Below are 144,179 nucleotides of genomic sequence, written 5' to 3'. Positions count from 1 at the left end.
ATATCTGACGGCTGCATTTGGGTCAAACAGTGATGGGTAATTCAGGTCATTTCTGACAGCTGATGAAAACAGAAATCATCATGGCGGGCGGTGGGCGTAATTATGTATTTATGAGTGGAAGAGGACCTTGGGGGTAGCAAGCAGAAGAGATGAGCGCAAAGTGCTGCCTTGCTACTGTATGACAGCTCATTTCCCTGTGTGGATGTTTTTTCTCAGCTCGGCGCCAAGCTTTTGTTAGTCCCACCAGCTTACTGTACCTGCCAGCCAAACCTTTTATGGACAATACAGAAGGAGGGTTAAGTGTTGTATTATTGAGGGATGAATCTCTCTGCGGAGTCCACGGCCAAGGAAAAGAAAAGCGTGTAGGTCTTGTTTGTGTTGTGAGGAACTCTACTGGGGGTTTAGGCACATTTAAACATGCATCTGATGTTGAATTACCGTATATGGGGTTCATACATATATCAACCTCCTTTACTGTATGAATCTTTTGTTCTATGCACACTCAGGAAAACGATTCGAAAGCGATTCATATTTAATGATCATTAGTAAATGCATTTTTGTACAATAAATGTATATTTATTTATGTCCTAGTATCTTTGTAGTACATAAATGTATTCTCTGTGGGGTTATGGGCTCTACAAAGAATACATAGAGAACTGAAATAGGAGGGTGGAGGAAGCCAGATGCAAATGACCCCAGAGTTAAATCAAAGCATCTTCAAATCACACCCCCCCAGCAACGCTCTCTGTCAATCCACTGTGACATTTCTGATATAGGCAACACTTTCAATCTATGGCAGCCTACTCCATTGGCCGTGTAAAGTTTAATGACCACCTTTTGTGGAGTGATATGAATAATGTATACATTACAGAGCTTTAAAGCGTCTATGGTGCATCTGTCTCCGGGACGAAGGGAAACCACGCAGAGGACCAGGGAAAATTAAAAAGCCTGAGGGTAAAAGGAGGAACAGAGATAGAAAAAGTTGAAGGCAGTCGCATTAATTTGAATGCGTCAATGTGCCACTTCCAATGCAGAGCAGAAGTCATCAGCACATAGCACACAGCACAGTGCTCGCCACCCCCCACCTCCCTCCCACTTTTTTGCACAATCCATCTCTCGTCTGTTGCTCATCTGTGTCAACCTGCTCTTCACATCAAGAACTGAACATGCGGCGACATGGGAGGGGAGGGAGCGTGTTTTCTTGGAAATTCTGGAGAGCGCAGCAGGTGATGGGAGGAAAACACAAGTCAGTGTAAAGCAGACAATCCCTGTTCATGCGCCCCTGCAGATAGCACTGATCTGATGTAAATAGAGATGGATATGGACTGTACTCTGAATGAAAAGCTCATCACTGTAGGAAAAAAAAAGACTACTACAAACATCAGAGGCACCAGAAAGTGAGCACCTCAAAGTTTACTGTCACTGAGAAAATACATTATTCGCAATGAATTCCTCATTTAAAAAAAAAAATGAATCTAAGGCAAGGATAAAAGGAGGTTAATTGTTACATGCACTTGAAGCAGTTCTTTCTACAGAACACACTCTGAAAACCTTATTGAAAGAGAAGTACCTGAGCCTTTAACCTCTAAGAGCATTACAGCAATAGCTCTTCCTTCCCCACCTTGCTCCATCCTCTGCGCATGCAGACCTCTCCGTCACAGACCCCTCATCCCAGACCTAACGGACAAAATTAGAAATCTCCTCCGTAGCTGGCTGCCGCTTCTCTGAACCTCCTCCCTCCCCCCATCTACCATTCAAAAGATTGGTGGGCCTCTATCTTCTTAGAGATCTGCTCCCTGTTGAATAAGCAATAGAGCGTTCCCACTTCACTTGTCCACGCCAGGCTGGCCTGAGCGACCCTATCCCTCCCTTACCCTTTCTCTCCCTCTTGTCACCCCCCCCCCCTTTCCCTATAACCCCCGTTTCCATCTTCTGCAGATTGCCCCCCTCCCTACCCAGCTCCAGCTCTCAGCCGACATGGACACACAAAAGAAGGCTCCGGCTTAGTGGCCTTGTGATGGATGCATTTTCATAGGCCAATCTCTGTTATCTTGGAGAAACAGGTCTCAGCCTCCATTCTCTCAGGGCTTTACAGTTCTCTCTCTGCCACTCACCCCACCCACCCCTTCTTTCGTATTTTTCACCTCCTCCCTCCATCCCCTCCGTCCTCCTCCACCATTTTCCGAAGGTCACTCATTAATACTCCTGAGCATTGATGCTGACCTTATGACCCTGAGCTTGAAAGCTTGGCTCTCCCATATTGAGCATCCAAACCCTTATCCCATGTATTCTCACTCAGGCCTGGAGTGTGGAGGCCTGGACCCCCCCCCCCCTCAAGGTCAAGGACTGGGTGACATCGGGCCCCAAAACAATAGGAGGCCCTTCCTCTCTCTGCATCCCCGTGCATGCCCCCTGGGTTGTCCCTCTTCAGATTGATTTGCTATGCAGCAACATCTCCAAGTCAATCAATTCCATTCATTTAATGCAGATGCACCAAACTTGAAAATGTATCCATGGATTTCAATCTCTCCTAGAAATAGAAAATCTTTCATATAATGGTTTTGTCGATCGCAATTCAGGTGCAAACAAGGATTGTCTTTTTTGTAGCTCTTATTTAAATGTTGCACTTCATTATCTTTAAATTTACTCTTAAAGAAAATTGGATAGCACTCTGTTTAATGAACTTACCCCATTTCTGTTTCAGTGTTATCTATTTATTTATTCGTAAATGATTGGAAGCAAGGAAGGTGCAAATTAAATGCAAAGCTTGTGACAGACAACCTCACTTTCATTACAGGTTATATCAACAACAATATGTTGTTGTAGTATGTGGCAAAGAAATCAAAAAAACCGAACTTCTTGCCTTCAATCTCACAATATAGCAACCTTGATTCACCCCCAAATAGGAATTGTGGTGTTAAAAAAAAATCCCCCAACAATAAGCTCCTTCATTTTTTTTGCCCACTCTGCAGTTTCCAGGCTCCTCATTTCCCAGCCGTGGAGTTTCACTAGGCCTTGATGTATCATATATCTCTCTGTTTTTCCTGCGTGGCTCTTTTTGGACCTAAGGTCAGAGGGTGAAATAAAGCAGACCCCATTTTGAAGCTGACAGGGTCTCCAAAGCCTGAACCTGAGGGCAGTCCCCCCAGCACCCGGCCTGACAAGAGGCCACGTCCGACAAAGGTGCAGTTTGTTACAAGCTTCTGAGGGGGGGAAAAAAAGAAACACAACAGGGAGGGTTATTTGGTGTTCCTTTGACCCCCTAAGCCCTCTGAGATGAAAAGGCTTTCAATTTTTACCAAGGAAGACCACTTCAGCAGAGGAACACCAGTACAGGCTTCAAAGCTCAGCAGAAATTTTAATCAGAGACAAATTACTGTATATTGTGTGGTGTACAGCGCTCCGCTGCCACAGTTTGGAGGGGCAAAAGGGGCAAGCAATACACAGATAAGAAATGGCAGTGTATCTTTGCAGGCATTGATTGAAGTTTGCATGGCCACTGGAAAACCACAGCAGAGGCTGTTAGTAATGAAAGGAAGCGGAGGAAAAAGCATGATGTATTTGCATGTACCTGCCATCTTAAATCATGCAAGCTGAGGGAAAATATTAATACAACAATGCTGCTTAAAGCAGCATTCTGCCTAATAAAAACATATCTATCCTTTACAACACAAGGGTAAGAGAAAGAGCCTGTGAGTGTATGGTGCCTTATGCCATTTACAAAACATTTTATCAAATTTTACAGAGCCTGCTTAATATTTAAAGCCTCGGTCATGCAGCCTAATGGTCCAGGGCAAGAATAAGCTATTCAGGGGTCAATTGTTTTATTAAGATTAATGAGGGGGAGCAAAAGGGTACGTCATATCTGTACTGCTTTCCCTCTTTCTCTGAGCACCAGTGAGGCATATTAAAAAGAGCGAGTAAGGTTTGCCACTTAGCTTATCTACGTAAGTGGCTTATGGATGGTATTTGTCCAGGACACTCAAGGTACATTTTTTCATCAATTCATTTTTCATCAAGTGATGAACGTACTTCCCCCCACAGAATGCAGCTATTCTTCAGCCGCACTGACGCTCAAGTAGGTTAGACCAGCACAAAGGAAAAAAGGGTTTTCTACAAGCCCTGATAGCATTAAGTACTATAGATTCGTGCATGTGTGCAAAGCTGGAGATTAGCAAGATCTTTAATGGCTGTTTCACTTCTTTTCAGAGTTAAGTGACTGACATCATGAATTTTCCAGAATTTCATTTCATTCATGGCACCACAAACATAGCCAAGACCTGATCTCATCAAATATCATCTACTCATCCCCTGAGTCACATAGACGGTTAACAGAGCTCTGATTAGAGATTGCTGATGTCTAACGGCCATCTTTAATCTACCCAGCAGCCCAAGCTTCTATGACTCTGATGGACTGGCGCATCCTTTGTCAAAGAAATGTCTGTGCTGATGCATCTGAAAGAGGAGCAGATGGAAGCGAAGAGTGGGTGGTGACAACTGAGGCCTGGTAGGCGTTCATCTCCACAGACATTCACACTCCATCAACCATAGCCCCCCCAAACCACACTGATGTCATTGTTGTAATTGCTTTGACACTCGGAAGCTGGCACTAATCCTGTTTGGACAGTGACTTAAACTGTATGGAAACAGGGGACACATTGGTTATGTCCAATAGTACACATCTGTCCCTACTGCCCAGGACAACATCTGTTTGTGCTGCATGTAAATGAAAGGCCAGGGCTTATTCAAAAAAATCATGTTTTAAATGTTAGAAATAGAGATGGTGTAGTGTCTCTTGTTCAATGATCAAACATGTGTGTGTGGCTCTTAAGAATGACATGGCTTGGTGTGCGAATGTGTCTGCCAAAACACAGCAATTACACTTCAGTTGCAGTAAAACGCAGGGTTCACATGGCTGCTAAGGGTGTATTTACACAGTGACCTGTAGTTGTCAAGTATGCACATTGCTGTGAATTTTCCCCAAAGTCAAGGCAAAGGATAAAAAAAATAAATAAATGAAATGAAAGGGACTCTGTTAAAACACATACATGCAGGCTTGGAAAACAAAGATGTCATATGACAGCAAGTCCAGAGGGGTCATTTCATTTCCACTGGACTGCCTCCTTTTCTCTAGGCAGAGAGCATAATGTGAACAATGTTTTAGAGGGCCATCTTCAACCACCATCTTCACAACATGCAAGCCTTTCATGTGTCTGTCTCCTCACCTCAGCCCTTCTATCCTCTCCAGCACGCCTGCATGCACCCTGACACGTTGACAAGCTGGGAGCGAGTCAATGTTGTGGCTGACCCGGGAGGCCGGCCCAGAGAGGTTTGGTTCACAAAGTGAGAGGTAGATAACAAAGAGCAGTGAACTAAAATGCCCCAAGCTAACCTTTAGTCTTGGTCAACATCTGCAAGCTGCTGGAGGCGGGAAGACGAAAAAAAAAATGGTGGAAGTGGACATGTTAGCATGACCCTTGGGTGTTCTAACCATGATGGTGCTTAACGGAGCAGCTCATGACAGACCCGGTTCTCTTGCACAGATAAAAGCTTCTATCACCAAAGGTTTCAACATTACAGTGAACGTCAATTCTCTATGGACCTCATGTTGCACAATCATAATTTCATCTACTGTACAGTAAACACAAATAGATGATAAAACACATTATATAATGCAAAGAAATGATTCAAATGTATTATATTTGGAGGTAATAAAACTTACTATCATATTTTTAGTACAGTGGGAAATAAAACAGCAGAGGCTGAGTATCTAAGGTGATTTTATAATTGATCTACTCCATCCAAACATCCATCCAGTAGGGATGGCACAATATTATCAGCAAAAACATCTGTATCAGGAGATGACCAATAACATGAAGAGCAGAAAAGATTCTTCAAACATCACAAACTGGTAGCATAGCTTTCAACATTGAATATTGAATATTGTTCAATACAGTTGGTTGTTAATGCCTAGTTGTCTACATTAGTCTACATTGCAGGGCATGGACTGGATGACCTGATCTCTTGAAGTCACATAAAGTATCAATTAGCTACTTTATTTAGCTACAGTTTCAATTATGAGCTTTTACAAGATGGTTGCTAACCCTATCAAAATGAAGTATGAAAGTATTTTGTATAATTGATGTTGTGGTGAAAAGATATTGGAATAGACGGTTGAGTTGTTTTTGGTCAGCAGCCGTACAGACAGATTTCACTGGGGGAAAAAAACTTTCAAACATACCACAGCTACAGAGAATAAACAGAGAAACGCTCTCCCCTTTTTCATGTATATTTGTATTCTCAGTCTGCCCTGCCTACAACCAGTCCTAAAATGCTGTTTACTACAGATGTTTGGCTCCAGAAACATAACCGAGTAAAACAATAAACTCTGCTACAATTTGGGATAATATGTAAATGATCAATATTTCTAATTGCAGAGAGGAATGATTGCCATAATTATGTTGACTCTCTAATGAGTCCACCTGTTGGCATCATGCAGAAAACAATTTTCCACTTGAAGAAACATAGCGTATGTAAACTCTGGTGAAATGTAAAACCAATGGAAGGTCTGCTGCGCTCTGGCAGCTGCAGCCTACAATTATGCAGCATCCGGCGATAACTTGAATACCAATCTGACAAAGCAGTGCCTTTCCTCCGAAGACACAGGATGCTGCCTATTTTTTTTTTATTTAAACTGAAAACTAACACAGTGCATCCAGTTCTACTGCAATTAATTTATTAAAATTCATTAGATAAGTTTGGAGGGCTGTGGGAAATACAAAAAGCTGTGAAGTTTGATATTTATAAAGTCTGTGGAGCATCAATTCCAGGAAAACAAAATATACAGTATTACCCATCTACTGTAATCCCACTGCTCACTTCAAAGGCATGTCCTGAAATTCAGGAGGACAGTTATTGATCCAATCCTTCAATGAATCGGGAACTGATAACTGGACACTTCAGAATGCACTTTTATGTCTTCTCACTTTGAAGCTCCCATCTTTCCAGGGGATGTTATTCTCTACGCAAGAGTCTCTTTAATGTCTGAAACCCACACTCCACCTTGGTTTCACCAGCATTTGGAAGCCTTCTCTTCCTTCTCACAGGGCTTACAGGGAATCCTTGCTCCAAATGTAAATGTAAATTAGCGTAGGGCTATGACAAAGGGCCACCTCTCCTTTCATTTCACATGAAGTTGAACAGGTTCCAGGGCAGGATCAGGTCAGGTGTAGTGAAAGAAGAACCCTGGTCTCCTCCCTTTTATTGTCCCTGCCAAACCATCATTCTCAATATCCCAGAGGGGCCTCTCCCTAACCCTCAACATCTGTCCCACTTTACCACTCTGATGGTAGTGAGCCGGCTAGCATGACAGGCTCACTGCAGCGCCAGTTTAGAAACTGCTTCCAGACATCTCTGAGTGCTGTCATCTGTAATTTTCTGCATTTACTTCTTCAATTTATTTGTCTGCAATTTACTTCAACTAATCACAGGTGTGTTTGCACTCTCTCACTGAGAATATTTATACGGACGAAACACATGCGCGCAGCTCGATGCAAGGATGTTTACAAGTGAGATATTTTTAATTACCGAAGCCGTTTTCAATCCGTCTTGTCGCTATGAAGCTGACAATGGACAAACTTTTCACAGCTAGAGGAGGGGGAAAAAAAACTAAAATAGCCGTATTGCTTTGCCCAGTGGAGTCAACCAATGTGCAAGGTAAAGGGAAACACCCACAGAACACATGCAACACTGTGGTGCCATGTAAGAGATCATAAACTCGTGTAAGTGTAAAAACAGGATGCTATATATTTTGTGAAGGATGTTTGGGGCAGCTACAACATTATAATTGCATGCCAGTTTTCCCTTTGGGAAAAAATACCTTTTCCCATATGTGGTAGTGATAAAGTATAGGTTCTCCCTGTCTGGCAAGAAAGGTATATCTGCCCTTTAACTAGACAAGGGGGGAGCAGTATGAGACATAGAGGGAGAAAGTATATAGACAGACAGGATAAGACAATGTGAGAGGATCCAAAAGCACTGCGTGTACAGTTAGTGGGTCTGAAGTGATTGCATGAGGGACAGGAAGGGTGCTCCATTTACATTGTGGCTGCAGAATAAAAAGCAGCTTTGCCTTGTCAGTTTTCTGACTAGCGTCATGAACCGGGAGATGCCCATGGCTGCACGTTCTACCTCAACACGGTTCAATACCTGCTATCTTCACCCAAAGAGAGGAAACCATACACACATACACAGACGGGGGAGTCCCTCTGGTGTGTTTGTGTTTCTGTTTGTGAGCATTTGTTACGAATCAGGCACCTGGCATCTTTTGGGAGAGCAGACTTCACCAATGAGGCCCCCTGGACTGTCATATGTCTTGATGCAGACCAATACCCATCACGCCAAAGTGATCAAAAGCAAAGGAAAGTACGAACCTTGAACTTCACAGTATAATATGCATCCCTGTTGCTTATTATATTCACACACAAAAATCACAGCATGTCACCACATGAATATCCCTCTGCTGATCAAATATTCTAGAAGGCTATTTTTTTCCCTCTCTCTCTCTCATTTTCAGTTAGAATTGACATTCACTGCAGGTTAAATTGGACTCTCTCTTTCTCTCTCTCTCTCCAGACTGCTGTAATACCCCATAGTAGGTATAATAAAAGTAATTACAACAACACACAGGTGTTCCACGCCGCACACCAATGAACATGGCAAACAGCAGTGACAGTGGATGGAGCAAACATCACGGAAAAAAAATTAAATCAAGTGTCATTACTTTATCGTCAGACAGTATAAATGCACAAACAAACAGCATTTTGTTTTTGTCATCTGGTGCTTAACATGGAGTTTTTAAACTCCGTCTGTTCATGTTGCTTTGCTGCCATGTTTCGATTATGATAATCTTCAGTGAATTATGATATGAGGGTTTTTTTTTTTAAGCAGAGTGAGGGCTTTATAAATAGTATTATCGATGCCTTTACAGTTGTAATTTTTCCTGCCCGTCACAATTTCAAAAACACATATTTTGCCTTGTTTATAATTATTTTTATCAGATCAGAGCAGAACACTAAAAGCTCCCCATCTGCATCCTCCAAATCTCATCTGGGGAGAATGAACATGAAAAAAAAGGAAAGGGAGTAGGTAAAAAAAAAAGGGGGAGGAGGGGTCAAAGAAGAGAGAGAGAGAGAGCAAGAAGAGAAGAGAGAAGGTGCAATTACCAAGAGTGTAGTCTGAGGGATGAACTTCACTTCAAAGAGGCCGGGCCCCGCGTCCCATGCTCCACACAGCCCCAAGTACCAGTGTTGTGAGAGTAGGTAAACATGAGCAGATCACAAGACTGTTAATAGCAGCCAGATCTGAAGAGGTCTCCACCTTGTGCCTTCCTGCCTGCCTCTTAGATTCTCAGACGAGCCCTATGCCTGGAAGGAACACACTCACCCTGCGCTCTTAGCTACATAGTGTGTGTGTGTGTGTGCACATGAGCATTATCCCCTAACAGCGTTTTTTTATTATTTTCATATAATTGAACAGCAAAAACTCCATGCTGGAACATTTTTAAACCTCACAGCAGGCTAAACCAACATCTGCCATTCAAAACCCACTGAAATATGAGCATGGTAAGTGTGTGACAGTTTATGAATTATAGAAAAAAAAGTTCTTTTAGCAGTTGTTTCACATGCAGAGTATAGTACATCAGCCTGTGTGTGTGCTCTGCTGCTAAATTAATACACATTGAGACTTATTGCCAAAAAGATATTGTTTCAGTGTGCAGCCGGCAGATTTTCGTTTCACAAAAAAAAAGATACACTTGTGTCTGAAGCCTCCCTCCCTTCCACCAAAACACACTGTACCAATCCAGGCAAAGTGAAGTGCATTTAATGCCCGCTAATCTGTCATCGCTGGATAAATATGATAACGATAGCAGCGATTCCCCTGGAGTTATCACAGGCCTGGCGGCTAAACAGGATTAAACGCTTGGCATTATGCAATGCAAAGAGTGAACAGGAATATTTAAGGATAGGGCAGTGCCTGACCGCCCAGTAAGGAAATGCAAAGTAGCAGCATTCACAGCAATTGGCTGTTATTTTATTAATTTTACATGCTCAGCTGGCGTAATGCTTTGAGAGGTTATTTTTTTAAATCACATGGCCAGGGTTCAACCCCCTCACACACACTTCATGTCAGGACACATTCACCCTGATGAAGTGTCACTGAACAAGACACCCTCATCTCTACCAGCTCTCTCTGGGTGAGATGTGGAGGGGATATATGCTGTATCTGACCCCACACTCTGACCTCCCCAGGGGGGAACACGGACACACACACACAAAAAGAGACTTTCCCTTGGGGGATCGATGAAGAATCACATTAACATACATGATGTATATCAAAGTAAATCTCAGACTAGCATATCCTCTGCATTGCTGATTCTGCCTTAGTGCAGTGTGTGAGCTATTTTTTTCCCCAAACCAATATTTTGGAGGAAATGACACTGGAAAGGCTGCCATCTGTTGGTTATGCTTGGTAACTGCAGCCAAGTGGATGGTGGTGGACCAGCAGGGGAGACAGAAGAGGTGTTTTTTTTTTTGTTTTTTTTTGTACCGAGGTATGAAACAGATCAGAACTGGTGCCCTAGAAGAACAAAGCAAAAAAACACGTAAAGAGACACAAGGGGCAAAAAATCCCAAGTCGTGAACCGAGATGAAAAGATGCCTCCAGGCTAACCTCACAGCTGAAGCGGAATCACCCTGAGTGCTTTTAGTGTGCCTTTCTCCTCAGATGTCATTTGTTAAGAGAGTAAACCCCTTCATGCTTGTGTGAAACTTAATTCCCTAGTCTGTCCTTGAGCACTAAACTCTCACCCTCTCCCGGCAGCTGAGAGTGACCCTTTCGCTAAAAGAAGAGAGAGAGAAAAAAAAAAAAGACAGACCTCCTCTTCGACTCCTACCACGCCAGATGTTACTTTTCGCCTGTGATTTATCACACAGTTTAGATAAGGGTAAACAAATAGTCATCATAGTTATAACTGCAAACACTGCTTTTCCGTCTGGCTTATCGCAGGTCACAGCAAAGTTAGCCGACAGTGTGGAGAGAGGAGGTGGGAGGTGGGGAGCAGAGAAAAAAAAAAGACAAAATTGCAGCTTTTTCTCTGACTCGTCAAATCAGCCTGAGCATAAACATACCAAAAGTCCTTCAACACACACATATAAAACACACACACACACATATAACCCTGAGCCCTGACCTGTAGGAATGTGTGCTCTCTGTGGAGGACGATTAGCTGGCCAGCCTCTTAGCTCCTCCAACACAGAAACCTCATTGTGATAAAGCCTAGTCAATGTTTGCTGACACACGTTATCTCCAGTCCCCTCTCTCTCTCTCTCTCTCTCCCTGGGCCTCCGGTCGGATTGAGCTGCCACAGCTCTTTACAACGATTTAGGGAGCCATTTGTTTTTCAAGGAGCTGTTTACACAATGGCCACCTACCTACACAGGGGACAGAGGGGAACAGCCCAGGAAAGGGGAGTCATTTAAAATATAAATCACACTCATGCCAGCTTTATCTGCAACAGCTCTGCCTTTTTTGTTTTTGACTTCCCCATCTTTTTTTGCATTGCTTATCAGTTAGAGCGATAAGAACAAACAAGATGAGGTTTTGTCAGCAGGCTGCCAATGTTTGTAACTACGAAAAAAAAGAGCGAAAAGAAACACTTATCTTACGCATGTGTGTGCATGTGTGTGAATGCAGAGGAGGGGAGGTGATAAAAGAGAATATTCTTCAAGGAGGATCAATAGTTGTTATTCAGACCTGCATGGGTCCCTCCATAGGAAGCACTGACACTGTCCTAAGAGTCTGCCAGCTGTATTGATTTTAATTTATTTTTAACTTAGTGATGGATATGGGACATGTCATGAGAGAGAGGCATTGGTCAAATAATTACCAACATCTATTCATTAATTGGAAGGCAAAAGAGATAGAACACTCAATATTCATTAAGGCCTGCAAAGACTTTGTAAATGTGCTGTCTGACACAAGGATGTCAGAGAAATATGTCGATCACCTAATCACGCAATGCAAATTTGTCCCTCTGAACCAAAGTCGACACAACATGCTGACAAATCTAACCTGTATGCATTTCTTACTTTGGTTTCCACTAGGAAAAAAATGCAGTGTGAATTTCAAACTGAAATTGCACCAAATAATGGCACTGACAAAACCTAGATTCTTCACGATTTAGCATCAGCTGACAATATACCAACACAAAGCAGCAACATTTAGGCCCTGTTCACACTGCAGAAAGTCAATCCAGCCAGAGTAGGCTTGTATCTGGATAGACTTTAAGCTGGATACGGTCAGAACCTATTTTCAAATCTGGTTATCACACATGCGTGTCCATGCTCTATCCGGCTCTATCCAGCTTGTTTGCGGTCCTCCAAACCGCTAGGTGGCGCCTCGTAATATACAGAGTCCATTCAGGCCACGGTAGGACCTCGTGTGCACATGCATTTTTTTTGTCCCGTGTCGCTCGTCATAGTTCGCCGGTTGTTTACATATGGCTTTTGTACGCCACCTGGACACTGTCCCCGTGAACCGGAAATGTAACGTTGCTAGCCGGATTCGCTAGCTACATTTGCCCTGCGTAGATTGAAGATTGAAATCAAGCTGGATATAGCCAGATTGGCGGTGTTCACACTCAGAAAAAAACAGGATATATCCAGATATGGCCCAAATCCCGCTCTAGCCGGATTGATTTTGTGAATCAATTGTGAACCATCTGGCATTGTTGATTGATTGTGAACGGGGCCTTAAAGTCTATGGTCTACAAACATATGTCTCAGGTCAAATATTGACACAAGTTAGGCTGTTTGGTCAGTGCCTAGCCTAGATGGGACTCCTTAAAACTGCAGCAGAGACAAATGTTTTGTGAAAAAGCTTACAAATTGCATATTTATTTAATTCTTCTACAACCCTGTTTATTAAATCCAATCCCAAATAATGAGGCACAATTAAAGTCGCACACTATGAGAGCAGTAAATCTAATTAACTGAGTGAGCAGAAAAAGTGATCAGATGACAATGTTTTGTATTACAACCTTGGAAGTTTCAGGCCTCCACAGAATATGAATCAGACCATTCAGCAGATGGAAGGTGCGGCTGTTGTTGCTGTAACAGAATCAGCATTCTTGTCATACATAATGCTGCATAAATATATCATCAGAACCCTTGTAACCTGCAATAATTCGCTTGATTGGCTCACTGAGTGCGAGTTCCTTTGGTGTGTGCATCAAGTCAAACTGACCAAAGTGGCCTGTGGGTTCTTGCAGACAGGCCCGTGGTTATTGAGTACAATCACAACACTAATTACCCTGCATGCAAGCTACTGCGGGGCTTTGCCCTTTGAGAGAAGCAATCAAACAGCTGACGAAAGGCTGAATAATCACACAGCACTAAATGTGCTGGGCATAGCGTGTGTGGGTCTGTGTGTGTGTCGGAGCTACTGGATACTGTACAGAACCAACTAAGTAAAGCTAACATTATATTTTGAAGACCTTCTACAGACTGTAGTGGCTGATAACTGTAACAGATGTTTAACTTGTGACATAGTGCCATCCTGTGAACATACTCATCAACTTTTTAGGCAAAAAAAATGGTGGAAAACTACAAACATGACCAAGTAATCTAGCATGAACACTGGTTGCCTAGGCTGACACTGCCATCTGTGCCGTTTGGCGAATTGTCATATTTGCAATCTAATATAACAAAATAGAATTTTTTTTGCAGTATTCACCTTACAAAAATAAAATAATGATCCACTACAGGGTTAATGCCCTAACCCACCCTTCTTTATCAATATACCTGCTATAGTATGCATAATCAGACAACATTGGACCACATATCTATATGATCTGTTCTGGCCATCCAGCACAAATATAATCATGTGGCATCTATTTGTGAGGATGTGTTTGGACTTTTGATCATGCCCACCTAAAAACGTGTATGTTGTGTAAGGTTTTGTTATAAGCTAAATCACAATCTTTCATTAAACCTAACCAACTACTTTAGTGGCCTAACGTTACAGTCATCCAGCCATATGTTATTTTTGGTGTTCATATGTGAAAGTTTAATTTGTCAGATGTAGGGATGACAAGGGGCTTGAACAGTGTAACATCTCCCTTCTGTGGTTAAGATAACTTTGTGATAAGCACTGAGGTAGTTTTTTTTTTCTTCTTTGCAGAGCAAAAACCAAATCAGTAACCTCCATGAGCTCTTATCGCTCCTTGTGTTGTATCACAAGCAATGTTACAGCCGCCGTTTCCCACCCTAAGCTTGGCCAAGGTCACGGTTAAGTTATGATTACAGTATGATGCACTCAGCGAAGAAGAGCAATAAAGAGGTCTCTGCTGAACCATAAAACTGTCAAAATACGTCACAAAGTGCCTGATGCAAAATATATATATATCACAACACTCTTTCTCCCACTCCGCTCTCAGCAATCACTGCAACTTGGCGCAAGCTGAATACTGCATTAAATGAATGTGTTGAAAGAGAGCGAAACTACATTGATTTTAATATCCATTGGTTCTGCTTTAGCTCCATGCACAGATCAATTATTTGGCCTCTGAATAGAAGCCTCCCTTCGCCTAACAGTGATACAATATAAATGCCTATACTCACTATACTAAGCCACCGAAGAGAATCCATTGATTTAATCCATAGTGGTTCAACTGCAGCTCTGCTTTATCTTTGCATTAATGCACCAATCATCTACCAAACTGGGGTTCTTTCTGGAGACTGTGGATAACAACTGATTTTCAGTTGTACCACATATATAGTGCACTCTATATCTACAGGTAGTGCTGTGAAAATAAGCCTTTGGAAAGCGAGGCCTTATATCGAAGTGATTGTGATGGCTGGGATAAAGGGTGAAAATAAGACAGAAAGTGAAAGGAAAATGTAAGAAATTGCGATGTAATGTGATCTTTTTGGGGGTAATAAAGCGTTCCTTGCTGCTATTTATTAAATGTTACCACAAAAGGTCTTTCCCCCCACTTTGAATTCTAACATAACTCATAGCAAATGTGCCATTAGACTCCACTGGCACCTGCCGTGGTCTCATTTCAAGGTGATTAAGATACTTATCAAATTTATTTTGTGGGTGGAAAAACATCAGTGAGAGGAATGTGATTTTTTTTCCCTCCCAGGTCCCTACAGAGACCAAATTTTGACACATTTCCACACTCAGTTTGAAAGTAGCATTTGAAGATGATGGTAAATCACACTCCACCACAGGAGCCATGCAGCAAACTGCACTTTGGTCCAATTTTTAAGCCTGAGTGCCCCACCACCACTACTCCCCTCACCCGACCCCCTCCTCCTTTGCACCTCAATCCACTAGTCCAATGGAGGGAGGCAGCCTAAATGCACCATCAGCATTGGGGTTTGGCTGAGCTGCTACATGGGTATTATGTTCCAAATTCTCTCCAGCTGGAGCACAGGCTCGCCCATCGCCCAAATCACAAAAAAAAAAAATCAACATGGCTTCTTTTTACACCCTGCATCCATCCAATTCTTGCCTTCCCTTTCTCTATCTCTATAAGTCAATGTTTAAACAATCAAGCGCCATACAAGTAGCTTCTGAATTTTAGGGGGGGTATCAGGGAAGGCCATCTTCCTGTGGTTAGGAGGAAGATGGACAGAAAAAACACACACAGTCGGGGGGGGGGGGGGGGGGGGGGGGGGTTTGAGAGGAAGAGAATCGAAGAGAGAGAAAAATAAGGAGAGAGCTGCTGAGGCAGGTGCAAGCCGTCCGCATACAAGGTGGCGATTAGGGGGAAAGTGGCCCTGTGTGAGGCAAGAGGAACATCTGTGCCTATTACTGCAGCACACAAAAGACTGGGGGGGAGTCCACGGTCTCCAACACGAGCAGGGCCTCACCAAACACCACAGGCTGAATTGCATGGCCCAATTTGAGGCTTTCAGCACTGCTTGTCATTAGCATTTGAAAAAGCGAGGCAGGAGCTCACTCACTGAATAACTCGTGGGTTGGAGCAGGAGAGTGACTTAAGAGCTTGGAAGAGGTGGAAGCCCCATTCACCCCACCCTCCTCCCCACCCAGTGCCATGTTACAAGCACAAGAGTTTGGTCAAATTGAGCATGTTGTGGAGTCATCAACGTTGTCACTGCTTAAGATAATTATGCAAGAGTAAAAGGAAAAGGATTGGAAAAAAAAACACGATAAAGAATTTTTTCCACTTTCCACAATTTCCACTTTGTTGGTTTATATAGCTGCAGCTCTCAAGAAATTCCATTCTCTTTTACAGACGTACACAACGATATGACATGCTCCTCCCAGGAGCTGTCAGAACAGCATATTTTCAGCATCTAAGTTGCTCTTCAGAAAGAAGCTTGAATCCTGCATTGCACTGCACCTATACGCATGGCTGCATGCTGTGTCTCCGCATGGCGAATGAGTGTTCAATTTGACTTAACATTTTGAATAACTGGATTTCAAAGTGTGTCAACCTGGTTCAAAAACACAGCTAATGGATGGCAAAAGCATGAAAAATAAAACACTCATTCTGGTGAGCGGTGCATCAAACTTGTATACTGGATTGCACACTTTTTTTTCCAGAATCGAGAACACATGGGAGGCAGATGTATTACTTATTTAAATGCCACAAGGCATATATCTGTTTGCTTAAATATTCCAATTTATTCCAAGACAGTAAGTGCCTTGCTGGAGTGAATTATGGATGATAAATCAAGACGCTGAGATATTAGTTATGACACCATAAGGTTCTGTCTTAGTCAATATGTCTGTTTGAAAGGTTAATATTTACAGTGTTGTATTGTTGAACTGGCAATTCTTAAGAGAGGGGAGCACAACTTTAACACCAAGGCTACAGACAACATGACCTGCAGAGCCACCTTTCTGTCTAATATTTTCTGTCAGACTAAATATAAGGGTTGTATTACAAAATTTCAGACCCCAGATTTTTTGTAGATTTTCAAATTCAGTATTTGTGACAATGAATTAATTTTAAAATAAATCAGTTAAATTAGTTAGTTATTTAATAAGGATGGGAAAAACTGAAAAATCCAGAGCCAAATAAAGTTTTACAGTATAAAATACTTAAACCCACACCGTAGGTTTTCATCTGTCTTCATAAAACCTCCCGCCTCAACTCAGACTGAGTGGCAAAACAACCGCCAACACAGCTGCCTTCAGTAAAGGAAACTTTGAAAACATGAGTAAAACAGACAATTATCTGTTTAAACTGAAGGCAGCTGGACTTGAACACTGACATGGGGCTAGGATTCGGGTTTCCAGACACTTATATGCATTTGATATTAACGCAACAAACTACTAAACTACTACTGGTTATAAATACATGCTTACAAAAAATAAATAGAACGATGTTAAATATTTACTACATGTCAATACAGCACTTAACTAAACATTTAACCAAAGTGGTGTCAGGTATGTCAGACATTTCAGTTACTGGATTCAAGATCAGCAATCCATCTGTAAAACAATTCCTCCAATTATACTGAGTCGTACAGCTCTTTCCCTTTTTAGATCTGTCAATATAGATAAAATAATTTTAATATAATTTTCAGTCAGTTTCATTTCACTATGAAGAATAACAGGATGTCTCTCTACCTATACATCTGTCTGTCTGTCAGTCTCACTTGTTACTAGCCCAGTAGGGTAAACTACTACAAATCATAATCCCCCTTAAACAGCCACATGAGAGACACTAAAGAGAGAGCCCACCGGCAATTACAAGAAAAAGCTAGTCAGCTATCTACAGAAACTGGAGAAGGAACATATAACCAACCACAAGCTCTACTTTAGGCTTTATCCTGGGGAGGTCACTCCACGCCTGTATGGATTCCCTATGAAGCCCCCTCAGACCCCTCATCAGCAGCACAAACCCAGTCAAATACAATGTGGCTAAGCACTTGGCTGACATCTTAGCACCACTCATGGGAAAGACCCTACAACACATGCACAACTCCCAGGACTTTGTAAACAAGGTGAAGAAGATCCAAATGGACCCAAACTAGACAATAGTCTGATTTGATGTCACCTCCTTGTTCACCTGCATCCCCACCTCAGAAGCCACAGAGATGGTAATAAGATGCCTCACACAAGATAACACACTCATGGACAGAACCAACCTCATGCCAGACCACATCTGTGACCTGCTGGACCCCTGCCTGACCACCACGTATTTCCAGTATAATGGCAACTTTTACAGACGGAAGCACAGCTGTGCTACGAGATCACCTGTGTCTCTATAATTGTGGCCAACCTCTACATGGAGGAAAGGGAGTGAAGAGCTTGCTTTCCTGGAACCACCCCCACCCACTGGTTTAGATATGTGGATGACACCTGGCTCAAAATCAAGACCCATGAGAAGAATATTGCCATCCCATTTCAGAGAAACTTTTTCAACAACCATGACAAGACTGAGACAGAAGGTGGTTCACCCAAAGGACAACATGTAATGTAATACAGTGTATGCAGTCCAGTGCAGTGAGGAATGCTCTGGTCTGTACATTGGTGAAACTAAACAACCACTCCACAGAATAATGGCTCAGCACAGGAGAGCCACCTCCACAGAACAAGACTCAGCTGTTCACCTTCACCTCAAAGAGAAAGGACACTCCTTTGAAGACAACAATGTTCACATTTTAGACAGAGAGGAAAGATGGCTTAAAAGAGGAGTCAAGGAAGCCATCTATGTTAAGCTGGAAAAACCTTCCCTTAACAGAGGTGGTGGACTCAGACATCATCTTTCTACCACATACAATGCAGCTTCCATCCATTCCCACTCAAGTGCCCAGGAGGAGCAACGGGCTGTCAATCAGTCCGCCACCTGTAGTCTCCATCATTAGCCAGTCATTAGACACACCTGACACAGTCAGTCAGACTAACACAGGTAACTATGGAGACATTTAGAACTATTAGTTAGAATCTTCATCAACAACTATTAGTTTTGTTTCACCAAGACCCAACCACTGAGGTCCTCCACAACATACACTGGGTACAGAAAGTATTGAATTTTTCACTCTTTGTTATATTGCAGCCATTTGCTACAATCATTTAAGATCATGTTTCCCTCATTAATGTACACACAGCACCCCATATTGACAGAAAAACACAGAACTGTTGACATTTTTGCAGATGTATTACAAAAGAAACAGTGAAATATGACATGGTCCTAAGTATTCAGAGCCTTTGCTATGACACTCATATATTGAACTCAGGTGCGTCCATTTCTTCTGATCATCCTTCAGATGGTTCTACACTTTAAATGAGTCCAGCTGTCTTTGACTGGACTTGAATAGGAAAGCCACACACCTGGCAGCTTCATCAAGAAAACTCTGCAAGTCCAGATGCCTTGCTTCAACCTTTTGAATATGACGACTATTCTTCCAAACTTTACACTTATACCGAATACCATTAATTCGGACCAGGGCAGTGATTTTATTTCCTATAAGGAAATGTGCATTATCTGCAGCAGAGGAGACACCTTTGGGTGAACTTCAGAACACATCTTTTTCTTGAAAAATGACCCTCATTTTTACACTCTATGGCCAAAGCCTGATGACTAGTTTTTGGGCCCCATCTTTAAGACCAAACATTGGGACTCTTTCTGCCCAGAGGAAGTCTCTACTTAAAAAAAGGCAGAGAAAGCTGTTTAATATTTTAAACTTATAAAAATTGTTAAATATATTTGGCCTTGAGCACCTAAATATTGATGTGTGTTCTAGGTCATTATGCACATGCTGTAACTCACTATTTATAACACCACTTAATTTTAAAACATAGAATACTATGATGCTACATTCATCTTTAAACATCACTTGACTGTGAGTGGGAATGCAATGGATTACAGTCGGTAGGAACACAAATGTAATCTAAGATAAATAAGGATATGAATTGACATGACATTACATACAATGAACAGAACATGAGTAATGGTTATGAGCATAGACCCTGATATGAACTTAGTGTAACAGGTACCACATATGGATCTATAAGATGCTACAGTGTGCTAAGTAGTGCAAGTAAGAAAGTAAACAGTGCAAACAGGTCAACAGGTGAATCATGACTGGAGCATGGTACAGCTACTATACTAAAGTGACATTGTAAAGTGACAGTATGATTAACTAGAGTTCAGTAGTCCAACAGCAGAAGGGAAGAAGCTGTTCGTGTGGTGTGAGGTTCTGGTCTGAATGGACCATAACACCTCCTACCTGAAGGGAGTGGCTCAAAGAGTCCATGTCCAGGGTGAGAAGGGTAAGCTGTGATCCGACCTGCATGCCTCAGTGTCCTGGAGATGTACAGGTCTTGAAGAGATGGGAGACTGCAGCCAATCACCTTCTCAGCAGAGCGCACAACACAACACTGCAGTCTGTGCTTGTCCCTAGCTGTGGCCGCAGTGTACCACACTAAATGTGTAAAGACAATAGATTATGCATGTCAGAGAAGTAATTTAGTTTAAATTTAGTTTAAAGACAGCTCTTCATGCAACTGTGACCATGAATGAAAAGATCAACAAGGAGGTTATGAGCTCACCGTTACTTTACTTACTTACTTTGTGCGGCGCTAATCACTGTGTTATAAGAACATGGGCTGACAATGGTGGAAACATTAAAGCAGCTCTAATGCTGTTGAGGAAACTAATCATATGGTTCAAAGAAGCTTCATATATATGACACAGGACATTTTAATGTTTTTGAAATAAAATTTTGGGTCATGGAAAAAAAGCTTGCAGAATCCATGGATGTGTGTATTGTAGATGTGTGTAACACAGGTTCCCATTTGTAGAATAGTTATTTGCATCTTGTAGTAATAAATGGAATCTAGAAAGCCTCTGATCTCTCCATCAGTACAGTGAAGCAGGGACTGCATCAATTCTATGATGTAAATGCTCTGTGTTGCACAGTTAATATGATGTCAGCGCACTATTGACGGATGGACCAGCGGCCGAGGCTGATTTGTTTAATATCTAGTTGAGAGAAATCTATTGACTTTCTTTTTCTGCTGGTCTGCTCACGAAATGAAAACATATCTTCCTACCCAGAAGCTCTGACCTAATATGCCTTTCTAATGTTTTTCAGAAGGACATGCTATATTGTGTGTGGGGGGCATGTGAATGTGAGCATGTCTGTGTATGTGTGTGTGTTTATGTCCATTCAGGACTTATATCGATATAAGCCAGGCTTAATCCTTTCACTCTGATGGCTTCAATGACAGCGGCACACCATCAGATAAGAGGTCATTGAACTGCAGCAACCACCTCTTCATTCAGAATAAATGGGGTGCACCAAGAGTGCACCTTACTATGTGCCACATTGCTCTGGTCATAATGAAAATGTAATGCATTTTGGTTTCCAGCTGCCATCACTACTACACAAGACAGAAGTGATACTGCTGATATTACTCATACAACTTGAACAATTTGTTCCTTGATATGATGCACATACAGAAGAGCAATTTGGCATGTTTGTCCAGGTGTCCATTTTAAAATTCAATTCAAGGTATTTGTGAAGGTGTTTGGCTGCATCATGAGTAAAGATTTCCATTTGTCTGGTTTAAAATTTAAGCCTAAAATCTGAATGTCCATCAACCTTGAGGCCAATATGAGGTAGGCATCCATCAAAGCACATGTCAGACTAATACTCCTTCCTGTATCTTGGCACAGCATGACCATATGGAACAGAATTTGTGATGCTTGGCTAACCAGTCAGGTTGAAAGAAGTGAGTTGTGAATACTTTCTAAAAAGGGAAAAATATCTAATATCCACACGGGTGTTGCTTTTTTGCTCTGTCTGTCTTCAATCCCACTGTGGGGCATGAAAAACAGAAACCACAGAAAACACTGATTGAAGCGCAGCTGAAACATGCTAATGCCCTGATTTTGTTTTCATTGGTAGGGCTCCCTGGCTGCGGCATATCATTTGATTTTTGCATGCATCGAATCGCTCCGTGTGAACTGTCACAACATGTGTTTCTGTCTGCTGACGCCTCAACGAGCACCTCTCTTTGAGCAATCACCTGGGGGATGGCGTTGGATGTTTATTTTGGCAGAAATCCCATCATGAATTCAAGCTCATTTCCTTTGGTCCGAGTGGCGCCCCTGCATGTCATCGTAAACTACCTGAAAATAGAACATGCACATGTAGGCCTTGGAGGCCAAACACAAATTTAAAGATCCTCACATGCTTTTAAAACCTGTGCAATCTGCACCAAACTAATTATATTTCTATCTTTCTATTTGCCATTTTCTCCCTCTCTCTACAGTCCTGATAGTTTAAAACATGGCCCATTAAAACAAGCTTATAATGACAGCATGTTAACGCAGCACAAAAAGAACATCCTCCTTTGCCTTTTCTTCATTTGAATTCAATTATTACCAAGAACAGTTAGACAGCAAGGGAATAATAATAATAATAGTGAGAGCTGCGTGCGAGATGAAGGTGTGCGATGGCCGCACAGTGACATCTTTTGTTCCGTTTTTGGATTGGCAAGATAATGGTGAGGGCTGCCGCGAGGGGGGGGCGGGAAAAGTGGAGCTCACCGTGCAGGTTATCTTTCATGCTGTACAGGATAATCACGGAGTGGTGAAAACCAGCAAGCAGCAGACATATCTTCTTGGAGATCAAGGTCAAAACAACTCTGAGGAAGGTGGAAATTCAGTTTCAAAAACACTCACAGCTGCCTGAAACATATTGATCTAGAGTCTCTTCCCTCTACCTCCAAAGTCATTTCTCTGATAGACTCTGGTAGAAATACATTATTTTCTTGTCATAGGCACCACAATGGATCACTGTTAAGAATATACTGCACTTATACAGAGAGGATAGGGAGGAATTTCTAAAGCCTTGGCATGCTATATTTGAAAAAAAAAAAAACAATTCACCGTTTGACCTCTGCTTTCCATCAGTCCACGCCATACATTCCCATTTCACAAGCTGAAAATTCCATCAATCACAGAGCAAGGCTGCAAAATTAAGAGCATCAGCAACTGGACATCTGAGAACACTAATAATCTAGGTGAGCTCAAAAATAAATAAAAAAATTGACAATTCGTGGAATTGCTATAATCAGGGTTGAGGGATAGATAAATGTTACATGTCCAGTCTGGAATCCAGCTTGCCTTTAAAAATGCATAGCTGCTTTACACACAGAATCACTCTGCAGAAACTTTACACAGACAGATCAATAACAATGCCTAGCACTGAGACCTCTGAGGCATTGCAGTAAGCTCAGCCACTGATGTATCTGAGCCAAGTGGCCTTTGCAACAAAGGAATAGCAACTCCCTCTTATGCCTTTGATTTATGCCCTTGGAAGTTGGTACATATTCCCACCAAAGAGAACGTAACTATTTGACTGAAGTGCTTGATGTTAAGCAAAATTGTTATCCTTAATTCACAAAGAGTTAAAGATCAAAGCATAAGATACAGGCTTAAGTGAATGATTATTCCACATTTTATTTTCATTTCTTCAAACTGGTAAAACTCTTTTTCTAACACTTTGCGGACAGTGACTATGTTTATAAGGCTTTACATGTAAAAACATTTATTGTTCCTCGGTGTGTTTTACACAAGCCGACTGACTGCTGGATGTTGTTCAGGAGCTGTTGCTCCCAAATCCTGCACCTCTCCTCCTTTGTTCTGAGCACAAATCCTTCTTTTATTACCCAGGCAGCAGAGTAAGGTCCTGACCCCACTTCCCTATTGGAGTTTCTTCCATGTTTGATGCCTGGCTCACCCTTCTTGGATTATTGTAATACTCAATGCACTTGCTTTGATGTAATAACTATGTGCAACTTGAAGTCAGTGTGGAATTTGATGGAGCAATGACCTGATAGATGAGAGAGCTTGTGTCAAACATATCCATGTCTTGTCCTACAAGCTTTTATCATGGCAATAGGATGCTTTTTGTCTGCTTTCAGTTCCTTATTGAATTTAAAGGTAGTGTAGGAGATTTCATTCTGATGCACTTTTTGTTAAATTAGTGTAACTTCTCTTTACAATCCGATAGCAACCAATTAGTTCGGCAGTTTCGCTTTAAAACGAAGAATATTAATCATTTGTGGAAGCTATAAAAAGTTAAAAACATCAGCCAATCCTCCGGGTGGACCCTGCGCGGAGTATTGGCTGGTTGTCACTCTCTTCCTGCTCTGCGCGCACCAGAGAGGTACATGCATGACAGCCGAAGTCACAGACTGGTTGGGAGGCGTGGCTTCGGGGTGAGCTCCGAGAGAAAGGGGCGTGTGTTTACTTTCAAAATCTGGCTGACTCTTACCGAGTTTTCAAAATCTCCTACCCTACCTTTAAGGGAGCAATTTATATGAAAAAAATGAAACAAATAAACTGAAATTATTAACAGGATGTGATAAAATTATAGTAGGTCTGTGCATTATGTTGCTGAATTTAGTGTGTTAACCAGCTAGCTGCTGGAACTCTTCAAGTCTGGATATCGAAGAGTTCTGTGTGATATTGCCAAATAGGGCTATGGAGTCGATATATAATCTAGTTTGCCCTCATTTCAACAAGAGGAGATACTTTAATGTGAACATCAGTGCACCCAGTGTTCATTTGTAACATATAAAGTCTCCAACAGCAGGTATGATGGTCTAGTTTTTCTAGACAATTCATCTGCATTAATCACACGATAGTATATGTATATTTTTCTGTGACCGCTAATTTTACCAGCACATGAATCAGATTACTTCTAGATGAATGCAATAATTAACCTTGAATGTATCGAATGAAGACCAACTTAGCAATAAACAATACAAATAAACTTGAATGTAGTCGTCTGCTTACATGTATGAACTTGATCATTCAATCAATGTGTCAAAGTCAAATTGAAGAGAAGGTAGTGGCACTGGTGTATATACAGTACCTCTTATTATCTTCTGCCAGTTTAATTTATCGACTGAGGACTTAATTGATTTACTGACACTACTCTCAAAGTCACCTCATCTGAAATGTACCAGAAGAACAACAACAGCCGCGTCATCACAGATGAGTACCTTATCCAGATAATTAGCTGCTGTTAATCAGATGGAGACAAATCTAATGAGCTATTTATTAAATAATTCTCTGACAAAAGTGTAATGGCTACGATCATGCAAAGCCCAACGAAACACAATGACTCTGTAAACAATCATCTGGTTTCGTGGCACAGCATGAATACAAACCAGCCCAACCAACCAAAGAAAGAGCAAGACAGCAAGTCTTTTTTTTTTTTTTTTTTTTTAAATTTGGGGGCTCGAGTTCAAACAACACAACTGACAACAAAGTCAATAAATGGTCACATCAGGCAATCCCAGAAGCTGACAAGGCCAGGCTATTGCGAGTTCAGAACTACTTACTGAACGCAAGGCATTCTAGCTGACTAGGATCACGTTGATGAAACTCACCTGTGTTGGGATCTGACAGGGCAACTCTACTGAGATTTGGACACATCCATCTTTAATGAGAATAAAGCTTTTTTTGACTACATGGTGCAGAAGATGGTGACACATGCATGCTCTCTTCTGAGTTTTCTCTGTGGCTTCACAAACACACACACACTCACCTACATACACACACACACAGGACACACAGCTTTCTTCAGCAGAATAATTGCATGCCACCCCTGGCTGTCAAGCCATGTCAGTGTCTCGTTAGCGCTTGTATTGGCTCTGTCTGAGCTGGTAGCATCAGGAAAGGTCAGAGTTGCAGTGTCTGCACTGTCACACTGAGCACAGGCTGGACAGACACAGCAGGCAATGCCAAGTCTGTCTGGGTAGCCTGATGCAGGACATTTTTTTTAACACAAACACCTCAGAGAGGAATGTCTTTGTTTGGGTTTCACTTTACTGTAAACATCACCCAGAGTTTTTATTGTGTGGGCTCCAAGAAAAGGTCAGGCCATGATTTTAAGCTCTGCTTTAAAATTTTGTTTAGTAACAAAACAAAAAAAATAAAATCATCACTTGCCAATGTGCAACTCCTTCATCCACCAAAATGTTGTGTCGCATGAATGTAACATGCCTATTTGTGAAGCCCATGAATACACTCTTATGTACTGCAGCATAGGATTGGGCGGTATCCAAATTTTGACACCGTCAAATGGCCTCCACATAATAGAGCTCTCTCTCTCTCTCTCTCTCTCTCTCTCCCCTCCGCGCTGTCACGTCATGTTCATAAACTTTATCAAAGGTCTCCAAAAGTAAAATATAGTACTGAAGTGAAACTGAAGATTCAACCACACAAGGCATCAAATAAAATATGTTTAATATTTGATCCTTATCTTCTATATAAGTACATTGCATTTTTTTATTGACGGTATTAAAAATGATACCGTCGCAACCTGTGTGCCCCGCCGGTATACCTTAATACCTTAATACCGCCCAACCCTACTGCAGCATTAGGTTCTCACACTTTGTAAGAAGACATCATTAAATAAATTAACAGAACATATTCTACTCTTCTATGCAGGGTAGAGTTAAAATCAATAAATGCATTCATAATTCCATCTCCCAGAAAACTGGTCAGTGATTCCTCCACATGGCCAACATTATCATGTGTGCTACTGTCAGGTATTACTCCTTCTCTGTGCATCAACCTGCCCACCATCACAAGGAAAACCCGCAATAATTTTCTTTTTTTCACGCAGCCCTACAAAGCTGACACACTCACGTACACTCTCAATGGCAGAATGCCATTTAACACACAGTGTGCCCTCATGCCTCTATAGGAAAGTCTTTCAAACACACATGCAGAAACACATTCACTTCCCACTTGAAGTTCACTTACTTTTTCTTGAGCTCACTACCTCACTGACCCTGCGTTGAGCAAGCCTGCACAATTGTTGTAGTGCTTGTCAAAACTGGAAATTTAAAATGTGACACACATGTTAATTAAGCCACACTTTGAAAGTGTTGCCATATTGTCAACAGCAACTCAACTTACAGACTGCCGTGCCCCCGCTGTCTTGTTTCTTTCCTTCAAAGATCTGAGTTTGACTCACATAAGCAGCCCTGAATGTGTTTGAGTTTTTTTTTTTAAATCGTATTCAGATTGGGGAGTGGATGAAGGCTGACAGGTGGAGAGACACAAACAGGAAACCTTGCTGATGCCCTGTCTGCCAAACCCCTCTGATATGTGTCCAAACTCTGACGGCACTGAGACAAAAAAGCTAGACCCAATTTATTTCACTCTGTTGCTAGCCTTTCATTTTTGTGACTGGCGCCGGTGTGCTTATCAACTGCAGAACTATTAGCCGTATCAAATCAATGTGTTCATTGCTCTCTCGCCTCCATTGCTTTCTTTTTTTCCCCTCCTCTCCTCCTCCCATCCCTCCCTCTCTCCCCCTCCTCTCACTCACTCCCTTTCTGCCAGACAGGTCAGATATTAGAAACCTGTATTATCAGGTCTTCCCAGGATGCTGGTGGAAAAGTTGATTTGCAACGCCCGATTGAATCTAGTTATCCTTCATCCCTTTCCAACCCCCAGCCAGCTGCCCCAGCAGACAGGAGCCCAATGGCCTATCTACACACAGGTGCCAAGGAATAAAAATATCTATCTACAGAAAGAGGGGGAGGGAGAGAAGTCGTAGAGAGAGGGACAGAGTGTCGGCCCACGTCACAGCTTTGGACAGCTTAGGGAAGGGATGGGGGGGAGGTGGGGCATACTCTTTGCTTTTCCCCATCCCAACTCCAGCCCCATCCCCTTTGTAAACCTTTATCTACTAGCATTATACAGCCATTTATCAGTCAGCAAACAAAACATGTCACACCCGTCATCCTAAATCCCCCCCACACACACACCCACCCACCCACAGGCAGTGCAGAGCAAACCTTTCAGACAAAGTTACATTTGCTGAAAAGAGGCGAGGTCACAGAGGACATTCATTAAACTGCTGTAAGTTGTGCTAATTGAACCCAGAAACTGATAAAGGAAAACGGAGAAAAGAAATATTTATCTGTTGACTGGGTTGCCACGGCTGAGTGGCCGTCAGTAGCACAAAGGGAGCTATTATGGCTTTATCTTCGTAAATAGAGGAGAAAGTGAGTCTTGGCAGCAGACAGAGGGATGGAGGGGTGACGGAAGGGAAGGGGAAGTGGGTGAGGTTGGTGAGTGATGAGAAGAGCGTAGAACTGTGGCTGGTGGAGGAAAAGGGGGAAGAGTGGCAGGAGCTCCAGAAACGCTTCTTTCATCAAGAGGGGAAGGCAGTGTGTGTGTGTGTGTGTGTGTGTGTGTGTGTGTGTGCCCGATTTGTGAATGCAATTACTGTAGACCTCCCAAGTCTGGCTACTGAATTGAATCAACACTGTGGTGGCAACTCGAGTGCCTAATTTCAGTCTGTATGCCCATCATTCAGGAGACAAAACGAGCAATTAGAGTAATGACTACGGCAGGTGTCCTCATATAAAGAGGTGTCACCTAAAAACATCTTTTGTCAGAGAGGTGACTACAACAAGTAAAACACTGAGTTGCAGAGAGCCGACTGCTTCAGAGTTCTACATTCTGCTGCAGAGACACAGCCACAGATCTAAAAGGACAGCTGTCAATGCAGAAGCAGATGTCACCGGGCGATAAATCTGTTGTTTGGACAGGGCTTAGTGAAGTTTCGTCCTTTGACTTTAATCTCAAACACAACGCCCCCCCTTTAACAAATTCCCAAGTCTTTCAGTTATTGGCACGGGTGCACCTGCAATTAAAAAGGCCCCAAAACAAACTTTATTACCAACCAGCACGTCTGTGGGTTTTCAGGCTTTCTGACACCCGAGCCAAATGATGTTTGACTTTTGGGCCTTAGAAACTTTTAATGGAGTTCATTCTGCAATCAACCTGGCCGAGGAGCTGAGTGAACTCTGACTTTGTCGTATTGATCTACCACAATGTGTTTACTGGCTGAGGTCACCAGAATTCCGTCTGCAGCCTGTAAAGAGGTCAATAATGTCAATACAGTAAATTAGGTAATTCTGCTGTAAAACATCCTAGGATGGTCAATTTCCATTTTAGTAAACTTTATATGCGTGACACACAATTACATCCACATGTCAACGTGTCAAGTTGTCACACACTTCCACTGGACAGAGAGATTGAATCTGGACGGGGCAGCAGGCTGTATATCTAAAGGGGCGGATCTATGAGTAAACAAATCACCCTTTTTGTCAAGTCCAATGATAAATCACTCCTCTATAGAAGATGGAGCATTAGTGGCATTTAACCCTTTACTGCCCTGCCTCTAAGTGATAAGGCACAATAGGATGCCATATCTTTTGTGTTTTTTTTTCCATGTACATTTCTGCTTTTGATACAAACACATACATTTTAAATGTCGTAAATAATTTGATCAAATCAATTTTTTTGTATTACAGATATTAAATGTATTCTCCTCACACAACACAAATAATTATCTCACATGTAATTTGTAACTTACAAAATCATTTATTTTTGTCATGCATTATTAGGAGTCACATCACAAAAAGGTTTGACCCTTGTCTTGACTATAAAAGGGGAAAACAATTTCAACAAACAAATTTGTGCTCGACTCCCCACAAATGAAAATACAAAGCACAGCGCAGATTCCTAAAGTAGCAAAGCACATTCTAATGCATTGCCGGGTCCACTAGTCAGCATGTTTTTATTCATCATGTTGCAGATCATTTAGTGTATTTATGTATTTGAGTTTCTTTCTAAAGAAGGCCCTGCAATATGCTATTTAGACAAAAAAAGCATGTCTATCAAAAGGGGTGTGAGTGCCTGCAACTCAGGAATGCACAGTACGAATATACCATCGTCAAATATATCATCGATATCTCTTCAGTTGCACCAAGGCCCTGGCTACATGCATCTTGGGCAAGACATTTCTCATTACTTGGTGGTTTTTAATAATTAATAAGTATTTAATAAATACATTTACTACTTAAGAAGGAGGTCAATTTGAAAACCGAACTCCTTTAAGGTTACTATTCCTATAGAACAGGCCTATGCCTTGTTCTTTTATGAAACAAACTAAATAGCCTTATGTTTTTTATCTTGTTTGCATGCCGGCATGTAATTTCTGTCTACATGGTTGCATGTTTACAATTCACCGCTGCTGTCTATGCACAGCAGGCCGAGCTGTAAACCTAGGGGAAATACTGCTCATCATACTGGTTCTGCAAGTTGGGTATAAGCTCGCTCCCCTCAGGAAAATAGTGTGCAGCAACATTTCAGTACAGCTTCGAATGCATAAAGCTGAAGACTTGCGAACTATGAATGTAAATGGGTTCATACTTTAAAGCATTCCACTTAAACCTAGTACACAACAAGTTGGACAGAGTGGTTCATACAAATCACTAAAGAACTGGATAGATTATTAAGTTCACACCATTCACATATATTCTACCACATGGTACCATGGTTTAGCCTTAAGAGCCCAATTTTTTTTCTAGTTTTAAGGAATCTTTTTGTATCCATACTTCAGCTCCCCTGAGAGCCACAGAGGCAATTATACAACAGTTTTACAGGCTTAGTTATAGCTCTAGTGACAACTAAATTGAACATGTGTAAAATCAGTAGAGTGCCCTTTTAACCAGCGGGCCACCTGATGCCCCGAAACAAACAAATGTAGTTTAAAAGCATCTGTTGGTTCACAGAGCTGACAATAAACTGCAGCACATTCCATATAATACCTCTATAAGAGTGCCTACATCAACACAGCAAGTAACTGCCATCAGGTATTTCTTTTCCAGCACTCCATTTTTACTGTAAGAAAAGGAAAAATGATCGAATCATCCATTCTTTGCTCTGAGGTCATTTTCTAGACATAATTTATGCGTAACAGCAGTTTATAGAGTCAGGAATAAAGAGAAACATTAGTGACAAATGCACACTCCAGAGAACACATAATGTCGACACCAGAGGACTGACAAAGATGTAAGTGCAATAAAAACTGAAACCACATCAAAGAGAAATATTACTTGAAGTGCTACACATGAATTTACATAAAACTTGCAGAATGTAATAATGATTATACAGAAAAGGGACATAACTACAGTTCACTTTTTTTTTAAATGTAAGACTACTTATCAGGAGATAAGACTTTTTGTAGGTGAGTGAATCACAGCACCGTCTCTGTGACAGATGGATCTGTATTACATCTGTGCTGTTTCTCTGCAAGTCAGCTCGACAATTCAGCAATGTGAGAAAAAAGTGCCACAATTTTCTGAAAGCAGTGCCCATTAACCGCTGCTCAGACGGGACACAAAAGGTTGAGCCAGCGGTGAATATTGGAAAAGCTAACAGTAGGTCTTGTATAATCATTGGGAATGGCCAGGAAGGGGTGGGGGTGGACAGGAGCATCAAGCTTCTGTAAAGCACTCCAGACAGACAGACATCACACTAGGCATTCTGAGATGGAAGTCCTGGTAGGGCCTATTGCTTGATACCACAGGGGAAATAAACTGCCTAAAATAGGCACCAGGGCAGGAAATGGATTTTATTGGAGAACTAATCAAGGGGGCCATTTTAGTGGGGCACAATTTAGATTTTGATTGGATTCCTACCGACATCGGGCTTATCAATGCATCTCATACTGGGAGGTGTAATTTGATCTTTGATGTCCACGCGGTGGTCTTGATGTATGTCCTGCTGCATGGGCAATGACTGCTGTGCATGTGTTTGTTACAACTGTTTGTGTGTGTGTGTGGGTGGGTGGATGCTAGCGTAAATGGGCTGTGAGCATGGGTAGATGTCAGGCAGGGAGGTGTAGACTATTGTGCCTAAACTGTCTGCTGTGTTTTCACAGTTAGAAAAGAAAGAGGGTGAGTGTCTTTTGCTGACTAAGGAACTCTGCAATTATTCTATCTTTACTTCCCAGTAACTTTAAAACTAATGGCTATCCAGCTAAATTTAAGCTTATTTCATGAAGTGCTGCTCAAATAAAATATAACTAGAGATGGCTTATTAGCTAGTTTTTATTCACATATGTGTTTGAATGTTAATTAAATACAAATGTAGTGAAAAAATTAGGATCAGCTTCACCTTTTGATCCTTACCATGCAGACTCATGTGGCATTTGTTTTCCAAGATATTCAAGATCAAGACAAGATCTACAGTTTAACTCTTTTAACTAATTTTCCCTTTTTCTTTTAAAGATTACAGTGTTTGTATCAAGCATTCCCCTCTCCATGTGTTACCCAGCATGTGTGAAATAATAATACTTATACAACTTCAGCCACAAAAAAACCCCCCAAAAAACAACATAGTCCTGCGCTGGTATCAGGCAGCTCTAAATTGCATCTGACCAATTGCATCTGACCAAAGCCACCACAGGCTCTTACCAGCCTTTTTCTCCAATATACACTTATCAGGCAACATTATGACCACCTGCCTAACATTGTGTTGGTCCCCCTTTTGCTGCCAAAACAGCCCTGACCAATCGAGGCATGGACTCCACTAGACCCCCTGAAGGTGAGCTGTGGTATCTGGCACCAAGATGTCAGCAGCAAATCCTTTGTGTTGTGATGTGCAGCCTCCATAGATAGGTTTTGTTTGTCCAGGTCATCCCACAGATGCTCGATTGGATTGATATCTAGAGAATTTGGAGGCCATGTCAACACCTCATACTTGTTGTGCTCCTCAAACCATTATTGAACCATTTTCACTTTGTGCCACAGCCATCAGGGAATACCGTGTCCATGAAAAAGTGTACATGGTCTGTAACAATGCTCAAGTAGATTGTATATGTCAAAGTAACATCCACATGGATGACAGGACCCAAGGTTTCCCAGCAGAAAATGAAAAATGAAGCTTTTTTTTTCCTAATTCAAGGTTCATGAGATGACTTCCTTGGTAAAATATTCTCACAAAGTCTCACAAAAAAACTCTATGATCTTTTGTACTTCTTAGAAAGCATGGCTCAGTCAGCTTGAGTAGTTCATGATTTTGCGTATAGTCGTTCCAGCTTCTCACAGATGAACATGGCAGTCAAACATTAGCCCAGCTTGGCAGTTAGAGGCAATAATTAGGAACAGAATAAGCAGGGAATTGGCAGTACGCAAACAATGTAAATGCACATCTGTGAACAGCGTGCACCAAGTTCACTTCTTATTTGAATATTGGCTTCTGCCCGTCACTTGACGGTTCTGCCCATACTATCAGGTGTCCTGAAAGGGGTTTTTAATTGACTTTGACATCTGGTGTGCTGACTAGCAATATCTAAACTCAATTTAGCTTGTAATATTGTTGGCAAGCAAACAGGGTCCAGTTTAAGTCCTGTCCAAAAAGGTGGACTTGACTGGACAGCCGGCGGACTAGCCTGTTAGGAGGGAGCGTGCTCAATCTTGTCCACTGCAAATGTCCATACTAATAGTAACAGATGGACCAGAATGGCCAAAAATAAAGTGATGACAAACTTACAAATCAGAATCCACTGGATATGTTGTCGTTTTTTGTGTTTCTGGAGTTTCCTCTGATATGTGAATGTGTTTCTTATACATTTTGACAGTGAAAAATACTTCTAATATCCCGTTATGCTGAGATGAAGAGCGCAGGCCTCTTTTTTTTATAACATGCAACACTCTAATCCTATTTAAGTTGCAGCCAACACAGACCAGAGCCAAAATATCATCAAAACCAGGCAGCTTTGATGCCAGGGCCAAGACTTTAAAGACAGAGGAATGTGGTAGTGGGGGCTAGTGCCAGGTGTACAATACAGTGTAATTAGGCCTGAATCGAATTATAAAGCAGCGTATAAAATATAATGTAACTCATTAGTAACACATTCTAAATATGTTTCTGTGACTTCGTTTGCAGATCCTCAATAATGATGGAGAAAAACCACACCAGCTGACAATAAAGTACCGAGGGTCAAACAACTCATCTGCACATTAAAGGCACAGCAGCTGAGCAATCCATATGCGCAAGAAACGCATGCTCTGTGGAAGGTGTCAACAAATCGGACCAAAATCAACTGGATAACGACTTGGACATTTTAAAAAGGAGGAGACTGCGGAAGCGGACTTCAAAAAGCTCACACTGACCAGAGCTGCTTTTCATGGCCTGACAGCTCATTCAGCATCCACACATTTCCATGCCACTATTTTCACATGCGAGTGTTTTGCGAGATTAAAAGCACTTCAACGCAACATGCGATGTTTGCATCTGAATGGAAGCCATACAGGCACTGTCACATCACTTATCTTTTGTAGAAAACTGCGGCGTTCCTCTTGTCAGCTGCAAATAATCCCATTGTATCCTGCTGATAAAAGGCAATCAAACAAAGTATATAATTGTGAAGTCAAGCATTAATTGCCTGTATAACTACCGCCTAATGCTGAAATAATTAAGAATGTCTCTTACTGGGGACTGGCAATGCAATTATCACCTTGATGACTGTGCCATACAAAGACGTTCAGAGGAGGGAGACAGAAAACGAGAGAAGCAAATAACTAAAATGATGGGGATAATACAATTAGAACATGGCTGAGAGGGAAAGGAAACAAAAGCTAGACAGCCTCAAGGCTTTTTCCAACAGAGTTGCCATGTCTACACACTTCATTTGCATCCTTGTAATGCCGCACAATTATACTCAATAAGCATCCAAAGCTGTGCAAAAAGCTTGTGCGCCACTAATATAACTGTTTTCATATTTTTTTAATACCACAGTGCATTTAATATCTGCAAAATATCTGCTGCTTGACTTCTTCTTCCTGTCCCCAGCTAGCTCAAAGTTAGATATTCATAGTAGCAGGGGGCAGAAAATGCCTCACATTTACTTCATCATTTGATTCGCAACATTTCAATGACAGCTAATCTGCCTTAAGCTGTGGAGTAATATTCACTGCAGAAGGTGCCACTTTTAACTACATCTTTATTACATATAACACAGCAATAGGTGATATATACAATAGTGGACAAAGTCCTCATCTATAGGAAAAGAGGCGAATGTTCTATTCCTCGTTCTGCATTATTAAAGGTGCAGATCGAATGAAATATTCAACAGATGATATGCTGTTTTAATATTCATAGAAATGAACTTTATATTAGGGAACACATTTTTATGGGAAGTAGACTTGAGGCCACTGATTAAATTTCATTGTTTGATCACTATGCAAGGACATTATGTGGTATTACGAGGGTCGGCCATTGGCCCCCTTTAGCAAACATTTAGGGGTGGCCTCTGAGGCCACGCCACATTAGAAGTTTACGATACTTAGATGTGTTTCAAAGAGGTAAAAGACAGTATGTATGTATGTATATACACACATACATACATACATACATACATACACATACATACTATATATATGTATTTATATATATGTATTTATATATATAGCGCCTGAAACAGTTTTGCATTAATAAAAATGGGAGGTGTGTAGGAAATGCGTAAGTCACAGCATGTCTAAAAACACCCTGATACATATTCATGTATTTACAAGCAAAGATATCACCTAAGGCAATCATGATTCTGTAAATATGAATAAATCAGATAGGTCCCTGTAGTGCAGTTCCTGTACTTTTATATGCTAGAAAGGCTTTAGTGTTGTTTTGTTTTATTTTGTTTTGTTGTGTTTACATAAGAGTATTAAAGAGTTAATTAAGTTTGAACTAAAAAAACAAACACAAGCTCCATTAAACAACTATCAAGAGAGACCCATCAGATGCTGATATATTTTCAAGTTGGATGAGACTCACTGTGATTGGGCCATTAATCTGTGTCTTTCTGAAAGACACACTGGTCAGGCAGATCAAGAGCTGGGGACAGGGGTCCCTGCTGCGACTCTTAACGAGATGGCATTCTCCAGGGTCATGGAGGTTGCCAGAGTTCGTGTCTACTTTTAAGGAACGTGAAACTCTACTCACAGTTTTCTAACAAATATCTAATTGGATTAGGCCTCAAAGAGAGGCCCCTGCTTCATCCCCTGCTTTTGTCAATTCGCCTCTGTGCAGAATGGAGCTTAGCTCGGGCTCTAGACACTAAGAAGGACAGGCAATGGATTAGGTGAGGTATCCTTACCAATTAAGATGAGGCCAGGTGTCGTGCTGATTGCGGGAAAATTGAGACCTCGGCCGACATGTGTCTAATTCCCAACTTGCTGCCCCGCAACCACTCGTTTGCTTTCTGTCACACACTGCACCTACTTTCCCCTCCCTTTTTCGCCTCTTCCTCTCCTCCTTGGCAGAGGTAACCCGAGCTCCCTTCCCTTGACCCTTCTCTTTCCATGGAGAGCTAATCAGACCCACCTGGAGCTCCCCAGGGCTCTGTTAGCTGCTTGCTCAGCTAGCAACAGCTGATCCAAAAAGGGAGTCCCTGGGGCAAACGCTGGGGGCCCGGCATCCAACACACAATAACTGAAAATCAGCCAGGGAGAATTTCCAACTGATGGTTCGTTGAACCCTGAGCAGAATCACCACCTAGCCATAATAAGCAGGGAGTAAAAGACCATATGTGCATATGCACCTGGGAAAAGTGTCTAAGTTTCAGCCACACCATCCAGCTGTATTTTAAGCAGCAAAAAATAGCAATTTTTGGCAAAATACAGAACTTTCTTAATGTCAATCTTGTTCAGAAAATTCTAAATAAATCCAGTTTCAACTACAAAAAATAAAAGAACACTGATACTTCTCCTTATCCTAACCGGCATTAGGCTCCCATCATTCCCACGCATCTGTCTGTAAAACACAAAACAATTTGCTTCTCCGTGAGGAATTAGGTAAATATCATACAAATATCAAGCATTTACAGATTCTGTCTGTTCCCAGAATAACTAAATAAATCAAGCGAGTTATAGCATCACTGTATAAACACATTCAATTTGCACAGTTTTTGTTACTCTGCTGTTTCTGGCCAATGCCCTAACATCACAACTGCCACATGCAAATGACCTCACAGCCCATAATACATGTAACAGTGATTCCCTTTACTATTTATCAAAAAAGCAATACAGCTTTTTTCGTATTATTTGGAGTATTAAATTATTTTAATTTAGCCGAAGGCCAACTGAAATGGAAATGAGAACATGCAGATACAGTCCATTTTGCATTGTTAAACGTTGATCTATGGTTTAATATTTGCTTCCCAACAGCAATGACAATGTGTTATTACCTTGACAGAGGGCCATAATGTGTGCAGACATGCCGGTGATTATTTAAATAAGCCGCCACAATAAATACGGCTACACATGATGTGGAATATGAGGCTCGAGAGAAAATGTGCAGACTAAAAGTTATCAGAGGTTGAGAGTAGAAAACATCAATGAGGTGTACCAGCTTACTGTTACGCCTAAATTAAACCCCAGAACAAAGCTCAAGTATAATGAGACAGGAAATAACTGATCAATGATTTAGGATTTTCACGTGTTGCAGCACGCAAAAAGTTGATTATCTTCGTTGTCAACATGGAAATAACTAGCCCTATATGCCTAAGGCCCAAGGAGTTGGTGCAAGCAGTAAAGCTGCTCGTACACCACTTAATCCCCACAGCTGTGCTGCAGCGCTTCCGTTTTTCCCCTCCATGTGCAGAAGTTTGTTTTAAATAGTTACAGAAAATACTAAATCAACATCAGATTGTTGCTGGAAGTTTCAAAAAGTGGCTGCTTTACAGCAAAGTGCCACGGTGCAGTTGGCATCCACAAGGGACATGCACATTCCGGTTCAGCGAAGGATGCAAACACATTCCTTTGACAAAGACACAATAAGTAGCAAAGCATCAGCTAAAATCAACATAAAAGCCTCTTGCCAAACACCAACTGTTATGAAAGGCGGTGGATAGCGAGCATACTGGCATCCACGGCAATTAGAAGAGAAGGGTTAGCGAGGACTCCGCCTGTCCCAGACTCACACGCCTGCTCCCACACCTGTTTCTGCTCCTGGTCCAAACCAAAGAGAGAAGAGAGAGGCTGGTTACTTTGTCACCGTGCCATCTTAGCCTAGAATTGTCTAATGAGATTAGATGGTCCACTAATGAGCTCTACAGTGAGGAGAGTCAACTGTGAAGTGAAGGTCAGAAATTTCATCACTCAAATGTGCTGTTGGACTTCAGGAGTCATTAACTAATAACAAACAAATCATTTAAAAGGAACCAGCTATGGTATTTTTGTTGGCCCCTTGAGACTTTCTCTCTCTCTCTGTTTTAATGAGCATCTAAAGTATGAAAGTAAAAGGGAAAAAAGCCGCTCTACTATATGAATGGAAATAATTTAGGAAGAAGGTCTCATGTCAAATGCCTTTCTATAGCATAAAATACATGTACTAAACAACCCTATCCTAGCCGACATCTACATTTTTTTTGCAGACGCAGATCACATGTAAACACACTGTTTTCATTACCGCCCTCTGAAATGGTCTGCAATCTGCTTTTTCCAATCACTTTAATGTTTGTGTTCTTTACCAGATGCCCTGATGGTGAGGTAAGCACCAAGGCTGCTTTTTTTTTTGCTGGCACCTTTAATAATGTGCTGACACAAAGTCATACATGTTTAACCAGGTAATAGAAGGCTGTAAAATAATGATCCATATTTGCTTTTAAGACAAAGTATTAATCTCCAGCATCCTTCCCCCCCGCCTGTTCTCCATCTTTTCACATCACAAGGGTTAAGGCAGATTGACCTCCCATCAAATAAAATTAATTGTTTTCGGTATTCATTTTATTTGCAACACAGCAAAGCTGCAATGCTGGTAAAATGTTTACCCATATGTCAGCATTTCCTGTTATTGGCATAGAACTAAATGTTTGCTTTTTTTTTTAAACTCCGGAAGGATTTCTTATTACTTGTAATACCCTGTTAACCAGTGATAAAATTAATTTCATTTTAGCAATATCAGGCAGATATAATCAACATGCAATTTGCTTAAGTGCACAAAACTATCATTTTTGTTAGCGCTGCATATTTGCTGAAGAAATATTGCTTGCCAGAGCGCATTAATGTGAGGAAGACACCTCTTCGAATCAGACCTGAGAGATACTTGTCACCACTATCTCCTGTAATCTGTTTAATACTGTTTATGTCCATCCAATTTGAACATGTGGTATGGAATGACCAATGTCAGTCTCATAATTTAGTCATAACAGTCCGTACCCTATAGGGGCCCTCGATGGATGCCCGGTCCATGAGTACACTGCATGAATAGTGATCCATTCACCCCTCACCTTTAAAAGCCCTGATGGCAACTACCATCGAGATGTAACCTCTCAATCAAACCCAAACCATCCTTCAGAAAAAACAATAAAGATGTGGACAAGCATGTGTGTATGTGTGTGTACATGCAGTGTCAGTTCCGGTGTGAGGATGATCTCACTGACCCACATGCTGAAGGAGAAAAGAAAAAGAGAGAGCTCGAGGTGATGACTTCTCCACTCACTTAGGGAACTTTGACTTATGAGGTGCACTGCATTTAGCCAAGCTAATGCAAGTGAGGGCTGTGCCATTAACCTCGGGAAGTGAGGCAGGCCTCGGCAGTATGATGCATTCAGATTGGCAGAGGACAATATTTCACTATGACAGGCATTACCAATGAATAATTAAGTGTTTAATATAATGATCTTGAGAAAGAGAGAGAGTAAAAAGAAAGACAGAGAGAGAAAGGAGAAAATGGTAATTCCACAATTCATTGCCCTTAAAACCTATCTGGCATTATTACCCAGCAGCATTGCATGGGGGAGAGAGCTTTTGTTGAAACAAATAGGTTTTTGATGGCTCCGCCAGAGTAGTAACGGTTATTAGGTTTGAGAACTCTTTCATGATGGAAGTGGTATCCTGCCGAGCGGAGATCATGAAATTTTAAGTGGGGAATTTACAGCAGAAAGACTGCGGGACAGTGAGGCCGTCTGGGCCATGCCTGAGGACACATGTGTTTTGGTGAAGCATAATGCTGGTCTAATGTCACCGCAAATAAATAGTTAACAAGCTGGAGATAGTTGCGCTTGTAGGAACTGCGGTCTGGCTCACAAACATATCTCCCTTCTTTATTTTTTACTAGAAGAATTTGGGTTTAGACATGAAGTGACAAGGCAGTTGGGAAAAATGAAAAACATCTCCCGTAAGACTGAATCCCACTCCAGAAAATCCCTGTCATGTAGCAAAGCACAAGAGAGAAGTTGTGCTGTCAAATTCCAGTAATAGAACCCCAAAGGGCTACTGAGATTAAGTCAAGTACTTAGGCTCCAGCAAACTGATGTGACAATACAGTGCAGATATTGTACTCCCTATACATAGTCATAGGAAAAAGAAAAAGCTATAAAGGCTAACATCAATTTTCTCACAGTTTATGTGTGTTTTGTTTTTTTCTATCAAAAATTTGAACACTGCTCTTGTCGTCTGTATGAGCCAGGCTGGAGTTTGTAATTGTGATGCTCGTGTTCACATGTGGTTGCAATTTCAAACATCTTCTGAACAAAGATCACTAGCAGAGATCTAGAGATCTAGCACTTAAACTTACACTTGGCTTTGAAATGGCCTTTTACAAAGATTTTTCTTCTAAAACCTCTGAATGTAACGTTTCAAAAACCACAAACACCATTTCTAAAAGGTAGCAAAGCAAGAGAAAAAGTAATCTAACAAAAGAAAAAGAGTGCTTTTTGGTGATGATAATGTACTAAGATTATTGTTATATAATATAGTTTCATCCTTTAAAAAAAAAAAAAAAAGACTTGAACCAACAAACCCATTTACTGAAGTAAAATACAGAATCTTTAGCGAGGCATAGGTAAGGTAACATTTCCAAGAGTATAAATCGAGGCAACTGGACTCAAATATTGTTTTTTGAAGACGTTTCGCCACTCCCCCAAGTGGCTTCTTGTCCAGTTGCCTCGATTTAAACTCTTGGAAATGACATGTTGATGAAGATTCTCAGTCGTCCAGGTCATCATACGTAGAGGAGATTGAAGCAAGGCGTCTGGATTCTAGAAAACTCTACAAGTCCAGACGCCTTGCTTCAATCTCCTCTACGTCTTGGAAATGACTATGACCTGGATGAATGAGAGCATCCACAGATGTATGCTAACATCCATTGACTTAACCATTTACTACTACCATCTAATGAAAATAAGATAATATTAAATCTGCCCAACTTCTCAATCAATGCTGTCCTCCAAAAGTGAGCCAAGGACTCACATATTAGCATCATTCGCAGTCTAGCCACGACTTCCAAACATAGTCTTACATGTCTCCAAATGCCCAGCAGAGAGCTAATTTCACTACTCACACTGGTGACCTTTGGCATCATATATATGTGGTGCTTGTTGCCTGTATGACAGATTCCCATGCATATTCATATCTACATATGGCCTACCAGAATGAAGTCTGTCTTCTTGCTGCAGAATCTGTAGAGCGCATGAGGCAGTTCATTACTGGGTGTTCTCAATTGGGTCCAGTCAAACCCTGAGGATTTGCCTGCATGTGTGTGTCTGTGAGGTCCTGATGCTGGTGAAATAATTTGCTTGTATGTGAGTGTGTGGAAGTAGAACGCATCTGTGTGAATTTTGTTGCGAGTTACAGAGGAGAATAACATATATAATAGCAATGCAAAGAAGGCTGTAAATGTGTGTGTACACATTTGTGGGTCTGTCATGGAAATGACGGCGGCAGTGGGCAGTGTCCGTGTAAACGTTGGGGGTGGTACATGTCTGCATTTGTGCCTGTGCTTGTGTCTTTAAGTGGTGTGTGTGTGTGTGGGAGTGTTTGTGTTTGCTGTGGCACACGCTCACAGGCTTCTCTTGTTTGTGAGGTGAGAAGAGAGAAAAGTGGAGTCCCTCAGCATGCCTCCACCTCCTCTTGCTCCATCTGCCCATTTCGCTCAGTTCTCCATAAATTAAAAACGCTCTACATCTGCTTTGGGGTACATTGTTAGTTGTGTGCATTCGGTGGTTCCTCTGTTTATGAAAAATTAAACACTTTTCTGCATTTGATTATTCCCCCCACTCCCGAAAGCCCCTTTGCGGCAAACATGACAGAGGCCCATGCTTCACCCCAACATGTTGAGAAGACCAGGGCTTCCACCTACAGGATGGAGGAACATATTAAGTAAAAGAAAAAAAAAAAAGAATTAACATCTGTTTATGGTAATAATAAACACGTGTGAAGCCTGGAAATGCCACTCAGCACTGGTATAATGATCTACTTTCACAGCAGCAATCTACCACAGACAACAAATACAAATGTACCACTTATATATATATACCACATATATATATATATATATATATATATAGTATAGTTCTCTAAACTGTGGTTCCACAAGCATGTTTGAAAGAGAGATGGGAAGATAGCCAATATATAAACTCAGCAGAGAATACATGGGGTGGTCTGCAAAACAACAACTACTGTTAAAATCAATGTCCACTTTATTTTCCTCCAAATGATTAAACACTCCCATGTGCTGCAAAAATCCCAAATGTGCACTTGTTTCCTTCCCTAAACTGATCCTACAATGAAGGGACTGACCCGATGAAATATGCTTTTCAGTAAGTCAGAGCATTTGTATGCAAGGAGAGGTGTATGTGCAGATGAACAGACATTTTACAAAGGGACACCGTAGCTAATTGGGACAAAAGGGACTGCAGGATGCCCCCTTAGAGCAGCCAGCCTTGAGTGGAATAATGAGTGTAATCAGAGGTTGTGGTCACAGTGTTGCCCTATACAGAACACCCAGGCCACTGGGGAGGACCTGTGTTTGTCTTTGACATTAACATGCAGGGCTTCAGGGCAGTCATATTTGGCCATGGTTTGGTAACTGTGAGCCTTGTAGCAGAACAGGTGTTGCAGGCCGACGAGGCCATCAATCTCTCGCCGGCCTGTCTCTGTAGGATTCAGGGTTAATTATCATCAAATAAGCCATTAAGGAGAAGGATGGAAGCACAGAGTATGAGGGGATGCTAACCTTGGCAAGAGGGGGGACAGCTGGGTGGCAGAGTTAGGTTAAGTTGGCTTTAGATTGTGTTGCTAAGGTAACCAATTTCTGGAGATACTACTTCTGTAGCATTGCCAAGTTTTAGAGCTAGAGGCCTAGTAACCAGTAAATGAAGTTGCTGTGATTACTAAATACAATATTTGTTGTGGTGTACATAGTGTCCTGAAACATTTTATGTCTAAAGAAACTGCATGTCAGACAGTAAATATTACTTACAGTAAACAGTTGTATCGCTACAACTAATTATGTAGTGCACTTGCTTTTGATCTACTATATGTGCACAGAGACATACTATTTTGATCACTTCAAAATCACAATAATTTGACCACTAGAAACACATTATCAGAAGGGAGCACATGCTTAGGTAAAAAAATAATGACGGGAAGCACCAAAGGTTAGAGTCTATGTTAGAATTATATAGATTCATATCTATATAAAACCCTTTCATAAAGCACAATTTTTACTGCAGTGCACCTTTAGTCTTAAGGGTATCCATCTTAATGTGGATTATTTCATAATGCATAAATGGAAAATGCCATTAAGGTTTCTTTTCATGCTCTTAACATATTAATTGGCATTACAGCGAATGTCAGATCTTACAGTAAATTGTATCCGGTGAAATCAGTGACACCTGACCTATTGAAAATTTTACAGTGTGCTTATACCTTCATTTATCTACTCTATGTGCCCATGAATATTTAAGGCTGACAATTAAACCCCAGCTGACCTGCAGGACAGAGCGAGACCAGTGCTGTCAAAGTGAGGCAGCATAAATGCGCCCACGCAATCACACTCATCGGAAACTCAAAAAGGCAACCTACAATCCCCCTCTTCTTCCCACACACACACAAAATTGCACACAGGCATGCAAGCTCTGTCATAGTGTCATGCGGTCGCAGTGACATGGCCGTGTGTGACAGGCACATCACATATGTGTCATGTTTATGGGGGCATCAACAAAGGGGTTTGCGTTTGGTCTATGTAAATGTTTGGGCAGGGTCAAAGTTAATGCATGTCAGTATATAACTTCACCTTGGTTTTGTGATGCAGAGCAGAATGTGTATAGGAGTACAGGCACCAACACTGAATACTGAACAAAGCATTAAAAAAACACTCTTAAGGCTTAAAGGTATAAGTAAGATTTAGGGCAGTTTTAGATAATGTAACAGAAATATTTTGTTTCTATGTCCATCACTTTTCTTTAGCATGAAATAGGTTCTCATCATTCTCTTGACAAAAGCTTTTTTTGTTTCTTTACACCTGACAGACATGAGGTGAGAATTCACCCTTCGGGCAGCACTACTGCCTATCACAATGAACTACAAGCAGACTGCACGCTATAGTGACTCACCATCACCTCTTAAGGAACAAAGTGGTTTACACAATGCCTATTTCTTCACAATATTTTCAAAGTTTTAGTCAACTGTAACTTCAAATACGCCACTCAAAAAAATAAAGGGAACACTTAAACAATGCAATGTAACTCCAAGTCAATCACACTGAAATCAACCTGTCCAGTTAGGAAGCAACACTGATTGTGGATAAATTTCAGCTGCTGTTGTGCAAACGGAACATTTCTCTGCTCTCATCCTTTCTGCCTGATGTTTTGCTCACTTCTGCATTTTGTCAGTGCTCTCACCCCTAGAGGTAGCATTAGGCGGTGTCTACAACCCACACAAGTTTCTCAGGTAGTGCAGCTCATCCAGGATGGCACATCAATGCGAGCATGGAGGAGATACCAGGAGACAGGCCAGTACACCAGGAGATGTGGAGAGGGCCGTTGGAGGGCAACAACCCAGCAGCAGGACCGCTACCTCCTCCTTTGTGCAAGGAGGAACAGTAGGAGCACTGCAAGAGCCCTGCAACATGACCTCCAGTAGGCCACTAATATGCATGTTTCTGCTCAAACTGTCAGAAACAGACTCCAACAAGCAACTACAAGTAGTGTACACAGTGAAGTATTAGGAAATTGGGACAGTTCCCTCAGTAGCTGGAGGAGCTCATAAACAGATGCCAACATAACTGACCAACAATTCAATGCTGTGTCTGAATACTTCCTGTGTAGACACAGCCGGCGCACCAGAGCTGCTGCTCTGCAAACACTGCAGCCTCAAGGTAGACACAGTGTCAGCCTTGGCTCACCAGGTGGTCAGGTGAGATACACAACTCCCAATGAATGCTAATACTGCTCCACATCTGCTGGATGTGTAAATAGCCAGCTATTAAACATGCCATATTATCTCAAAAGGTGCCAATATGTCACTGTCCTCTCAAGTGGCTAAAAACACTTCATGCAGGATTAATAATTAAATGTATAATTTTTAAAAACTCTGATAAGCTAATCAGCATCAAAGTGAATGAAAAATGTGTTTGCAAAACATCAAATTATTAATCACAAGGGTAAGTGAAACGGACACATTCTAACACTAATAATGTATGGAGTTCAGTTAATGTCTCTCTGATGTCAAACTCTCAGGCAATATTTAATGTGATCGCACTAACAGCGTGACATATTCCCTGAGATATCCATATATACAGAATAATATAATCACATTATGCTCGACTGATCAGGCTGATTTAAGATGTCTCTTTGGAAAGTGCCCACCCTGTCACCTTGTTTTCATCTCCAACCTTACTGCAAGTGTCCCCTGAATATAGGTTATATGGCGAGCCTGGGTTTTAATGATGTAAATAATGCAGTAATTCTGCTGAAATTAAGCCGTCTCATACAGATGCAGGGTTCTTTACTTTCAAAACCAGCATGAGCCACAGTGTCTATAGGTCAGATTACTTTTTCATATGGTATGAAATATGAATGAACTAAAGCTTTTTCTACCCCCCAATCACTTTCTCATATTCTTATCACTGTGGCCGTAAGGGTTGAGGGGGAATGACTTCCAGTCCTAATCATATTGTCATACCCTCAGGTTAGACGTTCCATTTTGCATACCAGAAGAAAATGGCATTGAAAGAGAGCTTTAATATACAGAGTGTTCAACATATGTAAAAAAAAAAGTACTCCCGTTTGTGCAGTGCATTATGTCTAAATGTAAACCCATCCATCAAAGAAATCAAGACAGGCCTGCTGAAAACTTTTCCTTATGTCAATTCCAAACTTTAATGGCTTGACCGATTCTACCAAGAAGTGAACTCGATTACCTTAAGCTTCCATGATGCAGCAATTTACAAGTACAAAAACATGTAAATTGTTTCACACATTGACACAGCCGTGTTTCAGTCCTTTCAGGCTCTCATTCATGTTTCCATTTATGAAAAATGTGTGGTTAGGGATCTATCATTATGGCAATCACTCTCACTGTTGTATCATTTCTCCTCACATTTGAGAACCTGTAGACTGTCCCAGGGCCAGTATTCCCACATACGCCATTATCCTGCACGGTGAATCTCCAAAGGCAATCGGCATCTATGCGCTTGCCATGGGAATAGAAATCGGAGACCCCACCACCCCCTTCTATGACAGCTACCATGCAGCCAGGCATATCAAAGCAGCAGAGTGAAAATGTCTCCTTGTGGAGTAAGAGGAAGTTAGGTTGTAAAATAGGAAATGGATTATGGTTGTCAGACTTTAGGGACTGATATAACAACCCTGCATGTTGCCTTGATCATCACTGACATCTGGGACAGCAATCACACCTTAAGTGGAATCACCACAATGATGACAATTTTGGATGTTTTACTTCTATATTATTACTCATTCAGTTTTCTAGTAAATTGGAATGTGCATCATTCATTGACAAAAAAACCTTATGTTCTTTAAGATAGACACCTGTGCACTAATTGCAACAAACATCTCTGCATTTATCTTCTATTTATTCTTTTCTCTGTGTTAAACAGCAGTATGGCAGTGGGGTTTGAGATACAAGCAGGTTTGATCGGTCCCTTCTCTAAAAATGTCCCCTGAGAACCGTCTTTTAAATGTGTGATTCCAGGTCCTGAGGGAAATACTAGCAGTCATGAAAGCCATATTGGTGACATCCCTTGCCCTGGTGTTTTCACTGTCAGATTGGGATCCACAAGGTTTACATCTGGATCCAATGAAAGGCTAATGTCAGGAAGTTGCAGAATAAAATATCCAACATGAGTCAGGTTGGATACATGCTATACAGTTTTACTGTTAATTATTTACACTGTCTGTATTATATATATAGAACGCAATTCTTGGTGAGTGTCTTATGCAAATCCAGTGCACTCTTATCTTTGCAACTTCATTAATCTGCAGCTGCATCCACTACTTGATCAGGGTGTACATTAGTGCCGTTCATTAACTGAACCTTTTTCTACAGAATATTCAATTGTAACGTGAGTCAGGTCAAGTAGGACCACACAGCCGGGGATTGTGATTCCAGTCATGTAGAGGAGGACAACATACACCCACGTTTAATTGGCTCATATACCCATGTTGAGCAGGTGCTGATAACATCCCACATGCACTGAGTGTGTGGCTCCTCCAACATCAACACAAGTGAAGAGGGCAAGTAAATGGATAGTCTGCTTGAGATATCCTTTGAGTAATTTCTCCCTGTACATTTCAGGCTGTTTAGGGGCCTCATTTAAAGAACACCCCCCCCCCCCCCCCTCCTCTCGACCACTTCACTCATACATACATTACATAAAAAACATTAATATTCACCAGATATTACTAAGGAGAGCAGGAGAGGAGTCTTGCCATATCCAGATGGATGCCCCTTAAATCTGTCTTCAATTAGTCTCAACTAACTTCCATCTTCCAGTTGAATTCTGATTAGCTGATCTGACAATTTACTCAGCCTGGCTGGAGAGCACTTGGTCTCCCTCCTGAGTGCAACCTAGCTGCTTTTGAGTATTGTGAACCTTTGATCAGTGCCCCCTTATTACCTATAAAAGCTAATACCATTAAATTTAGCACTGCCTCATCTCCTTGTCCATAGAGCTTTCCCCTTCTTCTATACTAAAGATCATAGGCTCGTGTAATGACAGAAAAAATATCCAGTGATCTATAAAAGCAAGGCGGATGATAATACCTTTTAGTTAATATATCTCACATCTCCCCAGTGTGTTTATGAACCTGTGGCCTGTCTGCTGTCTGTAACTAGCTGCTTCCCTCTTGTGGCCAACCAGGACACAGAGATGCCCGAAACACTTGCTGGGGTCAGCATGTTTATGTTCCTCCTCCTCGCATTTTAAAATCAAGCAGAAGGAGATCAGAAATGTGTACAACACAAAAACACTCTATAGACATTCATCTTCTTTGCTCCCCTCGTCCATCCCCCACCTCTCCTCCTGTCTGTGTGGAAAGTGGATCACCACAGGAGCTAAACCCTGCCCATTAACATATAGAGTCTTTATTTAAATCCCATTCACTTTTCCATCCATTTAAAAGAGTAATGCCAGCAGGTTATGGCAATGGCATTGCACAAGGCCCTGACTGAGCATCAATTCCATCATTTTATCTGATTGTGAGGTAAACAGTTCTGTGATGGATAAGATCTCATTACACTAGGAATGTGAGAGTTTAATTTCCTGTACATGTTCCATCTTTATTAATGTCACAGGCAGCAGGTCTTCCATTGCAGCACTGGCGACGGTACATCCTGTTTGACACAAACGAGGCCAGTGAGCCATCTATAGGGATTAAATATGGCACCATCAACACCAGCCAATTTTACAAAGTTATTTACAAGTTTAAGCATAAAAAACAATTGTTTTTCCCCAATTATTCTATGTTACTGTCAGTGAGCTTTCTCCTGATGTCCTGAAATGACTGCCAGAGTGGCAGGAGACCAGCTGGCGTAGGAACTTGTATGTATGTCAAGAACGAAGACAGTGACTATCACACCCTGACACGTCCCGTTCAGTGCAAGAAAGAATGGTGGGGAAGGGAAAAAAACAAACTTCAATAATAAACCTGTCAACACTCCAATCTGAATACCCAGGAGTCACAACTGTCTCAACTCTCCTCCCGTGGCAATTGTCATCACGGACAGTCCTGAGAGACAGTATCTCATCTATCAGGCAGTTACAGCTCCTCCTCACATCATCTCTATTTGTCCCATTATATCCTTAACGCAGTCTCAAATACCTCTGCTTCCCCATGAAGGAAATGGCTGTGAGACCTGTTTGTGTGTGTGTGCCATCTGTGGCTTCATTTCTAGCACGGGCTATTGCCTACGCCTGTCGCTAAGACTCTGAGACAGGAAGGTTTGTTTGTTTCCCCCACTGTAATCCTCAGTTGAGGTTTGACGTGCAGTGTGGAGCATGAGCTGAGTTACCCCACAGGCCTCTGGGAGCTGGAACACTGTGGCACGTACTAAGAAAAGAAGAAGAGAGGAAGGAAAGAGAGAGAGGAAGAGAGAGAGACACTGGAGTCCTACAGCCCCTTTGCTACTGATCATTACCATGCTAAATTTATATTGATTGCTGTAGCTTAAGCGCTAAACTGTGAGTTATTCCCCTGACGCAGTCCCCATGTTGGATCCATGGTGGACTGCTGATAATCCTTAGAAACTACAACGTGCACTGTGTTTGGCCACAGGTATGACATATGTTATAAGTGCCAGGAAGCATTTATGTGAACCTGACCAATCAATGCCTCATACCTTTTTTAATAACACCACAGCACAGGGAAGAGATGGCTAGGTGGACAGCAGGAGGGTAGCGGGCACTTGGAACTGCCCTTGCTCTGCAGGATAAATGTGTGTGTTTGTGGTGTCTCTCTTCCTACAGGCACCTTTCATCCACACATATGCATATGTGCTCGCCCTTGACATTATCATCAGCAGATTTGTGCAAGGCGCCCCGAGGTAAGGTTGAAATAGTGCTGAGGCTTCTGAGAGAGTGGCCTGCTTTGGAGAGACTGTCCGTGGGCTAAATACACACCCAGAGACGGAGGCAGAGGAAAGGGAAAAAGCTCAGTAACTGAGCCTAGCAGAGCGCCCCTCAGGGGACAGCAGTAATTAAACAGTGATTAAATTAAGGGGCAATGCGGGCAAAATGCAAGCTGATTGACACTCTGCTGGCTCTCTCTCTCTCCGGATTCAGCACTGTCGTGGAGCATTGCTTTCTATTGACCTCCAATTACTCTCCTACTCTGAATTCTTCAAGGTCCAATTTTCGAAAACTATTTTCTTAACTGTGTTAAGAGCATGGATCACTGCACATTTGTTTCTGAGATGGCTGAGCTGCAGGACTGGAACCCTGACGTTTAGAAAAAAGAAAACATTGAATGCGTAATGTCTCTGTGCTTCCAGTACTATCAATGTTTACTTCAGATAAACTCACAAAGTACAATCGCTCTACCGTTGCACCTAGAGCACTATCAGTCTTTACTACAGATAGACTCACAAAAGTACAATCACAAGACGCTGCCAGTGATTTAGAAACCGCACTCATGCAGAATCCAAAGTGAGTCTCCCCATTCTTGATCTTGTAGTCGGGCAGCTTTAGCAGTGCCTCATCAAATACTCTCCTAGGGGGGGAAATACTATAAATTACCTTTGGTGATTCCTTAGACCCAAAGCAAATAGACAGACAGATAAGCTGAGCAACAGCAATAAAATCAGCTTTAACAAAACAATCAGAAAAAAAAACAAGACACTGAAATTGCCTTCCACCGAATCTAAAATTCTCCGCACGTTCCTGGCTTACCCTGCACGCCACTGTGCCGCAGGTCCTCAGGCCCATGTATAGATTTTTATAAACCAGGTCCTGTGCTTATGAAAATAGTACTGAGGGTCCTTAAACATCTGTTAAGTCTTCTGATGGTGAAGAAGGTCCTCACTCTCTGTAATACAAATTCAAATAGCTGTATGGAGATGGATTACTGGGCAGACAAAGAACAGGGGGCCACTTTAGAGGATGAGTTCAAGATGACAGGTATTGATTAAGTGTTCAATGAGAGCACGCCTATGAAAGGCCAGCCAACACACAGCTCATGAAAGAATCATATAGCTCACACACAAGTTGCTCAGCAAACATACAGGCGTGGAGGCATGAGCCAGTCATATCGCAGGCCCAACAGTTGACATCATGCTCCTGTGGTTACAAGTCATTAAAAAGTAATGTCAAACTTTTTTTATATATATTTTGAATTCTGTTAGCACCTATACATCTGGTTAACTACTGAAAGAAGCAGACAGCATGCAGATAAGAGTACTTTTGAGGATGTGGTTTTGCCCAGAATTATTCTTTGCTCTGAACAGCGTGGTTTGACACCACACATTTCTTTACTCCTGACACTGGCACTGAAGAGAAAGAGAGGAAGGATGTTTTTAAAGATAACATGTGAATTTAATTTCTTGGTGAAACAGCGGAACTGGAAGACTTAGCCTTCCCAAGCATAAATTGTGCAGTGGATGCGTGGTTGTCAGAGTCTGTGATGATGCCGTGCGAAGACAGCTGTAATCGCGGCAGCACTGCCAGCCTGACCCACCTCATCATCCTTGACATTTAGCGCTGCTTCTCTCGCTCCCTCTCTCACTGTGTCTCTCCTCTTTTTCACAGTAAACAAATGTTTTAACCCTGATTTGTATCAGTGTAACCAGATGACACACAGTGACATGTAGTGTGGAAAACTTAGGAGAGTGAAGAAAAAGAGAAGGGGAAAAGGCAAGTAAACAGAAAGCAGTGAAGAAAGGAAAAACAAGAGAGGGAGGAGGCCAACAGGGGGAGCGATCCAGCCAGACTGCCACTACCTAACACAGGGTATCTGAGACTAATCTCTAAGGAAAGCTGTCAGGTCTCTGCAGACAATGTTCTGATGGAAACGAGGCAATAACTGCTTCTTAAAGCCATCATAAATGTGCAGCTTCCTGCCTATGAGTCCCTGCTCAGACCTGGGTGTGACCTCATTACCCTTCGTCTGCACTGGCAGGTTTGCATGCCAAGTTACAGGCAGGATCACTAAAAACCTCTTAACTTAAGCCTCAGTGGGATATGTGGCTTGCTTCTGGGACTTGAAAAACAACATCATCAAATCATTTTTTTTTTTTTTAAATATACAGAGAAAAAAAATCTGTACTTCACATGTGAGGTTTGGTTAAATTTTGAAAGCACTCAAACAAACTGTAATTGTTCATTGAGCAGTAAGACTTTCGGAGTGGAAACCAAAACATTAAGTATGTATGATTTCTATTTTTTTCCATTATGTATGGAGCTATACTGTAAGGTGGATCATATGAATAATCAAAGAGCATCTCCTGTTAAATCAAATATGTCAGAAGGATGCATTTCAGAGACGGATGAGCCAAATATTTCCAATCTGAGATCCATGAATAGCATTGTGACAAAAGACACATTTTACTTGATTACCTCTTGACATTTCCCTCCATGAATGAAGGCAGCAGTAGATAAGGCAATCATGACACTGACATAGTGTAAATATATAAATATGCTCATTTATCCTGGTCTTCAGATAAAGAACATAAGGGCACATAAACGCATGAATGGGCGTCTCTGTGCAGAGACTGTCCCAGCCCGCCTGCTTCTTCGTGCCTGTCTGTCTGGAGAGGCTGACAGTACAGCACCGTGCCCTTCATTATCACTGGGTAATGCTCATCACAACGGCCGTGGCTTTTCTCCATAAAAACCCCAAGTCTCACTCACAATGAGAAATAGGGGAGATAAGGTGCAGGAGACCATTTCTTTTGACATTCACAACGGCAAACTCATCAGTCATGCTGTCAAAGGCACTGGTCCTGGCTAGTTTGGGATTTATGAGAAATAATGATGGGTCGAAAATAGCTGGTAAGGGCTTTGCTTTTTACCTTTGGTTTGGGAGTGTTGTGTATTGAGGCACGCTCTGCATAAAACCCAATTTCTTTTGTCAGTGACCCCTGCGCTGATTTCACATCCAATCTCAGCATGTTCGGGAGGTTTGGCTGGGCCTGTTTGAGCTGGCACTGACATTTCTGCCTCACATGATAAAAGAGAATGGCAGGAATAAGCTTGTTTTTTTTCTTCTTCAAAGAGAGTACATCGCCATGAGCAATAAGAAAGGCTACCACTGCAGCTGAGTTATTCAAGACAAAGTTGGGGGTGTTGGCTCTTTATCACACTATAATGTATCTGTTTAAAGGATTTTGCTTTTCTCCATCTACTTCAAGCTCATACACTGCATATAACTATGAACAAAGTGTGTGTGATGACACCTATAGGTTTCCGAAGAGCTGTTTTAAGTTACCGTAGCTTAGATTAGTGCCATGTTGCAGGGCTAACTTTCTGCACTGGCTGCATCGGTGCGCCTAACTTTTTTCTTGGGTGCACCGGCACAAAAGTTAGGTGCACCGCATCACACATCACACAGCAGTTTTGTTTTTGTTTTTTTTTTGTTTTAAAATCGCTGTCCATATATTTTATGGATCAGGCCTTAACTTGACACCTATGTTAACGCAGATGTTCTTTTCATCTTCTCTCATCATCTGCAGCTACATCTACTGTTTACCTGACGGGCCTCGCAGGGCTGTAGCCAAAGTATAGACAGGCTTAATATTCACATATCATCCTAAAATGACTTTGGACCTTGTTTAATAAACACAGGTAAATAAATAAATAAATAAATGTAAAACTAGCCAACAAGTCTGCCTGTCAGAAATCCATAATGATGATTTAAAGTTCATACAGCATTCTTCAGTTCCCTGTTTGCTTTCTCTCTGTATTTTCTGGCTGTCGCTCCTCACTTATTTATCTGGCAATGTGAATTAAAAATTATTTAAATTATACACACCTTTATTTATTTAGTAGTTGTGATTGAGATATACATTTTGTTTTTCTCAACATGTTTCTAATGCAGCTACAGTATCTCTTCTCTCATCTTCCTCACCTCTCTGCCTCAGTTTCTCCTGTGTCTCCTCTCTTCCTAAAGCTGAGCTCCAGCTGACAGACTCTTCATTCTGTCCGTTACAGTTTTAGCTGTATGCAGATCTCATACTGGGAAACAATGCTCCACTATAGCAGGATAATAACAATACTGTACTATAACTCCTTAAAATGAGCTGACTGCTGTCTGTCAGAGTAACTCAGCCTTTATGGATGGAACCACACAGGTCAGATAACACTGTCCGTCAGACCTGTTGTTCAGTCTGTTATAATGCTACGAGCATGTCACGCCCCCTCCCTGAACATTACCGGCTCGTTATCATCCATCATTCAGGTCAACAGCAAATTAGCAAAACCTGCATAGTAGCAACAAATCCTGCTCCTCCGCTACATGTTCACCTAAACTGCGGATTCTGCTGTTCAGCAGCGAAACGCAGCGTGCGAACACACACCCTAACCCTAAGGCAAACAGGTGAAGTGGAGATGAGGCAGGCAGTCACAGAAGCAGGAAACTAGCCTGTCATTCAGAGTGCTCAAGCCCTCAATTATGTATAATTTTATGTTCATAATTAAAAATGAGTAACACTTCAAAACAACAGTGACAACCCAGCAAAGGCAAGAAACAACACAGGGCCAAATGCTGGTAGTTTCCAATGCAATCGTAGCAGGAAAGGTAGCATTATTATTGTAAACATGTTGCGAGTGGACAAACGTCAAATCACAGAGATATATTTTACACACAACAAGGCAATGTGCCATGTATGAAGCTGTTTGAATAAGCAGCTGGAATCCAGAAACAAAAAGTTCAAAATAGGTAGATTGCAAACAGACACTAAGCTAATCTTACAAAAGCTCCAACAAAGATACAAAGAACACTCACACAGACCGGGCTTTCTGTCTCAGCATCTTTCTCTCCATATGTCCATATCAGAAAATAGGACAAGAACAAAACAGTAATAGCGTGTGTCAAACACTTACATTTCCCCTTCAAACTAGTGACAGGCAGTGACAGATGCTCCCAGTGCAATTGTCTTTGTAAACATTCTGGGACACAATATCATTCATGTAGGAGCCGCTATTGTGCCGCACTTTCTATAAACTTAACATAAATGATTCATTTCAAAGTCATTTGAAAGTGGAGCTGAATATTGTCGCAAGGCCAACATCCTATAGAACAACTGCACAACTATAGATTACAGTTAGTGGGACTTTTAATGGAATCCCAATGAGACCACACTGCAGGGATGTCCTCAAGCACCAAATTATTAGTCAATTTCAGATTATCCAGTTTATTAATTACTATTCTTAATATATCTTATGAAAGTGCCAGGAGATATAACCTAACTACCTACAGGCTGCAAATGAAACGCTCGACATACATTTATATTAAATATATTAATGAAATACTAGATTAGTTGGGTGTGTGGCGAGCCTTTTACTTGACAGTTCAGGGACCTGCTAAAATTGTTCAAAGTGCAACATTGCTTATAACCAAAGTGTTGTGAAATTACCGGACAAGAGAGTTTGGGGCAATTTTGATTCAAGTGTGTGAATGAGACCTCTTAAAGCTCAAGGGTGCTTGGATCTGTGTGGAAATTAAGCCATAAGATTGTAGCTGAGGGGACGGTGGATTGACAACGACATTAGCCCCTCGGCACCTCGGCTGTATCACACTATGGCTCTGTAAAATAGATGGACAGGAATAGCAAATTAAATCTTCTTGATAGTAGCAAGGGATGTACAGCCAGGTTGGTTTGAGCTGTAGGACTGTACAAGTGCAGGACATGAAGGGTGGTGTTTTTAGTGGAATCAAATGAAGTGGCTCTGGAGTGTTTTGGTTAATGGGTCTACTTCAAACATCTTCATAGTGAAGGCACTGTCATATTTATATATTTGAAATGAGCTACTTAACAATGCCCTGTTCTTGAATCAGGGTCAAAGGTCATGTTTCATTCTTTGCTGTTAATTTGAATGCATGTATTGAAGTCTCCACATTGCAAACATGTATGCAGAAAACAATCGTAGCCACAGCTCCGAGAGCTCTCTGAGCAGCTGGCTTCAGCGGCTTTGTTGATGCTTTTCTCATAAGTTGTTTTTCCCCTTCCAGGTTCAGTGACACCACATTGCTTTGCCACAAAGACTAACCTTAATGTAGACAAAGCCAAGTCGGCAAATCCTCACAGAGGCAACATGCATGCACGCACACACTCGGAGCGGCAGGACGTACACAGAGGGAGCAAGGCGTTTTTCAATGCATTTAGATGAGACCTTTAACAAAGGTCCCTAATGCAGATATCAATGAAGCAAGGGACTGGGCTATCGGAGTGAAATTGGCTGACGGAGGGATGTCACCCCTGCGCATGAAAAATGATGGATCCCATTTGTAAACTTCTCTTCCACCCTCCTCCTCCTCCTCTTCTACCCCCCAACACGGACACATGCACACACATCTGTCATCACCCACTCCACCACTGGATATTAAACAAGGAAGCAAACCTACGACTTTGCTGGCAAATAGCAGGCAGTCTGGTAAAATTGGCACTTTACCGGCCGTTTCATCCGACTGTCAGAGGGCCCACAAAGGACCTGTGAGCTTTCAGCGATGACAAGATAGATTAACATCATAGACTTTTGTTTTTCATCTCCCTTTCATTTTCTATACTATTCTCCAAAGAGATCAACAAAATGAAACCAATATCTATGAAGCTTACAAACAAACAAGTAGAGCCATCCAAATATTAGATTTTGTTTGTTGGATTGGACAGTCTATGTTTCTTTCAGCTCACTCTATAGTTGGGCTTCAATAAAGACATAAACACAACACCAAATTCCATATAAGGTCATCACGTTCCCTTTATTTATACCCTGAAACCCAGGTCGAGCACATTGCAACGACTCACAGAGCTTGCAAAAATCATACTTATAAATATATATATAAAGCAGGATAAGCAACATAATATGCATGCTGAGCACATTTGTCAAGAAAACAATGATATATTGCTAATCATCCTAGCATGAACTGCTGCACGTTTAAAAGGCGGTTCCTTGAGTCAAAGGTGTGGAGGTTAATATAGGCAAACAGGCCTCTCTGCTGGAAAATGAAAACTTCCCAGTGGAACGTGATGGCCAGCTAAATGCTGACACTGTGGTTTCGGTGATGGAGTGACTTTGGGAAGGTTTGTGGTCTGCCAGTGTTCAAAGATGTGCCTTGAGGCTAAGAGGGGTAAATTTGCTAAGTTAATCACATAATGAGGCCAATTAAACATCGCAGAGCCTAGGTGAAATGGGAGCTGCCACTGAGCCTCCAGCAAATGAGGCTCTGCGGATTCCCTCTCTGGACAGGGCCTGGACAACCCACTCCCAGCTACAGATTTACAACACGCAGCAGCAACTTAAGCACTTATTTACTGTATGTTGTTAACATACGGATGAACCGAACCTATATTTGTTTACAAATAAAGTGAAATATTTACTTATATTACATATTGCCAACATATATAATCAAAGAGGGGCACGTACTCTACTACTTATCAGCTACTGTCGATGAGTCCACGTCGTCCTCCCTAAATGACGTGATGACGAGATCCAATATGGCGACGCTTCTTTTTATTATTCCCCAAACTCCTTAATTTTCAGAACAGAACTTTGTGCAGACGCCAGACAACGTGTTATCCATGGTCAACACAATGTCATAACGTTTCCATGATCCAGTGGCTTTCCTTAAGTCCTTCAATTGTAGGCTTTCGATTAGTTTCAAGCATCACTAACGATTAGCAGTATGCTAGCGGCGACACACCTGCCCGCTACGCGTTGATTGTCTTCCCGCTTCCCAGTGTCCTTTGCGGCGAAGGTGACGAGGTTCATTTCCATAAAATAAATAAATAAATAATAAAAAACATACATAAATCAACCAAATTAACTAACATCAACATAATAATAGTAATAAAAATAATAGTAATAATAATAATAATAATAATAATAATAATAGTGTATCTATATAAACTATATCAACAACAGTAACTTGATGAATGTGCTATTCATATCACACAGTTGTCAGCCAGTTTATGAACTACAGTCACAAAATGTCTTTATTTGGGGAATTAACATTGCCTAAATTTGAAGGATGTAAGCTTTATTTTACAGTTCAGACTCAATAAGAAATGTAACAAAACAACATTATTTATTGCTTGATTATGTTTTTAAGCGATTAAAATAGAAGGATAACTATTTTCTGATACAAATCATCATATTTTTATTTATTTATATATTAGTATATTCCATGGTAAATTTAAATGGCATCCTCAGGCTTACATGAACATAAAATAATCAACCAAAGGCAAAGGTTTTTGTTATTATGACTCTGATAAGGCCACATTCACACTGCAGTGCGTGTGTGCCCCTTGCAGTCATTTGTGCATCGTTAACAGGAGCATCTGAGTGTTTCTCGAGCTCTTGGAGGGTTTAGAGGAGGATAAATCACTCCAGCAGCACTTAGACTTCACCAAGTGCTTCCTACATACCTGTAACACAGCAGCAGGTTTGGGGTCAAAGATTGTAAGAGGCCATACACTGAACAAGATGAAAACCAGTATATTCATGTTACATCCTCTAACACATAAGAGTGTTAAGAGCTCAATAATCTTGGAGTATCAGCCTCCTCCAAACCATTTCCAGTTCATATACAGTTACAAGGGCCAGAGCATTATGACTCTTTGGGGCATGATACAGAAATAGCTGCTTTACCTGCTGCTGCTGAGGACGTGTGTAAAATATCTAGCTGCAAGAGAATCGCTGTGCCGGACACTGCACACAGCTATAACGAACTGCAGAAAGAGTGCATCATTAAAACATGAATACATGGTGACATATACGGACACTAATGAAAGAATATTTCATCACCATCAAGGGTTTATAAAAAGGCCCACCATGATCCACTAATCTGGATGTAGAGGATTTGAGCCTAAAAAGATGGACAAGGGAAATTAAGGCAGGCACATTTTTACCAGATCATATTGCGATGATTTGTTAATAAAATGCAAAGAGACAGGCTAGATGTGAGGCAGCGACTAAAGCACGGCCACGATTTAGACTTAATCCGTCATTATCCCGTCTTTGAAGTGACCTCGCTGTGCATGTTCCCACTGTGACCCAGAAGCACACTCACAGCTTCTTCATTAGCCAGGATGAAATAGAGCTACAGCACATGCCACTTTGATGTCCTGTCCTGCACTGCTCAAGCAAACACACATACCTATACACACATCGCAGATGTGGCACCGAGGCATGGACAACATTATGCTTTGTAATCAATTATGGCTTTCAACTTTGGGGCAGCACATTTATTACACATGATAGGAGCAGCTAAGGGACAATATTCCGATTGCGTGCTGAGATTGAAATGAAAGAAATTGTATGGTTAGAGGGTAGACAAAGACTCCAATTTTGTACAGCTGAACATCCCTGGCAGGATTTACATAGGTGCCCACAAAAGGCCTATACGCCGTGTGATTTCACTGATATAATTTACGCTTACCACCTTGTGATTTATTGTCCTCAGATCACCGTGTGGAAATCAAGCACAGATATCCTAAAGAGGTCCGTACATGCTGCCAACAAATGATTGCGGTTATAAAAGTTTATCATGGCAATGAAATGGAATGAATCAATCAAAGAGGCTGCAGGTTGCCATCATAGAAAATGGTGCCCAATCATAGGTAGTTATGTGGTAGGAGGTAAAAAAAAAAAAAAAAAAGGAACGAACACAGAGGGTATGTTTGTAGCAACACACTTTTTTGCATAAGGAATACAGTAATTGGATGTGGTCGGTAAGTACAAGAAAAAAGTTACAGACCTGTGCAACAGGTCCTAAATGTATTGATATCAAATGATCTAACTTTATAGACAAAACACATGAAACCATGTCCACATACTAAGTTGATGAATGTGACTAACTGTAGGGAACACTGTCACTGAACAAAGGACATCATCAGAATTTATGTGCTGTCAACAATAAGTGGATGGTGCTCCTTCTTACAACATAGTGGAGAAGTGGGTTGCTGAATTGCAGAGAGAGTCTGGGCAATGACCCCTGTCCTGGAAGGCTGGGTAGAGTCACCACGTAGGACGAGACTCAAGACACGATCCAGGAATAAAAAATGGTTCATCTCCACAGAGCTGGCTTTCTTGCTGGATCATGTCCATGCAGTTATCCACGATTAACTCCAAATGACCAAGGTGTGAGCTCAGTGGGTCCCAACGCTCTCTGTGCCTGATGAGAAGGAGATTCAGAACAACACATTAGGTACAATCTCGGTACTTTTGAGTAAGATTGATAGCTCTTTTGTCTCTGGCCTTAAAGAGACTTGGTAAAAATATGTCAATATAGCTGTAAATGTTCATAAAAAATATATTTCTTACAGTATGAGCCCGAGCTCTCCTCCAACAAAAACTCTGATCCTTGAAGAACATCTGTGTATTTGGCAAACAGTCTGCTCGGGGTCTACCCCCTGACAAAAAAAAAGGTGTGAGCACCCATGCAGTTAGCTGCACAACACACATGTTTTGTGTTTTGTGCGCGGCACAGTAGTAGAGTTCCTTCCCCAGGCAATGGCCCGTCAGGCCAGACAAGAACGCTGGGTGTTAAAGTGTGAGCCGGCTACACAGAGTAACAACACGGCCATCTGCCCTGGGAATGCACACATCCATCTTACTGAGGACAGCCAGTCTGAGAGCAGATAAAGGGGTGAGAGAGGAAGAGAGAGAGGAGGGGTGAGAGAGGACGCAGAGAGTTGAAAGAACAGCAATCTAGACTGGTAGCATGATCTGCATCATTCTGAGGATGTGGACACCATATTAACAGTAAAACAGTAAATGGTGGTTGTACTATGAACCTCATTTTGATTACCAGTTTATTGAAAACAGAATGTATTTCCTTTAATTTATTAAGCATGACATCAGTTGAGAGGACAGCAGTAAGTCTCGGCTCCCACCGTCCTCCCTGCTTCCATAACCATCTGTGTATGACTCAAAACACTGCTGTCAGCAATCAGGGTTCAGTGATATCATCTACCATTTGTTTTTATTTTTAGACCATTTCCTCATCCCTGTATAATCACAATATATGAACCCACTGATACAGCACTCTCTACCCCTCTGTGACTCCATATTACCTTATCACACCGAGAGCTTTTAGCTGTGCTTCCAGCCATTAGCCTCAGACAGTGGGTAGCTACCAGGCTGGAACGGAGAGGGAGGGAAAAGTGGCCTCCTGGTGCCTTTGGATGATGTCACTTGTGAAAAGGTCTTTTTATAACACCACCTGTCCATCTCAGCTGCTTAATACAGGTCTCGAGGCACGTGGAGCCTCTGTATAAAATGACCTTGGACAATTTTCATTTCACATTCGGCCTGTTACTGTAAACAGCAGTCACTATGTCCTTTAGCAAGGCAATAAACATATTTTTGTTATATGAATATCATGGCTAAAAATTAATAATAATAATAATGTTATCATGATATCTACAGATGATAAGACTTTGTCTTTAGTTTTTGCCCACAATACATTAGTGTAAGTGTTTTATCAGCCAGAGCTGTCAATGAACCTATGTCACTCTTTTCAGGGATTTAATCACATTGTAGAAGGGGCAGGAGTTGATCATCACATTCTATGTGACACACCTTAAGACAAAGTACAAGTAAACCAAGAAAAGTATAGAATGGTAACGCAATATAAGTATGAGGTGTTCTGCAACACCCAGCCACACACAGTAATACAGCTATTTTGAGAACAGACAGAAAGGAAAATGTAAGATGCATTTTGTTATTTTAAGACTTTCTCTCAATGTGTGACACTGATTGGTTAAATTGCTCACATTGTGAAACATTATGAAAAGAAAAAAGCGTGGTGATGTTGTGGAGTCAAGTTCACACCTGCTAGCCTCTAGCTGAGCAGGATTAGCATTGGGCACCACTCGTTAGTTCAAACTACTAGCGTGATTTAAGTGTCAACCATTATGCTACCCGTTCTTCTTTGCCACATAAAGTAAGGTATAGCCCCACTTTTCCACAGTCTGTTTGTAGCTCTGCAACAAACAGACTGTGGAAAAGTGGGCCACCAAATGAGAGATGTTACTGATATCAGCTTTAAATATTAAATCTGTCATCAATACTGGGATTGTACCACCCCTATGCTGAATCTTAGAGATAGTAACACCTAGATACAGCTTAAATCTATTATGTACACATATATATATATATATATATATATATATATATATATATATATATATATATATATATATATATACACACACACACACACACAACTGTTACTCTAAGTGCTATGAAATAACGGCACTCCACACTAATCCATCATTTATAATCACTGTAATTATACTGCAGCAAGAGAAACGGATCGGTACAAGCCCATTATTTCCCCACAACTTTGTGGACCCCCTGACTGACCTGGCACTTCAAAGCTGGACTCCATTCAGAGCATAGTGCTCGATTCACAGTAACATCACACAGAGAACAATTGTTCAGCTGCTTACTGAAGCGTTTGAGGCGGTCAGAGTGCCCGCCGTGTACGACGGCTGACATGTTATTGACAGATAGCCTGGGCGCCTGGCCTCCACGGGAGACTTCCAAACAAACAGCTACTGGATACACTGAGGTGATCTTCACATCAATATCAATCAATTATTCACATATTTTTGCCGGGCTTGCGAAAAGCAGCTCGACTGTGTTTCACAAGTGCTAGACCCACATGCATTTTGTAGTAGGTGAATGGAGGGAGCTCAGCTATTACCCCGCATTTGATCCTGCATTTGCGGTGAACTAAGATTCGCACTGTCAAAGCGTGACATAGAACAACAATTAAGTGGGTCAATGATTCTTATTGTGTTGCATTACAGCCATTAGCTTTTATGGAAGAATACATCATGTGCAACAGTTCTATATTTGAAGTAACATGCAGAGACGCCTGTTTTATTCATTTTGAAATTTCTTTCGGCATAAAACCGAGGTCAACTTCTCTGCATACTAAGTGGATCTGAGCTGAATTCATAACGAGGGAGGAACATTATTGTGTGGGTGCCTCGGTTGTAGTACATGCTGGAGAGGAAGATGTAGCAGAAGCACAAGCAGCGGTGCCCAGTGGCTTTGGCAGTACTTGGGGGAGATCTAGTTTATTATTCCTTGTTTAGTCAGTCTCTCTGGACTTTTTCCTTGAAGTGCTTCATATGAAGTAGAAAGTAAAGCACTGCGACACTGTGTTTAGAATGAGGTTTGCTTTACCATCACAGGCCTTCCCTCCCCTCATGTTAGAAGTCAGAAATATTAAAGCTTCGCCTCGAGGTCAACAACAACGGCCCTCATCCCCCCCCCCATCACTGCGCACTTGTGTTCTTCACAGCCACCACTACAAGAGGCGATGGCTCTTTTTTTTTTCAGCTCTACTCCAATATCATTAAGTTGATTCCACTGGATTTAATCAGCATAGTAATTCCTCTCCATGGAAAGATAAGTCTCTCTCAAGAGCAGTTACACCGTCCACTATGCCTGCTGATTAGACACAAGCCCCCCCCACCCCCCACCCCCAAAAAAAATAATTCATCAGAAAACTGCAAAAAATAATTTATCAAAAGTGCTTCTCACAAAACCCGCTCAGGACCTTTGCTTCTTAATAATTAAACTCTGCAATTAGGCATCTTACCACGCGCTCAGTGTGGGGCTCCATGTAATATTCATAACCATACATAATTATGCAATATATTCACTGAAATAAGAGGCCATATATTCACGGTGGGGCTGTCAAGAGGCAAGACATTTTTATTTGGTTTATAACACTGTTTCATCTTATACATGAGCAGCTGGCTTGTGGAGACAGAAGAGAAGGAGGACGTCTGGTCCTTAGCAGTCTGATACTGAGAAGGGAAAAGAGAGGCGCTGAGCAGTGATACTCTCACCATGGGAACCACTAATATCAGAGTATGTGCGTCTGTGGACACAACAAAGACATACCTTAGTGGTATCATACACTGACCACAGAAGATGCAGAAACAGAGAAGATGCATTAAATTAAAATGGGAGTGGAGACAGGGTGCTGTCTCAGGATGCACTGTATAATAAATTATACATAATGCTCATCCCAGCATGGTAAAGAACTATAACAAAAAAAAAAAAGAAGAAGAAGAAAAAGTCGTTCCAAAGCTCTTGATGGTGCCTGAAGCGAATAAGCAACAGCAGCGGTCTACAGTGGACACACTCTGGACAAGGTTGGCTTTCATCATGCGACACAGTTCAAAGCTATGGGCTACGCACACAGAACAAACTGGCAATCAAAGCTAATGTGTAACTGGGCAGTGGTGCACTTCACAGAGCCTGTCGTCTCCAGTGCAGTGGAGATCACACACAGATGTCTCTCTCACATCACAATGGATGATTTTCAACACACAGCCTTTGGAGCTTATTATTTCTCACCATGTAAATGTTAAAAAAAAGAAAAAAAAAAAAGAATAGAAAGACGCATTGCTATTGTGAGCTGCAGCCTTTTGAAGGTCTTTCATGACATGTATATGAATGAAGAAAATAATACATTTTTCCTCCAACTTTACTGTAGTTGACACAGAAACAATTTGCCTTAATACAAACTAATGAAGCGGAGGTAAAACAACCATAGAACACTTGATTATTCTAACCATCCTGAAGCTTTGTGAAGGGATTTCATTTAACACCTGCACCAAGCACTAGCGACGCTCACACATTGCTGTAATGCGGTACAATAACAAGGAACATGCTGTATCCCCATATGATCAATGAACAGCGCTCTACACAGAGCTCTGCTAGACTGCACTGTGTACTTGAGATTACAATGAAATCAATGATGTTACTTGAATACCTTCTGAATCAAAGTACAAAACAATCAGTGTGATTTTTTTTTTTTTGCAAAAAAGAAAGTTGTCCAAGACTTATTATTTTAGGTCACTGTCATTTCAGTTCTGCAAAACAATGACCTTTTTGAATATGACACAGTTTTACTGTCGCTATAATACAGATGTGATTAACATAAATAAGAGTTAAAGTCAAATAGGCGTAAAGGTCGTCACTCAGGACTAGTCTCGGGCCCGGAGAAGTGATTTACAACAACTTAATTTGACTGTGAGGAGTAATTTATCTGTGACAGAGCGAGCCATGCAACTCTCTGCATGTCGTGCACGCATACAGGCAACAATATGCCATGACTGCACACATCTCATATCTACCCAATCAGTCAAGATGCTTTACAACTTCTGTCAGAGGCCCTAACAGTCCTCATAAATTACAAGGCCATTGTACATGGTGCCAATAACTTTTGAAGGAGAATCTCAGCTAAACTGAACCCACTAGTGTCTCTTGCTTTTTTATACACCCGAGTCAAGATACCCCTGGTAAAGTATATGAAAAAAAAAAGCAGGGCAAATACTTTGATGATAGATTTGCTTTGAGAAAAAGGCTTCCTATTTTCAGTCAGCTGCAAAAAAAAAATCCTTTCAAGGATAAAACTGTCCCAGATATTGACATTTTGATGCAGAGCAGGTGGCAGGCAGGGTTTGATTCTGTTAGAGATAACTTGCATTTCCCTTTCACATCCCACTTCCCTCCGCCACGGCTCCGAGTCTACAGTTATGCTTTGCATCTGTGTCATCTGCAGATCCACTGTGACAGCTAGAGAGTATGAGGTATGAATGATGCAGAACCATTCATAAACAGCAACAACAATATAATGTGATAGGGACAGAAAAATGAGTATGTGGGTCTCGAGTTGGCAAGCAATAATGTGTGGTGATTTATTTCCAATGCCACCCGCAGTGCCCATTGATATTCTGCTGGGAAATCATAAGGCAGTAGTGGCTTGTACAGAGCTGTGTCTTGACCCCTAGTACTATGAATATTAGTAATGCATGTATGTGCACAAAAAAAAATCATCAAGAGAGACATTTAAAACAAACCACTGTGTGTTAGATAACTGGGGCACACATGTTTGTGTTTGTGTTCTATGCCCGTGAATGTGGAGGGCGGCCTGCTGTTAGCACAGGATGCAGTGATTTTCCTAGTGTCACTCTGACAGAGGCATACTCAGATTGAAGGGCAGGCAGTGATAACCACCTGCAGTGATTCACATCCTGTTCCATTTAGCCACCTTTGGAATTTTCACAAGGGACAATAGAGGATGCTGAGAAGCCACTGAATGGGCCTCACTACCAAAGCCTATGTTTTGTAGGCAATCAGAATGAAATTGCCTGAGCCAACTGAAAGGCACATTCCCCAACAAAGGGGGATGTCAGGTTTACATCTTTGCTTTGGTTGGGTTTGGAAAACACTATGTTATTATACCCCCCCCTATAAACAAAAGTTTATTTTGTATTTTTTTTTCTAGTGTGTCCTTCTCTAGATCAGTCATATAAAAGCAAGACCATGCAAGTCTACTTAAAAATAAGAAGTCACGGTGGTAGAATGTTTTTTTTTATAATTGCGAAGAATACATCTTTCTTATTCTGTCTGAGTGGCACCAAATTGCCAACAACATGGGAGATATAAAGAGTGGTGAACAATCCCCAGCTCTCAGCGTGGCACGCCTTGATGTGCAGGTGCCTTTAATACTAAAATAAGTCATCTGAGATTGAAGAGGCAAGAAAAAAAAATCCCACTCAACCAGATGGTCTCCATAAAGCGTGGCATAAAGCTCTCCCAGATGTTGAGAGGTGGTTGCAGATCCGGTGACATGCAATGTGAGGGAGGGATTGGTAATGCCGAGTGTATTAGTGGTCTCTTTATGGGTGCATTAGGTGCTGTGGAGGGGAACGCAGGGGCCGCCATGGATGCTGCCGGTGAGCTACTACCCAGGCTTTATGCTTTGATGAACCTACCCTTGAAAAAGCGGGACATCCGTGACCGTACTCTGCTGAGCCTGGAAGACACCTCCCTTTCTTTAGCCTCCTGGAAAACATAAATCAGTTTCTCATATCATCATCTAGTCATATTCAATGCATATGCAGCTCTAATCAGTAAATCTGTCAGCTTCGTCCCCTTTCAGTGATATATCAGATTCGTAATACTCTCCCACATATGCAGTAAATCTCTGACAGAAGCTATGTTTCTTAAAATTCAAAGACAGGGCTGCATGAAGTGGAGAACTTCACTTGAAAACAGACACAGAGCGGAGTTCAGTTCAGTGCGCTCCAAAGTGTCATCTTTCGCTTTTACTGCTAAACAGACAGGAAGCCAGAATACATTTCTCCAGTTCATTGTCCCCGCTGTGGACTAGCAGAACATCTCAGTCTGATTAATGGCTGTACACTGTCTAATGAACAGTAATTGAATGGTATAATGCAGCAGGTCCTTAAAAGCCCAGAGGAACCGCCTTCCTCCGCCGAGCTCTCTGGAAAAGCAAGGCGGTGACATTGTCTAGAGTTGATTATAGTTGACCTTGCATGGGGAGGCTAAGGCCTTTGAAATGGCTAACCTAAGCTTCAGGGAATAAGAGCACGCAAAAACAGATGAAAAACAAATGAAATGGACTGGCATTGGAAAAGAAAAGAAAAAGGATCAATAAGGTGGTCAATAACGATTGGATTTTTATCACAAAATTCTTAAGAAGAGGAAGACAATTGATCAAATATTCCCGCTCGTATTGGCATTTCTAACAATATTAATTAAGAAAAAATGCTTAGCTGACTGGTTGATAAATCAGCCACTATTGTTAAATCAAAACAAATGATAGTTGTAAACACAATACCACACCAGTGAGTACAAATCTAACCTTGTCCACATTTCCTTAAAGTGTATGACATGTACAACACAGACAGAGCGCGCCGTCATGGAATCAATCAGCTCCTTAACAGAGTGCACTCTAAAGGAAAACCCAACCTTCACAGAACCCAACAAAAGTCAGTAGATTGATTATAAGAAAAGCTTTGATAAATGTGCATCAAGCTGTAGCGCGTCATCCTTCGCTCTCTAACACCGAGACAGCCCGCTTTCACTCCGAGCGGACATCTCCACTTGGCAGAGATGCTGAATCTCGTTATTCTTTATTTGGCCTGGACCAAGCAGGTCGATACCGCGCGAACGCCACCGCCTCACCGGTGTACTGTTTGTAAATGTATTCACTATTTAAATTCAATGCAATAAATCACTTAAGGCTTGAGCTGAAAATGTAATCATGTAATTGAATTTGGTCATCAATATCTACTATATACGTGTGCATATACGGGGCATTTCATGAGCATATACGAGCGGCGGAGTGGGAGGAAAATCTGTCTGAACTCAGCTCAAAGTATGAGTCATAGCAGTGCAGTTATACCTCATTATTATTCACAGCCCTCTAAATGATGAGGTTGCTGACAACAAGACAGAGACAGTCTGTTTGGCCTCAAAGGAAAGAGGAGAGCGGGCATGAAAGACGATTAGACTCTAAGTCTGACCTGAAGAACTGTTCTTTCTGTTGTATGCAGTAATCCTTAATATAATGAAATAACATTATAGTGAAACAGAATGAATGAAAAGACACATTTTGGATCATTTGCCTCCAACCTTTCTTATCTCCATTAGCTGACGAATCAAAAACCTGCCTGACAACATGATTATTGCAAAAAGTAGCTGAGTGTGTATGGTGATGATGATGATGATGATTATTATTATTATTCTCCATTATCTAATGGTCATTCTATGCAATCCATAGCCAATCTGAACCAGCAACATGCATGTAGCGATAACTAATGAATTAAGCTATTGATGAGGTCTTTAGGCTGGGTCATAACTGGCCCCTGAAAGTCAATAATTATCCCAATAAGAATATCTTTATTGCAAAAGTGCACACGGCAGCAAAATCATCACCACACCAAAACATCCCCCTGTGGTGTAATTGCCACTGCTTTGAAATTATAGTTTTCATTAAAGCGAAATGTTCAAGGTTATTGATTGCTTAAATAAGACTCAATATCTCCTCATTTCAAAGCCGAATGAAATTGCTCGGAATAGTAATATCACCCAACTATTGTGCGCATTCATCACAGTTACACAGCTTCATTTTGCTGTCCCTCGAGGATTATTAGAGCAAAATAAGTGTATTTAAATGAGTGTAATTTCTAGGAACCACGGACCCATGCAGGATCATCTGTATACACAGCTCAGTTTGACTTCATCACTGTGTGAAGTGCACAATAACCAGAAAAAAAAGACAGACATCAAATACAGCCCTGTGCTATTATTATTATTTCTACGATTTTTTTTTTAAGTTTGGTAGTGTGACATGATATACTGTGCCTACAGCTAAACTCACTGCTACATAAAACTGTACCTGGGGCCCAGATGTCTTTAATCCTGCGTGTGCAGTACCAGCACTGCGTCCTGATTCCTATTGCCCTGCAGAAAGGCTATGCTGGTAAATACACAGTACACAATACACAGAGAGAACCATGGAAACAGGAAAACAGGTTACACATACAACCATTGGGTGAAAGTATACTTGCTGAAAACAGGTCCATCTTATCAGGTCCTCTTATAATTATGGAAATGATGATTACCATAATTGCTGGTTCAACTATTTTTATGTGACCTAATCCAAAAGCAAATGAGAAAATTGGGCATAATAATAAAGTGGAAATGAACTGGATGTGAAATGCATGAAACTTATAATAAGGGTACTTACATCCTTTCTGGAAGCTGCAGACAAAGACCTATGCAGGCATGAACCATCTGAATCATGGAGAGAGGCCTTGCAGGGGTTCGCAGAACAACTCTCATCTTCACACTCCTCTTCAACTATCTTGGCCTCAACCTGCAGGCAGGGGAAAAAAAACAAGATCCCCCCTCGGCTTGAACTGTACTGTACTGTTGTATTGATTTTGCAATATTTATATATTTATGTTGCTTGTTGTACTGAGCATTTGTGAACCTTATCCTGTGCAGAAAATGATATTATACTGTACTAGAAGTATATTTTCCATTCCGTTTGTAGCTGAGCAACACACAGAGAGGTAAAGCTTAATGAGAGTATGGAGTATTCTAAAGCTGCAGATAACTTTTTATCTTTCAGCTCACACCAAAAGTAAACAGCCTGTCGATTTGATTTTGTTCTGACAAGAAGCACGCTGTGATAGTAAACTATGTAACTAATAACACTGGACTTATCATGTGAGTACAAGATCAATGTATGGTACCTGTGTATAGCTCTCCAAATACAGAGTAAAGGATTCTGGGAAATAAACAAACACAGAGGCTGCACAGACGAGCTTCTTGCATGCAGTGCAAAAAGTATATATGCTTTATGATAACTATTGGAGCAAACAGGGAGCCCACAGGCAAGATTCACACACATAACACTGTACTGTCGACTATCACATTTGATATATAAGTTTCTGAGACCTCTCCAAATACTCAATACTTTCCAGAAAAACCTATTGTATACAATGTGATTACTGTCATCTGCCTCCTGAATTTAGCCAGCCCTGAGGAGCCATGTCCAAAATGGCTGCCTATGGCCTGCTATAGGATGTGTTAACTTTATAAAGTTTATATTACATACAAGAATTGCATGAATGTTGTTACGTGTGGTCACACAAAACAGTTGTGGTTGCAGGCCATAAAGGCCCGATGTATCAAATATGATAAAAACTAATCACATGCTTAAGTGATTATTTCATGTCAGGCCTCAACCAAATGCCTTCTTAGATGCTTACTTCAAGAATGCTATCAGCTTCATATTTAAACTTGGTTTAATTCAACTGTGAAGAGGTGTTTTTTCCTAGGCCTTAAAATGGTAGTAAAACCAATAAAAACACATTTTACATATTAACAGGTACACATGCATCTGTAAAGATCCCTGTACCATGAAGCCTGTGTGTTGTTTATCTATGGTAATTATGTGTTTGTTTACTAGAATCAATTCTTACTTCCTGTCTGATAAACAGGCTGAGCTGTTCAAAGACCATATGCTAAAGACCTCATCAGGCTGCAGCACCGTGTGTGATTGTGTTTTTTTTTTTTTTTTACCTGATCAATTGGCAGGTCCACCTTCAACTGGCGATCTTCCTGCACCTCCGCTGCTCCTGCCATCTCTCTTCTTTTGTTTTGTGCATTGAACACGCTGCCCTCTGTGAAAAGTGATTAATCACAATTACCTCATCTGCTGGCAGTCGCCGTCTCATTCTTCTGCACACCCTCTCCCTCTCTCTATGCCCCTCCATCCCTCTCTGCCCTCCCGTCCTCTCCCTTTTCCTCTCCTGTACAACTTCACAAGAGATCAATGTTGCTGTCAAGCCATTTATTTATTTAGAGTGGTCCCACAGACGAAAGGGCCACGGAAAGCCACAGCTGCCGTGCCACAAATGTGGCCGGCCAGCGTGAACTTCCAGTCTGGGGTTAGATCTCGACAGTGACAGGCTGCTCTTGATGCATGTGGGGAAAAGCTCATATGGTAACGTCACACTGTTTTTGTCTTGTAAACAAATTCCTTTTTGTCTGCGGCTGTTAGATCTGATACGGGGAGGAATGTGAATAATGGAACACACTATTGAATCTGCCTCAACTGCATTAAGTAATTCAATTTAAATAATAAATATCCAGGTAATCTGTATAAGACTAAGAGACAATGTATAAAAAAAGACATGTGACCTATAGGTTTGCACATTAAGGGAAGAGAGCCTTTCTTATCGTTACTTTTGGATCTTTCTAAACACAAAAGAATGATGGAAGAGTTGCACAAATCTCTATTTTTTTAGCAGACAAACACTTACTGAAAGTTGCTTGTCTATGCAAAGGCTTTGATGAGGTGATTTAGCAAGAAAAACACATCAAAGTTTACCTCTTTACTCTTTAGATATGTGGGAGGAAACCACATTATAGAACTGATCAGATAATAAACAGCATCATTTTATATGTGATTAAAGGCCTTGTAAAGACCGCCTAACCTTATTTTCTGTCATATCATGATTGAATGCAGATCCATTTTAGAAAGTCTGGAAGAAAAATGTTAGCATCTCAAATCTGACTGGATCTCCACAGATCCTGTACACACCTGGTGCTAACATGTGCCTTTGGTAATCCGACTGGATCAAGTGGACAGATTGCTGTTAATTCACCAGGGGACGTGTTGACATTTAATCGCTCCATTCACATCCTGTGTGCCATTCTTCTTTTCTGTCATATCAAATTATTTTTTAAGTCTCACAGCAGAATATTGACAGTAGTGATATTACTGTGTGAATACATGCTTCCCAGATGTAATGTACGCACTCATTTAAGCAGAAACTGCAGTCGATTCTTGCTGTGACCTGATCACCCAGGACACCTGTTTATACCAGGTGTGAACACAGTCTTAGTCTTGACTTTTGTGCCGCTTGCAACAAATCATTAAAGTTTAGGATCCACGTAACAGGACAACATGGAAAACAACCATCAACAGATGCTGAAATAAACTGCTGACACGTTAGGGGAGGAACTCCTGTAAAGGCAATGCAGCAAGGAACGTGCTGGAACATGACAATTTATCAAGACATCGCTTGTAAAACTGCCAGCATAGCTACTGTATTTTCTTGGGTTAAAAAAAAAACATCACCAGCCCTCAATAGATATTGGGATAGTTTTTAGAGCTGGTGGGTCCTTGACAATGACAGGCGCATTTCTCTGCCCCGTTTGATGGAGCCTTCGGAAGAGGACAGCCTTGTCGTGCTGCTGTTACCCAATCTGTCTTCAAACGCAGCCTTTGAAGGATGCAGCCCCGATGCTAGGACACAGCTGAGGTCTGGACACATTAATCCAATCTGATCGCTTGTAAATAACAGTGTGGAGAGGATGTCCTAAAAAGATCTGATTTGAGTAACAAATCTGTTTTGACTGCAGTTTGAACCAAGTCACAAAGTTGCTACAGTGTTTAGCCTGAGCTAACTGTAAATGAGTATTTGTTAATATATGATCTTGTAGTGGAACGTATAATTAATAACTTATTACCATTTTAGTTCCACCATCAGGAGTAGATGAGAGCATTTTGTTTTCCTCCTACATAGTTAACAAGGCTTTCTGGATACATATTCAACAAAATGGCCTGATTGAATTCATCTATGATTTAAGCCCACTTGACAGTGTTTGAAGTCTTGTTCTGTTTAATATTCACAGAAAAGTGTGGTGTTACTTTCAAAGAGCAGGGAGCCAAGTTCTGGTTTGGACTTTAAAGAATCCAGAGAAAGCACCTTCATCTGCCAAAATGCTGGAGTTCTCTGTATTCTCACAATACACCAGACCCTTACACACACAGAGATGAGGAGTAATGATGCTCACCCTGCACCTGCACACACCCCACATACCCATACTCCTGCATATAGATCTTCAACAGGTTTCTTCACAGAGAAAGAGAGAGAGAGAGAGAGACATTTCTACAGAAGCACTCTGCTTACCCCATGCTGAGAAGAGGACTGGGTTTCTAGACACCTGCCTCTGTTGTTTGCTTGTCTCTGAATTGGCTGTGGGTTTCTTTATGTGGCCCCTGGCTGTGTGCTCAAGGTCCTCTCTGCAGCCTGTGTGAGCAAACTACATGGAGAGACAAAAGAGAGCAGCAAACAGGGCAGATTAAGGCATATTTCCTCTGATTTTCTTCTGTGATTTACCATTGACTTTATGCATGTTTGGTAAAGAGGCAGAAAAAAAACAATGGGGAAACTTGTTTCTCGTTTTCTTTTTTTTTTGTTAAACATTTTCCATTCACCTCAATTTTTCATGAGCTGATATGTTTTGTAGCTCCCCATTGACTCCTACTGTATTGAATTCATCTGGTTCCAATACATCCTGTGCACAACCTATCAATCACCAGGGAGCGTGGCAAACTAATCATTTATTGATGAAATGGGGCAGCCATGAATTTCTAACTGCATTTGTCTTATTTATCAAGCCAGATCAAACAATGAAAATCCAAACAAGCTTAAAGGGAAAGGGAGGGAGTCGCAGAGAATAACTTATTCTTCAGCAGCAGACAGCAGAAGGTTATTGATGGAGAGGGAAGTGAAAAAAAAGAGGTTTGGGACTTAGTTGCATGGTGGGAGAGCAAAGGAGCGAGAGAGGAAGAGGAGAGAAAGAGAGAGGGAGAGCAGTGGGGAGAATTCAGAGTGATGTTCAGACAGCAGGGTACACATCTGAATTAATGCTTCCACAAAAGGCAATTTTCTCCTCACCAGCTCCTCATCCCCTCTGTAGGTAGCAAGGTGAGGTATGTCTCCCTTACAGAGAGTGAGAGACACAGACACAGAGAGGAGAGGGAGCAAGACTTAATGTTTCTTTTCAGCTACAGTGCTCTTTACTGCAGGATCCCTGGGCTGGCTCGGGGGATAGTGTAGTGATCTCAGGCTTCCACCAGAATACACTTTTGGCAGTGGTGTTTGCAAGCTCACTAACATGGAGTCTGGGGAATAGCAGTGTTGTTTCTTCACTTGTTTGCTTTCTTTAATGCACAGGCAAAGTCTTGTTGATATTCTTTTTAATTCCTACAGCCGTTAGTGGGCTGAGGGAGAAAAGGAAGAACAAAAGAGAAGCGAAGTTTGCCTGGTATATTCAGAAGAGTTGAAGCAGAGTTCACGTTCCAGCACTTTACTGTCCGCGGCCACATGAGAGCGACAAATGAGCAGTGCCACTGTTGCATTGGTAAGCTCTTAATTCAGTTTCCTAACCTCAATTCATCTGTGAGTGATGTGAAACGTCTCCACGATCAAGTTCAAAACGCATCTGGACATTTAAAAATTGAAAGGCTTGTTTTCCATGTTGACACCCTGGTGGCGGGATGTAAATAGATAATATTTAAATCAACAACGCTGAATCAAGCGTGTCTCACTCAGGGAGAGTGGTGAGGAGGGCGCAGGGGGAGGAGAAAACATGAGGACGACGGGTGCTGCAGAGCCGGGAGAGTACAGTACAAGTAGCAGTCACAGCGGTGGAAAAGCTGAGGTCATCCTGCCTATCGTTCTGCATTACATATATAACAGTACCGGGTCCTGTGGGAGCAGACAACTGTGTGTATCAGGAGGCCCCAGAGAGATAGACAGAGAGGGAAAGAGAGTGCTACAGCTAGTGTGAAGGGGGCTCGTGGGGGCCGAACAGCAAGTAATCTGTGGCCCTCTCAAGTGGCATGGAACAGGAGTCAACAAGAGGGCACTGTGATATGATAGCCAGGGGAAAACGGGGGTTCCAAACAATTGGACTGACCAGCCTCCAGCTGTACTGGCTCTGGTATCAGTAGGAGCCACTCCCAGGGCCGGGTCCTGGGTGGGTAGACATGCTGGCAGCAGCCAAGGGGTAAAGTTTTCCTCGGGGCATTGCTACTTCCCCTAACCAATGAGATCATGCAGAGAAATGGGGAGCAGCAGCAAATCAGCGCTGATGTCAGGGAGAGCAGCTATTAAAGGTTTACTCAGCCTTTCTGCGCTGCTTTCACAGGACGCTCGCTGTGAAGTGCACGTAAAGCGTATCTCATTATGATTACTATAATATGAAAGTGCGTAGCTTGATGCACACCATTATTCTCTATTCCTCGCTGCATTCCTCTCCCCACTATTAATCTTCAAAACTTTCAACCTCATCATGTCTGTAAACACCTAACTCAGCATATACGTTTGTTTCCAATGGGAACATGGCATGCTGGTGAGTTTCTATATTACACTCTGCAGAGCCGTCAGTTTAGTCAGTGGTTGCAACAGACCAGATGTCCCATTCAGCACTGCAGAAACGCTCCATCGCCGGTGCAGATAGTACAGGACAGGACAGACACTGCTCTCATACGGTGAGGTTGCACTAGCAAGGTTACATTTTACACAGCCTCAGTGGGCATGTTTAAAAGGATCTTTTTACAGGCATTTCAGACCAGACTGCTGTTGTTTTGTGAGGTCAAACTGAAATTAATGATGGACACGACCCTATAAATGTATGTGTGATCACTAAGCTAAACAGCTGACAGATGAAGACAGAGTGGGTAATATTTGTCACATGCATCTTTCCCCTCTGAAAGGTCCTTATTAACTGGTCAGATCATGTTTACAAATTCATGAGGGAGCAGACACAGAGGCAAGGGAAGTAAAATGCAGCAGCATCACGTCTAGTGAATGACTAATACTACAATGAGCTGGCGGAGGCAAAACATAGCCATAGCCCTGTCTCTGTCTCCACCTTATGGTACTGAGTGGAATAACAAGAGGGTTTCTTACCTAATGCTTCTATAGAAAAAAAAGTTGACAACGGTGTTGTTTTATGTCTGGATAAGTGTTAATCTTACAACAAAAAAGCTATTTACTTATTCTAATATATTTCTAATAAATATTCATGTTGCTTTTTCATCCACACATAACACATCCCAAGGTAAGGCAAGGGGCATTTTTCTATATCTAAAAAAATTGGCATCTGCCACAGCATTGTCATCTTTCATGGTTAGAAAAAAATCAGATGTCAGACACATCTCTCACATGGGGCCCCATCTCCACCTCAACCTGCTGAGTAGGCATGTTCTCCTTTACACCATGTGATTTGGTGTTCGTCTCGGGTCCACAGCAGCGAAATCCTCAAATGGATTCAAAGCATTTCACTGTCTACTTAATCACAATACAAATTGTCCCGGTTCTGGTTTGAATAAGAGATTTTTTTTTTTTTCGTCTTCAGTGAGTGAAGTCCCCTCGGTGCATATGATCTGTCTATGAGGCTCACTGCGCTTGATCAAGTGGGCCAGCACGTCTCTGTGGGGATTACCCATCAAAGTGGAAAGCAACGGTAACTCAATGCCTCCTGCAGACAGTGATTGATGATAGTGCTGTTTCATAACGAATTGCGGCCCCACAACAAGTCCCTCACGTGGGAAATGTTAATTGAAATGCTGTGTGTGCAAAGATACACTTTTTGACTGTGATTCTACCGAGGTGTTACGAAGATAGGGAATATATATATGTAACAATTTAGCATGAGAGTAGAAGTGCATCCAGCTCTCCTGCGACAGTACTCACCGCATCTTTTGCATGTCTTTTGTTAATAGCAGGCAGGATGTTCTGCCTGCACAAAAGAGAAGGAAAACTAGTGTTAACAAACAAGGCTCGTGTATTTCATATAAATCATATTTCACCAAACGAAACTGTAACACATCACATACCCTTCAGTCATATTGTCTCTAATGAAATCCCTGTAGGGGACACACTGATCATAAGGGAGGGCTTTAAACTTTTCTGCACCGGCTGCCACATAGTGCTGGTTGTTCTGCAGTTCAGTGGAAGTGCAGACAGGACGCCCATCTAATGTGTAAAGCCTAAGAAAAAAAGACATACCATAACCTTGTGCAGTGTTCAGTTTAAAATGGATATGTTGGAAAAACAGAATATTAGCATTTGAAAAAAAATAATCAAAGCAGTGCACGCCTGACAAGCAGTTCTGGATGAATTCCACTAAACACATCACACCCGACATGGTCCCAATCAGTAATTAATTAGAAACAGCCTTCCCACACAAAATGTGCTGCATTTAAATTGCCTAGGAAGGCTCTTCTAATGATGTTTCTCCATCTGTATAAGAAAAAATTATCTCAACAATGTATTGCTTTATATTAAATTATATTTCTCGGCAAGGCATGGTGGACAAAACTTTTGCCAAAGCAGCCTATAAGACATAAGAATGCATTCTTTTCTCATGACACATGACAACTACCATTACTCTACATAATAAACAGTGATATAAGACATTACCTGAACACAACACCAGTGCGAAGTCGCACTTTCTCTGTCACCATGGCTAAAACATTCTCCCAGCTTCTCAGGGTATACTTTGGGATCCGTACTCTAGCAGGAGGGAGTAACACATCTCCGTTGGTGAAGACACTATGAAGCAACACAGAGATCATAGACACACAAATAAAAATACGTCTTTCATACACAACACACAATCTTTGTATCAAGCTTAAAATCAATACTCACTTTATAGTGCAAGACTCATCAGTAGCTCTTTTCCAGCGAGCAGAAACTACAATTTTGCTGTGAACAACAGGCAGGATCTAAAAGTGTCATTTAAAAAGAAGTGAGGAACAAAGCATTTTTCAGTGTCACTTCAAGTCTAATATTTCAGTTTGTCTCATAATGGCAACTTTATAAGTGGGACATAAAAAGGTTTGCACTTACCTGTTCTTTTTTCTTTTTCTGTGGCCGCTTGGTCGTTATCTCACAATAGCTGCAAAAGCCATGTATGACTCAAAACAGGCTGTACATATACATTTTTTTTTTCAGATCTAACACAACTAATTGCTTGATTTAATAGAAATTGGTTACACTTCTAGGTTAACATGTTTTTTGTGTGACTTAATGCATGTGTTTAAGAAGCCATACAAGAAGGAAGCAGACATATTAAAACTGTCAGAATGTTTGTTTAAATACTAAGTCTCACAATCATCTTTAAACTTCCACCACTGCACATAATTACACACATTCTAAGCACTTTAGAGTACCACAACACCAGCACAATGCGTAAACACTACAGAAAACTCATGTGTGTGCATCAATAGGCCGATGTAAAAGCCTGCTCCCTGCTCCGGGATAGAGATCTCCCCCGACTTAAGTCATCTGACCTGGCTGCATTGTTAGCCAGCACACTCAGACCACACACAACACACAACATGATACTTACTCTAGCCTTTTGAATTGCTCATTTCCGGCTGCAACATACAAACTCCCGTGCTTCAATTCCTCCAAATGCTGCACCCTGTGGCCCCATGTAGGAGTATAGAGCTTCCTCACCGCGCCAAACGGAGCCTCGACCCCTCTGGTCAAAGAAGTCAAAAAATTGTCAAAGGTCAACACCTGCCTTGGATTCACCACTATCTTTCTCCCAGGGAAGAAAGCATCTCCATTCCTGTACACAATTATTGTTTTAGTTGGTGGAACATCAACTCTCCCTGATGTGCCAGGCATGCTGCTACACAAGCTGTTTAAAGAAAAAACAAAAACAAACAGTGGTGGAGTTTGGTGTCAAACGTAAATGTGTCACGGGCTGCAGGTGTTGAGCCTGCGGAGACGTAACTGGAGATAACATCTGATATGGACACCAATTCTTCCACATGAGCAAACCTGCTCTGGAAAATAACTGAGACTGAGCTGAACTGAAAACATACATTAAAACCAAAATAACAGCTACAGACAAATAACTCCAGCTGTAAAGAGACAAATAAGTTTAGCCACCTGTTTGTTTATTTGAACTGATTTCTATTTTCTATCTATAAACCATTACGTAGCCTGCACCACATCGTTCTTTATTGACTCTACTTTTCTCTGCACATTCTTAAAAAGTGCAACATTCCTTGTTAAAATGCTTGCAAATATTTACTTGTGGCTAAATTTACTGCATTCTGCAAGTAAGATGAATAACATCGGACACAGGGTATATCTCACATTTGCAGGTCTTTTTTTGTTTGTTTTTACATCACAGACTGTGCTGTCCAAACTGTTTACCACAAAGGTAACCAGAGATTGTACCAACAATGGTGCCTAATTGGTTTATGGCAGACAACTCCTGGTCAATTACATGCATAATTCATCTCAGCATTAATTATTCATCTCTTAAGGGACTGGTGCTGTGCTTTATTAGGAGAAATGCATCATGCATATTCAAATTCCTCGTCTTAGAGGGACGCAATAGGATATCATCTCAGCTGGGATGCCCATCCTAAAAACAATAGCTGCCAGGAACATCTTCTGTTAATAACTACACCTGAGAGTATCTGAGGATGAAAGTGACAAAATAATCTTAGGTGTGTAAAGTCTTATTTCTGTCATTCATCAAGCACTGTGCTGTCATTTTCATATATTTCATATTTTTAAATAAAGAGTTGTGTCACATGCTAACTTGCTTATCATAGCCTAGCATACTTGCCATGTCATTTCAACCAATGACATCAATGAATCGCCGAGGAGGAAGTACAACGAGCTGCCGTGCGTCTACGAAAGCTAGCAAGCCGCGTTTAGCATAACAGCAAAACGACAGCTATTCTTCTTTGTTAATTAATAATTATAATAATAAACATATTGCAGTCGTTTCTAGCCGTCGTCTCCACAGGCCTCCGTGCACAAAAACTTCCCATAACTGTTCGTACTCCCCCCCCAAAAACACTGGGTTATAACTCCGCAAGCACCGCGTTTAACAGCCGCCTAGCAAGATGGGGAGTTGCTAATCTCATGAAATCTCGCGAGAGTACAACTATCTCGCATCGTGAATCAAAATCTCATTTGAAAACCTCCTAATTAAACTTTCAGCCTGAAAATAAATATACAGGGGTGTTCTATTCTTGGAAGCGGTGTTTCATCAATGGGACTTGATTGCAATGCAAATTATGTTGGTGGTATTATGCAGTATTTAAAGTCACACTGCAAAACAAAGTGAATAGAATCAGAAATACTTTAATAATCCCAGGGGGGAAATTGATTAATATATTGATGTACTGTTCCCTGCAACCAGCTTATGGGCAGAAAATAATGCACACACAATATCTCTCTTTTTTTTAATTATCTGCATATATTTATTGTACAATAAACAACACAAAACTTATTATATGGATATGAATGTACGCCATATTCTGTTACTTTGATTAAAAGCATCCAACCGGAACCAAAATCTGTCTTTTAATTGTACGATTTTCCACACAACCTGCAACCCTCTGCTTATTTGCAATGTTTGTCTATGACATTTTAAACAAATATTGCTCTGTGGATAATTTGCATAGCATAAAAAGTTAATGCAGTGCTTGGCATGCTGTTGGAAACACTAATGAATATCAGAGTATGGGATTAAGGATGCACTTAAACTTGTTTACAAGTTTTAGAAAATAAATAGCTCATAAGCTTGGAATGAAAATAGTAGAAAATAAAACTTGCATGTCATTGTATTTACAGCTCAAACAATACAAATAACTTTTGCTTTTATGATTCTCTTCAATACACAATGAACTCAGACACTGTCCTTGTCAAATTCACAAACAAAATACATGGTGGGATGGCACGCCACATCAGTCCACTCCCCTGAGCCCACCATCTCGACACAGTCCTCGTCATCGTAGGCATTGTTTGGCTCTCCTTTTCTCCATTTGCTGAAAGTTGTCATGGGCGAGTGATCCACATAGGTGAAGACGCCTTCACGGTCGAGGTCATGAATGCCGATATAGACTCTTTGGAGGCCTGCGTCGGTTATGTACCCCGCAATGGCTGAGTTGGCAACCTCATCCTTAGGCATGGTCAGGTGCCCTCCCCTCAGCTGACAGTAGACCTCGGCGTCAGAGTAGCGCTTCTCCTCCTTCACCAACAGATAGACCTTACCGTCTGTCTCTTTAATGCCAGCAACAGCTGCAGGGGAGGGCAGTGCTGAAAAATGAGCACTAGTATTTCTATAAATTTCACATTGACATGCCCACCATTTGCACTTCTATAAGGATAGGAGGTGAAAATAGCATGCAAAACTAATAAAACACACTAATAATAATAATAATAGTAATTTCAAGATCATACCATTTTTAATGAATTTGAGTTCCGAGGATAGCTGAGCCACAAGAATGTCCATTTCTCCAATCATCTTCCTCATTGGTGTGCACTCACATGGAACACCTGATAAGGTAGAAATGTGGGGGATTACCACACTGCTGACCTAATTAATTTACAAATTCCACCGAATGGGTCTGTCTAATCCCGCAGTAATCTCTTTGACAAACTGAATAAGATGGTTAAATATGTCACCTGGCTCTCCGTCAGCACCTCTTGGACCGGGGTCCCCCATGTCTCCTTTGACTCCTGATAATGGAAGTATAATTATTAATCAGCAGTAAAACATATAATGAATGCAATCCCTAAGCAAGTAATGCACGGAGGACGCCTCTGCTAACCTTTCATTCCATTCGGGCCAACTTTTCCATAACGTCCCATAATGCCTTTCTGTCCTTTAATCCCAGGTTGGCCTGAAAAGAGTGCAAAGAATATGCAATCTCTTGTAAAATCAGTGTTATTCTAGTCATAAAAACAAAGACAATCATAACAACAACTCTCATCTCTAAGATAATTTAATTAACATGAAGACAGCGCCTTCAACTCCTCATTATGGTCCCCAGTAAACACTTGTCCACAGCGCTGGATTCCTCATGTCTTGTCTCCTTCAAGTGTAAACACTTGGCCATCTCTGGATGGCCTAGCAGTTTTCTAACAGCACATTATCAGCTCAAGAAATGTGAACTTTACCCCAATTTTTAAGCCAACTGGTAGTGATGAGAAAAAGGGGGATCTGGCTCTATGTCCACCGTATATTCTTCACACACGATCACAAAAGAAAAACATGACACAGTCTGAGTTCTTTGTAGCAAGCGCAGAAACTATACCAATCTCTCCTGGAGGGCCAACTCTTCCAGGCCTCCCAGGTGCTCCCTTCTGTCCTTTATCTCCTGGTTCCCCTTTTACAGAAGAAAGAAAGCAAATCTTAGATTTTAGTTCACTTAGAATTGTATCGGTGTGTATAATATGTGTGTGTAAAACACAAAATCCACAAAAAAAGTGTTGACCTTTGAGTCCAGGGACAAGGATCTGAATAGTGCAAGCCTCTTCTGTTAACTGTTGTCCGTATGATGGCAGTATTGGTGATAAACTGATCATTGCAGACAGTAGGACCATTGGTAGGAGCAGTTTCTCTCCTCTCATTCTTTCACAAGGCTACACTAAAGAAGCAGAACAGAATAGGGAAAAGCTTATAGTTAAGAAGAATCCACAGATTAACAGCTATGTTCACAACTAAATAATGCTGTAATGGTACAAATTTAATGCATAAAATGCATAAAAACATCCAGTTCCAAAGAGCAGTTCCTAAATTTCCCTTTTTTTACATGCAGCTTGATCAGATATGCTTTATTTAATGGATTATATCTCGCATGAAAGCAAATAAAATTACATAAACCAGCCAGCAACCACATGGCGGAAGTTAAAGACACTAGTTTCATTAAAGCAAATCCCCTCAAACTCATCATATCTAGAAATAATATAAAAGCATACAAGAATACAAATTTAAAGCTACAGAAAAATATGTGTTTATATAACATCTCAGAGTTAAAATATCCTACCTGTAGAAGTATTGTTCCTGACAGGAGTGCGGAGTGTTTCCTATACTTGCAAAGATTTGCAGGAGGTTTGAACACTGGTGGTCTTACAGAAGCATTTCATGTACCTCCACAGGCACCACAGTGTGTGTGTGTGTGTGTGTGTGTGATAGGACATTTTATAAACATTGCACAGATAAAGTCCAAAGCAGCCGGGGCCCCACAGATAATTAGCTGGGAAAGTATGTCGAGTGATTGACAGCGTGAGGGATAAATACACTGACTCAGCTTCATAACAGATAATTAGGAGAGGAAATAAATCTATGCTCACATTCTTTTATGACAACCAAATTATATTTGTTAATGACTTTTTGTCTTTTTGCATGTGTTTTCTGTTTAAAGGGCCTGAATTCTCACAATGACATTTGTGCTGTATGTTATTTTGATGCTAAAGTATCAGTTAGTTTGATTCCAATGACAAAAAAAGTCCCTAATTTTCCTACAAGCAACATTTTCTTAATTTTGTACAGCTGCTTTAACCACTCTCGTTTCCCCATAGGTGCCCTTCTTCCTCACGATGATCTCCACTGTATCCCTTGTGTGCTCTTTCTGACTGTGACTGGTAGTAATTGGTTTGGGATTTGGTTTCAGACACACAGACTTGTTTCTCCCCTATAAGGCCACAAGAGGGAGCCATTGACAATTCAATTCAAACTCAAAAGAAAAAAAATGTCTTTGCTATCACCAACCACATTATCAAAGCTGATCAGATTCTTCTTTTGGAGTTTTGTGTTTTTAAACCAGGTCAGTTCTTGACGTGGTCACGTGGGTTCCTATCTTTTGTTGTGAATTATTTAGTACCTCTTGCAATTACTAAGTTGGACTTTTAACTTGTGGACAAAAAAATGTCATGTTAGTGTTTACATGCTGTCATCTCGTGTCAGTAATTAGATCCAATGCAGGAGTATCAGATGTCCTAATTAGATTTACAAACCCAGTGGGAGCCAGTGTTTCAGTCGTGGATTGGGTGTCTCCTTCAAAAATCCCCCCAAAAGTTTTAGATTACCTTCCACTCAAATATTCATGACTCTCAAGGCTACATTCGACGTGGATGGTGAGGTAGCTCTTTGTTTTTCTGTTTGCCCTTTACGTTTATAATGATGAAACGCAAAACAATTAATTTATCATCTAGCCAATTATATTGATAAATGTGACAACAGGATAATTGCATTTAAATGTGTGTGGTTCAAATACTAACGGGTGAATTGAAGCCCATTGTCACTACATGAAGAAAAAACATTGATATAGGTATATAATGAATTGCTATTTTATATTTATGACTAAGAAATGGGGTTATTATAATGTTATAATAATGGGTACATTTTGTAATTATTATGATTAAGTAGTAGATTGAAAACAATTTATAAAAGAAAAAAAACTTCGTGTCATTACTAGTACGAAGTCATAATGATAACCCGGCCCGATTATCGCGATAACACACAGCCTACCTGACTGCGGATCTTACGAGCAACACCTCAACGCAACTTCAATAGTTTACAGTCAGCGTGACGTCACCGCAGCGAGAGCCTAGCCTGTCACCCAGACAGCCTGCTGCTGCTGCTGCCGCTACCTCAGCCTGTCCTGTCCTCTCCTGTCCTCTCCTGTCCTGCTGCGGGAAAAAAAGACCGAGACAACTGGACCAAAGCTACAAAAACACACCCGTATGAGGGACATACAAGCCTGTATTTGACTGTCTGAAGAAGACAAGTGGTAAGTCTGTCAAACTTTTTTACTAAATAATCAGGGAACCACCTGAAAGTACTTTTCATTCTTTGTCGTAGTTCATGAATCAGTTATCATCACTTTTATCTGCTTCTCTTAGCATCCTCTGCTAGATTTTGCCTCAACATATTTTTCATTTTATCTAATGCACTGAGTGTTTACTGTCTCCTCTCTTTATATAATGTTACTTTAGTTTTGTTTAAATAGACATGCTGTGCCTGGTTTTACTTTAGAAAGTGTAGCCTTTGTGCATTTCCAATGCATTTTCCAGCCTGATAGAGAACAGGAAACAAGAGGCAGGAAATAACAGGCGTACCTTCTGTGTGTGTGTACTGTGTCCATTTGTGTGTGTGTGTGGGTCTGTGTGTGTGTGTGTGTGTGTGTGTGTGTATATGTTTCCTCCTCTCGGCTCTATGTGACGTGTTTCTGATTTGCATTGTCTTGTAACTGATGGCTGACTTTTATTTGTCAGGATCGAATCTCTCACTTGAACAACCTCACCTCCCTGTCTGGATTAGGGTCAGATACTAAGAGGATTTAATAAGGCAGGCTGCAGAGTCAAAGTTATGTGTGTGTGTGTGGGGGTGGTGGTGAGGGCGGTTGGTTTCAGTTTTGCTGAGAGCAGTCCTTTGCTTTGTGATGTAGACTTTTAGGTTAGAGGTCAGCTCCTTGAGTGATATACCAGATTGTTTGGATCACAGAGCTCTCTGTACATGTTATGACGACAGATGTAGAACACATAGACTGTGCACAGTATTCCCATTATAAGATCTCTTATTTAAACATTTCCTGTAGTGTTTTTTTCCTGTCTGTAATAAAACTTGGACTGAAGTGGGGAGAGATTTGTGGTTATCACTCATCTAACACACACACACAGTCTTAAGGATCCCCCCCCCACCAGCCTTGATGTCACACTTGTAGGTTGAAGATAACAGACTAGGAAAGTAATCTCATCCTCCTTCCTTCTGCTGCTTTTTTCCTCCTGCTAATGTTTGCAGTTTGTGCACATTCACCAGTAACAACCCTACAGTTTGATAATCAAATGAATTACGCTGCTAAATTTGCATGTGGGAACACAATACTGCAGTCGTATAAGTTACATAAGAGGCCTTTACTCTTTTTGCAGCCACCCTATAGTGGTCAGATTTGTGTGTTGATCTTGAATGACATGTGACTTCCTGTCGGTGTCATGGCTGTGGCCTCACTTGTCCCTTTGATGGTGTGAAATCTTCCCCTTTTCCCTCTGTCAGCCTACTATGGGCAAAGACAGCCTCGCAGGGTAATAGGTAGGCTGCATAACAATAAACTGAGATAACAGCATGCAGTTTATGTTACCCTAGGTGTTATGTGTTATGTTACCTAGGCATTTCAGGGACAATCCCTCCAACCTTCTCCACAATACTGTGGACAAACTGAGAAGCAGCTTCAGCAACAGACTTCTGCTGCCCTGTTGCTCTAAGGAACGGGACGGGAAGTCAACTTATGCTGTATACTGTCACAGTAACTGTCAAAACTGTGATCACAAAGTTGGACTAATGCATCATCTCTGGTGCACTACAAACATTAACTGTGTATTCATGTTCATTTTTCTGCTGCCATGTGTGTATGTGTATGTATATATTATATTTATTGTTCTTTGATTGTGTTTTGATGTATGCTGCTGGTACTACAGCCTAATTTCCCTACGAGGATTAATAAAGTAATTCTTAATCTTAATCTTAATCTTAATCTTATTTAGGGCCATCTGCATTAGATTATGTCTGTTGCAATTTGAATTTGTATTTATTTGGAATCGCTATGTGAGAATGGTGTTAGGAAAAAATCCTTCTTTTGTCAGTGAGTGATGGAAAGTGCAGTTGTGTGAGTCCACTTCCACTTCCATGTACACTAGATGCAATGACCACACCTAGCATATGCCAGATAACGACGCAGTACACGTCCGAGTACTGGACGTTACTGGACTAAACGACTAAATAAAAACAATTCTTACGTCGGATCCAACTTGATGCTGAGTTGCTGATGAACTTTGACTCCCTGTTAAAGGCTGCATCATCACTTCCTATCACCTGCTGTGACATTCAACCTCAATCCCTTCAAGCTTATTGGATCCTCAAGCATAACATCAGCACTTTTGCTGTGAGGAACTCTGAGGTTAATTGAGCTTAACAACACACGTGTTAAAACACAGATCAGTGTTAGTCTTGTGCCTTCATACATCACAGTCGTCTATGTTACTGCAGGACATTTGTAGTTTTTCTGCATCTGGATCCTTGAAGACCACTTAACCAATGGCTGTCATAACAGACAATAAAATGACTGCTTCAGTTTTGTTAGACACTTTAAACACACTTTGGACAGAGCTGTACTCAGGAAAACTCCAGCTGTGCTACACTGGGTAATCCTCCCAAGAATAACAGGGTAAAGGGAAGTGAAACAGACAGCAGTCACCTAATGCAAATGATGGAGGATTGACAATACAGATCACTTTGATCATTTATTCATTGTTATTATTGTTTTCAGTCAGGTCTCACTAATGGTTGCATTCGAAAAGATGATCTTTATGATAAACTGGTGCTGGTTCCTCTGCTACTTTTCATTATTAGCAGAGATGGGGGCAACTTGAAGCCATAGTGTCCATAAAAACAGCAGCAGACTGAGTTTGTTTGCAGTCCTTGAGTAAAAAATGCAAAACAGTATATTGTACTTTGCATGTCCACCTCAATTCACATGTATGCTCTTCTCTGTTTATGTCTTTATAGTTGTGTGGCTGTGCTGACCTGGAGGTAAACGATGGAGGATGGGAAGCCAGTGTGGGCGCCCCACCCCACCGACGGGTTCCAGCTGGGCATGATCGTTGACATAGGAGCCGACGCGCTCACCATAGAACCGCTGAACCAGAGGGGCAAGGTGGGTCATCACGTACACACCCACACATACACACACACACCAGGCCTATAAGCAAAATAGGTACAGCTGGGTAATGGGTGAGGGGCTAGGATAAACAAAAGTTTAGGTTTGTTTTTGCCTTTATTTTAGGAGGGCTGTCCTGTACACATACACTCATGTTTGCATGGAAATAAAAGTTTTTCAGGCGTCAGCATAACAATGTGTAAAATGTGCGAAACATGAGAGGCCGCATGTACGGAGACATGAATAAATAAAGAGTGGCAGCAGGTGTGCTGATAGCGTTGCCTAGAGGGAGAGCGCCTCATTAGGAGGTAAAGGCCACCTGTTACACCTGAGCCATCACGTGTCTCCAGCACACAGGCCTCTGCTGTTTACAGCAGACATGAACTGCAGCGACCGCTCCCGCTTTTCTTTTGTTTGACGTGTCCTCTTAGCACAGCTAGCCAAGCATCATGTCAGGCTTTTTATAGCTGGAGTTTTTGACTGCATTGGAGAGGACGGATCCATTCATGATGGTGTCAGTGTGATCCCTGCATGCACAGATATGCAGAATGTAGCCATTTGAGACAAAAACTTTGATTAATGAGTCACTAAAAGGACTAATAACTGATAATAATAACTAATAATTTTAGTACTATTGGCACTTTTTTATTACAAAGGCATAAACTTACTCCTATTCAGCGAGCCAGTGAAAGAGCCATTGAGTGCTGCTCATTAGTGCTTCGTCTCTGTCCATGACCGCTCTTTTCCCCCATCTGATGTATTGCTTCTCTCACATAGTTGTTATTGTGGATGTCTGATTTGTGCCAAGATCCTGTAGCTGGCACACAAAGCACATTCTGTTTGTGGTAATAAAGCACGCATCATTGCACAAAGTGCATCACATTTACACAGACAGGCAGTGAGAGTGTGTAATGAACGTTAAAGGAGGCAGTCTGTATTGATATTATATTGATGTGAAGTGAAGTGAGTGCGATCCTGCCTCTTTAAATGTTGAGACTTGATTGGTGCCACCGTCATCTCCCTCTCTTGCTAAACACACACCGCTCGCTTGCTCAGTCAGGTGTTCAGATCCTGTTGCTCTCCCACCAAATTATTCATTATCCTGCCATGTCTCTCCTTGTTTTCTCTCACAGCCGACTTGTTCCATTGAGTTTATTTCCATTAACTCAGACTCTTAAACAATAGAGTGAGAATATCAGTAACTAATTCAGCCTGGGAATGTGTCGCACCAAACATCATTACTGCAATCTTGAAACATGATAAACGTGTCATCTCTGCGCACGTTACTTCTTGATGTTTAATACGCGTCTCCGTCTGTCTGAAGACTCGAATAAACATTTGTTTTGTGTCAACAAGACGTAAACAATGAATATTCCTGTGCATAATGGTGGCGGTGCCACTTGTAGCTCATCTGTGTATAATGTAAACGCTACAATGCTGTTCATGTTACAGACCTTTCTTGCTCCGATGAACCAAGTCTACCCAGCAGAGGATGATGTCAACAAACATGTAGATGACAACTGTAAGTTTAACGTCTGCTAATTTATTCTCTGAGAACATGGATTGTAATTGTGTTTTCCTCCTTCCTCCTTCCAGGTTGCCTTATGTACTTGAACGAAGCCACCCTTCTCAACAACGTCAGAGTGCGGTACAACAAAGACTACATCTATGTATGTCTTCCTTTTAATGCTCGCTATCCAGTTTCATCAAAAAGGAGATACAGTAGCAGGTTGGATGTGCAGAAAGAAAGGATCCTTGTTTCCCTAGGGGAAAAAGCACCAGGTGGTAAAGAGGGATGGGAAGCTAGGAAAGGGTCAGGCTGGCAGTTTTGACCTCAGTCGCTCACTTAGGAAATGAGGGGACAGCTGGTAGATGACATGGAAGCAAGGTGTGCCTCACCAGCATCACCTCTGTCATCCTTGTTGGTCAATATGTGCAATATATCATATCATTAACATATGATATGTGTTCCCTAATCATGCTTGTATTTTTTGTCCTCTCACAGACCTATGTGGCTAACATCCTGATTGCTGTTAATCCTTACTACGACATACCAAAACTGTACGGCCCAGAAGCCATAAAGTCATATCAGGGGAAGTCGCTGGGTACTCTGCCACCTCATGTCTACGCTATAGGTGAGCTGTCCAAACACATTACTTTTTAAAACTGTAAGGTTAGCTTCTAATCAATGGATCAATGCATCTTTACTGTGTTACTTATGCTTTTTACTTTTCAATTTTGTAAGCGGACAAAGCCTACAGAGACATGAAGGTTTTGAAGATGAGTCAATCTATCATAGTTTCTGGGGAATCTGGTGCTGGAAAGACAGAAAATACAAAGTTTGTTCTCAGGTATGATTTCTGAATCTTCCCTGGTCCAAAAAGTCTTCACCAGGTTTTAAATCAGCCATTGTAGCAACAATAAAACAACAATTAATGCTGGTAGGAGGAGAAGAAAATCATACAAAGCAAGCAAATGTCTCGAGTTAATGGCTGCCCATATGTCCAAAAGTTAATAATTGAGAACCACTGATATTCATAAAATCTTGAATGAAACAGAATTTATATTAAAGCAAAAATACCAGTTCACACACCTTCTGCCTGCAAATGTGATTTCTGTTGTTTCTCCTTCCATCCTGCAGATATCTGACCACAACATATGGAAGCGGTCAAGATATTGATGAGAGAATTGTAGAAGGTAATACATGAACTAATGAAAACCTATTGGTAATGTATACAATGTTCAGATAGAGGCTGATTAGGAGTCCTGTCCTTTTTCTAATCTGTCAGCAAATCCCCTGCTGGAGGCCTTTGGAAATGCAAAAACAGTACGGAATAACAACAGCAGTCGCTTTGGGAAGTTTGTAGAGATTCACTTTAATGATAAGGTAACGCAATCATTCCTGATGAGTGTGTTGTACATTTGGTGTTGCATGATGAGTAAAATGAATGCGATTTTTTTTGTACTTGTGCCAACAGAATGCAGTTGTGGGTGGATTCGTCTCCCATTACTTGTTAGAGAAGTCGAGGATTTGCATGCAAAGCAACGACGAGAGGAACTACCACATCTTCTACAGGCTGTGTGCAGGCGCATCAGAGGACCTGAAGAAGAAATTACATCTGGACTCTCCAGACAGTTTCAGGGTCAGTGGGATCAGACAGACACCTGACTCTGCAGTGTGTGAATAAAACGAACTGCGAGAGCACAAATTAGCATTTTTTTTAACGTTAATAAATCGTCTGCGATGTATTTTAGATTGAGCATGTTCTCTGGGAGCCATTTTTTTTGCACAATCATCTCCTCCCTAGCTGAAATCAAACCCTCCCCTCAGTGACAAAATCTTTCACAATTGAATTGCGTCTGCTTCGAATCTAATTATCGACCCGGCTGGGGTAAAGTCAGACACTATAAAGGTGTTTACCTCAGCTTTTATTTTCCTCTACCTGCTGAACAACAACATAACAAGCAACTCAAGCTGTTCCTTTACATGTTTGTCATCAAGTCCCTGAGGCGACACCCTCAGCAACAGAGGCAATTACTTCATGCAGTTCAGCAGCAGAGCAATAATAAAAGACAACAGAGAGTAAATCGTCTTGATGATGAAAATCAGTATAAAACATCCCCAGCAGATTTGCCATCAATAGTGAAATAATTCAAACCACTTGATGTTCTCTCTGTTGCAGTACCTGAACCGAGGATGCACCAGATACTTTGCCAGTAAGGACGCAGATAAACAAATCATGCAGAACCGCAAGAGTCCTGAGGTAATGTCCCCACTCTGCTCTGGATTAATTTGTCTAATCTAATGTGAGATTATTACACATTTCAGACTTCAGAATTCTTTCCTCTCATTCTTTCTTGTCAATAAATGTTGCAAAAATAAACAACAACATTATCAATAACAACAATTTTATGCCAAATCGGCTCAGTTCTGTGCATTTATTGAATTATGGATGTGAAAAAAACAAAAAAACGGAGAGGTGTAATTAATATGGTGAAACAATTTCAGGTATAAGCGTGACGTGTTGCTCTCTCAGGGACTAATTATACATGTTCATCTCACTTCTTGTTCTTGCAATTTAATGACTGTAGCACTACAGTTGTAGGTAAATGTGTGTCACTAACATGCCATCTGTCTGTCCCACACGTGTCTGTGTCATAAACAGGACAATAAGGTGACGTTTCTTTTTTTATTCAGGGCTGTGTGCTGCTTGATCTTTAACCTGTATATTTCCTAAACTAAACATTTGACATTCTGCTGTTTATAGTGTAAACAGGAAACAAGGCAGCATGCTTCCTCTCTGTCTGCATGTGCATGTTGGATTTGCTTTGTTCCAGGCGGTGCTTAAATGGCTGCATAATTAACGCTGAATATCGGTATTAAAGAACATTTTATTTTGAAATCACACATTTTTTTCCTCCAAATTCTTCCCATAAGACAATACCTGTAAGTTATTATTACATATAATTGTGCAGCCATTAGTAATAATTGCTGCAAAATAAAGCTCCGATCTTAGGAACGCAAAACTTTTGCTCTGTTCTTTCTATCTTCAGTGTTTCAGTGTAGAAACACAACAGTTGTGAGGACGAAACAGCTGTAGGCTTATAGTTTATAGGATGGTGTGTTTGCAGTGTGTGCCCCTGGCGGACGTTCTTTAACCAGTTATTATTGTATGTCGTTTAAAATGTAAACACTGTCTTTGCAGCATGTAAAGATGGGTGCTCTGAAGGACCCCCTCCTGGATGACCAGGGTGACTTCAACAGGATGTGTGTGGCCATGAAGAAGATTGGTCTGAATGACACTGAGAAGCTGGACCTGTTCAGGGTTGTGGCTGGGGTTCTGCATCTGGGCAACATTGACTTTGAGGAAACAGGGAGCTCTTCAGGTCAGAACCCAAACACAAACTACTGAGAATTCAATTAAATGAATAAGAAGTGAAGCAAGAGAGCACAAGAACAGGAAGTAAACTTAGCAACAGAAGCAGTATTAAGCAACTAAATCCACGGATCATGGCTGTGTCTGAAACCCCCTTAGTACTCAACAGCCCACTACATACTGAGATACACAGGTGCTATGTACTCACAAGGTAGCGAGACTCCTAGCGAGCAGGCAATCAAAGCACATGGACAGGAAGTTAAAGGAACACAGGGAGATTTTAAAAATAAAACTAGAAACAACATGGCAACCAAAAAACTTGATCATGACACTGTGACTGTTTTTTTTCAATAATAATGTAGAGTCTTTTAATCAGACAAATCAAATACAAAACAAATAAAAAGCACATCACTAAGGCAAGAAGACTGTCATGACAAAAAAGACAAATCACAAACAGTTTGCCACGAATGGACCGCTGTCAGCAATAATAGCTGAATATTCATGTTGATATTTGCCTTTTTATTAAGTGTTCGAACACAGGATGATAATTGTGAGCTGTGTCCTTGGCTGTCACACAGTTTTGTCTGAAGCAGTGATAGAAAGGATCCCCCGTTACCCTGGCAACCATTATCCTTTTCATGTGCTTGTCAAGTTTTCTTACTAAATTATTACTTACTACATTAACAAAAAACATTAAACCAGTGTGGTTTGTAAGGCCTGTGTGTGTGTGTGTGTCTTTGTGTGTTTCAGGAGGCTGTGTGCTGAAGAATCAGTCAAACCAGACTCTGGAGTGCTGTGCTGACTTATTGGGCCTGGATCAGGACGACCTGCGCGTCAGCCTCACTACGAGGGTGATGCTCACTACAGCAGGGGGCGCCAAAGGAACAGTTATCAAGTAAAGAGCTTCACATAAACATCTGTGTAACTTCATCTTGTGTGGAGGGGAAACAACCTATCTTCCTCATTTTTTTAACATTGTTACCATCTCAATAATGTCTCAGCCAAACTCACTGATGGTAAAGAGTCCACAATAAATCCAAAAGTAGACAAATATTGGCCTCATCTCCCTAAAAGTGACACACAAGTTAATAATTGTTTAGAAATATTTAAAGTAAATGTTTACAGGGTAAAACGAGCATGTTTAGGATAGAGTACAGCATCGGTACTGTTCCTCTGTACTTTGGTGTTTGAGTGATGGAGCCAGGTTTGGCAGATTAATATTTCAACAGGGCCAGATGCTGGCCTGGCCTGGAAGTGTTTTCTCCACATAAATAATGCATTTTGTATCTGAGGAGGCAGGGGAGCATGGCTGCTGTACAGTAAAGGCCTGGTGTCTGGGGAGCAGGTGGAGTTGAAGGGGGACTGGCTTTGTCATTAAGCCCCAGACAAATCCACCGTAGCCCTGAGGGATGCTGAGGGTAACAGAAGGAGGGGTGGATGCACTGCTATCAGTGTCTTAACTGGCATGCATTATGAAACATTACAACACATAAAAATGCCTGTCTCTATGATGAATAGTTTTTTTAAGCTGTTGATTTCTCTATTTTACCTTCACATATGGAAAATATTACTGTTTGTAATGGATGAGGGACTTTAAAAGGACTGGGTGGCTTGAATATCAAAGGAAATATAGAGGAGGAGGATTCAGAAAAAGAGACCTTTTCATTTTAAATTCTTCTCCCTCCCAGCTGGGGCACCTGAGTTGAACTCTTGGTCAGTGTGGAGCTGCACTTTGTAAAATCGGCCAACCCTGTTTAAATAATTTAACTATAAATGATGTTAAACTGCCATTAGAGAGACTAGTAGGGTTCAAAGTTCACATTTTAGTTTTAATACCTTCATTTGAGACACCTAGCTCGACTGGAGAGATCAAAAAGGAGGGCGGCACAACAAAAAAGTGTCACATCAACACAACTAAACTTTTGCTGCCACATGATAATTGGGTTGATTTTTTTTTTTTAATCCAATAAGAGCAACTAGCATGGCCCAGTTTTGGACTGCCTCTCAGTGCCCCACTTTGTGTGTCCCTGCAGGGTGCCTCTAAAGGTGGAACAAGCAAACAATGCTCGCGACGCTCTGGCCAAGGCAGTGTACAGCCGACTCTTCGATCACGTGGTCAAAAGAGTGAACCAGTGTTTCCCTTTTGAGACCTCCTCCAACTTCATCGGGGTGTTGGACATTGCTGGCTTTGGTAATGAAATGAAGTTGTTGTGTGAGTCGGTGATAAATTTTTAAATGAAATGTCTTCAGTCGTTTTTTTTTTTTTTTTTTTTTTACTGCTGTGTTTGCAGTTTAATCTACTAAAGAGACACTTGTCTGTGCAGCATGTTTCTTAATTTAAGCACCCTGTCGCATAGCCTATACACACTTCATTAAAAGGGCTCTCTCCTCACTGTCATCATTAACAGGATTTGCATTTTTTTTCATTTTGGGGAAATTAATTGTAATGTGTGTGTGCTTTTTTCCATCTAGAGTATTTTGAGCACAACAGCTTTGAGCAGTTCTGTATCAATTACTGCAACGAGAAGCTGCAGCAGTTCTTCAACGAGCGTATTCTCAAGGAGGTGGGTGAGCACACAGAGGTGTGCTTTACTTCTTCTTCTTTTATTTGGAGGGGGAAACCTGCCACTGACAATCCAAACTTACTGACTCTTTCATGAGCTGGGAGGAACGTGGCTGGCATGCTAAGCTCCTCTCTGTTTTCTCACTTACATTTTCCCTCCGTCTCTCCTGTGCACACACTCTCTCTCATTAGAATGCTAATTTCTCAAGGGATGTGATGAGGCTTGTTTCTCTCCTGTGATCTCTTAACGTTATTCTTTTCCAAGGTCTCCAATTAATGCACCACAATTCTGGTTTGAGCTTCTTTCTCATTATCTGAATTGCATGTTTTTTTTTTGTTTGGTTTCGGAGGTGGTTGATGTTCAGAATAAAATCTAAAAAATATTATTTATGATATTTCATTGTTTACTTGCAGGAGCAAGAGCTCTATCAGAGGGAAGGGCTGGGAGTGAATGAGGTGCATTATGTTGACAACCAGGACTGTATAGGTAAGTGGGAGTGACACTTTCTATGTTGACACTTAATTAGTTACCTGAATATGATAAAAATAAAAAATATCTCAGGACCAAAATGACAAAAAAAATCACAGGTGCACTGTGGGTGGATGCTTTTGTGCTGTGTGTATCTGTCTGTACCTATGAACAGGCCTGACATACTGGGATATCATTACCATGTTGCGTTCAAGAGCTTTTGCTGCAAAATGTGAAAAAACCCTGACAGAGACGTGGCTATCTGTAGAACCCACACACCGCAAAATGTACTGAGGTTGCTTTAAGTGTATCATCAGCTCACCCGCATGACATTCATTCGGGCCATTCCTCTGGGCTCTGCGAAAATACACCTGTCAGGGGGGGTGGGACAAAAATACCGACTTCTCATTATCTTGGAAGCTGGCATATCCACGTGTCTGAGGGGAGCATATGTGGGTTTTACCGCCCCTTTTTATGCTTCGAGAAGCTGACGAAATCATCCTCCCCTCCCTTGTTTTTTTTTTTTTTTGTTGTTGTCTCTGTCCTCGAATGCATCCTCGAATTAATGGGACGAAGTAGTCAGTGTATCAAGGTGAAGCAGTTTGATTTGTATTTCAAAGGCTGTGATTATTCAGGTGCGAGGTTAACTGACAGCCGTGAATAACATTTATGACTTGCAAATGACCGTTTGGGTTAGCCATTAATTCACTCATCAATCTTCAGGATTTATGCACAGGTGCTTGTTCATGCAAAATTTTTTTTTTCTAAGGTCCTTGGCTATTAGATTATTTTCCGAACACAGCGTGTCATATGAATAATTCAGATATATGGCTAAATGAGCATCCTGATGAACATGTTTTGTCCTTTGAATATTCACGTCCAGAAACAGTAAACAATGGAAATTTCCTATTTATCTCAGATTCACAAACTGAATGCTTAGTGGTGTGCTAACTGCCCATATCTTAATAAACCATTGGGCATCTCACATCAATGAGTTCACCTGTTTTGGAACAAACATGTAGATAATTGGATAATGCTAGCAGTTATAAAAAAAACAAATTACTTTTATGTTTTTTAGAATCCCATTTATGCTTCACCTGAGTTAAACATGACTTAATAATGATGATGTGGCTGTTTGTTCAGATCTTGTGGAAGCAAAACTAGTGGGGATCCTTGACATCCTGGATGAGGAGAACCGACTTCCTCAGCCCAGCGACCAACACTTGACACTGGCTGTTCACAACAAGCACAAAGACCACTTCAGACTGACGGTCAGGCCTCATCTTTTCTCTCCCTGTTCTTACTTGTGTTAAGTTCTGTTGCAGAGATGCACTTGGTTTCTGTCAGTGGGATCATTTTTTACTGCTTGTGTATGACACACAGTGGCTGTCCCTCCTCTTGTGTCTGTCTTCATTGTTTTTCTCTTACATCAAATCTTTTTAGAAATGTGGCCTTTGACACCAATTCAGGCTTAGAAATGGAAGGTGCCGGCTGCAGCCACACTCTGTAGGGAGAAACTCTATATCACCATATCTTATAGTTCTATTCAGTGAGCAAACTAATGGAAAATAATTGATTTAGTTTATTTAATACGCAGTGTGTCCAGCTGAGACTTTCTCTAAAGTTAGAGGCCTCCTCATTCAGTAATGTTGTGAACAAACAAGATCCTGCTGCTGAAATGGTGATGGATAGGATGAGAGTGAAATCAATACCTTTTTTCTTCTTCCACTTAGGTTCCCAGGAAGTCCAAGTTGGCCATTCACAGGAATCTCCGGGATGACGAGGGCTTTATGATCAGGCACTTTGCCGGAGCAGTCTGCTACGAAACAGTAAATCCTTAACACACGTCTCACTACACTGAAATGTCGGGGGTTGGATGGTGTTCACAAAATCCAGTGCTACTTTCACTGTATATATTACCACTATTTTTTAACAACACTTTTGATTTATTATTGATTTTTAACTGATCTATTTTGTCATAAAACATGAAAAAAGACCTTCACAATGCGTGCTAACTACAACAACAACAATAATAATATTAATTATAGTAAAGTCAAGTTAGCTCAGCTTTACTAATAATAATGTATTGTCGTGTCAAGCAGGGATTGACACATTTTACAGATGTGTACAAACATCTGCCACTAATGTACTTGCATGGGTGTGTGTGTGTCTTCACAGACTCGCTTCGTGGAGAAGAATAATGATGCCCTCCACATGTCCTTGGAGAGCTTAGTGTGTGAATCGAAAGACAAATTTGTTCGAGAGCTGTTCGAGAACTCCAACACCACCAAGGACTCCAAACAGAAGGCGGGCAAGCTCGGCTTCATCAGCGTCGGCAACAAGTTCAAGGTTAGAGTGACAAAAGAAGCCTCCAAACTCAACTAGAACTTACTCAAACTTACTTACGGTGAACGATAAAAAGAAATCTTCAGACCTATTGTGTAACTTTCACCCTCATCAGTCAGGATCCCCCCTCCTTAGATCCCTTCACCTCTTTCCTCTGGGAAATTCTTTCTTGGTGGATAAAGCAGGATAAAGTCAGCTTGAGAGCGAGTCAGGAGAGTAAAAAAAATATCAGAAAGAAACGAGGAGACATTCAGGCTTTCTCACAGGCACTATATCAACAGGGACACAGCAGAAAAAATGCTAAAACCAATAAAACCATCCTGTCATACTGAGCTGTGTTTACATGGATGGGATGCCACTCAGCTGCTTTCAATGACAAACTCCTCATTTGTAAACTCATCCTTTAAGGCACCGTGTTTTCTTCATGAATTGCATCTTTCCTCTGAGCTTGTGTTTGTCCTCTGTTGCTCCTTATCCCACATATTGAAACACACCAAGTTCATCACAGATGAATGTTTATTAATCAAGCAATGTTGGCACCAACAGACTCAGCTGAACCTGCTGCTGGAGAAGCTTCGCAGCACGGTGAGTGAAATCATTGTGGTAAAAATGAATGTGAATTATAGCACCGCTTCAGACATAACAATTACAGATGTTGGATCTGAACTTAACTGTCATGTATGCAGGGTTCAAGTTTTATCCGCTGTGTAAAACCAAACCTGAAGATGGTCAGCCACCAGTTTGAAGGGGCTCTGATTCTCTCACAGCTGCAGTGCTCAGGTAGGACCAACGGTCTGTGTAAATGCATATGTTAATAAGAAATCAATCGTATAATCTGATCACTGACAGGTACAGTGATTATCTGGTAACCATTGCGACGAGTTGATGTGTTAGAAGTATGAGAAAAAAGGGGGAAAGTGGAAGGATTTAAGAGACTGATAGGGAAAAAAAACCACATGAGCAGGAAGTAAAATGAACCAAGACAAAGCTGACATTTCAAAATAAAACTGCAGCTAAAACCCAAGCATTGTTCTTGACCATATTTCCATCGTTTAATATGTGGCACAGCTTCCCATCATGACTTTCTTCAGTCTACAAAATTGATGCTTTTCTAAATGCACCAGCCACACTATGGGAACTCATGATACTTCTTGAGTATGCTGACACTGTATAATGCTTAGTAACAGTAAAGTTTGCCTCATTTAGTCAAGTCAAGTCAAGTCAAGTCAAGTCAGCTTTATTGTCAACTCTGCTATATGTGCTGAACATACAGAGAATCGAAATTGCGTTACTCTTCACTCCGCAACATATAACATGTAACTAAAAACTAAAGATAAATATAAAGTGTAAAAAAATGTACCTACAATGAGGCACACACAAAATACAAGGCACATAATGAAGGCACAATGCAGTAAGAGTGCAAAAGATGTATAGTGCAAGTCAGTGCAGTTGGCATAATATAAACAGGAATGGTTTAACTTATAACAGCTTATTGAGACTGGTATGAGAGTGCAAAAGATGCAATGGTGCAAGTCAGTGCAGTTGGCATAATGTAACAGTCCAGGAATAGTTTAAGTTATAGCAGCTTATATGAGACTGGTGTGACATGACAGGGTAAAAAGTGACTGGTGCACAGAGTTCCTTTGGTAAAGTGGCTGGTACAAAGAGTTCCTATCTTGGGTGGTGGTAGGGGTGAGGGGATGGTGGTAGGGGTGAGGGGATGGTGGTAGGGGTAGGGGGTGGGGGGTGGTGTCAGGGAAGGGGGAGAAAGTGGGGCACAGCAGGGAGAGAGTTCAGCTTCCTGACAGCCTGGTGGATGAAGCTGTCCCTCAGTCTGCTGGTCCTGGCCCGGAGGCTGCGCAGTCTCTTTCCTGATGGCAGCAGACTGAAGAAGCGGTGTGAAGGGTGGGTGGGGTCTCCTGTGATGCGGAGGGCCTTTCGGGTGAGACGGCTGTCGTAGAGGTCTTGGAGGGAGGGGAGAGGGACGCCGGTGATCCTCTCAGCTGCTCTCACTATGCGATGAAGCGTCTTCCTGCAGGACGCTCCTGCCTTATTATATTATCTATAAATTACTGTCATGATGCTACAACAACCGGTGCTGCTGTTTGCTTTTAGCTCCTGATTCTGTACACCGTTGCATACTAAGTAGCATTCTTACATGCAGATTATTGACTCCCTGCATGTTCCTCTTCATTAGGAATGGTGTCAGTGTTGGACCTGATGCAGGGGGGGTTCCCCTCAAGGGCCCCCTTTCACGAGCTCTACAACATGTACAAACAGTACATGCCGGCTAAACTTACACGACTCAACCCACGGCTGTTCTGCAAGGTGGGTTTACATAAATCAGAAAGTTTTCTCCTCTGTTAAATAACAAGCTAATCGCTTTAAAATCAGAGCTTAAAGCCTGAAACCACATTGACCCATTTGAGAAAAGATTACCAAACATAAACAGTTTAGCTGCCTTAGTTCTTATACAATATTGCTGTGTCATTGACCATTGATCTGTTCCTTTGTAGGCTTTGTTCAAAGCTTTGGGGCTAAACGATCACGACTTTAAGTTTGGATTGACAAGGGTGTTCTTCCGTCCTGGAAAGGTAAAACCATGCAGTCATGCAGTAGGTCAGTGTGTGCAACTCAATCTTGATCTTTAATATGTCTGCGTGTGCATCAGTTTGCTGAGTTTGACCAGATCATGAAGTCGGATCCAGACCACCTGGCAGAGCTGCTGATGAAAGTCAACAAGTGGTTGCTGTGCAGCCAGTGGAAGAAGGTGCAGTGGTGCTGCCTGTCTGTCATTAAACGTAGGTGAAACCCATTTCAGAGCTTCAAACACGTGAGGATCTATAATGTAATGTTAGGTTCCAGCACTAATACCCCGTTCACACTGGGGAGATAAATCTGGCTAAAGCGGGATTAGGGCCGCATCCAGATGGTTCTTTTTCTGAGTGTGAACACCTCGAATCCGGCTGCATCCAGTTTGATTTCAATCCGGCTAGATCCACCTACGAGAGGTGGATCTAGCCGGATTGGCTCAAATGTGGCTTAGGTGTGAACGCAAATGTGGCTAGCGAATCTGGCTAGCCACATTTGCGTGATACTTCTGGTTAGCGATGTGCTACTTCCGGTTCACGGGGCGCGACACGGGACAAAAAAAACGCACAACGCATGCCCACACACGGTCCTACCGCGGCCTGAACGGACTCTGTATATTACGAGGCGCCACCTAGTGGTTTGGAGGACCGCAAACATGCTGGATGAAGCCGGATTGAGTGTGGACACAAGTCTGTGCTAGCCAGATTTGAAAATAGGTCTGAACGCATCCAGCTTAAAGGCTGTCTGGGCTCAATCCTACTCTAGCTGGAATGACTTTCTCCAGTATGAACAGGGCCTTATTATTCATCTGTCTTGGGCAGATGTATGCACACCTCCTGATTTCACACCTCCTTCCATAATATTGAAAAAAAAAAGCAGCCTCTAGCAATATGAAACTCCAAAAGCCGGTCCCTGTACCATTACAGTGAGAGCCGAGCTATTGATTTTCACCATTTAACAAAGTGCATGCTGGCTTCTGCTTATTTGTGTCAGAGCATCAGATGAAATTACATTTCAGTTATAACCTCACATTCTGTGCATAAGTGGCCTGAGGAAATGCATGGCTCTGGTCCTGGTCATTCATTATCTCCTCCCTTATTATTCAACCCTCACATTATTATTGCCGTTTCATTTCTATGTGGGAGAGTGTGTAGCAGCAGTTTAAGCAGTGATATACACTCAACAAAAATATAAACGCAACACTTTTGTTTTTGCTCCCATGTTTCATGAGATGGACTTGAAGATCTAAACTTCATTCCAGATACACAATATTACCATTCCTCTCAAACATTGTTCACAAATCTGTCTAAATGTGTGATAGTGAGCACTTCTGCTTTGCTGAGATAATCCATCCCACCTCACAGGTGTGCCACATCAAGATGCTGATCTGACATCATGATTAGTGCACAGGTGTACCTCAAACTGCCCACAATAAAAGGCCACCCTGAAATGTGCAGTTTTGTCTCACAGCAAAATGCCACAGATGCCACAAGCATTGAGGGAGCGTGCAATTGGCATGCTGACAGCAGGAATGTCAACCAGATCTGTTGCTCGTGCATTGAATGTTCATTTCTCCACCATAAGCCGTCTCCAAAGGCGTTTCAGAGAATATGGCAGTACATCCAACCGGCCTCACAACCGCAGACCACGAGTAACCACACCAGCCCAGGACCTCCACATCCAGCAGGTTCACCTCCAAGATCGTCTGAGACCAGCCACTCAGACAGCTGCTGAAACAATTGGTTTGCATAACCAAACAATTTCTGCACAAACTGTCAGAAACCGTCTCAGGGAAGCTCAACTGCATGCTCGTCGTCCTCATCGGGGTCTTAACCTGACTCCAGATCGTCGCCGTAACAAACTTGAGTGGGCAAATGCTCACATTCGATGGCGTCTAGCATGTTGGAGAGGTGTTCTCTTCACGGATGAATCTCGGTTTACATTGTTCAGGGCAGATGGCAGACAGCGTGTGTGGCGTCGTGTGGGTGAGCGCTTTGCTGATGTCAATGTTGTGGATCGAGTGGCCCATGGTGGTGGTGGGGTCATGGTATGGGCAGGCATCTGTTATGGACGAAGAACACAGGTGCATTTTATTGATGGCATTTTGAATGCACAGAGATACCGTGATGAGATCCTGAGGCCCATTGTTGTGCCATACATCCATGAACATCACCTCATGTTTCAGCAAGATAATGCACGGCCCCATGTTGCAAGGATCTGTACACAATTCTTGGAAGCTGAAAATGTCCCAGTTCTTGCATGGCCAGCATACTCACCGGACATGTCACCCATTGAACATGTTTGGGATGTGCTTGACCGGCGTATACGACAGCGTGCACCAGTTCCCACTAATATCCAGCAACTTCGCACAACCATTGAAGAGGAGTGGACCAACATTCCACAGGCCACAATAGACAATCTGATAAACTCTATGCGAAGAAGATGTGTTGCACTGCATGAGGCAAATGGTGGTCACACCAGATACTGACTGGTTCTGAGTCCCCAGACCGCCAATAAAGCAGAAACAAAATGCACATTTCAGGGTGGCCTTTTATTGTGGGCAGTTTAAGGTACACCTGTGCACTAATCATGATGTCAGATCAGCATCTTGATGTGGCACACCTGTGAGGTGGGATGGATTATCTCAGCAAAGCAGAAGTGCTCACTATCACACATTTAGACAGATTTGTGAACAATGTTTGAGAGGAATGGTAATATTGTGTATCTGGAATGAAGTTTAGATCTTCAAGTCCATCTCATGAAACATGGGAGCAAAAACAAAAGTGTTGCGTTTATATTTTTGTTGAGTGTATTAGCAGTCATAGTCTAAATAAGTATGTAAAGGATATTGTAATTGAAACTATAATTTCAAGTAGATGTGCGCTCATCTTGATAAATAAGTGCATCTCTGTTTGTTGTTCTTTCAGTCAGGAACAAAATGAGTTACAGAGCCCTGGCCTGCATTAAGATTCAGAAGACTGTCCGCATGTGGTTGTGTAAGAAGAAACACAAGCCGCGGTGAGCATCCACAACAACACACACACACACACGTCCTTTGCTCTCCTTTCTGTTCTCTCACCCTTTTAATTTAAACCCATTCACACTTGGTGAGATTTTGATAGTTTTCCCCACATCGTGTGTTTACAAGTTCAAATCAATGAGAGAGTTGTCTTCAGAGAAATAAAGTCTCATTGTATTGCTATAGGAAACACAAGGTGTTGTGTTGTTTTGCTTGTATTTTGAAAGCACAGTTTTCTGGAAAAGTTTCCCCACTCTCCTGAGTGGCTTCATCAGCTCTGGGTCAGAAGGAAGATATTTTTTTTTTCAGATTAGCCTGTACAGAAAAATGTCTTCAACCAGCATTGCTATAGATTAGTATAGTAAGTTTAGGAATCACACACGCTTACAGCAGTTTAGTGTGATGTATTTTTTGGCTGGCATGCAGTGATAATGGGGATTTAAGTCTATGGAAATGGGAGCAGCTTGGCAAATGCAGTGTGATATAAAGCTGTAATACTGTTGGCCTCCACCCACAACTTATTAAGCCACACAAGGATGTTTTATTGACAATAGAAAATAGAAGGATATATTGAATATATGCGTTTTTATATGCATGTGTATGATAGATGCCTTGGTTGGCGTTTACATCACTGTACATGCTTTTGATAATAACTTATAAATTGTCCTTCTTAGAATCGACGGTATGGTGAAGGTTCGAAACCTGAAGAAACATATGGAGCGGTTCAACGAGGTGGTGAATGGGCTGAAGGAGGGCAAACAGGAGATGGCCAAACAAGTTCAGGAGCTGGCTGCCTCTATAGATGCTCTGTTTGCAAAGATAAAGGTGAGGCACTGAGAGATCCACTGACATCCAATTTGAAGTTTTGTGCCATCTCACCTGCTGCTCTCTCCTTACAGATCTCTGTGTTGTACACTACGGCCTTTCCGAAGCGTGCCGTGCCCTTTTCTCATTCTTTCTCTTTCCGAATCAATATTTTCAATCACCTCGGGATAAAAAAAAAAGAAAAAAAAAGAAAAGAAGAAGAGCTTGGTGAAGAAGACTCTTCTCCGTTCCGATAATTTAATTTAGCGAGGCTGTTTTGCTAAATTATCAAACTTGGTTAGTGAAATCCCAGCTGTCCCTGTGCAATAAGCACCCCATCTTATTGGACCCTCTAGGTAGAGCAAAGCAACGCGTTCACATAGTACAGAGACATCTTAGCAGGAATGCTGCAGCAGTGTTAATTTTTCACACTTTCAGTCACCTGTACAAAAGCAACAAGTATGATTGGAGTGCTCCTGGAACGTTGAGTTCTCCTGATTGACACTAAAGAACTCCTGGCCCTTTTTGTCCCCTCTCTCCCAATCAGCCGCTCCACCTCTTCAATGCTCATCTGTTAGCTTATTAGAATCCCCACTGTCGACACTTATGGCGTTCTGAAATTGCTCCTGGCATGGTGTCTCTGAGTGAATAATGCATGAGATGCCAATGGCTGTCATTCAGACCTCTATGCATTGGGGACAAGGCCTTGTCATCTTGCCTCCCCGTGTCACTGTTAGAGGCTCACTCTAATGAATCTTCACAATAGGGTGACCTCTTCTGCCCCTGCTGACTGTCTGACAAGTTTGTAGAGAGGGACGAGTGTTGTGGCTGTGGCGTGCAAGTGACAGACGCATTGTCAGTCAGTGTGTTACCTACTGCCACACATGGGAGCAGAGAGTCAGATGAACTGCACTCAGTACCATTTCCTGACATGAAAGCAGCAACATTTCATTCCAACAAACAAAACTCCAACATGTTAGCATCTTCTGGGCATTGTTTTTTTATTAATGAACCCCATGTAGTGTTGTTGTTAAAAGCATTCGTTAGCTTTGAACTCAAGCAAGGCCAGAGGCCAAAAAATGTGATTGTTGAATTAAGAAATGTGTTTCTTCTTCCTCCATTGTCACCATAATGGTGTCATTTTTTTGGACCACCAGACAACGATAATGACCTGGAAGGAGATTGACACAGAGTACCAGAGACTGGTGAAATGCTCGGAGCAGCTTCTGTCCTCCATGCAGAAGAAGAAGCAGGAGCAGGAAGAAAGCGAGAGGCTGAAACGGATTGAGGAGGAGATGGAGAAAGAGAGGAAGAGGAGGGAGAAGGAGGAGCAGCGACGCAAGCAGGAGGAAGAAGACAGAAGACTGTAAGTCATGACAAGAGATGATGGAGCCAATAGAAGTGATGACAAAAATCATCTCGATGTTTTGTTTTGTTTTCTGAAATTTTAGGAAAGCAGAGATGGAGCAGAAAAGAAAGCAGGAGGAAGAGGACAGGAAAAAGAGGGAGGATGAAGAGAAGGTCATCCAGGTTTGGACCCTCACAAACAGCTTTCATTCAAATCCTGTTATTACACTAAACTTTTGGCATAAATATACCATGCTGCTGCAGTAAAATCAAATAAAAATGGCCGAGCTTGGGCTGCAAGTTTGGTTCCGAGCACATAAATCCACTGCCACGCTTCTACCGTTTTCCTCTCAGTGGAAAACTGCCGCACTAGCTCCGTGGTCTCCCTCAGCAACAGCTGGGTCATGACATTGGTCAGACTCCCAGTGGATTACCCACTCCGTCTTGATTGATGACTCCTCTCTCTGTGAAGTTTCTCCCCGTTAAACTACTTCATCCAACCGTTCGCTCACATGTTTAATTTATCACTATTTCTTTCCTTTGGCCTTTTCACTGCGCTCACCGCTTCATCCTCAATTCTGCATTTATTCGTCTCATCTTTCCTCGCCATCCATTCACCCATCTGTTATTCCCACACCACACTCTTTTTTTTATATCTAAAATCCCCCCCCCCCCCAACCCCCCAACTGCGTTTTTATTCACCTCAGACCAGTTGGACATTTGCATGCTGTTTTTTTCTTTCAAGTAGTGACACCGGGCTGTCATAAACCACATGTCTCAGAGGAAAGTTTCAAGCTGCGCTGGCAAACTTTGAGATTTTTGATGGTGTTTGATTTATGTTCAGTGCTATTTTCTGCTGTGTCAGAGGTCAGTTTGCCTCTGTATTGCAGCCTTTGATACTGCAGGTGAACACATCCCATGTGTTTTCCTGTATTTCCCCACCAACGCCTGGGATTCTGCAAACAATACAATACATTCACTGCCACAATCACACAGGACAGTACCTCAGGGAGGCACAGGCTTCTTGTGGACTCCGGTCATGTAACACAGCAGCTGATTAGACCATCCTGCAGTATGAATAATGCATTGTATTCTCACCTAGAGACATATTCATATTTAACGCTCCACAGAGAAAAGTAGCATTAAAGACTTCATTAGTGGCTTTTCTTTAACAGGAGAGATATATATTAGCCAGAGAAATGCATTTATCGCTTAATTGATTAATGCTTCATTTTGGCTGGTAGCATCACAAAAATCTGGAGTCTGAATTTGGGTCAAACCTGTAGAAAATCTCACAGCTGATTGTTGTTGAATGTTTGCACTGCCTTGTTGTGTCTAGACAAATGACCACTAAAGCTTTATTAGCAGACTAACACGCTGGATAAAGGGGTCTAATCAGGCTTGGGCACACAGCAGAGGTCTAACTGTTATGAGCTGTCTAGCAGAATCAGTGTTTTGACAGGAACTAGGTTTGTGAAGATTTTTTTTTTGTCACATTAAGTGTGTGTGTGTCTGTGTGCGTGTGTGTTTGCAGGCGGAGCTGGAAATCCAGTTGGCTCTGGAGCGTGAGGAGCAGGTCCAGAATGCTGCCATAGTGGAACAGGAGAGGAGAGACAGGGAGTTAGCCATGAGAATCGCACAGAGTGAAGCCGAGCTCATCACAGAGGAAGGACAGATGGACGCAGGCCTGCGCAGGTATTGCATATGAAACGCACCGTTGCATGTCACATGTGTGCAGTGAATAAGCAAAAGCTCATGGAACTGCCTTTCTCATGGTTGCTGTGCTTTCTCCCAGTGATGACTCCTTTTCAGATCTTCCTATCTCTACATCCTCAGCCAGAGCCATGTAAGACATCAGTACTAACTGCCCACGTCTAAGTGCACCTAATAATCACAGTAGTTACTCACTCCCTCACTCTCCTAATCCCCATCATAGCCCCAAAGCTGTCAGCTGTTTAAAATAGATGTAAGCAGTTGCAGAGAGCCAACATAATCTTCCTCCTCTGTAGGAATCTTTCATCAGTTTTTATGATCTGTGTTAACTGGATAATCACGTGTAATCATTGATTTCCCAGAAATTAACACTAAAGTGGATGAGAGGGTGCAGTATGGGATTTTTTTTTTTGATTCACTCACAGCTCTGCATGCACCTGCAGCAGTTTAAAGGGAAAATATCAAAGATCTCAGTTTTCATCTCTTGACTGGCACTAAAGGCAATAAGTGGTAATTGCAGGTGTGTTGTTGAAACTCAATTATGATTACTTTATTTGATGAAGTGCAGGGTTAAAACAAACAAACAGATCTGTGCAAAAAATAAATAAATAAATAAAAGAACACCAGCGTACAAGGATAACAAGCCAACCGAAAACAAACATGGAGGCACATGAGAAACATTCAAGAGCAAGCATGAACCAAGGGAGGACACAGAAATCCGCAACAGGCAGAGAAACACCAAAAGACAAGAGTGAAGGGAGAGAGAAGACTATATACATGGGGCTAATAGGGAGCAGGTGAAATCAATGAGCGAATCACAGGTGCAGGAAATCAGACACAGACAGGTGGTAAAAGTAGACCATGACATAGTGAAGTATTAAAATAAAACAGGATCAAAGAACCATGAAATACAAAAAACTGACCATGACACACAAAGAAAAGGTAACTAAAAGAGTTCCTGTTCCTGAAAACACTATTAAATCACCATGACGATATATGACACTTTTTTTAACAGATGTCACCATACATTATGGGGGACTGTTGGCAGAAGTTAGTGGACATGGCATGGACAGAACTTTTCCTTTTGTGTCCTAAAACTTTCAAACAAATCTCATCCTTAGTCCTAATTGGAACTGATACTTTAGATAATGTTTGCTGCTTGCGCTGCATTTCTGTCTGAAGTTCTCCTAAATGCTGATACAGGCCTTATCGGCTGGTCCGCCCAAGCACAAAATTACATTCAGTCCGACACGCTGTTATCTTGTCAGTGCTGGACACCAGGGGGGCCGTGCCGCAGGTGCTCGGACCTCCACCAGGTGTTGCAGCAAAGACAGCCACGTGTGTTGCATGTGTACAGCGCAGACACACACACACTGGTTGGTGTATGTGGAACAGGCCTACATCTTTTTGTCATTACAGCACAGCCTTCACTTCTTTTTTTTTATCACCATCACACACTGACAATGACCCTGAATAAGTGTAATCTTTCCAGTCAGAATGAATTATAAATGGCACTGGTAATCTAGCTAATGATTCGTAGATCAACAATCCTCTGCTCAGAGACATTAGCAGCTATGCCAACTGTAAATAGAGGAGGCAAATCCTTGGCATTATTGAATTAGCAGCCTCAGCTCAGCAGGGGAGCTGGAGACATGAGCTCAGAGCTTAAGTTGCTGAAACTCTATCCATGTATTTGATTGATATATTAAAGCTCTGCATGGTAACATCCTTGTTAAAATAAGCTTTGCCAGCAGAAGTAGCAACATTAGAGGAATTTTGCATTGATTTCAGTAGAAACCGATGTGTGTGGCTCTCCTGCTGACTGAATTTCTGATGCGTTATTTGTGACATAAGTATGTTACTGTGTGACTTTGGTTTGGATCCAAAACACCAAAGTCACACAGCAGTAGCTTGAAAACTTTCCGCCTTGTCACGCTTACCTGTCTGCGTGCTCTGTTTTCTCTAACCCACGCTCATCTGTCCCACGCCACAGGGGTCCTCAGGTGCAGGCGACTAAAGCAGCTGCCGGTGTGAAAAAGTATGACCTCAGCAAGTGGAAGTACGCTGAGCTGCGAGATGTCATCAACACTTCCTGCGGTGAGAACACACCCAGATTTTAAGCATGATGAGGCCTCTGCCTCAGGTGTGTGTGTGTGTGTGTGTGTGTGTCTGTGTGTGTGTGTGTGTGCTCTGAAGCAACCGTTACAAGCAGATTTTAGGTGTTAATGAAATTCATGTTACACCTCCTTTCCCACTATCATTCAGCTCATGTTTTGGCACTTCTGATGCCCAAAACCATGAGATAGCTGTGCAAGCTTTTCAGTTGCATTTCGAAACGATTTCTAGATGTTGCCAAAGTGGCTGTTTAAAGAGCTGAGACTGCAGCTGTACAGAATGTGATCACAAGACATCTTGGCTGCAAAAGGCCAATGTGAGGATGTTCCCACAGCTGCTGTGGCTCATCAGCTTGTGTTTTACTGGTGGAGAGAGGAAATTATCGCCATTACAGAGGATGGCTGACTTTTGCTGCTCCAAGTCATTCCCAGCCAACCCTTTCCTCAGTCAGCATGAAGAGCAGATGCCTCTCTCCTGGCTCTCTTACAGATGCCCCCATAATTGCCACTGTATACAGTACTCTGATCAGAGTAGGACACTCTGATATCCCCGGTGGGATTCCAAAAAAGGAAAAAAAACTGCTTCAAACTGAATATAGCCCCATGTTCACTAAAAGGAGTGAATGTTTTCCTTCAGTGTCTTGTGTTTACATCAGGATGAGAAAGAAAAGACTGGGTTTATGCCCTGTGCATGCTTTATCCTGGTTTCAGAAACCTGGCTATGTATATTTTATCACACTCCCTCTCTTCTAAATATGGCAACACAAACAAAACTGGTAACACAACAGATTTCATAAACAGCATCACAACCATCCAACCATCCATCCATTCTCCAAACCGCTTAATCTATCCCAACCATTGTAGCAACAGCAGTCTACAGTACTTCCTTCCCAGCTGTTCCCAAGTAAGCCAGGAAGAACAGGTCCCGGGTCAGCCTCTGGGTTTCCATCCAGATGGACATGCATGGTAAACCTGTTAGGTTAAGTACCATGAAGGCATCCTAATCAGGTGCATGAACAACCTCAACTAACTCAATAAATTTTATGCCCATAGGTGACAGCCACACTCAGGCTACAATCAATTTCTGTGTCCCTTTTTCCACCTACAGTGCATTTGGCAATTTTCCCAACAAAGCCCATTTCAGTCATGAGAGACTCAGTGAACTGAATGAGAAAGATTTATTAAGTACAAAGTTTGAATGTGCATTGGCGTCCTAGACCCCGTTGTGAAGACCACATCCGAAAAGGGGGGAAATAGCAAGAGGAGAGGCCGATGGATCAGAAGATCCATCGGCCTAGACCTGGTGGTGGTGGAGAGCTGGCGGGCAGGAGATAGGAGGCCTGAACTGGCGTGGATCTGGTGGTGCTTGGGGTGGAGGAGGGTTGCAGATTGCCGTTTGATCAGAAGACAGCTGGAGAGGAGATGGAGACTTTTAAATTTCGTGCTAAGCTGTGATTGGTCAGGACAGGGATGGAAAGCGACAGCTGATTGGTGAGGGAGGCACTTTCTATTAAGCACCTGACTAAGAGAGCGGAAGAGAGGGGGGGCAGAGGAGTGAGGGATGGAGGGAGAAAGATTAGGAAGCGGATCGGGATAAATGGTGAATGATGGGAAACAGAGTCTTCCTGATTGAACTTACGCTAAGAGCTACATTAGTGGTATTTAACATCCAGTTTCTGATTGCCACAGATCCAGTCCAGTTTTTAAAACTGCCCTGCTGCCTTTGCTATATACAGTTTAAATGTTGGAGTGCCTGGAGTAAAAACATTTCTTGATTGTTTTCTGATGCCATGTTGTGTGTACAGACATTGAGTTGCTGGCAGCCTGCAGAGAGGAATTCCACCGCCGCCTGAAGGTCTACCATGCGTGGAAGTCCAAGAATAAGAAGCGCAACGACGATGGGAGCGATCAAAGGGCTCCTAAATCCGTCACCGACTATGGTGAGTGAGGGACATGAGTTCCTGTATGTCCCTGATGCTGCATGTTTCTCTACTGTAATGCTACACCTGCAAAATAGTAAGCAACCACTGCAGACACATTACAGATGATTTGATTGGCTAGAATTAACATCCTGCCTGTGTTTTCCAACATTCAATTAGCACATTAAAAGCCAAGGCCTAAAAATTCAGCCGCCTTCTGTTTTTCAGAAATATTTGTTTTAATTAGCCATGCTGCCAGCCATGCCTTGTTAGGTTCAGCGGATGCTAGTATGACAGCCTTGCTTTACTCATTTCATTCTAAGCTCAGCCATGCACAGAGTGTGTGAACACACACACACACACACACACGTTATTCATCTGCCTGAAATCTCACCGGTGCACTGCGCCCCTCTTCCTTTTCATTTTAAAAACAAACATTAGTTTTGATGGGCAACAGGAACATTAGATGTTCCTCCTACTTTCACCATGTTTTCTTGGCTTTTTCCTTTGATATGATAGCTCATGAAAGCTGTATTTTCACTGCCTTATGTTTGTACCCTTTTCTTGGCCTTCACTGATGCAGCAGGGGTCTTATGAAGGCCATTTCATAAGAGGCTAAAAGCTGCTTTACCTGCCTTTCACATGTGGTATTTTACCGTACTCAGACACTTTCTGGGTCCTTTTTCATCTCAAGCTTTGTTGTTCTGTACTCACTGCAAAAAAAATATATCACAAGGCTGCATTTATCTAACAACTCAAACAACTCATGCTTTGTTGTGAATATTCATAATGATCACCACTCCGTTCTGCTGCAGCCGAACAGAACCCAGCTCCTCCGACGCAGCATCATGAAGTGGCCATGAACCGACAGCAGCGCTATTTCCGCATTCCCTTCATCAGGCCCGCCGACCAGTACAAGGACCCACAGAATAAAAAGAAGGGCTGGTGGTACGCCCACTTCGACGGGCCCTGGATAGCAAGGCAGATGGAGCTGCACCCTGACAAGCAGCCTATCGTGTTGGTTGCAGGTGAGATAGCTGATTCATCATTATAAATTATTTTAGAGCAGCAAAATGCAAATATGTTGTGGTAGAAAGGTTTAGTCAGGAGTTCAAATCTTGGAAAAGGATCAGGTGGAGATATCTAGGTCAGTAGGTTAAAGCTGGGTCCAAAAATACAAGAAAATCCCTTTCAAAACAAGAAATGTTTGTTGGCTGACCAGACCCAAAAGTATGAAGACAGAGATCACAGATCACACAGCCTAATTACACAAAGAGAGAGAAACAGTGAGCCACAGGTGAGTCACATCAGGGTGAGACGGGTAATCACACAGGTGGGAGAGATTAGGACCGATAGCAATATTGGTCGTGATTGATAAAGTTTCCATATAAAACAGGAAATATATATGTAGGGTATAAAAAATATACCACAGAAAACCTCTGTCCTCATCATCATTTAGGCAAAGATGACATGGAGATGTGCGAGCTGAGCCTGGAGGAGACGGGTTTGACCAGGAAGAGAGGGGCAGAGATCCTGCCCAGGCAGTTTGAGGAGATCTGGGAGCGCTGTGATGGGATCCAGTACCTGAAGAAGGCCATCGAGAACAAGCAGGCCCGCCCGACATACGCCACCGCCATGCTCCAGAGTCTCCTCAAATGAACCACAACATAAACGGCACAGCTTACGACAATAACACACACACACACACACAGTCATAAATATGCACATTCAGGGGCAGCACAGTGTAACGCGGTGTGTTAGGAGACGCTCCTGTCTTTTTACTACCTTTTTTTTTTTAAATATACATTTTGCAGTGTAACAACCTTATTGGTGTAGCGTTAGTATTTGTTTTTCTTAATCTATGCTTGAACTGAATATCCACAGTGAGGCCTTAAACTGCAATATCACTACACCATGAAAGTCTTAATCGGTGTGTAGCCTTCTAAGCTATAAACCTGAAACCTTAATGGTGTGAAAGAGGGGAGAATACATTAGAACCTGCGGAGATGCTCTAATGTGTGTCATCCATCATGTCATGCTTTAGTTATCTAAAAAAATTAAGACTAATTACTATTTAGAGGCAATGAACATGTGATTAGTGATAACCGGATTTCCACACTTGGCTTTAAGGAGAAAAATGCAGGTTCTTTCTCATGATGCACGGATAGAAGGGCAAACTAAGAAACAGGATGAGCTGTATTATTTTTCTAGTTCTACACATTTCCATGAGTCACGGCTCACTAAACGGTCCTATGAAGTAGAATGTATTGTTCTTGCTTTTTCTTTCTGGTGGGTTCATGTCTTGCTGCACACTGACCTCCCTGTACTTTCTTAAAAAAAAGGAAAAACTTTTTTGTATCATTACATATTTGTTATGTGAGAGGGGAATGTTTTCATGTTTGCAGTTTTTTGGGGTTTGTTTTACAATATATTGTAATTTTGCGTGTGTGTTTGTTCATGTCATATTTTATTAAGTTAATTACTCTTCCATCGGTTAGGCCAGGAAATTTTCAGTCATCTCATTTTACAGTCGGACATTCCCTCCTTGATCTCCTGCTGTATGTCGGCACTGGTAATCTGTAGAGAATAAACCTGTTCCTGGATTGTTCTCTATTGTTTTTTTCCACCCTCCTCTTTGAAGTTACTAAAGAGAAGTGAAAAGTGTACTGACATGGGTTTGTGGTCAGTGGTCTGTAAATGGATCCGACATCTTAATGGTAATAGCAGCTAATCAGATTAGTTTGTAGATTAATTAAACAACAAAGGATAATGCAGTGCAGATGTCATTACAAAGCTGGTGCTTGTGAGGCCAATGTGGCAAAACAGGATTAAAACCTCAGGACTTACCGTTCCTTTCAAGTCAGTGAATATGTTCTTTATATTTCTGCTTAACTACTAATTTAATATTTAATATAATAGTCAAAAAAACAATAAACACACCAGTAAAACAAAGTAGACATGACTATATGTCACCTATTTAGGAAATGACAAAACGTTTTTATGCACGTACAGAAAAAGATGGGCAGTTGGAGCTGACCAATCAGAGCAAAGTGAGTTTTTCAGGAGGGTTTTGGTATATTTGAAAATTTCTCCTCCAAATATACCAGCCCCAGATTTAATTTTAGGGGCCTCTTTATTTATATTATTCAAGTTTTTAAACTATTACAACAGTAATTTTCTATCTAACACCTGATATCTAAGGCTGATTTTTAATGGAATATATACAAAGGTATACAGAGGCCCTTTTCCAGCAACCATCACTCCTGTGTTCTAATGGTACATTGTGTTAGCTAATCGTGTTAAAAAGGCTCATTGATGATTAGAAAAACCTCCTGTGAAATGATGTTAGCACAGCTGATCAGAGAAGCTGTAGATCTTGCCTGGTGACCCCAAACTTTTGAACGGTAGTGTCAACACTGTTCTGAACCAAGCGGCAACCTTCGGGGCTCAAAGTGGAAGCCCATGCGGAAGTGTCAAAACTTGTAATTCACGCTGCAACAGCTGGGGGCTGGCTCCAAAAGCGAGTCATTTCCCATAGACTCCCATGTTAAAATGGCCGACTTCACAGCAGAAAAAAACATGTTTACAGCCTGGTACAAAAAACCACTCTGGTCTCAGATGATAGGTTCTCTGCTAGTGTCAATTGTAGGGGGGGTGAATTTTTTTACAACTCACTCGTTTCAATGGTATTCGGACTTAAAATTACGCCTAATTATGGGCGTTGCCGCTTGAGTGACAGACAGTTGACGTATCACAGTGTGAGTTTCCTGCTTCCACGATCGCCCGCCCCCCTAAACCCCGCTCGTGCTCCCCCTCTTTGTCCATATTCGGAGTTTTAGTTGACGTGACGCTGCCAACATGGCGGCGGTCATCAAGTCCCGGAACCTCCCACCGAGCCTCAAAACGGCTCTTCAGAAACAAACGGGTGACGTCACGGAGGCTCTGTCCATAGTTTTTACTGTCAATGTTCTGAACTGGCAAAAATAAAGAAAATATTCCTTTTCTTTATGCGAAAAACTTTTTTCTTTTTATTTAAAATGTGTAAAAAACATAATGTCCAAATGTAAATAGACAAATGATTGCTGGTGAAAGTTGAAAAGACGACAGACTGATGAAAACACAGACGGCAGCCAGTATTTCTATGTGTCAACAGCTTATACATTCATTCTCTTTTTTTGGAGACACGACGAGGTTACAATAAACAATATTTATACAATCTAAATATTAGATGCCACCATGGGTATCGGCTTGTAAATAATAAATACCTCAGTGTGAGGAAAAAAACAACCTTTTGCCAAGGGTACAAACACAGGAAATGTTCCTACTCTTCAAAAATAAATAATAGGTTCCACTTGAACACATTCTAAGTCCGCCTTAGTATTTTCACAGCTCTCTGTCTAACGAGACACTTTCATCACAATGAACAATTAAACTCACTGCTGGTCTACTGTACCTGTAACCCACATACAGCTTTGCAACAACAAACAACGACGACGACAACAGTCTGTGTGTTGGCAGCTCCTCAGATGAACAAGGTGTCAGACAACTGTTACTTCAAGACGCTCGTTATCTGATGCCCTCAGAACACAACGTGCTGTGTATTCATTTGGCAGTCGCCACGTCTGCGAGAGACAAGAGGAAGACGGATGACTGGCTTGTTTCATGAGTCATGCAATAAATGAAACAATATTGTTGTCTCATCATCTGTGAGAAGAGTGCCAAAGCATTTATCAACACTTTATCTGGAAAGTGTACAAGGTTAAATGTTAAAAAATTTGCTCATGTTTTGCTTTGTTAAAAGGAAGAACAAAACACAGTGATTTGGTTTGTGAGTGAGAAATCGTCGACAGTTGCACACACAGGTTTTTACCTTTGCAGGCATCATAGAGCTGTAAAACATGGCCATGTTGAAGTTATCACATGTCCACAAACCTTATTAAACACATGAGATATCTATGGATATTACCCTAAAAGTGCATTTTATACTTTATATATATCACTATTTTCTTCTGTTTTCCTGTGTTTAAATCTATGGAAAGCCTGCAGGCTGCTTACCTCATTGTGTGGTATACAGTGATGAAAGTCCACCATATCTGAGACTAACTTTTCGGATCTTGTGGTGTAGAGTTGTCTGGGGATCTGTGAAGACGGAGAGCAGCCGGCCTCAGTGTTTACACCGTGCTTCATTCATGCATTATTGAGGCAGATAAGAATAAACACAGCAAATAAAAGCAAGCAGACTAGTGCACAGTTCAGTCATAAAACCAATAATACACTTTGTGTGTGACTGATGCAAAGATGGATAGTTATTCAGCATTTCCTCCGTAAACTACACATACATACACACACACACACACACTTGATACTTTAACTGCATCTTGCTGCTAATATTTACTCATGTAGTTTCCTTAGAGATGCATGTAGTTAGAGGTGAGGTGCATGGAGCATGAGCTTTTATGCTTTAAGGAAGAAAAAGTAATTAGTTTGTTAGCGCTTACGCAATTAGCTTATATTAGCTGGAAGCTTCAGGTTAGTGATTTAGTCCTTTGTGCCACGCAGCACAGTGTACCTCAATACTCAGGTGTATATTTTCAATTGATGCAAAATGCTCTTGCTCAGACTGTTGGGATTGGGAGGAAGCAGAACTTGAAGGACATGGTAATGTGGACACTTGAGTTAAGACACCGTCATCGTTCTCAAAAACTGGGTTCTCCCTCAAAGTGTTCTCAAAGGCATAAGGAGCATGGGTGTGCCTACGAGGTAAAGTACATGTGAATGACCTGCTCTGGAGCACCCTGCTGAATAATTACAGTAGAAAAAAAGGGGGCTTATACTTACACCAGAGTGACAGCCTTTTTGGTTTTCATACATTTCTTGTTGATGAATATTAAAATGCCAATGATGGCGCAAACCAGGCAGAGACTTCCCACCAGGCAGGTGATTATGAGTGGAGGGTCAACGGGCATTGATACCAGCTCGCTGCAGCGCTCTCCGTGGTAGTGCCAGTATTTACCAACAGGGCATCTGTAACAGGAGAAACACAGCTGTTAGACAGAGGCATGCTCTGTACAGGAGAAACTCTGCTCCAAGCACCAAACGGCTTCAAAAGGGCAATTTCACCTCACTGTGAGTGAATAACATCCTAGCTGTCAATGGTGGGCGGTCAATGCGAGAGGCGGGGTACACCCCAGACAGGTTGCCAGTCTATCAAAGGACTAAGATAGAAAGACCATTCACACCCACACCTACGGCCAATTAAGAGTCCACAAATAACCTGAAATGTACCCGGTGAAAACCCACACAGGCACAGGGAGGTAACCATGGCACCGAAACCACCATTTTGGTGTAATTATACATATGCAAATATAACTGAATGATGATAATGCATGCGCAGCTCATACAAAGCCATTTTCATCAGCACTCATATATGTTGATCATGCATTATGCGCTGTACTAGGCTGAGGTGAGAATGTGGAGTGTGTCAGAGGTCAGATCTGTAATTCTGGATGTCCCTGAACGCACCATTAAGGAAGAATCCTTAAAGAAACCATTCATGTGCTTACACCTGCTATCAGTAGTAGGAAGTACCTGAATAGTTGAATGCATTTACTCAAATATTATGTTGAAGTCTAACACTGAGGTACTTGTAATGTATTACTACTGCTGCTCCTCTACATTTGAGAGTGCAATATTTACATACCTTTCCCTGTGACGCAGGACTTTTGGATATATTTACAATATTGTATTACAGATTTGCATTGCCCGTCTCTGCAAGTTATAATACTGAAATAAATGCTGGAGAGAAAAATGTTGAGCAGTAACATCAGGTCATGTTTCCTTTGTACCTGCAGGTGGCTCCATGACCTGGGATTATTTCACACAGGCCTCCGTTCAGGCAGTAGTTCGGCTTCATGGTGCAGGTGCTCTGACAGGGCAGGCCGTCCACGGTGCTGTAGCCCGGATCGCACAGGCACTCCGCCTCATTGGTCCAGCTGTTCACCACGCAGCGGGAAAACTCGTTGCAGGCCAGGAACTTACAGGGATCTGCTTGGTCAGCTGGGTGAAAGAGGGGTGGAGGAAACGCAGAGCGGAGAGGTGAAGGCTCATTATCATTAACGCAGCCCTCTCACTGTTCGCAGATCTAGAGGAGAGCTTAAAGAACATTTTGATTTAAGTGTGTGTTTATAATGAGGTCACATACAATCATGAGCTCATCCAACCAAAAAAGATGCACCAGATTTACTATACAGGGCCTTATTTACAGGCAGACAGCAGAGTGAGTGAGAGTGGCTGTGTGATGTGGACAGGTGCTCTGACCTTGCAGCATGAATGAGCATTATTCACTGCATGTACAGACTATAGATTTTTTCCTCTTGCATGCATTCCGTGACCTTCCAAGACTGATACTTCACTCGCAAAACAGAGGAATAGACTGAGACTGCACTTTAGCTTCGGGGGACACACACAATCTAAGGCAGCATTTACATAAGCAAGGTTGTCTCACCTGGTTCTACTTCTAAGGAGCGACTGTCGATCTCAATGTCAAGCCGTTTGGATGCAGCGTTGCAGAAGTCCTCGAGCACACAGTGCACCGCCTGTGTGACGTTATAAGGGACCGGCTTGTCCAGTTTCATCCTGCTGTTCACTACCACGCTGCCATTCCTGAAGTTAAGAATTTCCAGCTGCTTGAAGCCAGTCAAATTGGACTGTAAGTACGGCAAAAGCTGCAGGGAAGGAGACAGACAGGAGATTAATTTCTGTTTTCGGATTTGCCATTTTTTTTAAAGATTAGTATAGTTAGAGAGGACACTACTTGCAGCAGACAGGAAAAGCATTTGATTTCCTTAAGGAGGACAAAGATCTTTACTGAAACTGACATGACAACTCCACATTCAGTGCTGTGATTTTTACAGAGCTGATCTTGTCATTTCACAGCTGATTTTTTAATTATTAAGGTCACATTTTACAGTGTGATTGCTATGAATAGTTCATAATTAAATTTTGATGCAAGCATGAAATCCTGCTATTTCCCCACATACTGTGTAATAAGATCCAGAACCAAATTAGAGTTAGCTTTAAGAACAGAGAACGTGCCGAACTGCAGTCATGGAACAGTCGGCGCACACATATAACTATATGTAAATAAACACTTTTATTTTATAATGTCACTTTACAATCATGGTCCTGTTTATTTCCATTCCAGCTGTCGGATCAGACCATCTGACTGCTGACAAAAGGACTGTGACCTTTTTTCCTTAATGGTGCCTGACTCTTCAGACAGTATGTACACCCAATCATGGAAGAGGCAGTCAGTCAAACACAATGGGAGTCGCATCCATCCCATACACATTATGCCTGTTTACACAGTGGTCACTGCAAACAGGAAGTATCTTATATCATCATTGCTGGCCAACAGACCGCATCTTACGACATGCATGAGATGGTGTAATCTCTCAGGTTAAATATAAAATTCATTACTGCATCCAGTGGCAATATCTAAGTGACCTTCCTGGTATAGCCTTTAGCTTAGTAATCATTGTCAAAGCTGTCACTGCTAGTTAGCTAATGCTACTGTCGGATCTCCATGACAACATGGCCCTAACAGCTACTTTGGTCTGAGGGGAAAACCCTGCCCCCCCCCCCCCCCCCCCCCAACATTAGGAAATACAGTAAATAGAGCCATGACATTAATATAGCATTATGGAATATTAGGGGCACAAAATTAATGTGTTTTTTGTACATTTATTTCACACTTATGTGCTGTAAAACCGTCTTCTAAATAACATCTCTGCTGCAGAGTTATAACTTTTAACTTAACTTCCCTCATTGTTCTATTTAAAGTATCCCCACAGACATGATACTCAGATAACTAAAAAAAAACAATCTATTAAGACTGAGGACTGATGAGGGCGGTGCACTTTAGGCAGAGAGCAAGTCAACCAGCTCAAGTAACGGACCTGCATCCGATGTTCATCGATCTGAGCCGGGCCCCTTGCAGACGCTTCATGTTCAGTGTACAGCGGCCGCAGTGTGAGAGGGAGAGATTACGATACTTTAACAGGCCTGACTGTCGAGGCGGGAGATAAGAGGCCTTAAGGAGCTCTGCTCTGATCGGGTTACTTCACTTATCACTGGCAGGCAGTTTACTGAGGCCCTGTTCCATATAGCTAATATCCTCTCAGAAGAGGGAAACTACTAAAGGGTCCAACATCCGGAACACATAGGAAACAGCTGGACACACAGCCCACTGTTTGTTCATGCATTTGTCTCAATGCACGATGTCTACTGTAAACTACTCGTCTCGCTCTACTGCCTTTCGTGCAAGGTCAAAGTCAAGTTCTTTCACAACGACCCTCAGTCGACTGTGAGCTAACACATGCTGTAGACACAATCACATCAGCTTCGCTGAGTTTACACATGTATCTACTGGTTGAAACATCCCTTCACTGATGTCAAAAAAATGAGAAGTCACAAGGAAATTAAATGCTGCCAGGAAAATATTTTTTCTGCTTTTATGATGACATTCCAACCTCCACGTCTAATTTTATTGGTTGCTTCACAAACCAGTAGGTACAGGAGTAATGGAGGAGTGTGATGAAAGGAAAGAGGGGAAATCGCAAGCTCCTGCAGGCTAATGGCTCGTGTATATATAAGACAATACACAGCGACACAAATGGGGTCCAATGTCCAGCAAAATATTACACTACATCCATTTAAATGGGCTGCATAGTGTATATTATTCCACGTTTGGGTCATTACCGTTTCTGTTCATCTGTGATTTAAAAGGCAGCTTGGATATAAATTTGAAATGAGTGCCCCTGCTTCACTTAAGTGGCCCATTTAAAGGAAAGTCTACAGCACTTTATATAATAGGTTGCTGACAATAAATAGCAGATAGGTTGGTCAATACTTACCAGCTCAAACATCTGACCAGGAGGCTAAACACATGATTAACAAGGAGAACTGCAGAGAAGCACGGTTTGGGCAACCATTAAAATTAGAGATGGAGTGTTACTGCCTGTATCTGTATTCCCTGATCCAGACATGGAAAACTGTGGATTTCCTTATGCCTGAATGCTATCAGAAACCTACGCCCACCTGTCCCAGTAGCTCCCATTCCCTCTGCTCCGTGGCATTGCAGCAATCCAACTGGTATTGATGCATCTTCTCAGTATGACGCTTTTACATAACCTCTTGAGCAAGCCTTTAAAATACACCCCTTCTGTCAACCTAAACCTTAAAACTACTCACAGCTGCTTCTTTCATAGATGTATGCTTTAAATCAGAACCTCACCATCTATAATAATGCAACAATGAAACATGCATTTCTACACTAAAACATTCCAACACAAAATGACCCTTTACAACTTTGTGTTCTATTTTATTCCATCATCCCATAGTACAAAATATGTCTACTCTACCATTTAGTATCACTGCTGCAACATGCCTGCAGCTGTACACACAAACTTGACTGATCGCACTAAGCAGATTGGAACCATTAATAGCACGATGTGTGTGTGTGTGTGTGTGGTGCTGGAACTCACTAGAATTACTTAAAGCTTCTTACCCTCCAGTCACAAACCAATGACTAAGGCAGACCCAGGTCCCATGATTCAGACTACCCTGGGTCAGTTTCACTCTCTACTGTGTGCAAAGCCATACACTTTTAGAAACACAATGCTTAAAGCTGCGTGACATTCCTATTAGAGTATTTACCTAGTTCCCCCCCGCCCCCTATTATTCTGCCCCACATGGAGTCATTCAAATGCTCAGCAAGTTAAGGCGTCAAATGTGCAAATATGTACAAAATAAATGAATCTCTTTTCTTTGACATTAATATTAGTCCCATGCATATTTATCAGCACTCACTGTAACAAAGAGTTTTACTGCATGTACAAATCTATAACTGCAGATGATTTCCTTTTAGTGTTCTCCTTTAAAGGGCTAGTTCAACATTTTTTTTTTTTTTAGAAAATTCAGTCATTTGCTTTCCTGTGAAGAAGACTACCAGAAGCAAGTGGCCCATATGTGGTTAGCTTAGCTTAGCACAAATATGGGCTTCGGCCAGCAAAACATCATATCTTGTGTAACCACTTTAAACAAACCAATGTGATTTACACATTTTTGCTGTTGTTAGTTTTGAGCACATTTCATCGCCAGTCGTTATGCTCTGCTAAGCTAACTGACAGATGCTTCAGCACGTTTACTCTTTAAGTCCCATTGCGATTCACAGAGGTCTATTCTGGCTTTCAAAGAAAATCCCTTACAGACACAAAACTTACAAAATAAAAAAGTTGAATTGACCCCACTTTGTTTCACTGGTGTGTCAGCATTCCCAACACATGAGTAGGACAAACTGAGGCTAAGCTGAACATGACCCAAATAGAATGTAAAAACAGAACTGCAGCGCACATCAAAACATTAAGGCAAAACACACAAAGACAACGTTGCCAACATTAGAACTCTGAGATAAAACCAACAGGCGTTAGCGTCCGCAGCAGAATGATCTATGGTTTAATGTAAGGATGAAAGCAGAGCTGAGTATTTTAGAAGTGTTAGAAACGCTGGAAGCTTTCAAAGCTCTTGATACTGCATTTAGAAAGGGTTAGTTAGTGAGAAACAGATAGGATGTGCTCTCTCTGAGGCATTAGAGAGATAGTTCCAATATGGAAGAAAAAAAAAATACCGGTATGGAGGCTAATGTCGTTTGTCTGCTAGGCCCAGATTTACTGGAAGCTCCAGGGTTTGGCGACTTTCTGGACCCAGAGTGCTGTGTCTAATGAAACAGAATCATTTGAGCAGCTTTTTCTTTATAGAATGGCTCCTCTGAAATGAAAGCATACTGCAGATTTGATCAAGTATTTGGCGATTGTTTAAAGCCTTATTGCACTTTTTGCATACTTTTATAAAAATAAGATTTATTGATGAAAAAATATAAATGTATTATTTCATTCACTGTTATTTTTTTAGGTTAAAAAAAATGTAGCTAAGGCTTGCTGCACAGTGCATCCTCACTTTTTTTCACATTTGGGGCTCCTCTAAAACGTGTCCAATTTCATCCCACAATCACTTCACAAACTGTAGTCCTGTCACACTATTAAACTTGAACTAGAAAAGGAAAAAGAATGAGAATGCAGCATGGAGCAGCATGATATCCAGCACAAAGGCTTGTGTACCTACCAGCTCCAGAAACATGTTCTCCAGTGACTTATACTCGGGGGAGCTCCTGTTGAACAGGTCATCAGAAAACATCATGTTAGTGACCCTCAAGCTAAAGAAAACCACCATCTCTTTGCTTCTATCCACCGCTGCCATCAGAGGCGTGCTGGCTTGTCTCATGGCCGGAGCAGCTGTGGATTCGTACGGCCGTTCATCAGACTCCGAGGCGAAACCACTGCCACTCCCCTCCTCCAGGGATCCAGTCACTTCAACCTCTGTTCTATTCTGACCCGACCCTGACTCCTCCTGAATGGTTGAATCTTCAGCAGGAAGGTCCACTCCACTGTGACCTCCACTCGGATCACCTCGATCCTCGGGGGCTTCGCCGCTCTCAGCATTGGGTGGCAAAGACTCCGTGTCTGTCTCTGGTTCAGTTCCCTGGATTGTGACTTCAAGAGCTGGTGGAGTGGCGACTGGGGCTGCAGCTTCTGGGACAGAAGCCTCTGGAACTACTGAAACCTCAGCAGGTATGTCAGACAGCACATGTTCAGTCTGTGAGTCTGGAGCAGAACGGTCTGGATGTTCATCGATGCCCCAATCAGTCTGGTCATGTTCTAGTAAAACAAAACAGGACATTTGTGTCATACATGACAAATTTAATGTATGAATGTGACAAATTCACTGCATGTTTAAGGCCTTGTCTATAGTACAACTCCACTTCCTGGTTTGTGTGTAGGCTAGAGAAGCAATTGGACTAGCTTGCAAACTAGAAGCAGAGAAAAAAAGTATCAGGTAATAAGTTCAGACTGCTGACTTGAACTGTATCTTGGCAAACAATGGCAGTCCAAGCTTTACAGAGGTTTCTAGGCAACTAGCAGAGATGCTGCACAGAAACAGATAAAATGTTTTTTATTAGAAAACAGTTTGTGTGAAAAACTGAAGAGGTAAAATGTGTGTGACGGCTTTAGAGATGTTAGTGGCTGGAGTTCTGAACCGGGCTGTTACCTTCGAACCCTGCGTCCAGTCTAGGTGCTAGGCTAAAGCTATTTAAAGCCTAGTTCAAGCAGAATATTACAGAGGGGAGAGTAGCTGGTTCAGATGCATTCAGTCACACATCTTTGGAAAGCTGAACAGTATTGAAATTCCACTGGTTTAACCAAGTTTGTCAGCACAGCATGACTTTGTAATGACCTGAGCAGCAGGCAGGTTCGCTGCTCGTTAATGGCTTCTAATGTGACGTGTTTCCTCAGCAGGGAGCGTCTCCATGTGCAAAGCCAGAGTGAGTGTTCTCTACAGATACATTTGTACTAGAAAATGCCACTCTGTGCAGTGCTGTACTCCACAGTGATTATTCTACAAGAGAGTGACACAAAATGACTCCTTAGTATTGCCTGTGATGTGCTGTTCTAGTGTGTGCACTGTAACTTCCTATGTTTTGTTTCAAGCTAAAAGCAGTAGCCCAACCTCCAACCTAAAATGAAGGCCAGCAAACACAAATGGTGGCCAGGTGTTTACGCACTTTTGTCCATACAGTGTAGTGTTGTGCTTCTAAGTGAAGTCCAATGTTTGATAAATCAATAAAGCCTTCATTGTTTAGAGTTCTTTGGGAACCTCTTTCTTTGTCTTACCGCCTGTCACCTGCTCCTCAGACTCATCTTCAGTGGGTGGTATCTCTTCCACCTCTGGCTCTGCTTCCTCTTCCTGTTCCGTTTCCACTTCCTGGTTACTGCCCTCATCAGCAGCATCTCCTGTGGACTCCTCCTCCACTGCCACCATTGAAGGAGGCTCCACAGTGAGAGCAGAGGTGGCTTCTGGGAGGACGCCGGGGATGAAAGGCACGAAGGTGTGTGTTTGTGGTCTGAGAGTAGAAGCTTCTAGGGATTCTTCTATCACTGCCACAGTGGGGAAGAAACTGTGGGTGCTGTCCTCTGCTGATGGCTCCTCAGATACTAGAGTCTCAACAGGATTCACGCCAAGCTCCGCTACTGGATAAACTGTGGTCACTGAAAAGGAAGAGGTAAAAACTGTTTTAAACCCAGATGATTATTTTTTTCAGTTAAATGATTGTGACATCGTGCCTACCAGCCTCAAAGTACAGTGTCTGTATGTCCAGCTGTAGAAATGGCTCCTGTTTTAAGGCCTTTAGGATGATGTGCTTGAGTTTAGGAGCGTTCACGTCCTCGTCTGTGTCAGGCTCCTCTAAACCCTCCGGTTCATCACTGAGCTCCGTCTCTCCATTAAAGACCACAGCGTAGCGCACAGACACGTCCTCTGATCTGATCAACAAAACAAATCCTGTCAGAAACTCTCACTGCAGACAGACATCACTGCTAATGGATGTCTGCTCGGGCACACAGATCTCAGAATATATTTGGAATAATGTGTCTTGGGACAAAAGCAATAAAATGCTTCAATAAAAGTCATTTTAGGGGAAAATATAAGAAATTTATGTTTGAGTCTCAGAGTTTTTTTTTTTTTACTTTGTTGTTTATTTGAAATCAGTCACCATTACTGAGCAAATAAATTGTGCCAAACCTTAATAAAAACCTGTGATAAAACCCACCGATATCCCACAACACGTATCTCCTTGAATCCTGGGACGTTTTTAAACACATGAAGCATCTGCAGAAGGAAGAAAGAAGACAAACAGATGAGGCATTTTTTCTTCTTTCCAGCTAGGACTGATGCAATGGACAAAATAAGTTGGGTGCTTGTGGTTTTTCCACCATCAGAAGTCATGTTAAAAGCAGTGGTCAGGGTACCTGTCGATGCCTTCTTAACCAGAGATAATCTGTATGATTAGATCTTCTATTCCAGGCTCACAGTCATTTAGAAGTCTTAACGTAAGTACCTCGGTTGCAGCTTTAAAGCAGTTAAATCAATCAGGGGGAGTTTTACACTTGACAATGTAATATAATAGAAGGAGGCTTATAGACAGGATCTCGTCCTGCTGCGGCTCACCTTGTCTCGGAGCTCTCGTGTGATGTCGTTGTACTCTGGAGCCTCGGGATCGCTGAGCAGCTCGCTGTATGTCTGGTCCACAACGGTGATGCTGAATTCAACAATGTACTCCTCATAGTTCTCTTTTATCATGTTTGGATCCTCTTTGATCTTGCAAACAAACAAAAAAAAAAACAATGATTGGTATGAGCCATGCTTTGGTGTGGTTACACTGCCAAAACAACAAAAAGGTTTTGTAAGGTTCGATGAGAGCTTACCACATCTGCATCAGTTGGAAGCAGGATGAGAGGAGGAGTCCAGGAGCCTGAGACAAAACAGCACTTCAGTGGTTAAATCTGCTGCTACCTGTAGAACTGCATTGAGCTATAATGATGTGTCGTCATGTGTTGAACTCACATTCACTGTCTGGCTCTGGAGTTCCTGTTATAATTCTGGAAATGAAAACGGTAATCGTTAGAATTCCTACAGTACCCAGAAGTATATTGTTAACTATAATGTTAAATGGTATCTTATAGACTGACAATGAAACATTGTGGCAGATGATTGCAGTACAGCAGGTCACACAAGGATGCACAGAAGATTAGAAAGAAATGATTTTGCATTCCCTGTGCAGCTACACCCAGGGTTTGCCTTGTTTTGTTGTTAAAGTCATTTGTTGTTTCTCTCCTTCTAAAAAATCAGCCCACTAACCTTTCTGCACAACACAAGCACATCAGACTCAGTGTACAAGGTGTCTGTGGGTCATGATCTTAGATCATGATGAGTAGAATGATCACCTTGGTGAAAGGCTTTTAGTCTAAGGTTATGAAGTTTTAAAACATCAGTACAAAGCCCTACATATTTGTAATTGTTGAGCCATTAAGCCGTGTGTATGCAACTCACACTCCACTGCATATTATACACTTTGTAAACACTTCATTCAGACTTTAATAACGGCTCTGATGTTTTCTCCAGAAATAAAAATTGCAGTGGTAATTATATAGCAAGTGTTTGCCACTTTGCACATACAGACCATGAAAAGGAGTGTTTCCATCATCAAAATGAGTGTATTCTAAAAGTTACATTTAAACCCAGCTTTCAGAGGGAACTTTGCACCTACCCTTCACTTTCAGCCTCCTCAGCTACTCTCTGGAAACAAAAAATAAAAATAAATCATACCATCAGCTATTAAAGCCTCTCAAAAAAAAAAAAAACACAGAAAAGACAACGGTCGTGTTAAGTGGATTGTAATGGTGCTGGACTCACTCTGGCCACCAGGTCCAGGTGCTCCTGTGAGCTGCTGAAGTTCTGGGCCAGGTCGTCCATGCAGAGGTTTTCATGCTGGCAGGTGTAAACCCAGGCTCTGTACTCCTCCGAGTTTGGGACTCTGTCCAAGAAGATCCTAAAAGCTTCCCAGATGGCTTCCTGACACACTGTAGATAAAACACAGGCAGCAAAGGGTGTTTAAAATATATGAGATAAAACAAATGATAATTGAGACAGACATTGCTGGTATTGATCCTGGCGTCTCTGCATGTGCCATGATTCAGAGATTATATTTAGCTTCTCGCTGCTTGCAGAGAGAACCCATCCACTGCAGCTTTGTATACATGCAGCAGCCTACGGCAGGTATTGTTTGTTATTTGATAAATGTCAAAATGTATATTTAAAGTCATTGCATGCAAGAAAAAAAAAAAAACCTCCCTGAAGCTACAGTGTGTTCGTTGGTGAAGCAGGCGGCGCATTGTCCAATATCTCCGTGCCTGTGGGAAATTTATTTTCCAACAAACTCATTTGTGGAGCACTGCGATTACCTCTGATACACCAAATTAATCTGCCTCATTTTATAATCATATGCCACAGCAGCTGTTTGTATTACAAGCCAATCGAAACAGCCGAGGTGGCGAGTCCTAGCTTCTCTTCAATCACCCACAATCCATCTCTCTTAGATGAGGGATATCAAGTGTTTTTGTATTACTCTCATTTAGTGGATGGATGTCAACAAAGCCCTGAACGACTGAAACAATAAAAACAGCCGTGTGTGTGTGTGTGTTAAAACATCAAAGCAGACAACTGTGTATTCGACTGCTGAGACATTTGTTTGTCTTTGTCTTAGTGCTTTGCTCAAAGCACTAAGACAAAGTCAATGTTTTTGCTTGTTTATAGCAACACAAGACACTCAGACATGATCACGCATGAAATCAAAGTTTCGTTCTGTTTACAGCATTCACCTCTGAGTTTGTAATATGCCCGGTGGCTGCCAATGACTGCTTTGATCGTCTCCTGGGGACACACTTTGACACCTGTAGTGAACAGCGTTGACCTCTTGGTCCGGCGTCCGTCCTGCTCTGCTCCGTCATTGGTCGCGTGTCTGATCGGCCTCGATGCTTCCAGAAGGTGTCTGTACTTAACATCCCTGAGTCCAGACAACCCGTGCTGGTGAAGGTCTGCGGGAAATGACATGACACGGAGAAACAAACACTTGAGGACGAGTGGCTGTAATTGTGTGGATAGTGTGAGATTCTCTAATCAACAACTGATGGCAACACAAAGCCAAAGCTGCTCTCCGCGCGCTAAATGTTTTGCAGCTCCTAACACGCTGTGAGCAAATTCATATTCAACCGGAGTGAATATGAAATATGTTTCTGTGTCACTTGGAGAACAAACATGTTTACAATTATGCAAAAATGATGAATGCTGACAAAAAAGCTGTTCATTCAAAATAAAGGTATGTTTGATTTTAAGTGAAAACATTAAGGAAACATGCAGCTTTTGAATTTATGCATTAAAGAAACCATAATTATAAAAACTAGTGATAGCATTAGACTTTCAGAATGTTTAAAAAAGGTGGTGTTTGGTCTGTTATGTGTGCACACACGACCAAAGAATGATGACAGCATCAGCTGATTTCCCCTCCATCTAAAAGGGAAGAGTAACTTATCACTGTTTATAGTGGAGAGAGTCTGATTTGCTGGTTTGATGATAACATTTGTTACTCTGTTGTTGTGCCGGGAATCAGACAGCTAACACTTACCGCCACTAAGGGGTTTTTAATTTGACAGATACTTAATCCAACAGGGTGCCTCACGGCATCTGTTTAACTGCTGCCTGGTTTGCCTCTGCTGGCAGCATCATGGCCAAGCAATGAGCAGCATGAACTATTCTATCTATTTTAGGACACTATGTATGTGTGTGTTTTTATATTCTGGTATAAAAACATCAAGAGGGCTTGTGACTGGAAAGAGGTCAGATTTAGAAAATTTGGATAAAAAGGTGTGCTCTGCTCAGTGTGAGGAAGAGTTTGTACGGGGCAACGTCCAGGTGTGAATGAGCAGCTATTTAGATCACAGCTAAATAAAGGTGAGTGCGTGTACGGCAATCCTTAAAGAGATTAGCTGAAAGCAACAAGCAATAACAGACACGCCTATTTTCATAAATCTCATGAATGAGATGCTGCCCTAATTTTTCCCTCACCTTAAATAAAGTAACATTGTAAAAGCTCAGTCACACTGCTAAGGCATTACAAGAAGGTAAATCTGTACAAAAGCCAGCGTGCCAGTCAACGCGCCAACACAGTCACCCCATTCAATAAAGCCATTATTGGAAGAAAGGCACTCATTGTGATGCCAGGTGGCAAACCTCAGAGTACTTCTTAAGACAATAAGCCAGGATTTATGAGCCCCAAAACACAGGCGGGAGGTCAGCGGACCCAAATAACAATCTGTGCTTCCTCTGGAATAAGGGAAGCAGAACGGAGAGGGAAAAAGAGCAAGTGAGTGTGAATAATGAAATTAGGGTTTGTGTTCAGAAGAGAGCTTTTATCTGAAGATGCTGCTTTTTTTTTGGGAAGATAAATAAATGGCCCATCCTCATCCAAAAAAGAATAAACCTTGCAAACTGGATTTGCATTAAAGCCTAGAGGATGAAAACCTGTGAACAGTGGGTGTGTTCTCTTGGTTTTATCACATTTGGGGTTTGGCCTTCTTTGCAGAGACCAGGGTATCACTCAATGCATCTGATCAGAGAAGACGAAAAAAATCAGTCTCTTCCTCGGAATGGAGTATTTTTATGCTACAAAATCCTGCTGAGTGCAACTGGCAGGATTATTCAGGTCTCTGAATCAATCACCAGAATTCAGGGTACCTGTCTACTCTACTGTCTGCGGTGTGTGGCTGTTAGCATTAGGCTGAATGTCATGCAAATGCATCGTAAACATCTGTGCAGAGAAAAACGATTCTAAGGCACACACAGCGTGGCTCATGTAGAACTGTGCTGCTACCCCGACACCAAGAACATGACCGCTTTTAACCTATAGTTATGAGTAAATATAGCCCAGTTTAGTGACTGTCAGGCAGGTCCATTCATCAAAGATTGTGGCCTGAAATGCTCTACTTTGTTGTTTTGTTAATAAGCGCCCCATCTAAACACTTGGGAATGAATAATCTCGCTGCCTGACTTGTGCACATGCACAGACATGGGGGCCTCAGAGTGGGCCTTAATGCTCGGTGCAGCCGCAAAAAAAAAAAAAAAAAAAAAAAAAAAAAAAAAAAGGGCCTCACAGCAGAATTACAAGCCAGAAAAGATTAGCGTCCTGCAACACTGAGAACAAAATGGCTTTTGTTTCCTTCAGGATAATGAGCTCACCCGGGTACATCACACAGAACGAGACAACCGGTTTGGACGCAAATGTTTTCACTGGTGAAATTATGCTATCGTTCTCAGGGAGCATCTATTATATGTCACTGCCCTTTATAATTGACAGTGAATATCCATGACCTTAAGAGTGACAGGCTCTCTCCTTAAAAACTAAATATCAAACCTCTTTTCTCCATCTTGCACCAGTTTTCTTTATGAAGCAGAGACACAATCTTTAACCCTGTTGCTCCTGAAGTGGAACACCTCTTCAGAAACTGTACAATTGCTTCAAATGTTGGTCATCTTCTCAAACAACAAATTCAAATTCTGTTTTCTTTAGGAGGGTTAAAGACTTCAATTCTTCACTGTGTTGTCCAGCTCTGACACACCAAAATCTGCTGTATGCGAACCAAAACGCAATCATAATCCCCCAACGTCTGTCTCTGCAAGGTTCTTACCTTTGATTTGACTTGCTTGGAGGGTAAACAGACACAAAGTCAGGAATAGTCCAAACTTCAAAAGCATGATGGGCTAATTTATGTGTTTTTCAAGCCTGAAGTTACCATTTGTAAAGAGACTGTTGCAAACAACAATAAAATCCACAATCTCCTTATCTTAAGTCCGTTAGCAGAGTGTACACAAGCCTCTTCATCGGTGCGTACGAGCTCCTGAGCTCCACACCAAAAGCTGGCAGCCCAGTCCACTTCTATATTTGTACTTATGCTCCCCTAGTAGTGAGTTCCTGGATGCTGATGGATCCCCATGGACAATAGAGGTGGCTGCATGGATGGATGAGCAGTGGGAGCGAGGGAGGGAGGAGAGGAAGAGGAAGGAGAGCCTAGGAAATGGATGGAATTTTGGCTCAGGAGTTTCCTTCTACGCTGTCAGTGTGACAACAGTGACGAGGTTAAAAAAGCAGGCTCCGCTTTGAGTCTAATCTCTTTACCTTCTTCTTGCTGCTTGTAATCCCTGTGAGGCCACGTGGCTGCCTGGCCTCATCCTGTTAGTCACCTTATGGACCTTCATCTGTCAGCTGAACATAAAAAAAAAAAAAAAAACACACAAAAAAACTTCTGCCAGCCACTCAGGACCAGATAACTACTCCTGACACCGCAGCTTGACACCCAGCCTCTCTTTGCTCGATCCGCCTCTACATGCCACTGTCAGACAGCCTAACTCTGTTCTCACTTGGCCAAGGTTCCTTCCCTCAGGGTGCTCGCACTAAATCTGTGCCTCCCGGGCCAGTGAATTTTGGTGTCAGCTGAGGTCAGTATTGCAGTTTTTTTTTGTACTAGTCAAACAATGTGCAGCTTTCTTCTGACTGCACAGACACAAGTTCAGCCCTTCAGGCCAGTCTGTAGCTGCAGCTCTGGCACTTCCTCTCCCTGTGTTTCAGCTGATGGAGAGTCACCTGCTTGATCTTCCTCCTCTGTTATCTGCTCTGTTAACTGTGTGCCGGATGACAAATGAACCTGACAGCAGTTCCCGAGGTGTCTTTCTGTTGCTCAGTTATTCCACTTGCACTGTGAACAATTCTCCTCTGGCTCTGGCACCATCTGGACATATTTTGCCACTGACAGCTGTGCATTGTTTTACATAAAAAAAGAAGGCGTCCTTCAAGGTGTTCTGGCTCAGCTGCTGATGCAGCAGAGGCATGGGTGGCCTCTCCTGTTTCTGGTGTCTTTTGGGTGGGAAAGCTCCATATTGTTAGTCTCCACCCTCTTCTCGAAGAGGATTAGCTGCTCTTGTTGGTTGCATGCAATTTTCTGCAGTAAATAAGGCTAATAGGCAAGTAGGCGTAATCCATCCTGACAGTAATCTGAACTAATTATTATGGAACATCAGAGCAACACAGTTTAAAGCCTTCACAGAAGGATAAATATTAGAAATATGACCCCTTTATAAAGTCACCATGGCACCTTATAGGTGCTATATTGTTTCATTTTTGTGGATCATAATACTATTAATACAGAACAATCAATACGTGTAAATACAATACACAAAGTTTTAGGATTAATAATGCACCCTGTTTAATCTGAACCAGTGCAGGTCATTGCCCATGTGATCCTCGTAAGACTACAGACAGGCAAGGTTACCCTGGGAAATGAAGTTAAATGGCTTCATATTGTTTGTAAATGACTGTACTCACTGTTCCCTATGAAACTTTTGTGGTGTGTTCCAAAATCCTCCTTCCGGTTGGAGCAGTCCAGCCCTCTGCAGGGGGCACCTCACACACCTGCACACTGTCCACAGCATGCAACACTGGTGCACACAGGTGTCTTAATTATCGCAGCCTGATCAGAACCTGATTGGCTAATAACAAATAGATAACACCTGTACCGCATGATAGGTTCAAGGACTACACAAAACGGAGGAAATCGGACCACTAAGGCATGGATTTCTCTTTTCTGTGCATTCATTGGTTTCATTGTACATCAAATAAAAACATGTGTTGTGTAATCAAACCTGACTTTTCCAGTATGCCTTTCCAGTTTATGACCCTGACCCAAATCCCTCAGGATTACTCTGTTGTTCACACATCAGGTCTCGGTTAAGGTTAATCTTAAGATTTTAGTTTCTCAGTGGGGATTAAAAAGTAACTAAATGAAGTTAAAATCTAAAATAAACTGACACTAATGCAACAACATTGTTCAGCCAAAGCATTATTTATGCATTAAAGCAGCTTCATCTTGTAACAGAGGCTGATAAATTAATTATGTATTTTTAGCTTTGCTCTTGAGTCACTTTGATATTTTTTTTGCCTAACATAAACAAATCTTTGCCAGCCCCCCCCCCCCAACCAGGATTTTATTCAGACAAGCTTGACCTTCTCCCACTGGCTGATGACTTGAATCATTGTCCAATTAGAGAGGTCAGTTTAAATTATGCAACAGAGGGAAAGTGGTACTTGCCATCTGTCAGAAGGGGTTATTTCATTAGGAACAGAGCCGGGGTGTCTCTGGCTGACACAATCTGGCACAACAAAATACACCTCTGCTTCTACATCTGTCACTTGGAGCTAATATGTATGTGTGTGTGTGTGCATGAATATTGTGATGTGTCGCTGCCACTGCACTCATGTTGTAATCTGACTCATGCACATAAACAATCATTTTGATGTGAACACACTCGTTGCTTGCTCTTTCCAAAACAGTGGATTAGGGTGAAAAATACATTCATGGGGCAGATTACCAACTGTAATCCAAGGTGATTATAGTAATTGCAGCTCTTCAACAGGAAAAAAGATGGAATTACGGTGCTCAGTTTTTATCTTAATGAATAACAACATATTATATAACACACACAAATAACAATATATATGTTGCAGTGGTAGGTCTATTTAATGTATTTTGTGCATTTTGTAAAATGTATTTCTGCATAATACAAGTGTAAGACTAAGACAAGAAACCATGAGGAATGAGAGTTTAGTGTTACTTTAACCATTAGCTAATGATTAATTAACTCTTTTGTGGTTCTGGCTCAGTTGCAGATTCATCAGCCTGAGCAGACAAAATAACAGCTTTCCTCTCTGTTATAACTCTTTGAGTCTCTCACTTAAAACCTTTCAACAACACATATAAAGCCTGTGTGATTTATTTGCACAGAGGTCCCTGCTTTTAACCTTCCCGAGCGCCTCCGGGCTAGCGGAGGTGCTAATATTAGAGTCACGTTTGTCGTAACATTCCTCTTTGGGAAAATCCACTCTGGGCTGATTATCAGTGTGATCCACTCTTCTAGACCTGCAGCGGTGAAAGTGCCACTGTCAGAACAGAGTGCCAACATCAACTCTGTAACCTGGTACAAGAGTTCACCAGGGAGATGCTCTTACATAATCTAATGACGAAGAGTCATAGTAAACTTCAGATTAATGACACCCAACGTGTGAAAATGTGAAGCCCTCATACAGACACACTGCTGCTTTGTAGGCGCTTAAAGGTAAACACGTTTTCACTGATAACCACCACGAAGGTTAACATGAGTATATGCTCTTTTGTTATTATAAGAATGGACATTGAAATATGTCTTTACCTACAAAGTCTAAGGTGAGGCTGAACAAATTCACTGTACTGTCAATGACCTGCTCATGGCCAGGTGTTGTCTGATACATCAATTGTGTGAGTAATTATTTCACTAAACTAAAAATAAGGGTCTGTAGGAAAAAGCAAAGATATTATTTTCAATATATATTATATAATAATGTCATATAAAATACTTCCCATTCATTTCATTATGAACAATGTGTCCCAATTTACTGACACACCAACAGAGGGCAGCGTAGCAGGAGGCAAAAAAACCCTCAAATGTTAGAAATCAGTGCAGGAAATTTGCACATTCATCCAGAAATAAAGCTCTTATTTGCCAAACAACTTCATCTAAAAACTCATGACTGGAGTCCCTGGATACAAAATCAAATTATTTTTCTGTAGGTGACAGAAAATAAAGGGAAGACAGATGATTGCATGCAGTTAACATCCTAAAGATGATGCAGCGTTTCACTGTGCATGTCTTTAAGTCACATGCTAACATGAGTCGTTCATTTATGATCCTCACAGGTGGAAAGGTGGCAGATGACTGTGAAGAAATGTGAATGTAATATTACCAAAGTGCGCCACTTAGGTGTTTAATAGTTAAGGAAACGAATGGGAGCCAGATAAAATGTGATGTTCCTATTTAGAAAACCACAATAATATAAGGAACAAACCCTTAGAGATGGTTTGGTAAATAATTATGTAGCAACTAAAATGCACTCGACATCTTCAGACTATAGTAATATAATGCAGGTAAATGAGCCCACTAAGGCCCCGTTCACACTGGAGAAAGTCATTCCAGCTAGAGTAGGATTGAGCCCAGACAGCCTTTAAGCTGGATGCGTTCAGACCTATTTTCAAATCTGGCTAGCACACACTTGTGTCCGCACTGAATCCGGCTTCATGCAGCGTGTTTGCTGTCCTCCAAACCACTAGGTGGCGCCTCGTAATATACAAAGTCCATTCAGGCCGCGGCAGGACCGCGTGTGCGCATGCGTCGTGCGTTTTTTTTTGTCCCGTGTCGCGCCCCGTGAACCGGCAGTAGCATGTCGCTAACCAGAAGTAGCATGTCGCTAGGGGATTAGCGAGCCACATTTGCGTTCACACCTGAGCCACATTTGAGCCAATCTGATTGGATTTCGGATTGAAATCAAACTGGATACTGCCGGATTCGAGGTGTTCACACTCAGAAAAAAAGCATCTGGATAGGCCCGAATCCCGCTTTAGCCAGATTTTTTTCCCCAGTGTGAACGGGGTATAGTGAATGTAATGCTGCAAAGAGATGCTGTGATTGCTTCTGTTTTCTGGTGGACTACCAGAAGCATCACACATCATGAGACAGATCATTACACGGGCCTAGGAGTCTGAGAAGAATGTGAAATACACAGAATTGAACTGAAGCAAGACAAACTGTACAAATAAATATGGCAGAACTGGTGTTCCTTTTACAGCCTGTCTGACTGTGAGCACTTGTTGCTCCTCTTTTCTCTGAGCTTTCTCAGTTACTTGCTGAGATACAAAAATAAAATTAGCTGCAGTTTTAGGTGTTAATTGCTTTGGAACAGATTACACAGTAAAGCATTTAGATCTGAGAACACTGAAGCATAACGATTTGTGGTCTTGCATATGTAGACTGAGTGAGATCTATGTGACTAAATCACATGAAACCTCGGCCACACTCAAGTGATCATGTTTCAAAGTGCAACAAACGCTGTGATGCTGCAATTCTGACAGGACAAAGATGTCAGATTACGCACCAGGTGATGCTGTGATTGGATCATCTGCATATATATGACAAGCGAGGAGATTTCAGGGTGAAATTGCTTCAGATAGTTGAGATCAACAATTGAACCATTAAATGTCACATTGATGAGAGCTCACGGCTCTACGCGGTGCTCTTTAAAGTCGACAGGTGAAAGTCCAGACATGAATCCCCCCCCTCATGTCTTTGTTCTGCCAGTGTGAAAGCCCCGGGAGGCTTTTCTCCAGCTGTCCGGGTTGGAAGAGGAGTTAAAAGGCAGCGCTCTCATGCTGGCATGAGGAAGATGGAACCGTGACTCTTGGTATTCTTGGAAAATGTAGCCTGTTTATCGTGATCCCGCCAGGCAGCTTTCATTTGATCTGATATAGGAAAGCAGCAGGAGAGAGACGGCGATGTGGATGTAGAAGAGGAGAGAGGAAGACATGATGAAGTGGGATACAGGAGACATGAGGGGAGGATGAGGATGGAAAAAAAATAGCGGGATAAACGTGAAGAAGCAGCGCTGTTACAGCAGCGGAATGATGAGGAGACGACAGTCACAAGCAGAAAAGGAGGTCAGGTCAATTGACAGCCTATCAGAGATGTATCTCCACACCTGCTTACAGCCCACAGCAGCATGAATAAATCCACAGCCCAATATAAACACGTCAAATCTGCATCAGCCGCAAGCAGACACATACTGTACATCACTGGCTTCTGACAGGCTTGATTACATCATTACATCATCATCAAAACATGAATTGATGTGACACTACAAGACAATATTAAAGCCTGGTCTGAGAATACCACAAAGGTGATCTGTGCTCCCCTTCATGTGTGGATTTAAGTTTTCTTTAAAGTGAGGTTAAGTGGATCAGACATTTCAAATCATGTCAGCACAGCTTTAGCAAATCTAGAGACCTCTCTGTCTTTGTCTGAGGATGCTCTGCCATCTCATCTCATTTCTCACATTTGAATTCTGAGCCGTGAAACGGCCAACATAGCACTCCTTATTTATGGAAATAGGAAACAAAACATGCACACAAAAAAAAATCAAAAATGGTTGACCTAAATGTTAACCTCTAAAAGAACATTCGCAGCATGCTAATTTCCCACACAGAGACTCCAGCCTTCTGACAAAAAAAAGACCTTTTTAAAATTAGCTCTGGTCTAAAATGACCTTTTTGAGCTGTTTGGTTGTCAAAGCAGTGACTTTCCAGGTCAGCCTATACGGAACGACCAGGACCTGACAGCAAGAATAAGCGGAACCATTCAATCAGGAGGAGAGGATGCAGCACAACTTTCTCACTGGCCTACATGTTCCTCCCTCTTCCTGCTTATGCACGGTATATGCTGGCACCAGGGGTGGTCAGCAAGGCTGCTGCCATTTCTGACCATACATGGACGCCATCCCTCAGATTAGGCTGAAATCATTTTTCTCTCCTCACCGTGTGCTCAAACTGACACACTTCAAGATGAATTTGTAGACCTCTGGAATGAGAGGAAGCTGACCTGGAAAACCAAAACATGACAGAATGCTGCTCAAAAAAAACTCCATAACAACACAGTATGTAAATGAAACTCCTCTGTCAATGCCAGCTTACAGCAATGTTCCAAGTCGACCTCACACCGTTACACTGTTATTGCCTAATACATCATCGCTCATCCTCCATCATCCTACAGATTTCACCGCAGCAAGGAGACTTACAGTCAGTGAGCTCAGCGAGCCTTTGGTTTGGGATTGTGTTTAACAGTGCAGTGGGTGCACCTGCTTCAGTTTTCCATATGGTTTCGCTCTACACACTCTAGTGGTTAATCAGGAGACAATTAGTGGCATACATGCAGGAAACCAGTTACATATGAGTCATAAATTTACCATGCCATTTACATTATAAGATGATTACAGTATGTAAACGTATAATCTCAGTTTGTGTCATTGCTCTTGTACTCAAATGATTGAGAGGTTTTTTAGCATGCAATTTCCCCATTGTGGGACTAATAAAGGTTTCTTAATCTTAATCTTAATCTTAATCTTAGTATAAAATGTTCCTAAACAGTGGTATTGTGAGTGGATGCACTTTATTTTACAAATTATGATATTATAAGGGTCTTTAAAGCTGCTCATAAAACGCCATTGATTTAAAAAGTTTGATCGACTTCTAATTAGTTAATATGGATATAGAGTTTATCTCCCGGGAGAATAGTACATAAAGCCTTATGTCATTTATTTCCACTTAAAATCCAGGGATTTGTGTTGCAGCTTCAGAATCACTGTCCCACCCGAGCCACTGCAAGCTATGTTTAAAATGAATGTCCTTATTCAAGTTAAATGGCTCTTAATTCAGTGTTTAAATAACAAACATGTATTAAATTGTGGTAAGCAGGAGGCTTGATTTATTGGGCCGCGTGAGCAGAAAGTTACTCATTAAAGTGACAAGAAGCTTAAGGGTTTGTAGACGAATGAGAGGAGGAGGAGGAGGAGGGAAAAAAGGTTGAATTAGTTTGTGTCAAGCAAATTTCATGCTAATAGCTTCAGTGACATTTTGTGTTGTTATTGCTTGTGAAAATGGGAAATTACAAACGTGCTAGTCAAGTTTCCATCCCAATGCACCTTCTCATGTTTAATATCAAAAGGTTAATAGACAATATGTAAATGATGCCAGAGGTGAGGGGAAACCCTCATTTATATTCTTCAAAGCTCCCTATGAAACAGAAATCCATCTACAGGAGCCATGATGTTTTTATTAGCCAGCATACAGAAGCCAGGTATAAGACCTGTGACTGTACATGTTATGCTTCCTTCTCTTACAGAATTGTTGTAATCAGGAGGGTTTTTGAGCATGAGCCGCCTTTTTCAGGTCATGCCACAGCATCTCAGTTGGGTTCAGATCGGGACTTTGACTAGGCCACTCCAAAGTCATCATTTTGGTGTAGGTGGACTTGCAAGTGTGTTTTGGATCATTGTCCTGCTGCAGAACCCATGTGCTCTTCAGCTTGAGATCACAAACAGATGACCGGATGTTCTCCTTCAGGATGTTTTGGTAGATAGCAGAATTCATGCTTCCATTTACCACAGCAAGTCTTCCAGGTCCTGAGGCAACAGAAGAGCCCCAGATCATCACACTACCACCACCATATTTTACTGTTGGTATGATGTTCCTTTTCTGAAAAGCTTTCCTATGGTCGCTTTCTTATGGTGGAGTCATGAACACTAACCTTACCTGAGACAAGTGAGACCTGCAGTTCTTTGGATGTTGTTCTTGGGTTATTTGTGACCTCTCAGATGAGTTGTCATTTTGTTCGGCCGGCCTCTCCTGGGAAGATTCACCACTGTTCCATGATTTCACCATTTGTGGATAATGGCTCTCACTGTGGTTCACTGGAGTCCCAAAGTTTTAGCAATGGCTTTATAACCTTTACTAGACTGATAGATCTAAATTACTTTTTGTTCATTTCATTCCTGAATTTCCTTGGATAGCTGCATGATGTCTGGCTTTTGAGGATCTTTTGGTCAGGCAGGTCCTGTTTGAGTGATTTTCTTGACTGAGAACAGGTGTGGCAGTAATCAGGAGAAATTGAACTCAGCTCTCCAAGGATGTGATTCACCACAGTTCGTTTATGTTGTAACCTCTCTGGTAAGGACAGGCTGACCAGTTATTAGATAAGACTCCATTTAAATGTGCCACAGATGGACAGTTTTGATTGCACAACTATTATATGTGCAAGAATTACCCATAATTAATCTCCGTCTCACATTAATGATCACATTTTCCTGACTAATGACTAAACCCTAAAACAATTAACCATAATCCAAGTGATTTTTGCATGACCTATAAGGAGGTAAACAGAGGTCACCCTCCTTCCTACAGTAATGCTGTGGACATTGCCATTAATGCACACATAGAGTAGATGGATGGATCAAATGCCAACCAAATCCTCAGCTGTATGCACACCTCCTCCGCCCCTAACTGCCTAATTTAGTGATATATTGCATGTCAGGCTAGAGCTGATGTTAAGTGTGATAGATTCACCGAGCAGCAGTAGTAACAGTCCCACAAGTGTAAACACAGCCAGTCAATTGGATCGCCAGTATGGTCGCATTATTCAGCCCATTTTCTAAGTGTGTCTTCTGATGTGAACCTCTGCAGGATGATTCAGACACATATTCTCAGACATGTAGGTGAGCTAGAGGTGAAACTGAAGCAAAGTGCTGTGAACCTTTAAAGCCATCCACTGTGTTGAAAGGCAGAGACACTGCTTGTGGCCATGGGTTTGCTGTGAAGCAAAGAAGGAATGACTGAAGGCTGTGACTTAACACACACATAAAATAACACCTTCAGCCACACTTGAGCTGGGATGGGTTTTGGGAATATGGGCAGTTTGTCCTCACTAGAAAAACAACACCAGTGCTTACATTGTAAAAATGATCGATAAGTGTTTATGTAGCCGAGCGCCCTCTTGAGGTCATGTGAATAACGGCATGGTCACAATAATAAGACAATGAATAGGAGAGACTATTTTTCCTGGTCTATTAATACGTTTCTTTCTGGTGTAAAGTGTATAGTGGGTGATTTTGTTTCATAACTCACTCATTTTATTTATATTAAGACTTACAATTACACATAATAATAGGCATGGCTGCTTCAGGTGAAGGCAAGTGACATGCCACAGCTTCCTGCTTCCTGCTCAGCTAGTTTAGGTGGACTGTGATACTGCCAACATGACAACAGTTGGAGCCGCCCCAGAGCAGGGACTCAGAACAGCGCTTCCGAAACCTTTGGGTGATCAACCTTTTTTCTAAATAGTGTGACTTGGATGTTGAATGTTGGCAGCAAGACCTGAAAGCAAATCTCCCACACACACACTGGTAGAAATTCTTGGTGATTTTTGGTGGTCACATGGGTTTTAAAATTCAAAATGGCTGCGGGCCACTGCCGGTAGTTTCCACACCTATAGAAGGGATACGATACTCTTTTTATTTCCAACTTCCAATTCCATTTCCTCTTGACACGCTGCTACTTTCATACTGTTTTCCATGTTAGTTGATGATTATCTGCTTCATATTATTCTTTAGGGCAGCAAGTTTTTTATTTGCATATCAGGCAGGTAGCATTTCCACTGAGCTCTAAAAAAAGAACTGCAGTGCCCATCTCTCCTAACATCGTCTATGCATCATCCTACAACACCCTCTGAACTTTGTTCATACACAAAAAGAATTATTTTTTGATAGAACTGTGTTTTTATCTCATTTGTATATTGCAGCTAGTATTCATTTGTATAAAATAAATACAAATATCACATTAAAAAAGTTTTAATCCAGATTAAATCATGCTTTGGACATAGCGTGTGGACTGCATGGAGCGGGTCAGTGGGTCAGAAGTGGCTCTCAGGCCAATGCGTATATGTATATAACAGCATACAATGTATCACTGACAGCTAACATCCGATTCTATCTCTAATTATTATTCACTCCTAATCTCCTTACCTTTCCTCACCACGTAATGGATGAGTTGCTGACTTGTTTCCCTCCGTGTCAAGGTCAATTGTTCTCATCTTGGTGAGGTAATTTATTATTACCAGATGGCTCGTTGTGCCTCCACCTTTCAGGAGGTGAACACTGCAAAGCTTCTTCAATCAGAGGCAGGTGAAACCAAAACGACTTCCTTTAGTGAAGGAATATTTTATAGGTTCATTACACATGTGTTCAGTCTCATTAGCTGTTACATCAGCGGCGTCCTTCACTCCACAGCGGACCTGCAGCAGATCAGTAAACACAGCACATCCAGCGTATAGAAAAAAAAGAAGAAGAAGAAGAAGAAGTGGTTGTATAATTAATGTATTTGTCTGCACGATGCAATCATCTCATGTCAACAACAGGATAATGCGTGTTGCCCTGCAGCAGGAGCAGCGTTGTTACTGACATGCAATTCTTGTTTAAATACACAAAATCATAAACCCTGCTTGTCAAACATCAGCGATTTTCCTGCTTGAAAGATTTATCTGGTCCATTATAGATAAACTGTATCACTGTATGTGTAATGACATGGGGGGGAAAAAAGCACTTAGCACTCTAATGTTGTGGCCAAATTTCACTGCAGTGTCTGAGTGGGTGGTGCAGCGTGTGCCCAATGTGCAAGCAAAAATTCACACAGTTTAGAAGGATGAAGAGAAACACAACTAGGTTATACTCAATGTTACATACACGCTCCAACAGACTGTGAGTTCCTATCAATATATGAAAACATTAGCCAATCAGGCTAAATCCCCTTCCATCTCCAATGCAACTGATGGTTTGGATGGAACGTGTGCAGGAACATCTTAAGTTCTGCTGCTTTTCTATTGGCTGCAATGCACTGCTAAACTAATCAACAATTACTAAGTGCCTAATCCAAATAACAATAACTTTTTTGTGTTTACATTTAAAGAAAAGGTGCATCCTATTTGTATCACTGACCATGAGTGTTACACTGAAAACTGCTGGTCATGGTTACAGTTATTACACATTAAAGCTTTGCCATCCAGTGTGTCACCTAATGTTATAAAATAAACTACTTTGAATCCTCACACACAGTCATGCATGATGAACCATGTGAAAATTCACACATGGAAAGTACACATGTGACAACAGGAGTGCATATATATAAAGCCGACTGGTGTCATGGATGATGTTGAGTCTGGAAGCTGCATCACAAAGCTCTCACTCAGGGAACAATCGTGCCAGACAAATGCTTAGAAGCCTTTATTGCACAGCATGTCTGAACAGATAAATTCCTATGACAACATTTTATTGTATTTTTTTTTATTCCACATAATGCTGACAAATCCTCTGGATAATTTTCTTTCGTAGTTTTTTTTTTGCAGCTCTGCAGGCCAGATTCAAACCAGCCAAACCATGTGACACATGATCAACACAACATACTGTAGATAGAGATTTAATGTAGCAGCAAACACACACACACGTACGCTAAAACACGGTGATGTTTGTTCTGCAAAATTGAACCGATCATGAGAACGTTCAGCTCTGCTGGGTAAATATCAGCTGCAGTTTCTTTGTTTGACACTGATATTATATGAATCTTTTCTTAGTGCTGGGTACGACGACCAGACTTTTGCCCAGCTGCACGAGTCTTATATAAATATAACCAAAGGAAGGAACCCATATATATATATATCTAGAAATATATATATATATATATATATATATATATATATATATATATATATATATATATATATATATATGTGTGTGTGTGTGTGTGTGTGTGTGTGTGTGTTATTTCTGACTGTGAATTACATCCACATCTGTGTACTTGCTTTAATGGGTCAGTTACTGCATGGGTCTAATGTGCTGTGAGTGTCATTAACATACCATCATTAACAACC

The 144,179-nt window shown here is 41.7% G+C and overlaps 4 protein-coding genes across 10 annotated transcripts; 1 reads left to right on the top strand and 3 right to left on the bottom strand.

Annotated features, from left to right (window-relative positions):
- Positions 1 to 69,326: 69,326 nt before the first annotated feature.
- dcdc2c (doublecortin domain containing 2C) lies at positions 69,327 to 78,690 on the bottom strand. The gene is made up of 11 exons (XM_028395977.1): positions 78,584 to 78,690; positions 78,407 to 78,541; positions 77,905 to 77,953; positions 77,704 to 77,780; positions 77,476 to 77,607; positions 76,890 to 77,042; positions 76,747 to 76,792; positions 73,171 to 73,303; positions 70,772 to 70,872; positions 69,429 to 69,557; positions 69,327 to 69,335 (listed from the first exon to the last, which is right to left on the bottom strand). Exons 1-11 carry the CDS (start codon positions 78,688 to 78,690, stop codon positions 69,327 to 69,329), a joined length of 1,071 nt encoding a protein of 356 aa, XP_028251778.1.
- Positions 78,691 to 80,294: 1,604 nt separating this feature from the next.
- colec11 (collectin sub-family member 11) lies at positions 80,295 to 82,984 on the bottom strand. 2 transcript variants are annotated; one of them, XM_028395791.1, is made up of 7 exons: positions 82,863 to 82,984; positions 82,311 to 82,463; positions 82,131 to 82,202; positions 81,645 to 81,716; positions 81,499 to 81,552; positions 81,274 to 81,369; positions 80,295 to 81,129 (listed from the first exon to the last, which is right to left on the bottom strand). In XM_028395791.1, the coding sequence occupies exons 2-7, from the start codon at positions 82,444 to 82,446 to the stop codon at positions 80,720 to 80,722; spliced, it is 840 nt and encodes a 279-aa protein (XP_028251592.1). In that variant the 5' UTR covers positions 82,447 to 82,463; positions 82,863 to 82,984; the 3' UTR covers positions 80,295 to 80,719. The 2 variants fall into 2 exon arrangements, with proteins under 2 accessions (XP_028251592.1, XP_028251593.1); XM_028395792.1 differs by having other exon boundaries at positions 80,295 to 81,111.
- A 1,449-nt stretch (positions 82,985 to 84,433) lies between these two features.
- On the top strand, positions 84,434 to 113,901 carry myo6b (myosin VIb). Of its 6 annotated transcripts, XM_028395907.1 has the most exons (34): positions 84,434 to 84,608; positions 87,380 to 87,527; positions 88,983 to 89,052; positions 89,127 to 89,200; positions 89,536 to 89,665; positions 89,776 to 89,881; positions 90,172 to 90,227; positions 90,320 to 90,417; positions 90,509 to 90,673; positions 91,214 to 91,294; positions 91,697 to 91,705; positions 92,237 to 92,417; positions 93,158 to 93,302; positions 94,441 to 94,598; positions 94,880 to 94,971; positions 95,385 to 95,457; positions 96,583 to 96,710; positions 97,173 to 97,268; positions 97,618 to 97,788; positions 98,332 to 98,370; positions 98,472 to 98,565; positions 99,983 to 100,113; positions 100,302 to 100,379; positions 100,457 to 100,586; positions 103,305 to 103,395; positions 104,071 to 104,221; positions 105,358 to 105,566; positions 105,652 to 105,730; positions 107,082 to 107,242; positions 107,343 to 107,393; positions 109,254 to 109,357; positions 111,180 to 111,314; positions 112,109 to 112,321; positions 112,753 to 113,901. In XM_028395907.1, exons 2-34 carry the CDS (start codon positions 87,411 to 87,413, stop codon positions 112,950 to 112,952), a joined length of 3,816 nt encoding a protein of 1,271 aa, XP_028251708.1. In that variant the 5' UTR covers positions 84,434 to 84,608; positions 87,380 to 87,410; the 3' UTR covers positions 112,953 to 113,901. The 6 variants fall into 6 exon arrangements, with proteins under 6 accessions (XP_028251708.1, XP_028251709.1, XP_028251711.1 ...); XM_028395908.1 differs by lacking the exon at positions 91,697 to 91,705 and having other exon boundaries at positions 112,753 to 112,952; XM_028395910.1 differs by lacking the exon at positions 107,343 to 107,393 and having other exon boundaries at positions 112,753 to 112,952.
- Positions 113,902 to 116,023: 2,122 nt separating this feature from the next.
- On the bottom strand, positions 116,024 to 131,552 carry impg1b (interphotoreceptor matrix proteoglycan 1b). The gene is made up of 17 exons (XM_028395976.1): positions 131,486 to 131,552; positions 128,624 to 128,839; positions 127,659 to 127,825; positions 127,513 to 127,541; positions 126,810 to 126,844; positions 126,671 to 126,717; positions 126,414 to 126,563; positions 126,016 to 126,074; positions 125,535 to 125,728; positions 125,081 to 125,455; positions 123,474 to 124,066; positions 118,798 to 119,017; positions 118,139 to 118,349; positions 117,132 to 117,317; positions 116,863 to 117,046; positions 116,349 to 116,432; positions 116,024 to 116,035 (listed from the first exon to the last, which is right to left on the bottom strand). The coding sequence occupies exons 1-17, from the start codon at positions 131,550 to 131,552 to the stop codon at positions 116,024 to 116,026; spliced, it is 2,829 nt and encodes a 942-aa protein (XP_028251777.1).
- Between the last annotated feature and the right edge of the window lie 12,627 nt (positions 131,553 to 144,179).

The sequence above is a fragment of the Parambassis ranga genome, chromosome 22 (genome assembly GCF_900634625.1).
Source record: "Parambassis ranga chromosome 22, fParRan2.1, whole genome shotgun sequence".
Lineage (NCBI taxonomy): Eukaryota > Metazoa > Chordata > Actinopteri > Ambassidae > Parambassis > Parambassis ranga.
Note: the sequence above shows the minus strand (reverse complement) of the source record. Positions and strands in the feature narration are given on the sequence as shown.

What these genes read in the sequence shown, in the direction of transcription:
- dcdc2c (XM_028395977.1), bottom strand. Translation starts at nt 78,690, where the DNA reads ATGCCTGGCACATCAGGGAGAGTTGATGTTCCACCAACTAAAACAATA. An exon ending in AGAGACAATATGACTGAAGG is followed by an intron (nt 76,793 to 76,889) that starts GTATGTGATGTG and finishes TCTTTTGTGCAG; the next exon opens with GCAGAACATCCTGCCTGCTA. An exon ending in TGGACCTGCCAATTGATCAG is followed by an intron (nt 69,558 to 70,771) that starts GTAAAAAAAAAA and finishes CCCTGCCTGCAG; the next exon opens with GTTGAGGCCAAGATAGTTGA.
- colec11 (XM_028395791.1), bottom strand. Translation starts at nt 82,446, where the DNA reads ATGAGAGGAGAGAAACTGCTCCTACCAATGGTCCTACTGTCTGCAATG. An exon ending in TGGCCCTCCAGGAGAGATTG is followed by an intron (nt 81,717 to 82,130) that starts GTATAGTTTCTG and finishes CACTCTTTTCAG; the next exon opens with GCCAACCTGGGATTAAAGGA. An exon ending in AGGTGCTGACGGAGAGCCAG is followed by an intron (nt 81,370 to 81,498) that starts GTGACATATTTA and finishes CTACCTTATCAG; the next exon opens with GTGTTCCATGTGAGTGCACA.
- myo6b (XM_028395907.1), top strand. Translation starts at nt 87,411, where the DNA reads ATGGAGGATGGGAAGCCAGTGTGGGCGCCCCACCCCACCGACGGGTTC. An exon ending in CAAACATGTAGATGACAACT is followed by an intron (nt 89,053 to 89,126) that starts GTAAGTTTAACG and finishes TCCTCCTTCCAG; the next exon opens with GTTGCCTTATGTACTTGAAC. An exon ending in CTCACAGCTGCAGTGCTCAG is followed by an intron (nt 98,566 to 99,982) that starts GTAGGACCAACG and finishes CCTCTTCATTAG; the next exon opens with GAATGGTGTCAGTGTTGGAC.
- impg1b (XM_028395976.1), bottom strand. Translation starts at nt 131,552, where the DNA reads ATGCTTTTGAAGTTTGGACTATTCCTGACTTTGTGTCTGTTTACCCTC. An exon ending in CACGAGAGCTCCGAGACAAG is followed by an intron (nt 126,075 to 126,413) that starts GTGAGCCGCAGC and finishes TTCCTTCTGCAG; the next exon opens with ATGCTTCATGTGTTTAAAAA. An exon ending in AGAACATGTTTCTGGAGCTG is followed by an intron (nt 119,018 to 123,473) that starts GTAGGTACACAA and finishes CCTTCCCTGCAG; the next exon opens with CTTTTGCCGTACTTACAGTC.